This window comes from Trichoplusia ni, chromosome 16, assembly GCF_003590095.1.
Source record: "Trichoplusia ni isolate ovarian cell line Hi5 chromosome 16, tn1, whole genome shotgun sequence".
NCBI classification, from domain to species: Eukaryota; Metazoa; Arthropoda; class Insecta; order Lepidoptera; family Noctuidae; genus Trichoplusia; species Trichoplusia ni.
In genome coordinates, this window is record NC_039493.1 from 7,263,563 (window position 1) to 7,385,458 (window position 121,896).

At 35.5% G+C, this 121,896-nt stretch overlaps 6 protein-coding genes across 8 annotated transcripts in view; 2 read left to right on the top strand and 4 right to left on the bottom strand.

Moving 5' to 3' along the window:
• The window catches only part of LOC113501793 (protein disulfide-isomerase A3), a 10,243-nt gene extending 7,528 nt beyond the window's left edge, over window positions 1-2,715 (bottom strand). Inside the window, exons 1-3 of the mRNA XM_026883051.1 lie at window positions 2,462-2,715; window positions 2,163-2,371; window positions 1,084-1,312 (exon numbers count right to left, since the gene is read on the bottom strand). Of these exons, the coding sequence (XP_026738852.1) occupies window positions 1,084-1,312; window positions 2,163-2,371; window positions 2,462-2,610 (587 nt within the window). The 5' untranslated portion in view covers window positions 2,611-2,715. The remainder of the gene's footprint in view (window positions 1-1,083; window positions 1,313-2,162; window positions 2,372-2,461) is intronic.
• A 478-nt stretch (window positions 2,716-3,193) lies between these two features.
• LOC113501797 (glucose-6-phosphate 1-epimerase) lies at window positions 3,194-28,945 on the top strand. Its single transcript, XM_026883055.1, has 8 exons — window positions 3,194-3,295; window positions 3,944-3,995; window positions 21,079-21,137; window positions 22,470-22,626; window positions 23,853-24,033; window positions 24,788-24,944; window positions 25,335-25,486; window positions 26,328-28,945. Exons 1-8 carry the CDS (start codon window positions 3,229-3,231, stop codon window positions 26,334-26,336), a joined length of 834 nt encoding a protein of 277 aa, XP_026738856.1. The 5' UTR covers window positions 3,194-3,228; the 3' UTR covers window positions 26,337-28,945.
• Window positions 28,946-29,173: 228 nt separating this feature from the next.
• On the bottom strand, window positions 29,174-32,343 carry LOC113501796 (28S ribosomal protein S31, mitochondrial). Its single transcript, XM_026883054.1, has 6 exons — window positions 32,237-32,343; window positions 31,839-32,113; window positions 31,338-31,461; window positions 30,538-30,726; window positions 29,844-30,076; window positions 29,174-29,482 (listed from the first exon to the last, which is right to left on the bottom strand). The coding sequence occupies exons 1-6, from the start codon at window positions 32,245-32,247 to the stop codon at window positions 29,214-29,216; spliced, it is 1,101 nt and encodes a 366-aa protein (XP_026738855.1). The 5' UTR covers window positions 32,248-32,343; the 3' UTR covers window positions 29,174-29,213.
• A 627-nt stretch (window positions 32,344-32,970) lies between these two features.
• On the bottom strand, window positions 32,971-42,639 carry LOC113501898. Of its 2 annotated transcripts, none has more exons than XM_026883201.1 (6): window positions 42,083-42,639; window positions 41,862-41,994; window positions 41,253-41,690; window positions 41,106-41,162; window positions 36,511-36,632; window positions 32,971-35,215 (listed from the first exon to the last, which is right to left on the bottom strand). In XM_026883201.1, the coding sequence occupies exons 2-6, from the start codon at window positions 41,914-41,916 to the stop codon at window positions 34,952-34,954; spliced, it is 936 nt and encodes a 311-aa protein (XP_026739002.1). In that variant the 5' UTR covers window positions 41,917-41,994; window positions 42,083-42,639; the 3' UTR covers window positions 32,971-34,951. The 2 variants fall into 2 exon arrangements, with proteins under 2 accessions (XP_026739002.1, XP_026739001.1); XM_026883200.1 differs by having other exon boundaries at window positions 41,781-41,994; window positions 42,083-42,635.
• Window positions 42,640-60,129: 17,490 nt separating this feature from the next.
• Window positions 60,130-118,509, top strand: LOC113501647 (protein eiger-like). 2 transcript variants are annotated; one of them, XM_026882824.1, is made up of 8 exons: window positions 60,130-60,716; window positions 94,740-94,934; window positions 99,458-99,608; window positions 102,314-102,467; window positions 108,095-108,170; window positions 109,489-109,573; window positions 117,065-117,216; window positions 117,472-118,509. In XM_026882824.1, the coding sequence occupies exons 1-8, from the start codon at window positions 60,348-60,350 to the stop codon at window positions 117,757-117,759; spliced, it is 1,470 nt and encodes a 489-aa protein (XP_026738625.1). In that variant the 5' UTR covers window positions 60,130-60,347; the 3' UTR covers window positions 117,760-118,509. The 2 variants fall into 2 exon arrangements, with proteins under 2 accessions (XP_026738625.1, XP_026738624.1); XM_026882823.1 differs by having other exon boundaries at window positions 60,131-60,716; window positions 108,095-108,191.
• On the bottom strand, window positions 70,063-76,056 carry LOC113501648. Its single transcript, XM_026882825.1, has 2 exons — window positions 75,135-76,056; window positions 70,063-71,239 (listed from the first exon to the last, which is right to left on the bottom strand). Exons 1-2 carry the CDS (start codon window positions 76,009-76,011, stop codon window positions 71,229-71,231), a joined length of 888 nt encoding a protein of 295 aa, XP_026738626.1. The 5' UTR covers window positions 76,012-76,056; the 3' UTR covers window positions 70,063-71,228.
• Window positions 118,510-121,896: the final 3,387 nt, after the last annotated feature.

The following is a 121,896-nucleotide window of genomic DNA, read 5'->3' on the forward strand; positions in this document are numbered from 1 at the left end:
ATGTATAATATTGCGTAAGAATGCAACAATTAAGATTAATGTACATATATATATTTTATCAAATGTATTTTGGAATATAAAATTCACTTGTTGATGGTCTATTTTGTGGGCGTACATGCGATAGGATATAAATCTTCTCGTGGGCGAAAGCCGATGTTAAGATTAGAATAATGTAAAGTGTAGACAGTGATATTTCCTGAGACATTACATCTAAAGCACTTATTATGATAATAGTTTCACTGAACAAATGGTCAGTACAATGCAGAAATGGTGCTTACAAACCGTACCAATGCATGGTAAACACGATTTATCCAATAAGCAACCTTATTCCATAAAAATAAAACGTATTACTGCTAATGCGATCAAATTTACCAACAATGCTCGCGATAAAATTCGTCCTTCGTTTGTTTTCAGCGTGACAGCAAACCTGTTAAGCTGAACTATAAAAAACACTTTCAATAAATATTACCTAAAGACATTACTGATAACAAATATCGTTATCGACTTGGAAATGTCATGACTGTGGGTTCTTTGATACATGTTGAAAGGTAAAAAACTTTTATGAATGTGTTTAATATTTGGAGTATTTTCACAGCTGTGTAAATACCAAAAGCACATAACTTTCGTTAATATAATGCAATAATTGTATGGAAAACATTTGTTCAAGCTATGTTAATAAGTAGTAATTTCTTTATAGTTATGACAATTTTTATTAGTTGCTAAGTGGCTATATTTTTTGGTATTTAGTGTTTAAACAAAAAATTTTATTTTTACTATTGTATAAGTATCATATCGCGTATTTATATAGAAATAACGGCTTGTCACGGAATTGCGTTATAAATTGGCCATTTCATGCTAGATACTAGCTGATATAGAAATAAATATAATAACATACATTTATATGCATGACAAACATGCTATAGTGATATGAACATTTTTAGTATATATTTTTTTCTATATCTTGTTACTAAGATAGTTTTGGTAGAAATACATGTAGTAGTCAACCTACAACGTTAGTGTGGAATTTTCGAAAAACTATCAAAAATAAAAAATATTATCAAAAAGTTTTGATATTATACTCACTTGAATCCAGCCTTCTCAAGAACTTCTTCAGATGTAGCATGACCAAATACAACCTCTTCACGCATCTTGTCAGCAGCCTTGAGGAAGTCACCTTTGAGGTCTGTCTCCTTCTCAAAGAATCCAACAACAACCACCTCATCTTTGTTCAGGAAGGCTTCATAGTCAGCAACAGTCTTGAGCTCCTTGGAGCTTGGGCCAACTTGGGCACGCATGTACTTAACAATGCCATCTATTGAAAAAAGAGGTAGGTTAGCAAAAGCTCTGGTGCCCAGATGAAACTGGGGAAAAAAAGTTGACTGTTTGAATTTGGAATGTCATTGAAAGTATATAATGATAATCTCAACTGTAAATTATAATTAATGATTAATTGATCAATGCAGTATTAAATTAAAATAATCAACATCTGTTTTTTTTTTTATTTAAGTGTTTGTATGGTTTCAGAATAAACAAAGGAAACTATATTTAATTATCTCATAAAATAAAATTAAACGGGCTTTTTGTCAGTAACTAGTAACTAAATACAGTATTAATATTTTAGTAGTAGGTATGAGGTAAAATAACAAGCAATATAATAATAAGAATATTGAAAACTGACATAATTTAGTTTATAGCCTTGTTAACTATTAAACCTACTTAATATCTTTAATGTATTTTTATTGATATCTCAATATCATGGCATTATCTAAAGAATTGAATAGATTTATTGTTCCATAGAAGTCACCCTCAGTAGCCTTATCTGTGCTACAGGATATTATAATAAAAGCTATTATCAGTGTCAGTGCCCACATAAAATATATTTTAATATTTTGAGTTGCTTTACTATCCTATTTGGTAATCCTGTAATGTTATAAAGATAGACCAGGAAAAAAGTGTTACCCAAAATGGAAGTAGGTGATACATAGAAAAAAAAACTTTCAAGTTCTCAATGCTCAAGAGCTTTTAAAATGAAAATGATTTTTACTCATATTTTACATACACTCTTCCTTACTACCTTCTATTTTAAAATAAGTTATGCTAGAATTTTAAGTAAACAAGGATGTTTACAAGTTCGTAGTGATAAAGCTTGTTCTAGAACTTACTTGATTCCCTGGGGCCATTGTACTCTTGCGAGACCTCTCCATTCCTAAAGATCTTGAGTGTGGGGTATCCCGACACTGAGAACTGCTCGCACGTGCTCTTGCCACCCTCGGTACAGTCCACCTTCGCCAGCGCGACAGGAGGGTCATCGTTCTTCAACACGCCGGCCGCAACCGCGTACTCAGGCTTCAGTCTCTTACAATGACCGCACCTAACCAACAATTACACACTCATATTAAACAACTAGCTCATTAAACGCCATTCATAAGTTTATACTTACGATAAATCATTAATTACTCACCATGGTGCGTAAAACATGACTAGAGCTGTATCATGTTGGCCTAACACAGTCGAGAAGTCAGAATCTGTAAGGTCCAATACATCTTCTTCGGCTGCTTTACATAAATAAATTACACCTAATAATAATACAATTTTGAGTGATCCCAACATTTTTAATTTTATATCGCCACTTTCGTAAAACCGTGCGCGATTCTTCGCCGTCCAAGTCAAGCTGAGAAAAGTATGCAAGGGACAAGGACCGGAAAAATACACGTATGATGCCGATGATGACACTTGCCGGCACAGCGTTGGCTGATTCTGATTGGTGGATTTCTGATGCGTTCCGAAATCAACGTAATGTTTGCATGAAACATTTATATTGCTGTACAAGCTAGACAAACTTTCCAAATGAATGAAATGAAGTAAAGTTCCATTGTGATCATAGCCATCTTGTTTATTTATTTTATAATTTCATCTTTCCAGGAGAATTTTCTCCAAATTTCTGTAATCGTAAAGTATTTTAAGAAAGTCTACAAGTAGATAAAAGCAGATGTTCTGAAATAACTAATAGACTCATACTATATATAGTACACGAGAGAAGGGCAGTAAATAAACAATTTGCTAGGTTATCACTCAAGGAGAACTTATTTTAATGTGTGATATGATTCCTACTATTACCTACTAAAATGGCATGGTAGATTTTTCAATGAGATGGTATCACTTATTCTCGAGGGTGGTAACACATGTAACATCGCTTTTTTGTCAGTTGGCTTCGCTGTCAAACGGAAAATGGCAGCGACGAGTGTTGTCGTTCTCGACAGAGGCAACAATACAACTTGTACCGTAAATCTTTTCGGTAAGTAATGTTTTAAAATATTTTCTAAGTTAACTATCATGTCTAATAATCTCAATTTTATAATAAAGCGAATTTGCAGAGTATTACAACGAAGCGGCCGCCTAACCTTAACTTCTTTATTTATTTTTGAAATTGGACGCGCGCAACTTGAAAAAAATAATGTTTTAATAGATTAGTAAAATAGTTCTCAAACTAAATGTTGTAACATAATCATGAGTTGATCTTAACTTTAAATCTTTCTGTGTAGTAGTTGTGTTTAGTTGATAGGTAACTAGTTTTTTCACATTGAATAGAATAAGTTGTCTGCTTCGGTTCTGACCTTGGCTATTGGATTGTAGGAAGTAAACTGTAGATACTTGCTTTTAAATTGTAGGTTGGTATTTGATGTACTCACAAAAAATAATCATAAGTCATACTCTAGCAATAATTTCGTTAATACATTAGGAAATGAGGATAATCAACTGAGTTAGATTATTTCATTATAACATTGTATTTTATATTAAATATGAACTACAAAATATTAAAAAGATGTATGTTCAATTTATTTTGAACTTAATTATTGCTATCTTGAAAAATTATAAATAAAAAAAGTGTACAAAAAGGTGAAATATGAAAGCAGTTTATTTATTTTTTTGTATTTTGTTCTAGGTGCTACAGTAGTGTCATGGAGAGTAAATAATCAAGAACAGTTATTTGTAAGGTAAGATAAATTAACATATTCATAAATTTAATGTATTCACAGTTGCCAAACAATTTTCTTAAACACATCTTGTTATTCAATTTATTTATAGTAAGTCGTACACAAGTAATTAATTGTGTACATATTTTTTTTACTTGAATATTTTAAGTTTTTGCTGTCAAAAGTAGACAGTCATAATGTCTTCTTAAATGACATATTCAAATAGGTGTCTTTGTGTCTGAACAATAGTTTAAACAGTAAATTCAAAATATTCATAATTTCTTCATCCATTTTGGACTTATGTTTTAATTTCCATTGCCTGATTAATTCATCTTTGACACCCTGTAATTACGGTCTGTGGCTGTAATTTAATTTGCATTAATTACATATGCCATTTGTATTTGCATCCATTAATATGCCTGTGATGCTGACATAGTAGTCATAATTCACAACTCAAATGCTGACTAATTGGACCGGGCTCAACTTTGATTGAGGTTTAAAAACATCAAGAAGTTTTTAGGGAATGTACAATGTTAATTCACATTAACATTAGAGCCAAAAGTCGATTAAAGTAATACCAATATATACTTAAACAATAATAAATGAGATAATACTCTATGATTAGATCATAACGATATTTTCGTATGTTATTACCTGTTTACTTTTAAAATATTTTTTTAAGTTTGTAAGTTGATTAAGTGTCAATAGAGTACTAAGTCACTAGTCAGTATTAAATACGTGCCCTCAAAATTTCACCAAAACGAAAACATTAAAAGGTATTTATCTAATTGTCAAACAAAGGATAAAGGGAGCCTAGTAAAAGCCCAAAACAATTAAATAGTCGCGGCATCACCATGTCAATGTGACCAGCGTTAATTACTTACGATAATTATACCTTTCATTCGCAGCGTTTTTACCGCCTAGTCTTAAAAAACTTATTGGTATTAAGCACTAAGCAGGTTTAGCAATCACTTAAAAATATATATTTTATTTTCTTCCTATTAAACTAATGATCACGGTCTTAACGAGCGACACAGCTGACATGCGAAGCTAGCGACAGGATAGAAAAACCAATTTACGCGGTTCAGACTTCAGACAGAGCTGATTTACGAGTGACGTTCAATGTATTCTCATTTCTCGGTATCAGGATTCCGCTTATGATATGTTTTTAGCAAACAATTAAATACCAAAGTCTCTTAAATTTAGTAATAACTCAAATTTTCAATAATACGCAATTGCGCTTACCTAATATAAGAATTGAACGGTGTGAGCTCATAGAGAGTTTTTTAAAATTTCATGCTTTCGGTCAAATAAGCTATATCTTGTTTTGGTTATCGTCTAGTAAAGAAATTTTTTAATTACGTACATTTACACAAAACAGTGTAGATATAAGTTAAAAACTTATAGAGTACGGATTGTCATAGGAGCTTTTTCGGTTTCAAAGCAATAAAGAATAACTTAGTACGCAGTATATCCACGCCGGTACTTAAAGGTTGCTAGTCAAACCCAAGTACCTAACAAACCAATAGAAGTTTGATGTGAGATTTATGGCACTAAGCACACCCACTTTATGGTGTATCGAATTATTGAAATGATATATTTGACAAACCGCTGTTGTATCGGCAAAATAGTGTCCATAATGCCGACTGTTAATAAATTATAAATGGTGTAAGTCTTGTGATGACTTTAAACTTGCATCATCGTCACTGGAAGCTAAATAAGACATAACTTATGGTTTTGGCTGCAAATGTAACTAGAAAAGTTATCTAAACTACAGCCAGTGGTTTAATAAAAACCATGACATTTTACGGAACACGACTTTTCTCGGGCATTTTCGTCAAAGGTAGCTGTACCAGTAGCCTGTGTAACCAGTTAGTATTTTGTAAAAAACCAGTTACAAACAAGTATATCAAAATTAAATATCTAAATGAGCATCTGTATCAAAGGAGCGGAGAACAAAGCGCCTTTCTGTACGTGTAAGGTTAGATCGCAGACAATAGTCCGCCCGTGAAGATGTCTGTTCAATGTCGACTAGAGAATGGACGGGATGAGGCCCGATTGTTACATTACAGCTGATGACTGCACGGGCTTACATTAAACCTATTAATTTTGCAAAGAGATACGATTTTATCACATTTTCATGAGAAGTTGAACATTTTGGGCGTTTGTCTCGGTAACTGATTTACCTAAAATGATAAAACATTTTCACACGTTTAGAAAATTTAAGCATTTATAGGCAATAAATTGTACAATTATGTGATACTTTTCAAAAAGATAAATTATTGCCAATAACAACATAAATTTACAACCGCAACTATCAACTTGAGGAAAGAACTTCATTTAATGAAACCGAAACTAATGAGGTTAAGGTTCTATTGAGAAAGCCTCTGTCTTCAAACTTCAGATAATATTGTTTACTTTATATCTACATGTTCATTAGGTGTAACATCAGTGAAACATTCACCACTCAAACCCAATGCAAAGAAACTTTTGTCAAGTTTGTTGCCAATCAAATCTTCAAGAATACTTTGTGAGCGTAAAGTTCTTATTGATCATGAGATCATACTCATTATACAGTTAATTGACTTGTCGTTACGAAGACTGCTTGGGTTTATACGCGATAACCGAATTAAAATAAACTCCAAAAATGCACATTGATTAAAAATGAAGCTTCAAGTGTAATTGCAGAAGGCTTTCGAAATATAGATTAAGAACACTGTTTACGAGTATATCCTTGTCGAAACGAGCGCCTTCCGCTAATGAGGCATTCTCGATTAGAGGGGATTTCGGCCCCGGTTAGTTTATTGCACGAAAATGTTACCTGCATTAATAGTCATTAGGTGCGACACTTTGTTGCAGTAGCCTTTGGAATTTTATCCTGAAAAGGAAGGAGTAATGTAGAGTATGTAGTTAATTAGTAAAAGGCTTGCTCACAAAGAGCTTTAGTGTGAGCAGCGCCTGTGTTAAGAATATCGTTTGTCAAGGCTTAAAAAATAGCGTCTTGCCTAGCTTAAATGTCGTTTGGCATCGTGTATTTTCTTTCGAAATTCATTCGATTACATAGAAAATCGACAAGATCATCCCTAGAGGCGGTGACAAGTGGGTACTGAAATATTTTTGGAGTCTAGGTGATCTTTGTGAAAGGATTAAACATCTGAACTTCGAAATTGATCAATTTTCCAACCAAATAACACGAGAGAAGTGGAGATGTGCGCCAGTTACTTACATGCAAGATAATGACTATGTAGTATCTCATTGAAGTCAAAAAGGTCTCGGAAGAGCGATGATTATAGCAATTGGAAACTCATTAAATCGTATTAATATCGATGTATCGATAAAGACAATGTGATTCAGTGTTCTTCCATATCCGTTAGTTAATTGAATACAATGGTTGTGCTCGGTTATCTACCGCGTATTAGAAATGTACATACTTAGATTGATTCTTATGGATATTGTTAGCTGGTATCGGCAGATCCGCTCAAGTGGAGTCAGTTGTTATTTTTCCTCGCATTATTCCTATGAAGACCCGTTTCATTCTTAAAATATATATTTTAACTTTATCCGTTTTGTGAGATATTTTCTTGCCCTACATACCCGTTAAACTGCATATTCATAAATTCAAACGTTATCTGCAATAATTATTAAGCGGATAATGAAAACTACTTAAGATAGTTATTAACGGGCTCTGATGCTGTTTTTATGTTCTCTAGGACTCTTAAGTTGCAAAGGTCCAGTTATTTAGTGGTCAAGTGCTCTTGAAAGAGCCATATGATATCATATTTTTACATATGTGTAAGCTCTTCATTGAGCGACAACAAAGTATAAAAGTGCAGTATATCCTGCTGTTGATGGCACTACTGCATCTGGTGCAGGCTCTCTGAATAAATACGATAATGTGTTAAGATATACATACATTATTATGTAATTTATTACATGCTGTCGTAAAGGTATTTTGCATCTTTCCTTATAAAAGCTTGTTAAGCCACCAGGAATGCTATAAATACTTTTAATAACTTAATAAGCTTTTTACAGTGTTCTCATTTGTAACTATGGTCCCTGGATAAGGTACTCGGTATTATTTTAATGTGTGCCGACCATTCATAAAAACCTCATTCATTACCGTCGGTGTCGGTACATTATTATCGTAGTACGACTCGCACCATGTCTTATGTTACCGCAATTAATTCCAAATCAATTTACTGACAACGTATTGTGCGGATGCAATTTGGCGTTGAGACAAAAACCCGTCTCCGGGCCGCGAATGGTTCTAACAAACGACCGACTGCCACTAATGATTCTATGTACAATACATGTATACTACGTATAGCTAGACAGTAGCCGCACATTTGCTGCTATATCATTACCAACAAATTGATTCGTTATATTAATTTTCACAAGTTCATGGTTAATGGGATCGTTATACGTTCTAATTTTAGAATTGTACTTTGATGAACGAATTAACAAATCTAATGATACATTTAAAATTGAGACGTTAAATAAATTCTATAATACTTATTATAGAGGAACTACAACTTGTCAAGTATGACCGCAAAAAATTACAACGTTGATCTTATTACGGCATAGTTACAAGTGATACAACAAATGTACGAACGTAGCCGCAAACGAATTTAATATAACATCACATTTGAATAAAGCATTATTAATTAGCCATCTGCTTATCTTAGATATTAATTGCTTTTTGATTACAGATCGTAAGATAATAGCAGATAATGTACATGCGAATTTAAACCATTACGACGGTACTTCATGTTGTATGTGTTTCGGGTTTCCCATTTAAAAGCGATTACACTTGGGAATTAACGATTGTCATATCTGGAGATTCTTAGTTTGACAAATTACAGAATTGACGATTCATCCTAAACACGAACCATTGTTTGAAAATCCTTTAGAATGAGAAATTGTGTGGTGGATTATTTTTCGAACTGTCCTTTCCAGAGCTGCTTAATATTCAGTTTCCAAAAAAATAGTTTAATTTGTCATTGGCGCGGAATTTAGTAAATTAAATAAACGATGTCCAAGGGATCCCTGGTCGACAACAAAAACTTGTCGGCACGCGCCTTCTGTTCTAATATCCAATATAGTTTGTACTCTTGGTGTTTTTGCGCCTTCGTCGCTGAGCCGACGTGACGCAACCGCTTGACCCTTTTATGACTGCGGGATTTTTCGAGGGCTCCACATTTTGGAAATGACGACCATACCGCTAGGACTCGACAGCTTTGTTCCAAGAATATTCCTCATCTAACACACGCATTAAATTCATAGTTTCAACGCCAGTAACCAATTCGAGAGGTAATTGAGTAATAATATATTTTATGCGTATTAATAAAATGTTTATTACGCCGCAGTTTTAATTGAACTCACAATTAAGCTGAATCATTTGAAATATTTTAGTTAATTTGCGAAAACTCATTAGCACCTTGTTTTATGCTACAATTAAGGGAATAAATAATGTACGGCGAGATTTATATTTGTTTATTTTCGGTCTTATATTAATAACTGTCGAGGATTTATATAGCCATCTACGTGCTGTACGCATCTGAAGCATAAATAAAAGCATGACCATTGATCATGAGGGTAATAAGATATTGTGTAACACTACTGTTAACACCAAACAAAATAGTAAGTTATTAGTGTACAAGCAGTACGGTGTAAGTACACAGTGTGTCGTGACACGGCGCGGCACATCCCTGCGGGTGGCAGTGGCAGTGCGGTGGCTGCGAGCCCGCCCCTGCTCTCCGCGTCTTGTTTTTGTGGTCGCGTCTGCAGCCGCCCCGAGTCGCCGCCACTTTCTTCCCGCCCCCTCCTGCGCCCCGCTCCCCGGCACACCGCCGATGACAAATGGTCCCCGGACACCCCGCTCGCTCCCCGGCCCGCTAATGCCCAGATAATTTTATGCCGCTCCCGATGCACAGACAAAGCCGGGATGGGATGACCGCGAGATTACCCCATCGATCGTCGTCGACGCGCGTCAATGAGTGCAAGCTTTATTTTATGCTCAGCTTCACGGATCAACGATGGCTGAGACGGGTTTATCGCTCCATTAGGTGGAAATTGATGATGCTCGCAATTATTTTCTTCGGTTTCACGTTACCAACGTAAAATACAATGGCAATTCTAAGTTCCTACCAAGATTAACTTGGAAATCTTTGGTTAAGTTTTCTGTTTAGTAATACCGGCTAGCGACGCGACGTGCTCAACAACTGAATGATCTGATATTTATATAAAAAAGAACAAAATGAAACTAGACGTGGGGTAAAGAATGTCAGCGTCACCCAACGGCTAGCGCCCGGCAACCTCTCTGCCGCCGTCGGTCACACGCCATTGACTCCGCTGAATAGTCAAGCCCGCTCCGCAACCGTCACATTATCTCCCGCCTTCGGCTCACTTGATAAATCTTGATTTGAACGGTTGGGGTGTCGACTAACGCTAATTATGCCTAGTTCGGTTGGAAGCCCAAAAAACACGGCGAAACAGATTAAAACGAAAACTAGCCTTTCCTCCAGATGACTTCGGAATATAGGATGATAGTTTTAGTAGTTTCGTTTTGTGGACTGTCATTTGTAAAGTAGACAATATGTCTGTCCACTGCACGTGCTTGCTCCATTACTGTCGTCAGCGTACACATGTTGCGCTTTTTTTATGCGTCTCGAATGACACCCAAGACATTGATTGTTCCACGCGTTCAACATCTGTGGTGAAATATTAGAGGATCGAACCGCTCTAGTCATTCCCACCGCAGTAGATTTAGCCGACCGATATGTAATTTAGTAATCCAAGTAACACCCACCTACAATATTCATTGTCTGATTGCTTAGACGGTGATTTAGTACAATTATCCTGCAGGTTTGCTAACTCGGACATGATTTATATCGCACTGTGACTGTATCTAGTCGGAGTGGTAACTAGTAATTAACGTTTACGAAGATGATTTATCACAATTAAGACATCTTTACAATTTGACGTGAATTCTTAAAGAAACGGACTTGACCTTTGTATAGTTTTGTGTAGCTAACTCATGAGTAGGAATTTCCAAACATTTATAGTAATAATATTGTCGGTATTAACCAAAAGTTTTGAAGCAAATCGCGTTTAGATTGAAGAAATTATTTTGTGTTGCTAGCTGTGTTGTATATCATTACTTATCTTATTATCGTCCTACGCTTACGTTGCGTGGTGATCACAATTTTCGTCTGCTCATGATGGCTCCGTCTGATTCTGTTTAGGTGTGTAATTATGTTGTGTAACAATGTGCACTTGACTTATTTGAACCGAGTTTAGAGAGCATCTGTTGCTATACTGAGAAATAAAAACTGATTCCATCACGTTGCTTTATTCTATGCAAATACTGGAAAAATTTAACTCTCTAGATGTTTAAATAGCTGATTTGAATAAAGAACTTGTAGTTCAGCAACTTGGTTGAATGTCGACAAGTTGCTGTGTGAATTGAAAGTTCAACACAACTTTACAAAGTCGACGCCAGAAGTTGCCGCAAAATAAACTGGACTTAGTTTTATGTAGCAGGCACTTTGTACTTTCCTGTGGGAAACGATTTAATATCGTTTGGACATACGTATTATAACCTCTTGCCATTGTGAATCATGTACGCATACTTCACTCTTTGAGATGCAAATGGCTTTACATTTGTTTTCAATTATTGACAATACTCCTCAGTACGGCTCTATACAAGTGCTTGATTCTGTCAAGGGTAGGGTTAAGTCATGTTATTATCCTTGAGAGTTTGTTTGTCTACTTTTTACAAGTGCCCAAAAGTTCTCACATTTATTTTCCGAATAGTGGTCGAAACGTATAACGTATAGCGCTTCATTTTTTAGAGCAGCGCGAGTACGTAGTTGTCCGCCGTGGGTACCGGGCCCGTCTAAGCGAAGCATGACATCATCAAAATATGTCTTGTACGGCCTTACATGGTCGCATCGCGTATGATCTATTGACTACACACTTGTAACAGCTGATAATGATCGTGACGCGATATTTAGTTCGGGATCCGGCTAAATATGGTCACATTGATTCGACGCGTGCTGTCAAATACAGTTTTTTGTTAGGCTGTGTGTCAGCGAGTCGGCGCTGCACCTTGTATGTTTTTACATGAATTAAGATTAGGCGACGATTACATCGCTAATTTGTACTTTACTATGCATTGTGGCGTTTATCATCCGTTTGCAAGATACTGCTAAATGAGCCTATAACTTATATCAAGATTCTGAACCATGTTTTTTATGGGTTTTATTTATTTCAGCCCCCTACATCTTATTGTGTTCATTATCTCTTTAAATGTTACTATTATAATTCACCTTTATCTGGCTATTATAAATGAAATAATGAATGTTTGTAGAAGGTGTCCCTCGTATATGCTTCTTGTTTCCATTTAAGGGCAATTGATGTCTGTGGACTAAATTAATCAAGATTCATATGGAAGTCAGTTGATAGAGATAGATAACTCTTCACTGCAAACATTAAATGGCAATTTAGACTTATGTCAGATCTTACAAATAACATAATAAAATTCAGCAATACGGACATCAATGTTTTCTAGTTCGTTACGAAGCTAATTTAATCATGCATTAGGGGCTTTCTATATTACCTTAAAAGTAAATAATACTTAGTCTCATGAGTGTACCTTAAATAAGGCGTTGTAGTTTGCAAATATATTCGGTCACATCTTATACATGCAGGCGTTTATCAGTGGCGCTGTCCACAATTAGCATGGGCACATTATCTCGAGGCTGGCTGTTTGCCTCCCAGATTCGGGTAAGCGGCTTATCTGGCAGGGTGGTGTTTGTTAAATTGGCGCTGTTAAGTCGCCACCGCAGGCCCGGGGCGGAGTCCCCGTCTTATTAATCGGCTGTCCGGGCCATCTGCTGGCGCTATTTACAGCGCTGACCCCTGTCGGCAAAAGGAGTTTTGTTGCAAGACCACTTAGTTCTTGTATACTAACGTTTGTCTCTGTCCCGGTTTTCAAATAAAGCGTTACATTAATTAACTGCGACCCGTAAATCCTTACGGCAGGGAAGTCTGTACAGAAGGACCAATAAATAATTCTCTCTTCATCTTACAATAAATGTGTTAAATTTAAGTCATGATATTGCAATATTACAAACTACGTCTTACGTCTCCTATATTTGTCAGAATTGCATCATATTTTCCACTATCTACAATTCAGCAATTATTCAATCAAGATAATTATTTTTGTGACAAAAAGAACTACGTTGCGACATAAGGAACTGCGTGTAATATCTAAATACTTTATGACTTATTTACTTACCCCACTCGCTACAATGGGACTTCTGCCATGTAGTCCATATGTGTAAAGCAAAGACAAGCCTATTAATTTAATGTGGTAACAAATGTACCATGAAAATCGTACCTTCAATGATTACGTAAGGTAACAGGTATTAATGCCAGTTTTATGGTACATTTGACTTGTAATTTAATTGATTGTGTTCCGGTAGTAATGTGGATTGTAATAAAATTATATTGATTTACTATCATTGCCATTTAAGTTAACTTATCTTTTATAATGTAATGGCAATGTGTGATTACTTCTTAATCATATTAAAAGCATTTAAATACATATTACTTTGCTTAACTTATAAATCCTTTTAAGGTCGTCTTCTAAATCGAGACGTCAAAACATTAGCGAATCAATACTCAACGAAAAGTAATTTATTAATTTCAACATAAGGTCACACATTCTCACGTAATTATAACTTTAATCTTGTATTAACAAATTACTAGTTGCTTCGTTTTACAGCAAAAAGTCTCGTGTAATTAGATTTTATTCATGTAACTAACTGTAGTAATAGACACAAGGAAGTGACTCATGCTATCAATCAGTGTTCGCTTCGTCAATGAAAAATTAACTAAACATAATGAGCTTATAAACGTAATTCGTGTTTAATTTGTTGCTTAAATATTTATTTGCAATCATTATATTATTAATCCTACTGCTTTACAATAGAATAAGTAGTATACAATCAATGTATACAATAAAAGTATACAATGGAATTAACGGATTAGATAGATTTGACTCTTTTTTTTGACGAAAATTCTGCGCCCTAGAGTCAAATTGCTTTTGATCAAGTTCAAGTGATGTCACAGCCTAAGGACCAATATTCTGATTCCACATAGTATCTTTATAAAAGCGAAAAGTAAAGTATGCACTTGATATAAGACTTAAATTATAAAACGAAACTGATCAGTCAATGCATACATGTCTATAAATGTTGACGAATGTATAATAATAGAAATGAAATGATATTTACTCGTCGTTCGTGTTACGGATTCTTTTACAAAGTCTAATCGTTTCCCTCTGCTTCAGCGAATCTGTTTGATGCCTTAACAGGGCTTACGTCAAGATTTCATGATAAAGGAGTAATCGCTTATGTACTTACATTGCTAAGTTCTATTTAGAAACCACAACGGGAAAATTTAGTTTTAAAAAGTATCATGCAATGTAAAATTGTCGGTAAATGTTTGGCCTGGCGCATTACTAAGTATAAGAAATATGGTGTTGCATCTATTATGAGTGGTTAGGATATAAATATTAAATCAAAACCAGATGGAATTATATAGATATAAATAATTTAAAGAATCTAATCAAATACCAAAAGGACAAGGATTCCGCATGCTCTGTCTCTAGAACTCTTCTGCCGTCTCAATCCCAGTTAACAAGAACGCAGTTCCTTTAAACCATCTTACTAGGTTTTGGGAATCCACGAAAATTCCAGATACTTTTTTTCGGATGGGAAATCATCAAATGACTCTCTCTCTTTGGGTTGAGAGAAAGGCAGTGACAGACTCCTACTGGCTCAATAAAACCAAGGGACAATCCCGCTACCCAGGCAGGATGATAACTCCCAACACCATATAGTAATTATTTTATATTAAATCTTATAACAACATTCTTCTAATAGCACGTTAATCGTGGCACGTGCTGTGTCCGCAGCTGCCTCGTCACCCACGCGTGTTCCGGCACGACCGGCACCGAACACTTTCATTCAGCGGCCCTGGTCTCGGCAAGGTTACACCACACCACTGTACTGCCATGCTGTACATGATTTGGGTATAATATAATTACGTGTATTCTATTCATTAGTTTAATGTTAGATTTTTCGTGGCTGAAGCTATACAAGATGATCGCTCACAGGTTAAGCTACGCTTAACACGGTCGATCCATGGATGAGTGACAATCTTTGTCATAAAAGTTTTTACGGGTTGCCCAGGTAATTAGGTTGATGAGGTCAGATAAGCAGTCGCTCCTTGTAAAACACTGGTACTTAGCTGTATCCGATATTAGATTGGAAGCCGACCCCAAGATAGCTGGAAAAAGGCTATGACGATAAAGTGTTTTGTTTTTTCGAAAGCTGTCTGCAGGGTCCTAGGTGGCGAAAGCAGTAATGCTGTTAGTACCGGACATAAATGTGGATTCTATCGGCTTAAAATTTTGTAAAGATATTTCGCGTTATTCTCAGGAGCTGTTTCTATGGATGATGTTCAACCTGGTGTCACAGATTTTTAACCGCCTGTAGGCACTGTGGGCCTCCGATATAGTTTTAACACACCTCAGAAAAAATCCAATGACCAATGAATATGGTCCATTAATCGAGGACTGCTTGAAGCATCAGGCTTTGTCTAAAAGCTTGGTGTCAGACTATTGTACATTGATAGATTTTAAAGTTAAGTTTATACTACAAGTTCTGTCGGGGCCTCCATGCTCCCATTAAGTACCTTTCGATCTTCGTCACGACTTCTAATGATCTATAGTTCAAGATCCTTTCTATCATGACTAAGTTACATACATCCATTATTTGTTCAATTAAATTCATTAAAGAACTCCCCATTAATTTAGTGAAGATACGACTCTTAATCAAAAAGATTTTTTGTAATATCCTTAACCTGCACTTCTTTAGGTTTCTATTTATTCTAGTCTTCATAAAGTTAGTGCTGAATTTAATTAAAACTCTCAGCGCTTGGATGTCTGTTCTTTTCAAAAGTTTTTAATATACCGGCACTAAAAGTATGTTTAGTCAGACTGTATTCAGCTGTTCTGTTTCCTACAAATATTTGAGTAAATCCGGTCAACCGAGAAGCGTTTAAGCAATCAATCTAACAAGGTAAATATACTGTTTTCGAAACTTTTGACCTGACTTAGTTGATTTAGTTTTATTTATCGGCAACCAAGTAGAATCGAGCCCCCAATGTTCGCTTATCGGAAGCAGACAAGACTTACATAAGTGTTGATTTATTTATACCTTATTATCTTATATCTTGACAACTATTAACACCGGTGACGTAATTTGACCCGAGTTTATCTGCTATTAATCCAGATGTCTAAGTTACAAGCGAGAATAGATAGCCTCGATGTTTTACATTTTATCACTAAATAATGAACACAGAAAATATGTGCAGCGGACGACAAGTTTGTTTTTCTGCCTCTGTCTTTTAATTAAATATGTAATTTGTATTGGCTGTGCCCACGGCTCCGCCTGCGTGAAAATCGTTCCGTTTGAAATGCGAAGCGCCCAAAGAGAATTTGTGAGAGATCGCTTTTAGCGATATGAGCGCCCATAGGTACATTTACGTTTTTATAAGTTCCTCTGATTGATATTCAAATAGTGTAGAATTATATATTTCATGTTATTATAAGTGCTAGCTGTCGAAGTTTGACGCGAGCGCTGTACGAAAATTATTTTAAGTCGATCGACGATTTTGCTTTTAATAAATAAGTTAAAAATAGGCGCAATAAAATTAGTATGCATGTAAAAGGTCTGTAGATACTAGGTGTAGATACAAATATGAACAAACTCTAGAGATAAGATAGCGTGTCGTGAGCACGCCGGCTGTTCCTCACAGCTACTTAGTACAGGGTTTCTTATTCTGTTGTTTGGGGTGGTCCTTCGGTACTTTGGTATATTGCGGCACTCAGTTAGGCCGACGCGTTGGCGATGTATAAAAGAGACGAAATTACATCTCGAAACTATTGTGACGGACACATAAACAATTGAATCTGAATATCTTAGCCCTGCTTATCCTCGTATGTGATATTCAAATTCAGCAAATTTTTGAACTGACTCTGTAAAGAGTTTATAACTCTTGTAATTTTCTTAAATTACTAATATTGGCTTAATTTTGTTCCCTAATATGGCGGTCAGTGATTCTTGATTTTAAAGAGTCCAAAGGTGATTTGATCTAAAAATAAAACTAAATACGTCAATGGTAGAATTTAATTAAAGTCGGTCTCACAAGCGCATGAAACTAAAATATATAAATGAAATTCAAGTATTTAGTTTAACCACACAAGAATAACTTCATCAGTTTCCTACCCATTAATTTTTAAGTGGACACTAAAATTGTCAATTTACCGATCACACATACATATATTAGCGAGTTCCGCAGATTACGATAATGCTACAATATAACATATTATTTAAATCGGACTTAATTCTAGGAGTTTCATCGCGGCGGATAAGTAAGTACTGGTCATTACACAATAGCGACCTGATCCACTCGCAAACGAAGTGCGCATTAATGTCATATTGCTTTTAAGAGCTTTTTTATTTTAGCTACCGGTTATTTGCAGTAGATAATGATATACCGAGCCGGCTGCGGGATCGCTGCTCCTAAAAAGATCTAATTGCGTCCTATAGTGTTGCATCGTTTATGCGACCTTTAATTTGTTGATGCACAGGAGGCCCTGCCTTTATCCACAGTGTTTTTTCTGCAAACCTGTTTACTGTCTTCTCTTAATATGTCAAAGTAACACGCTTCGAATCATTAACTTGGCAGCGCTTCAAATAGATTTTACTACGCTTTTTGTGATAGCAACGCCACTTTTTTCACAACTCGCTAGTTAAAATAATTAGGATTAATTAACTATGAGGAAGGGTGTCCATTGGAACATGTCTACTTAATTTGCAAACCACTTTGTTTCTTTTCTGAACGATATTTTTCTATCTAGTATTCTTTATGTTTTTATGTTTGTCTTGCGCGAGTGATGAAAAGGGAACCTGTTTATTTTTCATTTTTTCTACCCCCATTGTTTTACAAATTATCTTAATAATTTCTATCCGTCATCGACGTCGCGGCTGCAAATGTGATGTGAATAGATGTAAGCGTCGGCGTCGTGGCAATATTAATGTAATGCCATTCATGAACAAAACTGGTTGATGCGGCACATAAAATGCTCGTCTAGTTAATTATAATGTTATCGTAGTGGGAGCGGGGTGCGTGTGTCGCCCCCGGGCCCGGAGCCTCGGGCGGCGCGGCGGTGGCGTCAGGGTGCGCTGGCCCATCTCACGAGAACGCCGCACCTCAACAATGTTGGGAAACGTGACGAGCTTATGTGATCAATAGTTATATGAAAGTCGAGAACAATGACTATGAGAGCTAGCCGCGAGAAACTGTTGCGGGTCATAGAGTTTTTGCACAATATTGCGATCTCCGCGGCCGCGTGAGCGCCCTAATAACATGCTGATTAACATTTTTCTCGAGTGCAAAAACTTAATCAATTATAAATGTCACGATAGTTCATACATAGGCAAGTTTTACTGATGAACAAACAGGAATACCAACTAATATAGGAATGGCCCGTCACAAATAGTAAGTGCGATATAATATACATAATTATATACCTTAATTTATTTAACAAATCGAAAGCTTCCAATAAATTATATGCCAATAAAACAAACAAAACTGTGCTTTTTGAAAATAAAAGAGATTTGGCTCATTGGCTATTTTCAGTCCAAAAGGCCCAAAATATTTACTCAATGGCAATGAGGGTGGATTTATGGGGGTCGTTACAAATACCAAGCATTTAATTGGTTCAAAAATCACGCGAATTTGGGAAATTTTATTGTAACGGTTATATAGAGGAAAGCAATTGGCTGCGATGGTATATTTATTGTCGCTACTTATCTGGACAGAGTGACGGAACGAGTTTGCGTGGTGGTAAAAACTCGGCTGGTGCCGATGCGGGAATGTATCGGCTCCCGGCGACTCATGGAGGAATTTCATCCGGAATCTCTAATTAAAACTTTATCTAGTCGCTCTCCCGTTTCGTGGAAAATATACTACTGATTTGCCATTTTGGACTCTTTTTACTACGTATTAAAATATTTTTAAATTAACAGCAATGATCGGTATTCCGTTCGCTAACCCACCCTGTTACATTTTAATACGTGTGATTGGATCCAGTTTAATCAACAGCGTTGTTTACCGCTGGGTATTATCAATGTCAAAATGCAATTATCGTTAAGACATTGTACGGTAATAAACGGTTCGCATCTAGTCGGATGAGTGTTAACGGTGCACCGGTCCCTGCATCATTTGCGAGGGTAAAAACTCTATATATGGTGGACAATAAAAGGTGGCTAGTACCACGTTCAAGATGCTTATTAATATTTCTGTCAATTAACATTTATCACATTACTTTTAAGTTTAGTTTTATATTTAATTCTTATAATTAATTATTTGCCAAATAGAAACTAATTGATCGATAGCGTGTGATTATAATTCATTTAAAGTAGGATTCGATTGATTGCAGATAGTGCGTGTGAAATGTATTGATATGCTACCTAGAAGTTGTGATTTATGAATTCAATTTCTGGAATCGATATATGGCTTGTTAGTTACCGTTTAGTTTCTCTATTTTAATTACCTATGGGAAAAAGTATTGTGCGCTAAGCTTGATGCATAAACACTCCGTTTAATAAATAATTACGATCAAACAGATCGTTTTATATTGCTCGATAAAGCCTCATTAAAGTTTTTGTATTTCTGTCGTATCGGCTTATTATCATTATTTAGTAAATCAAAGGTTTATAATATGTAGGACATTAGGCGACGCTCGGCGACTCAAAGTGCAAATTCCCGTCGCGTCGCGTTTCGATGACGAGCCGCGGCGTGGTCATCATTCGCGACCACTCGTTTCACAAACTCCGAAATGCTAAAAATGGCATAAATAATTTATACGTGGCTTGCTCGAGCTCCGTTTTTGTCGCGGCCGACCTGTCCACTGATGCATTTATAATATAAGGGTGCTTTTTGCATCGTCCCCCGGCGGCGCTGGAATGCAACCGCTAAAATTGATCATGTTTCAAACGTGAGCTGCAGGAGTAATGCTGGTGGTGGCAGCATGCGGTCAGGCTAAACTGTTGCGGTTCTGCCTAATGCATGCGAGAGATATGGACGTACTGTAACAGACGATCCGATTCGTGAAACGTGCATGCGGCATTAGTTATGCATCACACTGCTACATACCTATTTCGATTTAAATCATGACTTTATATTTAATATATTAATATGGAACGAAGACGAATTTACATCTACAGAAACCTACTTGGCGTGAAATACATTTGATAATGCTCTCTCAATTTTCTGTTTTCGAATACGATAAAGCGTGAAATGAAAAAGCAATCAAAGGAACGCTTTTGTAGACCTTGGAATACTTGCTCCGTATAAATATTTTGAATATCAATTACGATTTTGAAAGTTTTCTAACGTTCTTCGACTGTTGATCCAACATCCGTTGTTGCTTTGTGTTGTTCTAATTCATTAAACTTTTCATTATTTTAGTATAAAATTCTTCAGAGGTTAAAATGTTCCACAAAGAAACTTATAGCGCATATTTATCTAAAATTACTTGATCAGTGAAGATGACCTTCGATATTACATTTGAACTAGAATGATATTTGCGATATCGTTAATTGATACTAGAGAGCTGTCTCCTGATAAAATCTCCAGTAACATATTTTTCTACTCTGAACCACATCTGCGTAAGAAACATTCAATACCTACTTTGAACTTTTATAACTGTCGAAGAAATGTATCATTCTTAGTAATTTGTCATGTGTTGTGTTAATTAAATTAAACGCGTATATCGCTAATTATAGTCCTCGTAATTAAAGGTGCTGTACAATTTGTTTAATTATTTAACGTTTTTTATCGCTTGCTCCCTTTGGATATGACGAATTGCTTCCACTTAATATTCTTGATACGTATCATTTTGATGACAATGTCGATGCAATTTGTTTGACATTTATAAGCAGTTTTATTTATTTCTTTGCAGTAAACAAGCAGTATTCGATGGCAAGAGAGCGATACGAGGAGGGATACCGTTTGTGTTCCGTAAGTATTTTTTTTTATGTGTAATATGAACAGTCTCCGTAATATTTGTAGGTAGCTGTATGGGTGAAGTAATTGCGTAATAATTGGTTGGGAATTAAGCCATTACCAAGAGTCTTTACCTACAATAAATTAGTATTCTTTAAGATCATATATTTTTCGTCGCCAAAGGCCACACGGCTGTCGTCAATACCCACCGTTTAATTCGCGTATGATGGACAGATGTTATTTATTAAACATGAATTTTATTATCGCGAATAAATATGTATAGAGTCCACTGGGGCTTGCTCGCCATGTGTACATACGGGTGCTAATATACGTATCTACTTATAAAACAGAATGTATTCTTTATTGGCTTTAGAATACTTATGCTATTTTTATAAATTGGTCTTAGAACTTTTCGAACATTAAAAAAAGAATTAAAATGATCTTCGTAGGTAATATAAGCTAGACAATCGTCCCAAATAGTCAACAATTCAAAGCTAAGCTTGTTTGTACAGTCGTAACTTTTCATCGGACGTTGTCTAAAATTTTGTAAATCTAGTTGTCTCGTACTGGACATTTTGGAAGTTTTAATAATAAAACCTCAGTTTCTTCAATTATAGCTTTTAATCTTCACAAAATTTGAAATTACAAAACGAAAAGCAATCTTGCTGGCGACGCAACCGTGTACAAATTTTAACTAACTAAAAATGTCGAAGATGTGCGGGTGGACGTAGAAAAAATAAAATATAAAGATTAATTGATAGCATTTCAGGAAACGTGCAACTTGTTGCTATTAAAAATCACTAGGCGTTGGTGCGGCGTAGACACTAGTGTTGTGTGTGTGCAGTTTGTAATTTGTAGTCCAGCCGAGATAGCTCAACCTCCACTGTACCAATTTTATAGGTTTAAACTTTGCAAATATATTATTAACTAATGTTTTTTAGATCTAGTGTTTGTAACTTTGGAATTTGAATATGATTGCAAAACAATTTATGCGAGTTCTAATCTCAGGAACTTATGCCTGAGCACCGAGTATTGATTTAGGACAATTTGTAGTTCAGACAAAATCCAGATCGGAAGTTCGATTCACATGAATTGAATTTTGGTGCACATGAATGCGTTTTTATTGGTCCTTGTGCCCGCATGATTGAGTGAGGGAATTTAATCTTTTTAAAAACGTTTATCACGATTCAATTACGTCTACACAGATTAAGTGTTTTATTTCTCACCGAAAGTTATTCTTTTAATTTATAAACACGAATTCTTTGAAATGCTGTCACTTGATCACGAATATTTCAACACATTAATGAGTAATATCGTCAATTTAATAACTTACATCTTTACTTCCAGCTCAATTCGGACAATGGGCCTTCGGTCCCCAACACGGGTTCGCGCGGATAGCGCGCTGGCACGTCGAGAAGATGCCGGAGCGACTGCCCAGCGGCGACGTGGAGGCGGTCTTCAGTCTCATGGACGATGACTTCACCAGATCCATGTGGCACTTCCAGTTAGTAAAAAAAAATAGAATTATAATTATTACTTACAATTATTACTTTAAAGTGCTTTGCAAAGACCTCTTCGTATAGAAAAAAACATTTAAGTAACACTTATTTTAATATTCTTTTTCTACAAAACAACTGCTGTAGAGAAAGAAAATTTAAAGAATTTTATTTAAAGAATCTTGTTAGGGTTAACATTTTCAGCAAAATTTAAGTGGGCATTTGTCAGTGTAGCAATTGCCGTCTTTCTCTAGGCAAGCTCCTTCACTTCCTTATATGTTGTCACTTCTGTTGGTCAGTATTCATCCTTCTAGGCTTTCCTCTGCCTGAAGCCTTTGTCTATAAGTCATAGCGAATAAGGTTACCTATTATGTTCCCACGCTTTTTCTTCAAGTATTTCTCTAGCATTGATAACCCCTCGCGGTACCTCCTCATTAGAATCTTTTTCTTAACACTTTCTGCGATAAAAACATCTTTAGTCTACACTATGTATTTTTTTTGTAGCCTTAACTGCCCTTTTGAAGGGCAAAGGCCTTTTACTTTTTGATGTTCATGAAAAAAGCTTATTATTAAAATAGATCGGCTTTTGTACTTGCCAGTGCAATGAACAAAAAACTTACAGACCCAGACAGTGCCCACGTAGCAACAGCGCCTACTCAATACTTGTAAAGAGGTTTATTTTAGCCCAAAGTTCAAGAGAAGAGGTAAATAGATTTCACCTGAATATTCTTTTTTTGAGAATGGAATATTTCAGAAGCCCACGGACTTTCTATAAACAGACCAAAGGTTACTGAAGTATTCTGTACATACGATTTTATAAGATCGGTAGCCGACCCCATCATAGTTGGGAAAAGGCTAGGCCAATTATACGATTTTATAAGAATACTTTAGTAACACATTTTAATATCTCGATTCTTAAACGTTTGATTTCCCAACTCATTAAATACGTCTTTGATATCACTTGCCATTTTTAACTTATTGCCTTTGCTTAGCTACTTAGCAAGCAAAAGGAAGCAATTCAGAAAACATCCATAATTCAAATTAACATTTTATGTTGTTAGTCATTGTTCGAGTCAGCTTCGATCGAACCAACAAAACACATCAGCTTACTGTGTCCCAGGAAAACAATTAATTCGTCGTCTTGGTATCCGCATCGTTATTGGTCAGAAAAATAGAAAGAAGAAAAATACATATCTCACTCCATTATTCATTAATTTTAATCTTCTCCGTCCAGGTTCAGACTGACATACAGGCTGATTCTCCGCGAGAAGGAGCTGCACTTCAACATCGGCGTGTACAACCCCAGCAAGGAGCTGACCTTCAGCTGTCAGATGTTACTCCACACATACTTCAAGGTGCCCGACGTGCGCCGCTGCCAAATCACCGGCATGCATGGGTGCATGTTTATTGACAAGGTAATTTATTATTATTACTTTTGCTGACAGACTCGATGGAAACTAAATCGCACTCTACCCAGACATTTGCTACGCGGCTGCGTTTGATTTTAGCTTTTATGACGATCGTTTATAAAAGAGCGTCGTAGAGAGGAGCAGGGGGCAAGATAGTTAATGTGTCAAAGTCCGCAGCGGAGGCTACAATCTTAGGTCAGAATTATATAAGAATCTCCACCTGGTCTCAGTTATCTAGCTGGGTATATACTACAAATCTTTTGCCGCGGGTATTTAACTAAAATTCAAATCTATTCCTTCTATACCCGGTTCATAAGAAAAATAATCTGTTAAATAAACTTTTGGATACAAACAATATTTCAAACTTTTGAAGACCAAAAGTTCTGTAAAGGTCGTAGAAGTTGTATTGAAATTAAAGTTTGCAATAATAATACAAATGTTCTCTGCCATCTGTTATTTCGTTTCTAAGGATGATTGACGGGATCATAATTTTCGGTAGTACCAGCTTGAAAGTCCCTTGTTCCCAGAAACCAAAAGGACTAGAATAAAAGCCTTGAAAACGTTTCCAAGTTTCTACTTTACAGGCTAAGCTGAGTCTTTGTCTGTAAAATAGCAAAGCTAGAAATGTTGGTAAATTTATCATCATCGCTTTCTGACGATAATACCTTCCGTCCTTCACTTCTTTAAACTTGATGTACCCAGTAGATTACTACAAGAATTGCAATACTGGTTGGTAAGTTTAAAATAATACTTGTTCCAGACGCGGGAAGGCGCTCTATACCAGGAGACCAGAGAGGTGGTGACGATCAACGAGTGGACGGACAGGATCTACCAGAACACGATGCAGGAGCACATCATCACCAACGTGGTCAGCGGCCGCAAGATGAGGATACAGAAGTATAACTTCCCCGATACCGGTATGTTGGCTTACCGTTGTTTAGAATATTCACATTAAGGAAGCAGAGTGAAAACCAGTTTTTAATGCTGCTCAACTGCGGAAACAGCTGCTATAGTCTAGAATTTAGATTCTAGATGTATAATTTTTATTTAAATGCTAAAAGGAAAATATCTTCCGGTCTTCCAACGGTATTTTAATTATTTTATAAAATAGTGACCATTTCGTCCCGCCTATTTTTGTCGTGTTTCCTGGCAGCGGTCCCTTGTAGTTGCCTCCTTTGCTCATTGGGAATACATCAGATATATCTATAGGAAAACATATTAAAGAAGTCATGCTGTCTCTTCATACAGATCCTCAGTCTTTAGACGTTATTATATAATGTGTATTAATGATATTCGCCTGTGTACAGTGATCTGGAACCCGTGGTCGGAGTACGCGAAGGAGATCCCTGACTTCGGCGACGACGAGTTCCCCAACATGGTGTGCGTGGAGGCAGGCCGCGTGGCCGCGCCCATCGTACTGCTGCCCGGGACCGCCTTCGAGGCCAGCCAGATACTGCAGGTATGAGACCAAGCGGATCCAAATCACAAATATAAATTTCCATATTTTTTCCAGATTAATAGGCCTTTAATTTATGCAACGGTTTAAATGAAATGCCGTCATTTCATCTGAATGTTTTATAGAAATTTTCAAACTTATCGTGAGACAATGATATTAAATTAGCCACGTTCATTTGCTTTCATGTTTTAATGTAGTATTATAATAAACGAAAAGAGTAAGTCACATCAATCAACAATATTATAAAAACTATTATGTTGATAAAAAAGACCATAATAATAGTCAAAGTTTGTCGCATAAAAGTTTATTTACCTGCCTCTTTCATTGCCGGCACGTGCGGGCTCACTACCTGTCTCAACAAGTAAACAGTTTGAGTATAATCCTTTCTATAAACTCCATCTGTTTGACACAAGTTTTACAAATAATGCTCAAAGAAAATACCACGCTTAGATCAGAACATAATTTAAATATTGCATGTCTTTGACGTATTCTGGTTTAGTCTTTCTTTTTTAAAAGAAATAATCAATCTTCTTCAATATTAGTAAATATTTTAAAATTATAAGGATACAAAAAAAAACTTGTCCCGAATTCTTTAAATACTATAAATAACAATAAAATGTAACGAGGATTAAGTATAAATAGTTATGTCAAACGTAAAGTCTAGACCAGATTCATAATCAGCCAATCAACCCATATTATATCTTCCTATATATTCCATCTACATATATCCTATATCCAAAAGCTGTCTGAAAAGTGTGAAAAGTATCACGGTTGACGACCGTCATTAACCTTTCCATTGATAACGAGGAATATACGATCTACCTAATATAAACATTTGTTGTAGGTGATGTAAGTGATGGGCCGCCCCTCAACCTCAGCCGTCCACTGGAGCGAAGTCAATAGCGAGCGCGCGGCCGGGGCTCCGCGCTGCCGCTGCCCGCACACTAGCCCTGCACACAGTGGTCCAAACTGGTATACAATATAACTATTCGTTTCTTTTTACTTAGGACTTGATAACTCCTCTTTACTTGAGCAAGGGAGATACCGACTTTAACTTACTAGTTAATTTTAAGCTTTTTAAAACTACACGAAATACGTAGAGTTTTTTAATAGCCGTCTGCATCAGATTTGAAGAGTAATGTTGAAACCAGTTTATCGAATAAGCTCCACATTTCATTTCATACTGTGTTCAAACAAAGTATTCATACTTTGTTTTCATTGAATACTATATCTAAAAGTTTTCTTTGAAAGAATTCAGTCGAGTAGAGTCGAGTATCTCCCTAAATGAGTCTGCCTGTGTATGAACGAATATTATAATTTAATAAAACTATATCAAGTTGGACCATTGTGTACGGGATCATTAAGATAACCAGTAACATTTTATACTGTCTTCAATACCAGTTTTATATTTTAATAGTAATGATTCAATACTCAATAATCAAATAAATGTAACCCTAATAATGTTTTAGATCAAAAATAGGACTACATATAAATGATGTAGATTGTTTTAACAGTAATACATGGTACTTACTTCGGTTCAATTAACTAAAAATGTTATGATTCGATAGTGTCCATAAAGAAATCGAAGATTATTTTTTTCAAAAATTGAAGCTGTTGAGCCCCCTATATGTTAACTATGTCATTCCGTTGGTACAATAATTACTGTCAAGTTTATTTACTAGTTTGCACTTAACAATCCTATAGTTTTACGTTTACAGCACAACTGTGAAGTTATAGGTTGTTCTTGAATCGCACAGTCAGTTAGATGCAAATAAAAGACATTAAAATAATATTTTAAGTGGAGGTTAAGTTCTACTTCATCGAATATTTCATTCAAGTTTCTAATGTCCTATAATCTTGCCAAATCGTATCACAGCTTATTCTTTTGTTTCCTAATTAATGGTTACGGTGTAACGAATGTTAATTGTATGTTTTAAATAAAATCTGCGTTCAATATTTGTAAAATTTGATGATTTTTGAATGACAATAGTTATGAACAAACGTGCTAAATGCATATATGCACATATTATTCATCAATTTTACGCTATTTCAATGTTGCCAGTGCGTTGTTGCGTGGTTGTTGCCATTCGAAAAAGGTTTTTAAAGTTCAAAACATGTTATCTGTCTATGTTGTCTAGACTAGCTTCCTTTCCTGTCTTCCGCTGTTTTCTATACTTGTTGTCATTGTTCTGTTTGTTTTCTATTTAGACATAAGATACCTCATTTTTGTATAACCTCCTGAAAGTGTATGTTTGCTACATGCTCGAGTTTGCGAAATTTAAATTAAACATCATTTTAAACTAGAGGAAACTTATCATGGAGGTGCTAAAATTCTAATTATATAACTACTGACATTCCTTTAGTTCGTTTTTAAGAGTAACTTTTTTACTAGTTGATGGATTTTTTCCGAAATGAGTGAATTATAATACGATACACCCCATATTAAACGAAAAATTGATACGAAAGTAGTGGTCCGAATGCTTATTTTTACCGTAATTTTCAATTTCGAATAGGGATGATGACTAGACATTTATTGATTTTCATATAGATTTATTTTCATTTATCATGATTGATAAATGAAAATCATAGTCCACAGATTTTTACTTCATACAATATCGAAACTTACTACGATATTTTTTACTTTTTCTTGTCATGTAATGAAGATCATCTCTATTTAAATATTTGATGTAATTTTTTGGTTTTTGTAATTTTATTCCATGTAGCAATACTCAAGCTGGTCTAACTTATTGTTGTAACAGTTAAGTAAACTTTAACTATCGTAGTTATACTTACACATTCATATCAAATAGGAGCAATTACGTAATCTTATGCGTCGGTATAATTATTATTCCATTAACTTCCTTACCTTATTATTATAACCTTCCGCGATACAATTTAGCCTCTGATTTTTGTACCTTCAGATATTTGTACGTTAAACAGAACATACTCCAAAATGCGCAAGCGCACATGTTGTACAAAATTATGTGATTTTTAAGTACATTTATTTTGTACATTTTGTTTATTTTTCTTTAATTTGAAACGTTTTTGGAGGCTTTTAAAGTATACGAAGATTAACGTAAGAATATGTACTTAGATATAACGAGTTCCTTGTTTTTAAATACGAACAATTGGGTAGGTTTTTGTACTAAAATAACATTGTATTATGTCGTATGGACATGATGTTGTAAAGGTAATTGTTATTATGTATGATATACATTCTGTAGTGTCTTGATGCTCTCTCGACGTAGAGGTAGAATAAGAATTTGTTCTCTAAACTAATTGATCCATAGTTTTAAGTCGATTTTGACTTTTTGATGTCCAATATTATACCAATCGAGTCGTAGCACTCAATAATAATACGTATTTGTAAACTAATTGGGTGGGATACCTTTGTAGGGCCCAGACAACGAAATATGCAACGAATTGTACTTCCATAGGTGCAATAAAGTGAAGTAAAATGATTGAAAGTGTTTTTTTTAATCATCACAATGCAAAAACTTTAACCCTGGCTCCAAATAATCAATGAAGACTAGGTGTTATTTTCCCCTAATATTTTTCCAAGCTGCGTTAAAATGGCTTCCAGTTTCACCAGATTCTTCTGAAAGACTGTACATATTTTAGATCCAATGACTTTCACACATTATTTTAGAAGATCAATTTAAGACAAGACATTTAAATTAAAAACCAATATTAACTGTAACACTAATTATATTTCTATATACACAGTAAGCTAATTACTTTTGGTAGCATCGGTACCGGTCGATTTTTGGTCCCAAACGCCAACTTCTGAAAGTAAATCCTGTTTGGATTCAAAATACTCCTTGTACCACATAATATGGTCTTTTTTCTCCTTGACGGTGTAGAAAGCGTTCTTAGAGAGACCGACGCAGACGAGCTCCATGAAATGCCTGATGGGACCTTTCTTAGGGCACCAGCCTTCGAGGTGCGCGTCAAGGAATATGTGCTCGGAGAAGTGAACGGATTGCTCCTCTTCTAGGCCTAGAAAACAAAATGATAGACTTGTATATTCTTGTAATAAGAGCAAGAATTTGTGTTCCAATAACACTAAAATTATTGATTGTTCTGTATCAGCGCATCTACACATGCCGCCGGGTATGCCCCGGTTGTCAAGCTGCCTTGCGAATTTTGATGTTCCTTTCCGCATTCTCTCCAAAAACACTTCTAAGTTCGCGTTATTAAAGGTCATACGGACTACGGCCGCAGTTTTACGATGCTTTTTTTACAGAGAGTCTCATGTTGGAAGTGGCTTACAGAATAAAATTAAGATAACTGGTTCTAAATAAAAATATGAATAAACTTGTCACATAACCTATTACATGATTACAACAATGTAGCTCACCTTGCTCGTTATCAATAGGGAATTTCCAGATCTTTCCCTGTTCAGTCCAAAGCACCATCTTCTGGAAGTAGTTGGCGGGCGGCTGCAGCGTGGCCAGCGTCAGCTCGCGCTCTTTCAGGGTCTCCCACACGTCCAGTTTTGTACCATAGTTTTGTTCAGTGGAAGCCTTGAATATGCCAAGAGGCTCGCCGCTGAATACGTCTACTGTGGTTATCTGTTGTGGTGTTATGGACCTAAAAAGATAATAAATAAGCTCTTTAAATATTAAAAACTATATTTGGTGTGTTGAGTTTATTTTTAGTCTTCAAGTTCTAACATCCCACTTTCATATAATGATGACTGGTTTTATATGGAAGTTACATTGCTCACCAAAAGCGGAAGCAAAATTTTGGCTTGGGTCCAAATTTTGGACAGCTTGCTTAAACACGTAGAATTATAAATCTGTCTCAAAAAAAAAATCAGCTTTTATGCAAATTCCTTTTTAATAAACCAGTAGTTGCCTAATGAGCATATTTGCGTAAACCACATTTTCGCGAAAACTGGTTTTGCTGTGAAACCCCCCCCCCCTCTCATACAGGGATTAAATTTTGTATAGTTGGAGCCTTTGAGGATGAATGCCATCAATCAATTGGGAACAATAAAGCAATAAAAATATCGTTAGTTTCGGAAGACGTAACTTAATATTATAACTTACGTCTTCCTCTTTGTATCGGCCGCCTTGCTTCGTGTGTCTTCACTCCTGGCCTTCCTCTGTGAGTAGCGAGTCTGCTGTGTTTCTGCCTTCGCCTTGTTGACCATGCGTTTAACCTGCTGGCCTCTGGTCTCCTTCTGACTATCATCTGGTTCTTTAGTGCGATCTATCTTCATACCTACTAGGAGATCACTGGAAAAGGGAAAAATAAGTAATTTTAGATCTTAAAATAGCCTTTTTTTTGGTAATGTGGGGGAATTCTCATGGACACCCACTCCCTCGGGAGAGGAAATGGGTAGTGCTGACCTTGCTCTTACTGACTAAGCCTGAACCGCCGTGCTACGTCATCCGCGTTTTTGTGTTGGTGTATGGCATTGCATTGCAATCCTTCATACACCTTAAAATAGCCTTGCTTATGTTAATATAATTGTTAAAATGTTATAATGTCATGACAGGATTAAAGCACAATATACAGAAATTAACACAAGATTTTTGGTTCAACTAGACAAAATTGAAATCTTATTGTTGAATTGATTTGACTATTACAAGATTCCTAAATATTAAAATGTAGTTCAAAATACTAGGTAGTTTTTGAAGTCTATGACAAATGATATATTTCCACTTAAAAAGTTTCCAGGGCAACCCTCATGTACACCTACCTCCCGGGAGACGGAAGTGGGTAGTCTCAAACCTGACTAAACCCAAATTGTCCTCTTTACCCCCACATATTCCGCATAGAATATGGGTTGTTACAAAAACTTAATATCATTGTTAAGTGTTATCTGACTTTCTTCAGTATTTACCTCAGGTTGGTAGAAGACTGGTTGATCTTGCCCAGCACTCGGGACAGAAGCTCAGCCTCTGTCTGCTTCACATCACCTCCAAGAGCCTGAGCTACATCGCTTGCTGCTTTAGTAATGCTCTCCTCTGCAACATAAAGATTTATTGGATTAGGATCTAAAAAAATAATAACCACATCAATTTTGATATTAGCAGAACTGGGAGCCTAGAAAATGCTTATGGGACACCATGAAAGACATTGGTTATTCATGACAGTAGGATGGTCTTCAAGTCGCATTCCACTAACAAGTGTGGAACAATTTACCTGCCAATGTAAAACAGTAACAATACAGTTTTCATTAAGGACAATAGTGAGATCTTTTTGGTTTCTGATAATAGTTATTTGTCCATCATAAAGTGATTACAGGACGATAGAATGGTCTTTCACTTATTAAGATAATCATCAACAAAAATAAAGTTTTTACCCTTGTCTCTACAGTAACAAGGATTACATAAAAGCAGACCTATTTTCTCAGTGGTGACTTCAACCTCATCTCTTTTACGTCTTCTAGGTATCACGGGAGCTGTTGCGAACTGATCCTTGTATTCACTTTCTTTTATTTTAGGTTCAGCCATCATTAGCTTGAGTAGTTCTTGAATCTTTTCAGTAGACGCTTTCTCTGATGCCTTTTGAGGCGTTTCAGACGCTGGTTTTGATTCTGGTACTTTTCCATCATTATCTGACGGTTTGTCAGCTAAATATCTGACTATAGGACGTAAATCTCTTCTAAATCTTAGCCTGGAATCAAATATTCGGGAATGAATGTAGTATTAAGGTAGAATTTAAAAGAATAGTCGGTAAAATTATGTAAGCCTTAAAAAATAATACATTTGATTATTATTCATAATATTTTATTATTACCTGGTAAGCATAATTATTATTCACACAATTATTTTAAAATTGAAAATATTATACACTTTCAATAAACACAATGTTTGAGGTTATAAACGTTTCGTTTCACAGAAAATGACATTAGGTCATTTTCGTTCGTAAAACTCACTAACGTTATTTTCACGTAAAATGGAACGTAAGATTTTTTCTTCAAATCCTTTTTCTGTACTTATTTGAGTTATTACCTACCCTAGTAGGTAATTTACGCGAAATGCATACGTTAGTTTGTATAGTAACACCCTTAAGCTGTAATTTACTACTCAAAGTACCTATAGTTTTTCTTCCTGCGAAACATACCTGTCTCTTACTTATAAACTAAGATGATAAGACTAATAAGACTAAGATATAAGTATGATGTTAGTTTAATTTTCTGCACCACTCTCATAATAAAATTATTCAGAATGATTTAATTTGTTTCTACGGGTCTTTAACTCAAGGCTCTATTATTATTCACCAACTATGTGAAATAATGTAAAAATATATTAATATCAAGAATATGTTGTGACGGTCCAATCGCTGGGGAGTTCCTTACGCTGTCTAACTTCTGCCACTTCATAACTTTTAAAACTAGAACGCGGTAAAGCGTTAGTTAGGGACGTACGGCATTGTGTACGTTTAATAATATAGTTTGTATAGACGACCTTCAGTATAGACTTTACTCTGCTTTGATGGTAGGTTGGGAAAGACTATAAAATAAACCACTGTTTCATTTGTAAGGCACATTTATTGTGGACGGGAGTTAACTCCAAAAAATATTATTATAAACATACAGAAATACACATAGTATTTCAAATAACTTTAAGTAGACATTAATAACTGTACAATCAAATTTCCAAGAATCGTACAAAATAAATTTTATTACTAAAGATATCACATTTTTCAATAAAAAGGACTTATGACTAAATAACTACGCAATGTAACTAATCGTGTTTTGTTTTAATAATGATATTTAGTTGGTGTCATTGTTGTGGCACGTATTGCAAATGTGTGAGTACTACTTAACTAGTCTACTATTGTTGCACCCTTATTAACTATTTGACAAAATCAAAATCTCAATTTTCTATATTTAGTCAGTAATTGACACACACTTGTAAATTCTTATTATCTATTTTAATCGGCAGTTTAGAGCTTAGAGCAATGGAAGACAATTTTTACTCTAATCAGACTAGTTTTCATGTAATTTTCTACACTGAAAATTTAGTTGACTGACTGACAACTATGGTAATCGGACAATGTTATGATTACTTTTATTTATAGTTTTTGTCCTACCTTTCTCTTAATTTTTTTTTTTGAAGAAATGGTTGTAAGTGTATGAATACAGGTATTGAAACTAGTTCAATATTGTAATAAATAGCAGCAATATTAATTATGTACTAACATGGTATAAATAATATAATTATATAGCAGTGTGCTTTACTAAACAGTTTGCAAGTGGTGCCAATTGACATTAACAAACAAAGAGGTTTCATTAAAATATGGTGACTGCATATTCTTTGTTGTCTATGCTAATAACAACACCGCCCTGCATTATATCCCGGCTAACTTTTTAATATATTATGAATGTGAACACACTCGAAAATAATTTGCACCATTTGAATTTTTACAGGGACTCGATTTTTACTGTTTATGAGAAAATACAAAAAACTGAACTGACAGAATATTGCTATAAACACTATGGCAGTAACACATCTTGCATTAAATGGCCAAATTATCTGTTAATTTGGTCACTATGATAACAAGTGATATTGGCAGAACAAAACGAAATAACTAAAAAAACATTCAAGTCCAAAACTTCTTAAAAATACTAAATAATGGTAAGAAGAATACACTAACTTAGTACTCATATCGTGTAGTATTAATATTGCATAGAAACCTTATCTAAATTGTATAATTACATGTACACATAAAAATATGAGTCAATGCAAAAAGTGCTCTTGAGCAATCGTTTTAAGTAGTTTACATCACTACAATATTTATCCAACTTATCATTAATATGTACAACATCTTATAGATACACTGTCATTATAACCGAGAAATAAACATTTGTCATTTTTAACACAATAATTTGGTACAAAATGTGGGATAATTCTTACCAATTAGGAGATCAAAAACACTGGTAATTGGTATATATACGTAATCGAACCCGTACTGAATTGAATGAAGAAATTCGACTCGGGATTATACATCAATATTATGAATGTACAGAATACACATTTATGTGATGTGTCCGTAATCAATTCATTATGTACATATGGCACGCGCGATCACCTAAATATTGAAACTTTTGTTTCGTAAGCCTACCATCCCCTTGTTACTTGTGTAATAAGGACCCTATCACATTGTAGCACCAATCCTCTCACTGGCAGTGTTGTCGCCGGCCCCGCACCGTACGTGATAGCCATGCTAACAGTTACTAAACAGACAGTTATTGGTCCGCACTCGATCTAGAGACCTTTGTTTCGCTTTTAAACCTATAACTACAAATTCTTGAATTACAGGAAATGTACGATTATCGTAAAATTGTTTTTGCTTGCTATATTCCAGGAAACAAATAACAAAATACGGTCTTATAACGACTGACCTTATTTTCGTATATCATTGACCACACTGTCTCGGTTTTCACCGCGCTTGACTCACAGTGCGGGGCGTCACACCGTTTTATAAACTTAACTAATTCACAGCCTATTAGGAACTAAGTTTCACGAAGCCGAAGTAACTGTACCCTGGTCTGAGCCACACCGTTCTGTTGGGTTCTCTCTGCGCGATGTTCACGATGTCTCCTTTGTAAAGTCTTGCTACTGTCTGCACTGAGCAGGACATTTGGGATTTGTTCAGTGGTCGCTTGCTGGCGTCGTCGCCGGTCGCGCACGTGGTGAGCAGACGAGGCTCCTTGCCAGCTTGTCGCGCCCATATGAAGTAGCAGTTTGGAGACTGGGTTAGGTAGACAACCTGTAAAGGATTAGGTGTTATTAGTAGTTGTAGTGGGGCAGTTGTAAATCGGATGAAACTTCTTAAACTAGTTTTAATCAAGTGTTGATGGGTTTTGATACTATTTGCGGCTTGTTCACTGCGTAGGTATTATGGTCGGCTATTAACACGGTCGAATTCGTAGGCTCAACCCGTGCGTAATTTATGTCTGAGTAGTCCAAGGGTATAAACCGTTCGTATACCAAGCAATAATTTAGCTGCCTACATACATTTTATTGTTTTCTACATAAATTACTTTACATGTGCATAGTCATGACACAGACGTAGTCGCAAGTTGTGCGACAGATACTTCTCATTATAGAGCCTTTATTAAATTAATATAAAGTACTTCTGTCAAAAACGACGTTGTAATTTAAAGATAAAACAAATACTCAATGGAAACGTTTTAATGACATATTTACTATGCAATTAAAACAAAAAACCCGATTTCTATTGACTTGCAGTTGTGAAATTATTTTTATTTTGTTTTAAAAACAACTACTTACTAAAGGTATACTATTTTATTAATAGGTTACTATATTATTTTACCTTTTTTATAAGGAACATGTTTAACTACATTATTACTTGTTTGATACGTCTTTGTATCGGCTTTGCAACAGTGAATCACCATCTTGTAATGTAAGACCGCAGTTCGCAAACGACAGCTGCATAATTGGGACCTTCTAACGCAGTTGTTACATAATATCTTATATTTATTTGTTATACGGTGAGTTTGAGATACGTCATTCTTCAAGCAAGAAGAAATGACGGTGATAATTGTTACCGATGGGAATGGTACTAAACGAAATACAATAAAAACAAATTCGCCTTGTTTACATTTCGAAACCTGTTTGAAGGATTCATTGAACCTAAGTTAGTATTTTCCTTGTCTGACGTACTATGTAACGTTTTCTGACATAATAAGCGTGAGTGTGATTAATGTTTAAAATGTTTTTAAAGCATACAGGGATATAATCTAAAAAGAAATATTTAAACAGGCCGCGATCATATTTCGTATACTTACCCTTAAGTACATTGAAAGCTGTGATTTATAGTTAACAATATGTTTAAACACAATTACAATTCTCACAAAAAAAGATACTTCGAAACATGAAACTTCATTTTGAGCTATTCAAAATTCGAATAGAACCTTTTTTCTGAATAGATCTTTAGATCACGATAAAGATTAAAATTATTTCCCGTTTTTTTAACATGGCCGTGGTCTGTTTCAATACTTCGTGCTCATGTTATAATAACAAATGTTTATAAGGACGTACCTGTGCATATACCAGGTAGAGACCACCTTCCTTGATGGTGACGTAGTTGCTGGTCAGCTCAATCTTGTCCTCACTGTTCTTCGAGGACACCTCCTCATCGCGCACCCAAGGACCCATTATCGCTGAGGACAAAGATAAATACTCATAAATATAAGCAACAATTAGTATTTGGAGCAGCATGGCGGACTAAGAATCTAGTGGAGAGATATGGGCTGGCAACAATTTTATTTATAAAAAGAAAAGCGTCCTTAACACATACGTACGAAAATATGATATTTAAATTCACTTCAGAAAGAAGTTTAGATAGAATAATAAATAATAGGGGTATTTAGCTGCCTTTGATGCCTACATAAGCTTAAGAAAAACTATTTTAGCAGTTTTGCCCAGAATATATTTTGGTAAGATACCTTAAGCTTTGATAAATTAATTCTGTTTCAAAAATGGTTTAGGACTTATTATGGACCTGATGAATAATCCCTAACATAGCCTACATGTGAGAATTATAACATACATGAACATTGTAAAGAGCAAAAAGCATATAAACCCTTACACGCCCTACATGTTGGTTATATAATGCATGGACATTTTAAGGTGCTAATGGATTTAAAACATTCCTTTATAACTTGAACACTTTTTACACTTAGTCATAACCATTTTACCGCGAATGCCCAAACATTCGTCCCCAGTCATCGACTGGCCAAATTCTTCCGAGAGGCCATTCAGATACTTTAAGAAAACAATCCGAAAAAGAAAACAAAGAAAACGATTTTTTTATTCGTTTTTAAAGGAAGAAGGTCATTGAATTTTTAGCTTTAGTTATATGAGAACGTTTCGTTTGTTTATTTTAAAAATTCAAACTTAAACATGAAGCTTTTCTGGATTTTTAACATTTGGACTTTTTAATATTTGAATGTACTTCAATGACCAACGATGAACCATCTCATTTAGGTAAAATGTTTGTTAGACATATTGATCTTAACGATAGATGTTTTAGTAGCCATTAATAATGTTATTTTACCGACTTCTGAAAAGCTTTTAAAGCTTTGCAATATACATGTTACATACTTATTAAAACTGAGATAAATTAATATTTTCTACATTCTAATCCACCTTGCCTTTAGGCAGTTGACGAAATAAAATTAAAACGTCCTTGCCAAAAGGTAATTAGTGAGAACGAAATTTAGTTTAAATCAAACAAAATATTAATTACCACCCACTGTGTAAACGAACGAACCAAGTAATTTGAAGTTTAAATTAACTTAAAGTTATTTACATGATTACGTCTACCTAAAGCTATCTATTTGAGGCTTTTAACTTGTCTCTGCATACTCCCACACGAAGCTTTTAAAGGCTTTTTACGATTTCCCCTTTTAGTTTAAATCACTTAAGGGCAGTATACTGTGCGGCCATAGAGTACGGCTGATATAAATTGACCCGCCTGGAAAGAGCTGCAAAATATCGCCTTCTCTGTCGGTCATAATGAGGAGGTATATTTTGATCTCGCTCCAACAATATTTTATCTTTTTTTTTCGATTGGTCAGGATACATGGCCGGCGAGGTTCCCCGATTTATACAATTTGAACGCCTATAAAAGTTTTCCTGTTTTTAAATGTAATTGGGAATGTCGTTTTGATTGCAAATAAAAAGTAAAAATAGCCTGGATCTAACCTCATTATCTTGTTATTTGGTCTTACAATACCTACATTGCTTTAAGCTTACGCTTTGAGTGGGTCTCTCCTTATGATGATTAATTAAATTCTATGATTAATTAAATTAAATGTACTGAAGGTTTAAAAAAGTATTAAGAAATGAGGGCTTTGTTTATCACTTTCTCAAAAACGTAAATGTTGAGGTTCCTTTATTATATGATTCAATTTATATTGATGACATAAGATTATTAGTAATGGCATTCTATTATTACTATATAAGTAAATTAATATCATCATCTAAGCAATAATTTATTGAAAGATCACGCATCAATATCGTGTATAAATTAATTTTCTATTACCGTCACGAAAGGCATGTCTACACGAGTGTTAGTTTCCACAAGAAGTCGAGTGGTTTTGTTATTTTCTCAAAAATATTCCTTTTAATCTTATAAGAAAGATTTGATAAAAAAAGGAAGAAGGTAGGCTGAAAAATTACTATTAAAAATAAAAGGAAAGGGTCATCATTTTATCTAAACACTAGCTGTTGCCCGCGACTTCGTCCGCGTGGTTAGAAGATATAAGTTATGATTTATACCTGCCCTGTTTTTCCACATTTTTCATTGTATAGTCGCTGCACTCGCTGCGTGATGGTATATAGCCTAAAGCCTTCCTCGATGAATGGTTTATTCAAAACAAAAAGAATTTTTAAATTTGGACCATTAGTTCCTGAGATTAGCGCGTTCAAACAAACAAACAAACAAACTCTTCAGCTTTATATATTAGTATAGATATAGATTAGTATAGAAGTATAGATTAGTTATAGAAGTATAGATATAGAAGTATAGATTAATTATAGAAGTATAGATAACAAGTAACTTTTTTTTCTCTTTTATGGCGTATATTATTTGCACATTTTCTTGCTGGCCTGTATGTACCCACGTTTCCCTAAATCTCTAGGTCAAAAAAGTATGCTTTAAAAAGTGCAAATTACTAAGTGCTACTTTCATCCTCTGTAGAATAAGTGAAATAACAAATAAGTATGTCAATCTGTAATAATAGTGCTTCAGATAACAATTTCCAATTATTGTGCTATCATAAGTCATGTACACATCATTGATAAGCTATCACATTTTAAATAAAACCCAGTAACATTTAATAAATGTTGTTACATTAAAAATGATGCCGTAATATATTTTAGGCTGGTAATACAGCCGTGAGATAGAAAAAGTTTACCTAAATTACTTTAAGCTATGATATTATATGTCTTTGTTATAAGATATTAATTATTAATGATAAGATTACCAATTAATTAAATAAATACATTAAGGGAAGTCCCTCTTTTACCGCAAAATGTTCATGTTCTGATTTTAACATACAATGAACATCTAAATTTAACTCGACTTTATATTATATTAGACTCATGTTTTGGCGCGGGAAAACAAGAATTCGCCTTTAAATTGAATATTAGATTTTTTCGAAAGCGCAAAATAAATACGTCTGGTACTTATATCTTCGTTTAGAATCGAAAAAAATAACACTCAATATTCATTATTGTGTTTGCGTTGTTATTACTTAAATGTTTTTAAAGATACCATGATCCACAATCACTAAAACTGAAAGTGTGGTGTAGGTATAAAAAAAACACTATTTTAAAAAAGTTTTTCGAAGCAATCACATTATTCATATTTATTATATTCAGCTTAGTTATTCCTTAACAAAGTTGAATAGACACTTGTATATTATGATAGCTTAGAATAAATATATTCTATAGAATCGTTATCTTGAGAAGATATGAGACAGTTGAGATTTAAACATCACACAATACAAATACTGGCCTATTTGTAGCCAACACCCATGATGCAAGCTATTAAACATAAATAACGAAAACCTTTCTAACAACAACCATGGAGGTTAGCAACCTCTCAAATTGGATATTGTGTTATTAACAGCCTGCCATCAATTGGTTAGCCACAATTAATACATGCAGATGAAACAAAAAGGAATTATCTAACATTGTCTGGATGCTTAATTATTATGAGCAGATTAATTATGACAAGACATCCCATATAAGTTGTAAGCCAACTCTTTACACATTGTAACTATGTCGGTCTGGCAGCATTTCAAACTTTTCACTGTTAACCTTATCTCCTCTACATAAAGATCAAAATAGTTTGTAGTCGATATGTACACAATGCAAATATCTAGGCATATCCTGTCTGTGACACATTCACATAAATTATCATTTTAATCACATATTTGCAATTGTATAACACAGAGCTTCTTTAATAAAACTAGCCAGTTTGCATTGTTTTTTAAATAGGCCGGACAGAAAAAAGAGATATTTAAATAAAGAAGACTGAAGGTTTTTAAAGCAAATTAAAAACAAACAATCTTTGCCTGCCAGCTCTACATAGTAACTATGATTAAGTTTGTTTCAATAAAGGATTGATTGTTGGACTGTTTGTCTATGTTCAGTATGAACAATTTTCTACTTATCTTACATTCATGCTCTTTTAGTGTATACTAATTTAAATCTTAACTCAGAACTACAAGAGCTATTTTCAGTCATCATAGATAAATAACCCAGAATTATCTGTTTATAATTATTAGCTATAGATGTTATGTAATGAAGTAGCGGCCTTTATGTATTGTTAGTCATATGGTAGTAGTGGTTATTTAAATATTACTACATTTTTAAATTGTTGTTGTAACAGTTATCTGCCTATATCACCAGTAACATACTATTTGATAAGTGTGTTAGTGGGTATCATTTGTTTATGTTTTAAAATTTAGTTCAATTTTATTATGAACAACTTGAAAATTGAATTAATTATATCAGCATTTGCAAGTGTGTCTTGGTCTATTTATGGACATAAAACTTAAGTATGGCATGAAAATGTTAAAACATATTTAAACAAAAAAATACAATGCTATATTAATACTCACATTGTGTCCCCAAATTAAATTCTCTGACTGCACCATTAAACTGAGCCACCACTAATTCTGTAATTAAATTAAAAACAAGATTTTTAATGATGTTTCTTGAAAGTAATAAACTAAAGATATAGATAAGCATTGGATATTTTTATGTACCTCTTTGCAGCACTGTTAAATCATAAACAGGAGAATTGTCTTTGCTAGCATTTTTTTTCTTCGAGTCTACCAGCAACATGTCTTCCCCAAGGTCTTCGACGTAGAATTTTCTAGCTTTCTGAGGGACTTCTTCATCCTCGAAGGACCGTGTTCTTGGTTCCCGAGTCTCGACGAGACCCGGCGGCCTTGGGCGCGCTACGAGGGCACTCTGCATAACTCTATCTTGGTTCAAGTTTTGCATAATAAAGTGGTCTTTAATCATGTCCAACTGTCTCCTCATTGATATCATTTCGTTCCAGTAATAGAACGCTATAGAACAACTTATTACCATACATATAACACTCAACAAAAAATTCAACACGAACAAAAGCTTAATTTTCTTGGAAGACGCTATTGAGAACGTTGTATTTATATGCACGCCGAGGTCCGACGGTTTCTCTGTAATTTGCAAATAAAAACACCACGTTATTCATACATCTTCCTTTCCAAAAATAATAAAAATATTTAGTTGTTAATAAAAAAAGTCACCTGTATTGAGATGAATGACAGTCCCATCGGGTGAATTTAATTTGGTATTTTTACCAGTATTCAGAAATATATTAGCCGCACCTGTCGAGTTCAAGGGAACACCCTCACTCATGTTGATTTTCTTTTCGCCATCCATAATAAATACTACGGTTAAACTTGTTTATAGTACGATGTACTACAATTCTGCCGTAAGCGTACGCGCCGCCGTAGTTACCTAAACAAAGGATGTAAAGCTCAAATAAGTTCGCACTGACCGCATATGATAACCGCGAGTTGATAAAAAACACAAACACATTACATACCATGTATGTATCCGCTGGCACTTAATTGCTATGTTTTTCATATAAATCTCACTAAAACTTGCACATAAAGTCTTTCATTATAACTAAAACCAGTTCGTTGACTTCCATAAATACAACAAATAAACACAACAAACAAAAACTTTTTGCTCCCTCACTTCGTTCGTTTCGATATAAGTCCTTTTGGCTAAGCGCGCACGACTCTGACCGGTACCGGCTGCGCGCCAAATTCGAACTGAGCGTGCAAAGTTTTGAACTGCGATGCGATGCTAGCGACTAGCGAGTGAATGCGGAATGACCGCGATTAGCGCGCTGGGATATATTGGTCGGTGGATGGTGGACGCTGGGTAACTTTTACAAATGGTACACAGGCGTGCATGGTTATATTGGCTTTATACGTTGAATACGCTGAATTTGAGCTTATTCAGCGAATGTTGGAATACTGATATTGTGAAGTTGGTCTCATATCATATTGGTGGCTTAATGGTTGATATCGGTAGTGTGGTAAGTGCTTATTGGTAGTTTAGTTGGTTAAATGTTGAAGTCCCAAGTCGTTTAGTATTAATATTTTACGTGAAAAAATGATCACTACCCTCAACAATTTTCTAACAGTACTATACTTACATGACAAATTATTATTTTTTTGTTGTTGTACCATCTCCTAAGTCCTACGGCTATTAATATAAATACACAAGAGCCAAAGAAAGTAATATTTTTCCTAGCTTATGCATTTTTTTTTCGAAGAATCCCCCTAATTATATTTTAGTAAATTTATCAATTGTAAAACACTTCATTTTTCTTTATAAGAAGCGAGACAGGTATATTCAAAAATTTCAACATTAACTAATTGTAGAAACCGTTATTCTAGTTAGGTTTGACAGTAGGTACTTACTGGAATAATGGGAATCGTGCCTCTTTAGCAAAACAATTAGCATTGAACTCATCTGTAGGGAAACATTAACTACTGAATCAAAGGATTGTTTTATTTTGACTTTAAGAAAAAATAGTGATGAGTACTTTGGCTTTGATAACTTATGTAGATAAGTATGGTGTCTTTTAGTTTAGGGGACTATGAGTGAAAACATCACTACGACGCACGCAGGAGAACTGAATGGATATCTTACTTTCTGGGCATCCAAATATTTGTCAGTAGATACTAGGTACTATTTATAAGATAGAGGAACATTGTCGCAGTGGTATGCGCTACCAGCTGCTCTCGTCTGAGACTCGGTTATCTTACTGTGACGGATATAGTCCGCATTAGGGATGTAGCTTGACTTGTCGCCTATCTTAATTGTCGATATTTTTTGGCGGGAGGAATATCAATGAATGATCTTTCATTCCGATATGATAAATTCGGGAGTGTCGGGCACTACAACTTTCTGAAACTATCGGTTAGTTATTTATATCTTACGTTAAATGAAAGGAAATAGATATAAAAAAAAACATAAATTAAAGCAGCAAAGTATTCCCCGGCACGACTTATAGCTTTATGATTTTGGGGGAATCCCTTAAAAAAGTTAAACTGAGAGTTTACTGAAATAAGATAATAAAGTAAGACCCCGAGATCTCACTTATCCATACAAGAAATAAAATAAATGATTATGTCACCATAAGTGTTTCCGCAATTGCCTTGGAATCATGAAGAAAAACAATAATATGTAGATACTTATAAGAATAGATAATAGACATCAGCTGTTATACGCTAGCTGTATGTAAAAACAATGATCGTGAATCGGTATTTTAATTTGCGACATTGGTTTTCTTCCATATTGAACTTAATCAACGGGAAAAATAGGGTAGTAGTAATTACCCAATAAATTATTATCAACAAAAGAAGGGCAAGTCAAAAGTTTTCAAATGTGTGTTACCTTGGAAACTATCTTGTATCCTTTCATGAGAGTGCACAGTTACTTTAATTTACTACGACAAAACTATATACTTTCCGTTAATCGATTCTGCAAATCATCATGGCTGCAACAAGAGGCAGAAAACCGATTGGTTTGAGGTTTAGGGGAACACATTTACAAGCACAAAGGTCTGAATGCAAAGGCAGTAAATCCTACAAAGCGTTTGCTATCCTATTTGAACGATTGTTTGTACGTACAGTACATGTAGGTTGTTATACTGTTAGATGGAAAGGGATTTGTATTAATCCTAGGCAGTGTGTAAATTGTGTGTCTATTTCTATTGAATAAGAAGACAAGTAAAATACTAGTTAAATATTATAAAAACTTTCTAATTTCGTGAGACTCAGTTGCTAAACTTCCTTTTTTCCGTTTCTACACCTAAAGCCAAAAATAGCCATAATTTATTTAATTATTCTTGAGATAATAAAATTTTGGGAGAGCGGATGATACGCGCATTCCTGAGCAGATATCATAAAAAAGCTTTAATTAAGTATGGACTCGAAAGGATATTTCGAGCTAGATCCAGCCCTGCTAGCCGGTTTTATTTTGGGCCGAGCCAAACTCTACACCATAAGATTTCGCGAAGTTATGTACATACCTTAGCGGGCATGTTTTAACAGCTATGGCGAAAATAGATGAGATCTCACAGGATTTGCTGGAACGAGTTCACACGGAGGTCAACTATAAGCAGAAAAGAAGACTAGAAATATAATATTAATTGTAACCATAATTATGGAGAAATTATCATGGTCAACCTGCACCTCTTTAAACTTTTTAATAAACAGACTATTAAGGTACAGTGAATATTTTTTTTCTTTTTCGCCATTAATTTTAACTTCGGAGAGTCGGCGATCCCATCCAGTAGACATTTGTCTAGTCCCTCAGGACAAATATAGGACACGACCTTTTCCAGTCGTGGCATTTTACGACAATTCTAGGATTTCCAGGACACAAACAGTAATCCTTTAATTTTATTTAACTCTATAAAGGATTCTTGGATAATCGGATTTGAACGTGATATTTTCCCAAAACAGATTTGGCATCCTTCTCCAGTTCTACTGGAAAAGCTTAAGCTAAATACCATAATCTGACGAAAAGTAATCGAAAATTATCATCGACTTGACTCTTTGACGTAAGTTGGACTCACAACATAAGGCCCAATGACTAAAACTGAATCTGAATCTGATATTATCATTAGTAAATTAAGTAGCAATGTCATAAACGCGTCGTCAGCTAAATTACACGCGGTAATTGTCTTGATCACATTCGCTTAATTACCTAGAATAATTAATGAGTGTATGTTTGGTGAAGAAATTGGAGCTATGTGAGTCATGGGGAGGACGGCCGGACTTGACTCACGTAACGTACACTGCATTATATGCAAACAGTCATTATTCCATAGATATTACTTCTTTGTTACACTGACCTCTTTTGTTGGTTGTGTCAGCAAAAAGTAATATCTTGGAAACGCAACGAAAAACAGAACGCAACCGAAACGCGCGATGTCTCACGTTATCAAGAAACAGTGACGTAGGAGGGTAAGAGAACTTGTCTTCTTTAGCATGTGTGTATAAAATAATGTTCATGAGACGGGCAGTCCCATAATTCATGAACAGATTTTAAATATTCCAAAATACTTTGCTTTACAGTAAGTGAAATTCTATTTACAAACGGTTGTTCCTTACCTAACCTTTTTGGATTTATAAGTGGTCACTTCAAAAAGATGCCGTTAAATAAGATTTAAAAATAGAAGAATGGCTCACAATATGCACGACAGTGTGTCACCATAACGGCATTAACATGAGCGAATATTATTGGCCAGTGATTGGAACTTTCTTTTGCAAATAAAATATCGTAATGATAAAGAATCATGTCGTAAGAATTAGTCAGCAGTTAGCACGTTTCCTACCACTTTCGACGTGGAAGCAGCATTGTCCTACATTCCTGTTACGGCGTTGTTTACTCGACATTCCCACAGAGATACGCTCACCTACTTAATTTATCAATCACTGATACGGCATGGATACGACTGCACGTTTGCTTTCCTTTGATCTCAATGTTTAGCTTTATCGGTCAAGATTGATGGATTTCTGTTTAATTTCTTATTTAATGCGGTCGTACGATTACCTAGTTACAATTTGTGCATTTTGGCATTGATTAAGTCTGTGGAATTTTTTAGGCGCATTTGCTTTCCTTCTGGTGGACTTACAAGATACTTTAAAATCCTGCTTTCGTGACTTAAAAGTTGTCTTTAGGCTTTCTACTTACAATTTAAATTACCCTTTGCCGTATTGGAATGTTTATTTAGAATGGAATGTTTATGTGCATCTTGAATGCAAAGTAGGTTCATTTAGTAGTTTATAATATAATAATAATAGGCCTCTTCCCGGACTGAAATGAAACTCATAATTAATTTTATGAAACAAGTGATAAATCAAAATATTAGATACATATACAATATTGGATTTTCCATTAATTCATCGGCAAATGTAAATACGGGATTGAGGCCCAGACCTTATTACAAGAGCTGTGATAATTAACTGTGATGAGAAAGTTTAAACGAAATCAATCACTCTTAAACCGGTTTAAAAAAAATAAAAAACTTCTCACACTTCAATGAATTATTTCCGGTCATAATGCTCGGGGACTATGTGACATCCGCTGCGTAACGCCAAAGGGTCGCTTCAGCACATTCCTTCAGCTGGATTCATATCAGCCGACAAAGAATGTTACTCATTACGAAATACCTTTGCCAGTGACTCAGATAAAAAAAGTTGAATGAACCAAAATGATGAGTTAGGATTAAGTTTGAAGACAACGCTAGCTTGGTCATGTAGGCTATAAGATGTTTTTGTTATTATAAATGGTTGGCTGTGTACGGCCAATGTTCAGTACTCAATAATTAATGTTTTTTTGATTTCATAACGTTCATTTTGACAGTTGTAAGCAATTATGGACCCATGAGTATAGGGCCCCAATTCTGCTATTTACAATGGCCGATGAATGAATGAAAGTTGGCTTAAAATGTCATTTTTTGTATTTTTTCCTGCAAAATAAGGTCAATATAACTAACTTCCAATTATTGTATTGGCAAAATGCTTTAATCCAATTGCCATTCATTTATAGGCCATTGTAAAATAGCAGAATCGGTTCCCAGCACATTTACACGTGAGAGCAAACGCTTTCTTATATACTCATACTTAATTTGTGTTGTTGTCGGCGTGTTTGTAAAGTACATTTACAGGAGAACATCGACCTGGCTGCTGTGAAGAAAGAAAAGAGCAAACTCAAATATAATAAAAACGACAACGGTTAGGCTCGACGCTGATTCACGCTGCAGGACTTTGTGATCCAGTAAGATATCGAGTTAGTTATACATTAGCATGACTAGCAACTAGCAACTCCAATGTGCAGTTTTATTATATACCTACCTACTCATATCCTCTAAAACCTGAATATTTAAACGATGATTAGCTGATAACAATATGGTTCTGTGTCTAGCCACGAAGTAGTTTACCAAAGAGTTTTTATCATCATTCAGGTTAAATAAACCATCAGGGCGCCGATTCTGTTATTTACAACGTCCGATTAATGAATGGCAGTTGGATTGAAATTGTGTAGAAAAATGCTTAAGAGAATAGGAATAGTTTCATATTTAATCCAAGTGCCTAACACTCACTAACATTTGAAGCCGAATTTCATTCATTCATCGGCCATTGTAAATAGCAGAATTGGGGCTGCGAACTCTACAAAGTTACATTATTGTCGGTGTGCAAGAGCAACGCCGCGATATGTCGTGGAGTGCCCGTAACCACTTCATAATGTTCAGAAATGTTATCTTGTATAACGTTACCTGTATCAACAGCAAGCAGAGTTACCTAATCGTAGCAAATGACAGATACAATCCTCGTACTTGACCCATATATTCGTATTACCTGCAAATTCGGCCTTCGCGCCAACTTAAAAAGAAGCTTACGCGAGTCTTGGCAAATCGACAAAAAATGGTCGAAGCCCTGCCATTTGGTGCCCTTGGATGCTGTTGCTTAGGTTTATTTTGTTATAAGCTTGGCTGGAATTTTAGATTTAGGTAATAGCCCGTATAAGGCTGGAATGTCGAAACGCCGGCGTTCAGAGAAAGCTGTGTTCAAACGATTTAAGTATTTTAACTGCGATGTTGATTAAATGATTACCAAAAACATATTCGACACTGTTTTACTTCATAATTATGTCGCGTTGATTAATCAATCAGTATCTTCATGTATTTTATCTTTAAGATAGAACAAAAGGAAAAAAGAATATGTGCCTTTCGTCCGTCCTTCAAATTTAACACCTCTCTGAAAACAGACGAGTTAGTGGTTGATTGATTGCCTCTTCAAACGCTTGTAAAACTTTCACAAGATAAATCTTTTCAACATTTTTTACTTAGTTTAAGTGCTAGTTAAAGCTGTGGTTTATCTCTCAAAGTGTGAATACTTATCGTTATGACAAAGATTTTTTATGGCTATTTTTCAGGTTCGAAGCTTGCCATGTGTATACATTTCGCAATCGAATTACATTCGCAGCCGTACCTTAAAATCAAAAGTTTTTATTTTAGGTAAGTAGTTTTGAAGTTCAAAACGTTACAATGATGATTCTAGTTGCACGGTTCTAAAGTTTAATATGTAGGAGATGGAAAAAATCTGGCAAGAAACTCCATATTAACTAATACATTATATACGATGCAAAGTCAAAGATAAGGAGTAACCCATGTAGCACTAGATGTTATGACTTGACAAAAAAGGTATTTTCCACACAAGTATTTTACTTCAGAACATTGTACGAGACTTTGACTAAGAGCTGTCGTGTTGCGGTGGAAAAGCGAGGGTCGCTGACAACAACAGGCTCACTATGTGTATGCTTTTACGTCAAAATATACGCTAGATTATGTCAGAGATAATGTAAAAATAATACATAAATAATGTAATAAATAAGTCGTCGTTATATTATGATTCATCAACGTCGAATATAACCTAACACATAATTTTCTCACACAATTTCTAGAAATATGACGAAAATATACGAGTGCGTAGAGAAAATAACGGAGGATTTTTCTGAGTTCATTTACACTGCGCGAATTCTTTTAACTGAATCCTTATGAAAGTAGGCCGGACCGTTAGGCTCACTGTCTCATCTCCTTTGCCTCGGTGAAAGCTGAGCGAGGAAAAAAATGTTCGAAATATGGCGGCCATTCTAGTATGTTAAATAATGGCTTAAAATTGAGGGCAGTAGACTTGCAAATGAGGTTTGTTTTGGCGCCTGTTTAAAAGTAACGGTCTTGACATCTTTGATGAATACACATTGCTTGAGAAAAGCTAGTAACCACACTATAAGTCATGTTGTGGCAGAACGTAAATTGACTATGGAGTTCGGTACAATATCTTCTAATATATAAAATTCCCGTGTCACGATGTTAGTTACCGTACTCCTCCGAAACGGCTTAAGCGATTTTTACCAAATTTTATATGCGTATTCAGTAGGTCTGAGAATCGACTAACATCTATTTTTCATACCCCAAAGTGTTAAGGGTTGCTCACACAAAAAAAAAAATTGTATCTTTTGGACGAAATTTTGGTTTTAATTTTTTTATAATGTGGCATTAAAAATACATACAACTAGAAATAATTCAGTAGGCAAATCAACGTTTGCTGGCTCAGCTAGTATGTGTATAGTATTGTAGGATATCGCTTATACACATTGATAAATATTTTGCTTGGATTATTATGTTAATTCTTATGTATTATTAATAGTTAAAACAAAAAAAAACTATTTTTTAAAGAAGTACAAACGCTTGACGTAGGTGGTTCGTAATTCATTAACACAAAAGTTTTGATGGTAAATCATAGAATATTCTCATTGAACTTGTGTGAATTTGCCTTCACAAATGTTCCGTATTTGTGTGGTCAGCAAATTGTAAATAAGTTTTTATTTTTCAGGAACAGCAAAAAATATCTATGTTAAAAACGATCCTAACACAGTATAGCCGCGTTTTTGACATACATTCAACCACTTGCTATAATCTGGTTCAGTGTACCAATGATACGAGTGTTTACAAACAAAACGTTGCATTTTCTCATGACCTTCCCTCCATGTTCATCTAAAGGCGCAGTTTCAAATAGTTCTATGAAGATGTTTATTTATTTTCGCCGCTTTAGCATCTAGACAAGGATGCTGACTAGTGTTTTCAAAGATATCTAGATTTCATAATATTATTGATACATTACGTAGTTCGTATAGTAAGAAAACTAGGGCATTTCCGCGGCCGAATTGTACACAAGTTGATTCGCATTACTTATGTAACAGCTGAATCGTCTATTTCCATGTTTATCATTATAATTGGAATTATGATTGATTTATGAAATTCGAGTCGACGATATCGAGACAATATTTACTATAATAGAAATTGCATAGGTTCACCTCGTGGCGTAATTGGAGCGATTTTTTAAGATAATAGAGGGCACTGAGGTTTATGCGCTGTGTTTATTTGTTTCGCGTTGTTTGCAAATTACAGTTAAGCTCAAAATAAACCTAGATATTGTTACGTTGTAAATATTATTGGTGTAGGTCGTCACGCTAGCCTAGTACATTATTAAGTGGCATGTCTTGAAATGTGACCCAATACTGAAATACCTGGATGAACCTGGGTGACTCTTAGATGCTACGAGTACTATACAAGTTTATACATATTAACTTATTCTAATAAGATTCTCAATTTAACAATCATGGCCATTTACGTAAACGCTCAATTGACCCAGGAATTATAGAAGGGTTCAAAGGTTTACGACCTTCCCTAAAAGTAGGCGGTAAACAACCAACCAAAACATACTTAACTGACACCACAACTTGTTTTCCGATCAAGTTTTACGTTGTTCGATAAATGACTGTTATTCGAAACGATTGTGTACAATGCAATATTACGCACTTATTGACTTTTTTCAGGATCGGTAACGCCATGTTTTCCACCACGTGTGGGCCATAACCGATGCCTAGAACTCCGTAACACGATGCTGCACCATGACGTGACTCACAGAGGGAATGTTTACTTCAATAGGCCTTCAAGCGGACGACCCATTAAAAAAGAATCACGTAAAAAATGGCGCTATTTTTCACTCTATGGTAGCGGAATAAGATGCGTGTATCGTCTGTGCACGGCAAAGACAACTTTGTAGAGTTTGAATGCGTATTTTTTTTCAGAAGCGAGTATTCACAAAACAATCGATCAGTTGAACGATTAACATTGTCTTAGAATCGATTGAGGTTTCTTGTCAATGTAAACTATTTGGAGACGTGCAGTCTGGAGTTCGATGTCTTGAGTAAGGAGTAACGACTTTTCTCGTAGCTGTGGTGTGTTTATGAAGCGCATGTTTTATGTAATGTTGACATTTCATTTTTGGTGTTTTATACCAATAACGTGATTTACGGTACACGAAAAAAAAACTTAGTCTTAATTGGTATAGAGGCCTTTTGCGAATCAATAATGAGAGAGATCAGAGATGTGTGTATCAAACACGGAAAAATGTAAAATTAAATACCTGTCTCATAGCGTAACAGTTCTAAAAATAAAACATTTTAATTACGTATTAAAGCAAAATCAAAGAGCAAAAGCAATGTAGGCAATGGCTTTAATCCTAGTAACGAATCGTTTGAGCATGCCAGATGTTTCTGATTACAGTCATCACTTTAATCACATCTTCAATCTTGTCGTTTTATGACGATATTAATTTAAATTTGAGATATTTTAAGGTGGTATAACTTGTCTTTTAAATGTAGAATATGACAAAGGAGTTTGTGGTACAGTCAACCTCCATGCTACACCATTTAGTAATCTGTGGCTACACCTCCATGAGTAGGTACCATCAACGTCGCAAGGCTCCAGAGTCCAATCGAATAAAAGAACTTGGTAGTAGGGCTAGGGAACAAAGAAGTATTAAAAATAACGCCTAACACCAAGTCCCAAAGCAAGAGTCTTGCTGTTGTGGAAGAGAGACGCAACTCTATCATGTGTACCTAGTACTCTATCTCATTCAAAAGAGTCAGATAAAACTTGCTGAACCTGACACATGTTTCAAGAAGATGCCCGTAGTTTAAATTGGTGATGTGTAATAGCAAAACAACATTGACACGACATCGCGCCACGTGTTATCCGAGCCTTTGCGCTATCATTTGTTTTAAAACTCATGTAACAATGTTTAGTATATGGTTCAAGGCTATTGCAATTGGGATCAAGGCTGACATGTAATCTAAAATATTTGCCCCTATTTAGAACACGTCTATATTTGGATCTGACTATTTAGGAACTCTGTTTTGTAGTGCTATGGTTACAATTTCAATTGTATAGGCCGTTAGTTTTATACGTGAGCAAAGGCATGTTTTTATAACATGGTGTAGGTATGTCATCATTAAACTTAGCTCAAATAAAATTTTAAGAAATATCGATTAAAATTTCGGTGATCTGTTTATTCACAACAGAAGTTTTACTTATATTTTTGAAGATTATATTACAATGTTACTAGTCCCTGTTCTGGCTTAGCATATTTGTTATCAGACCACGTAGATACGTACACTTTTGGTAAATTTATAGAACCCAAAAGTAAAATGAGAACAAAAGTACCGTAAATGTGTTCTCATTTATTTGTCTAATAGCAACAATTACTAACACAAACAGTCTAATATTTAGAACTCTTTTGTGGGAAGAATTAGTACCAACATTCATTTCATATTTGCTGTAATCAAATTTGAGAATGGACCTGATATTTTTCTCAAGTTTAAAGTTCATGTTATAAACTGATTTTAGTTCTTCAAGATGCTTTGGTTTATCGAATTTTATATGAATTGACAAAAGTATTTTTACAAGTGAGGGTCTACCTCCACACTTTAAAGTAATGTTAATGCGGGCGTGTGAGAGAGATGTTTCTATACGGCTGTATTAGGCTGTCACGCTTGCACAGCTGTAATAATATGACTAAGAGGAGGTTGTAGAGTCTTTGGAGTAATAAAAATACGGTATCTTGCTAAGTATCTACTTAAGAGTATTTTATAGGTTTTTCGTGTGATTAAATTTATAGTTCTACCTAAATTTGTAAATTCATATATAAACTAAATCTAATAAGGAAATTTGCGACTTAAGGACACGTAAATACACATTTCTCAGATTTCTATTAATCACCACAATAATATTATGTTATTGCATTTACGTAATAAAGTAAAAGTTATTTATATTTGTCAGCAGTTTGCAATTTTGTTTATGAAAACTTTCTTCATAGGCGACGTAGGCACTATTACTTTGATTTTCTATAAATAACCGAAGAAACAATATATTTTCAAGAATATTTTCAATTGAACAAAATCTTAAAACTCTCTATATTTTAGAATGGTTGATGTAGGTACAACCATTATTAAAACTCTGAAACCAGTTTTAATAGGTAATAATAAGTTTTAATCTACCCGTGAGGCACAGACGCTAGACGTAGCTACACATACTCATCGCACATGAATTCGAAAAGACATCGCTGGGAATCGAACCTAACACTTTGGCAGTAGAACAGATGTACAACCGAGAACTCCAAAAACAAACTTCATAACTTTGAATGACTATTACTTAGAATTTAGTTGATAAAATATCTAGATACAAAATTGCAAAGACTATTCCACTTACAAAAGATTTTAATCTTTCAAGTCTGTTACAGATAGATTTAAGGGTAAGTTTCCACCAAGGACGCGTTGCTGTTAATATCGTTAGAAACTATCACTACCAAAGTAAATTTTCATGTTTTCAAACTTTTACAATAGGTATTGTTGGAATCAAGTATGGCTTCTAAATTTTAGTTTTGAATTTATAATTTTTTGTCTCGCATTTTTGGAACAGTTGACAATTTTATCTTCCGCTTGTGGTGGACGGCAGTGGAATATTTTTTCTTAGAACTATTTCTCATTAATTAATTAGATTTTTAATTAGTTTTTATTTGTAAAAAATTCAACAGTCGTGCATGTGCCACACCCTGGTGGCAGACACACGTTCAGGCGGAAAGACAGAAGTGCCTCAGTAACAGGGGACTTACATTGATGAAGCTATTCTTAAAAACACGTTTGTCGATTTTTATCTCTTGGTAAACTGGAACCGCTACCTAAAAGATTAAGTTTATTCTAAAACTACTTTGCTATTACAATATCTTGCGAGATAATTAATTATAACCAAGGGACTCATTAGAAACGGATAATCTCCTTGAATTTAATCCCTTTAAGGCTCGTCTTACGATACATATTTGATAAGAAGATTTAATATATTATTAAATTACAAATTCACAAAGAAATAATTATTGTGTTAAGTATTTGAAGATTAGCGTAGTAAATTCAAAATTTAAAAGTAATTAAGTTATGACAATCTGTTGATGTGAGAGTGTAGAGAATAAAATTTCCAGGCGTTCTTGAAGCAACCTTTTTATTATTTCGACAGTTAGTACCTACCGTTTTCAACGAAAAGTTTTAATTTGCTCAGCTAACATTGTCAAATCTTTTTTTTATCTCTCTTCATAATTTTTGACGTCGAATGTCATAACATACTTTCTTAGCATATTTTGACATTTAATTTTCATGGTTAAAAAGCAACGATTAATCACTTAAATATCATTCAGGCACTTTAATTAACGCCCTCACTCGATTTGCTATTAACTTACGGCAGGCGCCTAGATTTTTCATAAAATTAACTGTTACGCAGCCAAAGATATTTTTTTAATTTTTCGTATCCTTCAAGCTTTTTTAAGACTGACGGTATCTCAGAATGTTCTTTTTAGAATCTATTACGGCTTTTAAAAAGAAACAAGTTATTTCCTGTTAAATATGACTGATGTCGTTTTAATATCTGTCGATACCTGGAATCCTTTTCGATCCGGGCGATCGAATTATTACTTACCACATTGTACAGTGAGACTGTTCCACTGTTCCAGGACACAGAATCGGATTTTTATACTTTCAGTACTATATTTTTCTTTGGTAATCCTATCTACTCAGTTTATAGGGAAATCTGCCAACGGGTGTAAAAGCGAGACGTCGCTCTATGATATAGTGCGCGCTCTCGTTTCCACAATGTCAATAATCTCACTAGAAGAGCTGGTAGTGGGCCCTTAGAATGCAAAACGGCTTGTCTAGAATACCTAGTCTACAAATAGAGATCAAATGCGTTCTTTTAGTCTGTTTAACATGGATCTATTTGTAGGCTGGAATCTAGACTGTATGCGGCTAATTTAAAACCTAAGAGGTTATGTACATGTATGTACATGTTTGTTGCCACTAATGTCTATGATACCTAGGAAGTAATACCTATACCTAATTAGTACCAAATAGTAAATTTCGTAGAGTACTAAATGTTCTTTTCACTTACTTGTAAAGTGTTTCGAAATTGACAGAAACTAGATTTAAGAGATCAAAAAAAATTGACTCCTTTCTTCTTGAAAAATGTTTATTGATTTTTGATTTCATAAACAAAGTTAATACGTTATCCAATACCTTTTCTGTATTCAGCACAAAATATTAGAAAAAGCACTTTGTATTATTTTATCTCTAAATTCTAATTCTGTGTTACAAATGAATACCTGTGCCCAAATGTTGAGAAAGGAAAAAAAAACAGCAATGAAAGTTGGCACCGTGACACCTTCTGTCATGCATCACGTTATGTTTTTAGCACATTTGAAAATAGAACGTTAAAAATATAGGTAGGCGTTCTGACAGACATTGTTTTTTTTTTATAAACACGTGATAGGACTTCGCACTAAGATTAGGCCTGTGATACACTTTAGCATTGTGTTCTCGTTGCTCCCGATTAGAAGGAACGCTGAAGCTTTCCATTGGTTTTACCCGTTAAGACTCCGATACACCTATTCGCCTTCCCCGGAACCGAAAAGACCGTGAGGATTTCCACATAGTATAAAAACGATACAAAATTATAGTTAAGCATTTATTTGCGGAAACGATTCAGGTGAAACCACTAGGACTAGAAGTGAGTTGGGTACTTTAGTTAGCTAGTAATGCGATCATTGATTCAAAATGGAGTCCTCTCTGGAATAAATCTTTAACCTTCTTATACTTTAAATCTCTTTTAATCCATCTGTTGCGCAGGTAAACACAATTTAATTTCCTTAAGAAAAAGCTTGCCAGCATTTAGTAATAGTCCCCTTTTGACAGGACTTTTATAAATCGCGAACTGGAAAACCCTACGCGCTTAACTTGCAATTGCGATGCGTTATTTTTGTTTTTGGTTTTGAAACGTGCTTTTGTTACATTGTTAATAATACATAAGAAAATTGTTTACTTTACACAATTTGTCTCACAAAAGAAAATAGTAATTTTCTACATGTAATTTTTGGAGTTTTGTTTCGCACGAAAGATTTGTAACAATATGTAATATATATTTAACTGACACCAATTGAAGTACGCGAGTCAGCATTTCAGAAAGCTAAGACAGATTCCGTGATAAACTGCTTAGGGTTAACAAAAAACAGAACAGTAAATATTCAAAGACGTAATCAGTGAAAGATTTCATTCAGAAATGCTATACTCTTAAACTTTCTAAGCACTCGAATGTGCGACAATTGGCAACCCCATACATTAGTGTTGCCAAGTTATTCCCATAGTCATGTCATGACAGATAACATAATTCGAAGACGAGTGTTTGATGCGGGCGCGCCTGATAAAGATGATTTAGATGGGGCGAGAAATACGCAAAACCTGTATTACATTGCCGGCGATGCTCAATTATTTAAGATACTTTTGTCTCAAGACCCCGCAATGGACTGCGACCTGCTCCTAGTATGATGCTTCTCACATACGCTTACACAATTGATGTAATGCGTGAAGCCCGTTGCGCACGCGCATCCGTGCTAGAAATCAAATGGACCGATCTCAAGTCGGAATGTTTGCGTCATCTTTAATAATATCCTAGTCATTGATATGGTTAATGTCTGTATTTATTGAAATGCGACTTTTGTGAGGAATGACAATGGGTATTCTGAATGATACTTTGTAGTAATAAGAGGCGCAAAATACACAAAGCTTGAAGTTTTTTTTATATTATCATATCTAATATTTAGGATTTGTTATTCAATCCGCATGTAAAATACTACGTACACCTATTCATAGGAGCTTTCTCTACAGCCCATAAATTAAAAAAAATGAAATCTTATCAAGTACTTAATAAAAATGCTAGAAACTGGGCATCACTCAATAAACGATTTAGATCATCTTTTCTGTCAGAGCACTACCCAATTATGGATATTTGTATCCATACGTACTATTATAAAAAATGGTTTTCGCTGAAATAATATTGTTAGTGGATTGCTGGTAAAAGGAGTTGACTAAAATGAGTCAGAAGTTGCAATAATCCAAAAGTGCAAAGCAAGGTTAATTTCTTCATCGTTGTAAGTAGTTTGGCTGACTGAATGCCTGGATAGCTGAGTGATAAAGGCACCAACGTCGAACCCACTGTGGACGACGGGTCGCGGTTTCGCGGTACCCGCGTAGGACAAGCTTTTGTGTGATCCACGAATGCTTGCTTTGAGCCTGAGTGTCTTTGCGCATTTGGCTTGAATGTTTGTGAAACTTCCTGCGTCTCAAGGATTAAATTATTTTCTGTAAGAACATTTTTTTACAAATAAAAAAAACAGATGTATACAATAATCACGTTCTGTCTTCCATCAGGTCAGGTCCGATATTGTTTTAGAGTCCTTTTGAAAATATTCACAAATCCAGCATCATTAGTCAGACATTACAGATTATAGGCAAGTACATGTGTGGTTATTTAGACGGTAAATATAGCTATAAAACGTTGCTTTACGTGCGTAGGTTACGACTTACCTACGTCAATACCCTACTTTTAAACGCTGAAGTTGTATGTTTGGATGATCGGTAATAAATCATGGCGAAACTGAATGCTTTGGAAATATTTCGATTTAAATTGAATATATTTACGAAACTATCAAAAAAATAATGTTTGAAGAGGCCCTGAATCGAAGTTTAAAAACAGCATGCAGGGGAATATAGAACTTTCAACAATGCAATAGTCGACCCGAAGAAAATTATGAGCTTTTCCCATTAATTTTGATCAGACAATTTTGTTTAGCAGCCAAATAATATTTATGGATTTGGAGAGCATCATATTCAAGAAGTTCCCAGGCTCCTTGACATTGTCAAACAATGGTAATGTTCATTCAATACGATTAACAGGACATCGAAATTGTAAAGAAATTCTCTGAGTGACTTTTTTGTTTTAACCATTTTTTTGTCAGCTAAGCTTCTACTGCTGCACTGTTAACAATGTTTTTTTTAAAGTCAAGTTCACCTTGTCCAATGTTCACAATACCTAGACTTCGATTGGTTTATAAGGCTTTTGGGCAACCAATAATAATAGTGTTCAGTTCACTAACTCTGAAAACAGACCGATCACACTTCCATAAAAAATAAAGATGAATCAGAGTTACTCTGCTTACCTCTAAACAGAACAGTCGTGATTTTACATTCACAAAAATATTAATAAATAAACTCATTGAGTACAACTTGAAATACATTCATTAATGATGTTTACCACTGTTATCAGTAGCTGTGCACAAACCAACCGCATTGTGACGTCATCCATTAATTTAGTCAACACTTGACACGTTATTAGGCTTCTCGTTACATCTGGAGTAATTCACTAGAACTCGTGTTATTCGAGGTAGGTAAAGTTTGTTATTTGAATATTGCTGATTGAGATTGAGATTCTATTGCTTTGTGTTAAAGGTGATTTTAGTGTAATGCAAAGTAGTGCTTCTGTGTGATGGACTGTACCGACTCATTCATTGGATACGTGAGGTATAACTATTCCTATCTAAAATGTTGCATTCGTAGCATCAGTCAGAAAAATTAAATGCTGATTCGGTAATAACTTAAATTATATCCCCAAAGATTTACTTATACTTATTAATTAACCAGACCAAATGATACAAAAATGTAGGAATTATTCTGAAACTCGCCTACGTCTTACCAACCACTTCTGAAATCCCTTAGACGAGCAAAGGAAGAAAGAATGGCTTGATTAATTATGGCTATACATGCATCATATATGTACAAGAGTGTTTCCTTGTAAATATGCCTTCAATCTCAATCCTATAGACCAGAGCCTCTACCACCATGTCTAGTAATGTTATAATATTATTGTGGGAGTAGAAGAGACATGAAGCTCTACGCCTCAAGACATGGTGGTAAAGCCTCTGATCTGTAGAATTGAGTTTGGCAAGACGTATTTACTAGGAAATACTCTTCCGCATACGTATATGATGCATGCATATATCAGGAATAATTACTGAAGCCATTATTCCTAGATGCAAGTAACACTCGGTTCACACATGTCTCCATTTTATATGTCCGTTATCAGATACTATTTTCATACCGACCGATTTTTACTGTTTACAAAATACTGGGCTACGATAAAGTCGGTCATACTGTCACACACTCCCACATCACAGGCCGCCAGGAAAAACTAAAACGGACCAGTACTTAATTATATCAATTTCAGAAATCCTTAAGAAAACAGTTTTCGCAGGTTGTTTTGTCTACCTGTTTGCCTATTTCACATGAAGCTTAAAAGTTATAACAATTATGAAATCTTCAACTGGCGTTTTAAGATATAAATTCTAAGATGCAAAACATCGCGATGTAGTCCAACCTCGAGAGATATTTTGTGTTTTTATCTTCGTAAAAAACGGGTTACCTCATTTCCATAATGGTGTTAAAATTTTATCTTTCTCGAGCGGTCAATGAAGGTTATAATCACAATAATGGATGCGTATTCAACGATATGCGGGATCATCCCGGTCGCGGGGAGCCGCGGACCATGTGTAAAAAGGCAGAAGACCATTGAGCACGTACACGAACACTACGTACAGGTAGACGAAGCAACCCTCAGCTACCTGCAGTAGCTTAGAGCACTTATTATAAATGACATAAGTAAAATAAACGTTTACGTTTTGGATTTTAATTCGTTTGTTAGTCAGTGCGCGAGAGATCCGATTGGAACTTCTGCGCCTTGCGCCCCTGTGTAGTGTTAGTGCGCGCGCGCCGGTACCGCGTTTCCGAGTCCGCGACAGTCCGCGTCCAGCCGCCGCGCACACACACCGCCGCGCTCTTTACCCGCACTCGAGGCTCCGGCACGTGCATCACTATCTCTTTCACGGCAGCCTCTGCCCGGCCTTCCACGAACTTCGATAATGGCCCGATAAAGGCTAATTGCCCGCGTAGTTTGTCACTTAGGAATCGAGTGACGGGTGACAGTTCGCGAGTGCAGTGTCAGAGCGGTGATGGCCGAGAATCACGCGCTCATTCCCGAAGCGACCGCGATGTATACTCAGACAAACATGAAGGAGTCACAGGACATATCAAAGAACTTGATGAGCGGTGATTTTGAGAGACAGTTTAGGGGTGCGATGGTGGAGAAGACGGACCGGCGGTGGCAAACGTGGCTGATCACGCTGGCCGTGGTGGTGGGCGCGCTGCTGGCGTGGCTGCTGGTGTTTACGGTGGTGCGCGAGCTACAGGTGCGCCAGCTGCGCCGCGAGGTGGACGAGCTCACCGCCAACATGATCGCCATGTCCGCCAACTTCAAGTCGCTCAGCCAGAAGATCGACAAAAACAAACTGTTTAACGAGTTCAAGGACTTGCAGGACACGGTGAGTTCATATCTTTACGTTTGTTTACTCGCTGATTAAGTTTTGATTACAACACAATGTCACCGTTATCTGCGCCGGTACGAGACAAAACACACATGACAATAAATGTAAAACTAAAACATGCAGCATGCATGTACTCGTAGGTATAAACTAATAGCCGTGTTAATACGCGTAGACTCCACGGGTGTTATTTTGATTCCCAACAATAACAAGGCTGTCAGGTAAAACGAAAACAAAGGATCAAATCCATTCCATTTGGGAGTAACCCAAACCGAACTAGTCTCGTCTGTGGAGTGTATTTACATTAGTGGCTGGTAAACAACAACATTTTACCGAATAGATAATCAGGTTCCAGGTAAGCGGCTCGGGACGTGTCGAGAATGCCTGACGTAATTAGCGTAGTATTAAACGTGGTAGATAAGTCGCGGCGAGGTGCCTCTGAAGCTCGCTAGTTAGTTACCAAGGTCTACAATATAAACACTTGCGCTATTATAGTCAATTGACTGAGCAATGAGGCGATCGTTTGGAATCGTAGCAATTTAATAGACCACAATCAACAGCTCCATTTCAATGACACGACTGTTATATGAGCATTGCTGAATGATTCGCAAATTAAAGGAAATACAATTTTCAAGTATAAAAACGGCGGTTTTTGTACAAAAATAAATATAAAAATGTGTCGTGAATATTTGGAGGAGCTTTGCGTGGGTCTAGAGAGCAGAAAACTGGTTTTGTTAACACTACAACCAGTTACGAATGTAAACAAAAACGTGCCGGCGGCGGCGACGCGGGCGCCGGCTTGCGCAATATTTATCATAATGTTACAGAATCGCATTTAATTGGACATTAAATCTTTTCATTAAGTTCTTCCTTGATGTGCAGATTCCTCGCACTAACGATCTATTTCTAACTATTCCTGACGCAATCAAGGTATGTCTCAGCTAAACATATGCATCATTTACAGTTAAGATCTGAAAAAAAGTCTAAAAAATAGGAAATAATGCTTTTTATTTCTAAAAAGTTGAAACTATTTTATAACATGAGAAAATTCAATAAGGTAATAGACGTTATGCCATTCATTGATTTAATACATCCAAGTTTAGTTTGGCAAAAATTCAAAATGCAAACTAGCTTTATAACGTCCAAATGTCTAATCGACTATGGCTAACTTCTTGGAGAAACTGAAAGTTTAGGTTGGACCACATATAATAAACAAAGACAAATAAGTGTATTAGTTTATTCAGCATGTTTCCCGCCACAGCATAAACACAGGTGCTGTGTAGACCTCTCTGATAGAATACAATAACAAACGATGGAGGTTGACCTAACTCTTACCACCTTTTCCGTTCACAAACTACTTTAAACAATGTCCTAACTATTTCCCATAGCTAACGTACAGTTCGATTTCATTGACATTACAAACATTAAAACAAACGCAGGTGTTCGCAATTCAAATGGCAAAAATCAACACAACTTCGTCGATAGATTAAATTACTTCTTTTTTTTTAATGAATGTGTGGTATTTAACGCAAATACTTCAAAAGCGCAAAATTTCGTTTAATTTGAAAGTAAATTTAATTACCGTTGAGGATACCAATCTAAATAAAAACGGACCACTTCGTTAAAAAGGTAAACAGAACGTAAAATGTATAACCGTTTATCACTCCAATGCCATCACTGGAATATTTAAAAAGCTATAAAAACGTTGTTTGATTTTAGAAGTGCGCACGCTCGTTATGTTGGTAGCACTTTTATATCCAACCTGTGGCTGTCTGGTAAAATATCATTAAATTGTTTTACTGAGTTAAAAACCCTGTTCGTTTTGATATCTCTCTAGTTATAGTTAAGTCCATTTTGTAAAACTTAGTATTGTTCAAACTTGATCAACATAACAGAAAGGGTAGCTTTTTAAATTATTAATATCTGTGTTTTAAAAAGCTTATTTAAAGATGCCGCGTGTTTAAATAAGACCACCCTTTGTGTAATAAATCCTCCTTTGTGATCCCTAACTGGTTAGCAATAAACAAACAAATTAGAATATTATTACTGTGAGCATTAAAAGGAGTATTTAGAAGTTAAAAAGATTATACATATAACTTAGTTTATAGAAAAATACGTCTTTCAAAGTTTAGAAGCTTTGTCCGCAGTTGTTATAGGAACAACAATAGCCGAAGTTACCAACAACAATAACTTAAGTCTATTCGAAGCAAACAATTGTTTTGCTGTTGTCTCGTATATTGCTTAGTTCTGATCTTTGTACTTTGACTTTAGCTTTACATTGTGTAAATAGGTACTTTAGATACAGAAAAATATATCATTGCATTAAAAAAAAAACATTCACGAATTGAACCTGGGAAAACCCTCATTTATAAACATATCGTACTTTTGTAAGTTTTTCTTTTAATATATAGATTGACCATAGCTTTTGTATGTTGAATTGATCCTATTGGTTCTTTACTAGGTGAGACAGATAAAAATGACACTGGTTGACTTCAAAACAGTCCATATTAGTTTAAATATGCACGGATAGCCGAGTGGTTGAGGTGACCACGCCAAACCCACTGTGCGCGACGTGTCGCGGGTTCGATCCCCGCGTAAGACAAGCATTTGTGTGATCCACAAATGCTTGTTCTGAGTCTGGGTGTTGTTGTGCACGTGATTTGTATGTTTGTGAAATCCCCCGCGACACAAGGATTAAATCCTTTAGTGCGGGAGTCGTTTAAAAAAAAAAATCATCGGTTTCATCTAGAATGAAACCGTATGCAGACTGCAGAAAGACAATTATGGAGTGAATTAAATGTAAAAACATGTAATAATTCCTAACCGTGCACGACATTAACCTCCCATTTTACTCTAACGCTATTTATTCCATACTTTTTTATTCTTGTCAACGATAAATGAATTTTAATAGAAACTGATCGGATCCAATAATAATAATCAGTTAAACTATTGTAGTCCAATAACTGTAACCCAAAGCCTGCATATCTGTGTACTAAAGTTCACTTATCTATAAGTACCTACATATTATACGATCAAAACATGGTACTAATTAGAAACACAATGGTAACTGCGGTAAGCTGCTGCACTGGGGATACAAGTGGCTATAAGGGACCATAATTGCAGTAGTAATAGTACTTAAGTTACGTATCTCCATTCTAATGTACACCAGGGACTAAGGGAACCGAGCAATCCAGTAACGAGGATGGAATTACTTTGTTGTCCAGATCGGTAAAGAAGTTTTATTTGAGCTTTAATTAAATTTAGGACATCAAAATAATTGTAAAACACTGGTACTTAGCTCAATCCGGTTAGACTGGAAGCCGACCCCAACATAACTGGGAAAAGGCTAGGCTAGATCATTATCATTGTAATGATCTCAAAATAATGAATTAACGTTAATCTAACTTTAGATTTATCTAAATCCTTTTGTTTGTGTTTTGTGTTTTTAAATCAAGAGTGTTTAAGTTCCATTAACAATCTTTCGGTGCTGTAAACTCGTTTAGACTTTTATCATTCTTAAAATGACGAAAAAACATCGCGAAGGTCATTTGATGAACGACATTATCAAAAACATTAATTATATTCTTACATTCACATCTGCGACACAACACGAACGTAGATATGTAAATTAACGGCTATGAGCAATAAAACATAATTCATAGACCGATATACACGAACTTACACGCTTCGGCTGTGAGAACTCCCATAAAACGTTTAAAGGGAGGCCCATTACGCCGGATACGGGGACCACACTCTAGAGACGTACTTTGTCGCTAACACACTGCATAAATTGTTTCACGTAATAAACTGTTTTAACATAAATTCATAGCGCGCTCTCCTCATTCTTCAAATTCTCGAACTTGGGATATTTTGTGACTGAAAACGTTTCGCGAGGACGTTCGAACTTCGAAAACACAATTCATCGAATAAATATAGAAACTTATAAGATGAAAGTTTACAAACACAGGTTGGATTCCCGCCAATTTTTGACAGAGCGTATCGTGGAGTCAGGTCGATCGTTGACGACATTCCCTAACATTATATTGAGCCACAAAGTAATAGTTTATACTGGCGTTCGGAGTTGAGATTTATCGCTAGGTACTAGAATTAGATTTTATTGGGTCGTATTTTGGACGATATACAAATAATATTTACAACAACAGCTTGTGAATTAAAAATAGAAAAGAAACGAATGCTTCCTTCCCGATCGCCGGCCGGTGAGTGGTTTGGCAAGCAGGAGTACTTGATGACGTAACCGATCTTATATGTATACTAAAGAACTTGTTTTCGGTAAAATTTTGATCACCTTTACACCGACTTGGTGGTCTTGATGGTCAGTTTTAAATTAATTTTATTTGCATTATAAAATCTCTCTTTACATGGTTATAAGCTTTGATTTTTTGGATCTTCTTATGGCGATATGTCAGTGTGGGATGTGTATTTGTCATCATTATATTTACCTTTTGGAATGTCTCTATATGCATTTGGTTTATAGGATGCCGTACCCAAAGGGAACCCCATTACGAAGGATCCTCTCTCTGTCTGTTTGTCTGACCGTCTGATATGCAGTATGTCATAAACAGTGATAGCCAGACAAATGAACATTTTAGGAATTATGTATCTGTGTTGCCGCAATAACAACAAATAATTAAAACCAAAATCGAGGTTAAGACATATTTTAACTGTGATAACATTCATATATAGATTCAGATAACAGTCATCAATTTGATAGGTCACTATTTTCTTTTAGTTATTGTTTAAGTTTTCTCTACCTTGTTTGAACGGAACCCGAGCATGTAATTAACTTGAGATCCACTTGCACATTTTCTGAACAATTCCACACAACATTATCTATCTATCATATATCAGAAGAAACACTGAATTTAATTTTCCAACCGTCTACTCGAACACCTCTCTAGAGATAATAATTATAATTTAAAATTACGTTTCTGGGAAATCCGTATTAAGCCTTCGGTACTTATGTCTATAATTGTGAGGTTCGGTCATCATGACACACGTTCCAACTCCCAATTAGCCTTTGTTACTGTGTTCATAATGATCACGTGTGCGTTCTAAATTATTTGAAGCAGCTTAGTACCGCTGTCATTGTGAACATAAGCAGGGGGTCTTAATATCGCACCAGCTCCAGTATTTTAAGGTGAAAGCTTATGTCTCTGGGCATGTTGGCACAACAAATTCTGTTCCTCGTCGTAAAAACGACATGTAAATAATCAAAACGAACTTTTGCATTCCCGTTGTGTGGAGTTCAGTCGTAAAACTGACCAGATTCGGATTACCCTGGATTTTATATGCAGCGGTGATGGCTCGCGGTGCCCACGCTGCCGAAAACAAAATCAACAATACTCTGACTCAAACATACTTCCACAATATTATGTTCATGTCATGATTATGACAGCGGAATTATCAAGACGAATAAAGTTAGCAAGCATCGGTAAATACATACAGATATCGTCGTAAAATATGCTTTAAGCATCAATAAACAATATTGTTCAGCACATTTCAGTAATAATATTGGGTGTATAATGTTTATTGGCGACGTTGGGGAAATAAATCTCTGTTTATACGACGTAACCTTGACGGATTTGAGATTAGGGTTGACAAACAAATATTTAATACATTCCTAGTATTATACGTTGGAATAAATCGAGCGTGAAGTATTATACTTAGAATCAATTAGTCATGTTTTTATAAAGCTTGGAGCTAAATTGAGTTAAACATATGTCATCCGACCTATTTTCAAACGCTTGCTAGAATGATTATTATGTATAGGTATGAGTAGATGTTTGCAGTAACGGAAAGTCAAATGTTCCGTAAAGTAATTAAAACAAGTTGATCTCTAATATTATAAAGCTGTTTGTTTGCTTGAACGCGCTAAACTACTGTCTCAATTTGGAATATATTTCAGTGTTAGCCCATTTATTGAGAACGGCTACACAGCATAACGCTTAAATGAATAGGAGCAAAGCAGTAATGAAATAACAGGGAGAAGGTGCGTGCCCCTTAAATTTTTAAACTGAATAAAAGAAATCGTCGCGCGCTCAACATAAGCTATTAAATTATAAATTTCTTTATTCAAATGCAGTCTTGATGTGTAACCTCCGTTCACGCACTAGATTTCAGAAAAGTCGTGTCAAGATGAACTGGCAAGAACACTTGAAATTAATCTCTTAAACAAATGATGACAATTATTATCAAATAACAGAAATCCAAGGATCTTGATCTGGTTCCAATAAAAAATTAACTGCCTTGGCATGGCTTTGGCCTGTTAATAACGTTTAATAGCATTTCAATCGACTCGCCTCAAGGGAATAGTGGCTTCTAAATATATTTATGTATAAATGTTCTGTTTCAAAACATTTCATAGTATTGGGAAACGGTTTCCTAATGGTGTACCTTTAAGATACGTCTAAAGCTAACAGCTTCCAGCTGTTAGTTGTAATAACAATATCGCATTAGTGTTTTTGGCATCTTGTGGGTTCTCAAACCTCTTAGTAGAAGAATCAATGTACGAATGGAAGTTTCCGCAGATTTCGGTTTAAATATTACTATGATGATTATGAAGAAATATGATGACCGCACGGATAGCCGAGTGGTTGAGGTCATCACGCCGAACTCACTTTCCGCGACGTGTCGCGTTTTCGATCCCCGCGTAGGACAAGCATTTGTGCGATCCACGAATGCTTGTTCTGAGTCCTGGGTGTCTTTGTGAATGTGAATTTTATGTTTGTGAAACCCCCCGCGACACAAGGATTAAATTCCTTAGTGCGGGAGTCGGTTTTTTTTAAATATTCTTCTCGGAGAAAATATATCGATAAAGGAGATGGGAATAGATGCTGGATTGTAAATTGCTTATTTAGGAGAAAAGCCATGTAGAAATGTTCATATACCGTGCTCTATATTCTTTTTTATAATATTACAATCAGGATACCTTTCTTCGCCTACACAGGTTTCTCTTTCTCAAGTATTCTAATTTTCGTTCCAATAATTTTTCGCTTCTGCCAGTTATGAACAAAACAATCTTGCTCTATACGTGTTTGTTTTCTGAAATCAATGGAAAACAAATGTAATGACGTACTTTAATGTCCATTGCCTTATAAGTAGCGAGAGTTGTGAGATGTTTACTAAACCTTCAACGTATATTTATCGGTTAGTCCTTGCTCCATTTATCGTTCTATTGTAACCTAATCCTTGGTGATTTCTACCACTTCTTGAAAAAAGTCTGTGGGATATGTGGAAAAGAGAGACAGCTATATATAGTGTAGTGTTCCGTCTCTTTTCAACAAATGCAAAAGTCTTACTGTCAGAGGTTTTGGTAGTCGCCTGGAAATATATGAACGTAAATCCTGTTGACCTGACTTTCGATCCAGTAGCACCATAAAAACGTCGCCTCAATTATTGTATTGTTTTCAAACCAGATTTGTGGACCGGTCCGAATGACCGGGGCGGTCGGACTCGGAGAAAGTATTCGGTAAGATAGGGTTAACAGCTGTGTGGGCTTAGTGAAAAGTGAATTGATGAGTGTGATCGACAGATGTAGAATTATAGAAAAGGAATTTAAAATCTTCAAAATGTTATGTTGTTGCATTATATTTGAACAGTAAACAACACTCTGTTTTCTGGTCGAAATAGGTCATATAAATATGGTCCTTTTCGGTCAAAACAATTGAACCAAAAACAAAACGGAACTAAATTTATTTCCTTATGTTATTCTAAACGGAACAAAACTATGGTACCTAAATAAATAATATTTACTAGTCTGTACTACATTTGGGCCGAATAATGGTTATACAGAATTGCTGACGGAATTTGGCTGTTATTTTAAATTGATTCGTATTGGACACGACAGACGAGTAATTGCTGGACGTCCGTCGTATTTCTAATTTGCGACAACCGGGTCATCGGTACGGACGGCGAAGTTTGCAAAACGGATTACGATCGAAGTTTGTTTCTATTTCCTTTTGGAACTAGGGTTGTTATTCATTTGTATGACATAGATACGATTACGTAGATTACGTAATAGAATATTTAGACTTTTAAGAATTCAGTCATCAGATGGAGTATCTACTAGGAGTATTCCTGTTACGGTACTTACTCTATTTTCCTTTAATAATAGTATCTACTTATTTGTACTATGGAGAAGCGCACTTAGACCCGACTTTTTTTATGAACTTAACGTAAAATAGTTCAAGTAAAAGTTTAAAAAAAATATATATTTATTTCCTCTTTTAATTTTATCACAAAAAGGCAACAAAAACTATGCATTTTTACCCACGATATCTTATAATTGCACTATGTTTACTTGATATATGCGTAGTATTAACATACGAACAACTGTAATTATACAAGAATCACGTAAATCAGACTAAAAGGGCATAAAATAGTACAACACATACGAGCACGACATTCAACTGTTATTAGCTGAATAATTCGCGTGATAAGTTACATTTACGATTCCCGGAACAAACAAAAACTATATTAAATATGCCTAAAAGTTTTGCTTATTTCCCTGAGGAATGGTTTAATGTCAAGGATTTGATATACCATTCAACATCACTACATGATTTTCCCATTCATTTAAGCAAGATTTGTTTCTAGCATACCAGATATGTCTGTCGTTTAAGTAGTATACTTTTCGAAAGAATGAAATAATAGAAAACTTGAACCAATAATTGAGGAAATTATCTTAATGATATATAAGCACTGATCTTGAAAAGAAAAAATAAATACGCTCAATTGTTTATGACGATAATCTTAATATTAAGTCTATTTATGTCTGAAACCCCACGTTGGGTGCCAAGAGCAAAATTTCAAAAACATCCTCATCCAGTTCTAGATTATTCTATAGTTCAATTAAGTACTGGAAAATTATCCGTAGTCACCGTACACCACTTGAGAGGAGGATAATGGAATAATGACGACACCTCCCCCCTACCATCGCGAACAAGCTTGATTGCTATTCCAGTGAGCTTCGTTCTGAATCATGACCGATGGAGGCAACAGGGATTAACAATTAAAGTGGCCGCTGACCCGCGCCCACGGTGTTATTAGTTCTAATGCGTAACATGTTTTATTTAGATATATAAATGGGCACAATTCGTTTAATGTGGTTATTTGTCTTGTGATCGGTCTGATCTATGTATTTAAGTGGGGCTTAGCTAAATATTTAATTATTTTATTCGAATTTAAAACTGATGATTTTGGAACCTACACAATTATGTTTTTGTTTTGATCCTCGGCGCCATCTTTTCCAATATTACTAATTCAATAACTGTTTACCCACGCTAGTGTATTGGGATAGCACAAGGATCCAAATGGTGACCTCAAATATAAGCACGTGTAAATATAAGTACATGATGCAGCAATTGTCCGGATAGCAACCATATAACTATCCTACTTCGCAACATCACATAACACACAGAGTTATCAAGCCAACAATTAAAGCTAATGACAATAGTAATTGAATAATCCTGTGTAATCCGACTTGCAAATTGTCGGAACATTTGTAAGACCGCTCATTTTACAAACACTCGTGTCAGAGCCTTTTTCACTAGTCACGCTGAATTCCGTATTTGTAGCGATTAGATTCGGATCAAAGATGGACGACGCTTTGTGAGCCTTTGACGTTCAAATTTCGAATTTAGTGACGGGCCATCTATGACAGTTCTTATTTCAAGGTTGGTACTGTAAACAATTTTTTTTTAATGTCAATAGCAAGCACAGCACATTCGTCCCGCATGCGTATTTGATAAAATAAACATTTTTGCTTTGTAATGTAATACGACATGAATCCAACAAAATTAACTATAAAAGACTAGAATAAGTAATAAACATCAGGGCGCACTCATTGACAAAAACGATAAAGATATTAAATGACATAAAATGAATGAATTTGACCTTTGTCAATTGACCGCCGGCTATCGATGTAGGTACAAGTGATAAATTAGATATATTTCAAGAATGACTGCTTTTATTTATAAGTTAACGCGTAGATCAGACACAATTTATGTAATTGTATACTTCACCCGTCACCGCCTAAAGTGTTTGACCAAATTACTTTTCTTTTATTATTCGAACAATGTATATTATATCTGAAAGCTCAGGACGGCCTTCATCATCTGAATCATTCATCGTGCAGCGTGGGTGTGTGGGTAGATTGGTTCAAGTAGGGATATTTGAATTAAAACCGTTTTAGAATTGTTGTCGTTGTATTTTACTTCGAAAATAAAACTGTAACTAGATAACAATAATCACTGAGGCTCTAATTAATACCTAATCACTTCAAAAAGAACTTTGATTTAAATGATGTATAGCGATTCGTCGAAAACGTGGTGCGCCTGCGACCGCTCTGTACGTTCTGTCGAACCAAGATGGCCGCCCCGCTACCATCGACTCGACGCTCCGCTAGAGTGACAGTGACAAGCTGTCACTCTTGACATTGCCATCCCAACGTGCGCCGACACGGCCAGACTGACATACGACCGTCCTCGGGCGTTATTGTGTTCCTGGAACAAACAATGCTTGATCATCAAAGCTTCCGCTCGTCCATCCTGTTGCAGGACTTCACATAGGTTTTCGATTGTACCATCAAACACAGAGCCAATCACCGAGACGACATGTCACACCACGATTCACGCGAGACAATCACGATTCACAACTAGAAGACATGATACAAGATTGAAATGAACAAGTGCATCCCTTCAACCAACCCGTAATGGATCTGGCCCGGACGACACTGTTCCCATCGTCTTGTCAACCAACAGTAACACATCTGGACCGGACGAGTGCATCCCTTCAACCAACCCTCTATTGGGTGTGGCCCGGACGACACTGTCCCTTCGACCAGGATAGACTATAAGGATATCACATCTGGACCGGACAAGTGCATCCCTTCAACCAACCCCACTGGGTATGGCCCGGACGACACTGTCTCTCCGACCAGGATAGACTATAAAGGTATTGCTTCTAGATCGGACGAGTGCATCCCTTCAACCAACCCCACTGGGTATGGCCCGGACGACACTCTCCTTTCGGCCGGACAATTCCGGAATGAATAATGCTTACAATAACCAAAGGAATAAATGGGACAAATACAAGACATGAAACCTACCTATGATTGCGGAATATCCTGTTTATCCCAGACTTCGACTTCGCCATCTACATCCCATGTCTCAGGATCTGAGTGTGCACTGAGAGTGTCTGAATTACCGGTGATAGTAGAAGAGCCGGCAGTTATAGTGTCAGAGCATGCAGTCAGGGTGTCACTGTCATTCGTGGACAAGAAGTCATTCCCATTCCCTGCATCTACATCTTCTGGCGCCGACTCGGCCTCATCATAATTCAAAAGGCTAGAAGCGACCTCGAGCAAACCTTCGTGTCCGCGAGGTACTGAGCGTAAATTCTCATGGGCATATTTATAAATTCGGTGAGAACCACCTAATCTTTTTAATTCGTACCTATCGTTATTTAGTACCGCAGTTATAACAAATGGACCCTTAAACTTTCTGTCCAATTTCGTCTGGTTCCGTTCACTGCTTTTGAGGAAAACGTAATCACCTTTTGAAAAAGCTTTAATTTTTGCACGGCCTTGATTAAATCGTTTAGTTTCATTTTCTGCGGCCTTTTGGATATTAGCAGATGCATCATTTCGCACAGCATTGAGGTTAAGACGTTCTGGTTGATTATGGGCTTCTGAGTTTAACTTCGAAATACCTAACGACTGAGCACGAATACCTAACATAAGTTCTGTAGGGGAATACTTGGTTACGGATGATCGGGTGCTATTAAGCGCGAGTTGAATATTCCCTATTTCATCTCGCCACGTCTTATTCGGGTCGTTTTCCACCATGGTTAACAGGCTTTTGAGGGTCCGCATGACCCTCTCGACCTGGCCATTAGCCCGGCTAGAACCAGTAGCAATTAAATGAAGATCTATCTTATGTTCATCGCAAAAGTTCTTAAAATCGGAACTTACGTAGCAACGGCCCTGATCCGCTATGATCCTTTTAGGCGTACCAAAAAGATAGACTGATTTTTGCAACGCTTTTACCGCGCTTTTAGCGTCAAGAGAAGTAGTATGTTCTAGTAAAGTGTACTTAGTAAAACCGTCGATAATCACCGAACAGTATTCTTTTCTATCGCTTTTCCCGCTCAGCTTTCCCGTAAAATCAATATGTATTGTGTGCCATGGTACTGAAGCTTTTGGGATCGGGTGAAGCTGGACGGGTTGAGCTCCAGATGGACCCTTTGATGCCTTGCAAATAATGCACGAATCGATAAATTTACGCACGCATTTTGACATTTCGGGGAACCAATACTGCTCATAGAGTTTATCCAAAGTTTTATCCTTGCCTAAATGTTGTAACTCATTATGAACATGGTTTATTAGTGTCCAAATTAAGGAACGGGGAACTACTGGCAACCACGAGACTGTTTTATTACGAACGATTTTCCTATATAGGATACTATCTCTCACATCGTACGTTTGAGCTACAGTATCGGGGAAACTATTGCTGTCGTGCTTTGAGATAAGGTCTTGTATTTCGCTGTCACGCTTTTGTTCGACCGAAAGCCAATCATGATGCAATTCGGCATACTGAACTTGCTGTGTCAGCGGGCTCCCACAGGCTACACCACCATCATTAGCATCAGGAAGAGGATTACGCGAGAAATAATCCGCGTGCTCCATTCCGCGACCTTCACGATAGATGATTTCGAAGTCATAAGCCTGCAGGATAGCCCACCATCTATGGACGCGAGGGGTGAGATCTTTTTTTGATTTGGACGCCTTGAGCGAATTACAGTCTGTATACACCTCGAAATGACGACCGTAAAGGTAATGGCGAAAGTGCTCGACCGCTCGTACAACTGCCAACGTCTCCAGTTCGTACGAGTGGTATCGGGACTCAACGTCTGAAGTTCGACGACTGTAATACTCCACGACGTGCGGTGTGTTATCTATCCGTTGTATGAGAATCGCTCCGTACCCCTCAGAACTAGCATCAGTGTGCAACTCTACTGGCAATTCCGGGTCAAAAATAGTTAAAACTGGCTCAGATGTGAGTATACGTATTATGTCGTTCCGTATGTCCTCATGCTTTTGAGTCCATGTAATGGGTCCTCTTAGCTTTGTTAGGGGGTATAATGGTCCCACAATACGTGTAAAATTTGGTATGAATTTTCTAAAATATGAGGCTAAACCCAGGAACTGTCGAACCTGGGTAGCAGTTTTTGGTTGAGGAGCATCTGCTAATGCTTGTATTTTCCTTGAATTCGGTCTGACCTCACCAGATTGAAGGGAATACCCTAGATATTCTATTCTTTGGGTCATAAATTTACATTTTTGGAGATTGAACGTAAATCCAGCCTCCGTTAAAGCACCTAAACTATCATCTAGACGCTGCAAACCTTCTGTGATGCCAGTCGAGTAACATAAAACGTCATCCATATAAATGAGTGGTTTGTCTTTTAAGTGACTCAAAGCCCTAGTTATGCATCTCTGATATACTGAGGGAGCATTCCGTAACCCGAAGGGCATAGCAAGATACTCGAATTGTCCCTCAGGTGTTACGAACGCGGTCTTTTCTATGGAATCAGGGTGCATCAAAATCTGGTGAAAGCCTGACGCCATATCAAGAGAGGAAAAATAGTTAGCTCCTGCCAGCTGATCTATTTGCTCCTCAATACGTGGCAGAGGGTAGTGTTCGGGTCGCGTATTGGAATTTAATTCTCGATAGTCCACACACATCCTATACGAGTTGTCCTTTTTCTCAACTAATAGTATTGGACTGGCAAACGGGGAAGAGCTTTCGCGAATGACCCCAGCGTCAAGTAATTCCTGAACCTTTTCCCTAACTATAAGTTTTTCCGCCGGCGCTAGGCGATAAGGGCATCGTTGTACGGTTTTGTGAGGGTCTATTAAATTAATTTGACATTCGCCTGTTGTTACTCTACGGGAAGGAACGCCTTCGGTAAAATAATCAGAATATTTGTTTAAGATCGATATTAGCACTTCTCTATTCTGTCCTAGCAAATCCGTGTTAATCTTAGTAAAATCCGGCTTATTTGATTTTAAATCACAAAAGTGGCTCGTTTTCTTATAAAAAAACATAAGATTGTTATTATCGATTTTGACACACAACCCTTGATCAAAAATATCCCGCCCGACTATAATTGGATCAGAAATAAGCCTCTCAGGAACTACGTGAAACGTTAAATTAACTGAAAGTTTATCAATGACTACATCGCTTTGAATTTGTGTTGTACATTCTATGTCTTCACCACCTATGCCCCTCAGGTAAACGAGATTTTTACGCACAGTACCCGCAAATTTATCGCAAAAGCTTTCTTTTAACAGAGAACATGAGGACCCGCTATCAAATAAGAAAGGAACTCGCTCACCAGAGGATGTCTCCAAAATGCTCCTGGAGGGGCGGTGTTGACACTGATGGACCTCCTTGACGGCAGTTTCACCGCCGTTCTTCCTATCTGGACAGACAGTTGCCACGTGCCCAGGCTGACCACACTTGTAGCAGGTCGGGGTCGTCCTTTTCTCTACGACTCGCGAGGAACTCGAAGTATCTTGAGTCTTCATTCTGATTTCGTCTCGACGCTTTCTGCAATCGGCGATACGGTGTCCGAGTAACCCACAATAGTGACATTTTCCGTTGAATTTGTCCATTAAACGAGCACGTTTTGCTTCAGGTTCTTCGACTTCGGTGTCCATGCGTCGCTTAAATGATACTCCACCAAGTACTCGAAATAACTGAGCTCGCGTCGTTATTGTTTGAGAGTTTAGCTCACGACGTATCAAACTGTCCTTCTGACACAACACAGATATCACAAATCCAGTAATTACCTTCTCAGACATCGTACTTTCAGGTATTCTTTCGATCAGATTCCATAGCCTAAGGGCAGATTCAGACGCAGTCTCTTTAGCGCCTATTTGAAACCGTAGCACCTCATCGAAATAATCTTGCAGAAGTTTGGGTTTTGAAAATCTTGCAATTAGAATTTCTTTAACTGATTCCCATGTAATATCATCTAAATTAAGCTTCGTTAAACACGCTGCTGCACTACCTTTCAGCGCCTCCGTCAACGCTATCAGTAAATTGACACCTTCCAGATTTTTATTTTGCACAATAAAATCAGTCACTTTACACCATCCATCAATATCCGAGTCGGGCTCCTCCGGGTCAAACTTCAAAAGAGTTGTACGATTTGTACTCAGCAGGGGTGTTTGTTGGGTGGCCAAAACTCGAGAGAGCAACACTTCCATGCTGCTTAATAGCTTCTCAGCAGTTCTAGAATCCGATTGCTTCGCTGCATTATGCTTCCCGTCGGATCCCACTTCTGATGAAAGCTCAGGACGGCCTTCATCATCTGAATCATTCATCGTGCAGCGTGGGTGTGTGGGTAGATTGGTTCAAGTAGGGATATTTGAATTAAAACCGTTTTAGAATTATTGTCGTTGTATTTTACTTCGAAAATAAAACTGTAACTAGATAACAATAATCCCTGAGGCTCTAATTAATACCTAATCACTCATTATTGCTATAGATAAGACTATTTCCCACACCATAAACCCATATTTAACTCCGCTAACGATATACCAACATTACAATGTAAATAAATATTATTTACATCTGTCATGACAAGAAAATATCTCAGTAATTCAACAAGTCAACTTTGCCCTATTAAGTGTTTTGATAGCAATCATTAAAGTAATAGATACGGCCTAATTAAACTGCACTTTGTACTAAAATATCTTGAATGATGACACGTCTGTCGGTCTGTCATAATTGCTGAATGCAGTTCTAGTGATTGGTGGGAATTAAACTATGAAGAAGTGTTCCTAGGAAGTGGTGATCAGTTGATGGTATGGGCGGTGACGCTGTTTGTCACTTTAATTAGTACTTCTATGAAGTCTATGAAGCAATTGTTTTTGACTGTGTGGATGGCATAACAGTTTTGTATACGGACTTCGATAAGACTTATTAACATGTTATAAGTTTCGATTGTTTTTAAGTATCGCATTACAAATGAGTACCTTTGCATTAAGTGTTATTAGTGTAATGATTTATGATGATGTTTTTAAACTTTTTTTTATTTTACATTTTTACTGCAACAGTATCGTGTGATGTCGGTTTAATCTGTTTCATTGTTTTGCTTACAAGTGTAGTATTCAAAACGTTGTTTTACTAATCAAGTTTGGGTAAATAAATAAAAAGAGACTAAAATTGTATATTATTTTTTATACTGATTTTTTACCTATCCATTAAGCTCTTCGCAAAGTCGGCATAAAAAAGGAATGAGAAATAAAAACAATGAAGATACAATTTCAAGAAAACACCTTTGATCTTTTTAAATGTTTATAAAAGCAACGTTTTGCGAAGAAACATTTTGTAGTCTTTTAATTATTAAAATGCGCACAAAGATACTTTCAGGTGAATTATACTTTAGCAAAATGTTGGAGCTTATTCTTTCATTTTGAAAGTCGAAATTTAATGTCAGCGATCGCCTTGAAAATCTCAGCTGTTAATACCAAGGTATTGTCATGTTATTGCAATGACTTTAGAAACTAGTATATTTACGTTTAGATGAGATGGAAATTCTATTCTATCGGGATGGACTCGATACTGCTTTGCATTGAAATAGAAAAGAATGATGGATGCTGCCATCGTATCTCTTTGAATGTTTCCTCACGGTTCTCACCCACACGCCATAAGTGTTACAATAATACAGTTATTTACACAACCATATACCGGTGAATGTAAAAATATCTGTAATCGATATACCTACATATTTGTAGAACTGTAATAAGTCTTGGATTATGAACTAAGTGACGTCATACAAACTAACCTTTACCTTTTCTATTTTCAAAAATAATGTGAAAAGAAAATAAAAACAAAAGAGGATGACGCATTAGGTTCAAAGTGGCCAGTGTTCGTAATGACACGTGTAAAAATGACAGGCATAGACAATACATTTTTGTTATAAACACGTATTGTTCGCTAATGATACCGGGATCATCTTACAGAGTCTATTATGAGGCGTCCCGATAACCTTTGCACCCTTTGTTGGGAAAATACGTGAGTAACCAAACATTTTCTTGTTATTTTACGACCGACGTCCACGCTCCATTAGTGAATGGATCCTTGATGCTATTGTCTCTTGTAATGTCATGTCAACGTGACTGATGAAGACAGGGTAGAAAATATCTTAAGAGAAATTAATTAAGTAATAATTTAGATTACTTTTTCGCCGATGGGCTTGGTAGAAATGAGTTGAATGATATTTTCAAGAAAAAATATTGATGATGTAGTGACTAATAAGTATAAAATTTATTTGTTGAATAATGAAATAAGATACCTACAAATATCTACGATCTATTTAACATACATTATATTTATTTAGCCGTCGTTAGAGTACTGAGCAGCTTTTGCTTATTTATTTGACTTTAAACGCTTGGAAAGATACATTCGTGAGAAAAAATTCACGACAAATCTTCATTTCATTAATTCAATAATAATAATAATCAAAAATATTAACCTCATCTTACCATTATTAGAACATCATCATTAACATCAACAACTTTATTAGACTTCATCTCCAATGAATTAAAAACTTTTTCAATCAATGCTAAAACAATCTCCCTTGGGGGCCTATTTGTAATTAAACTTGCAGAACAAACGTATTCAAATCAACATGGCGACTCCGTGTGTCGAATACCAAAACTGTTTGGTGGGATCGCGAATGCACTGAGCTATTTCTGGCTATTTCAGTCGCATATCTGGGTTAACGTAATTTCGCATGTTTCATGCGAGTGATTGCGTCACTCCGAGCTTAGCACCTGCAGTATTACGCGTTATCGAGTCTTCTTGTGTATGTAGGCTTTCGTTAAATGTATGAAAATTTAAGTATAAACTTAGTTTTGATCATGGGTTTGCTTATAATACAAAAAAGAGCAGTCCAAGCAGCCAAGAGACCATTCTAGGCTGGTTAATGTCAATGAAAAATGCTCAATGAAAATGACATTTCGTTTGGGGAGCGTTTTCTCTTGACGATTATTATTGTAGAAATGGCAGTTAGATAGAGGGTCAGGTAAAGCCTACTATTTATACAATAGGGCTTAGCTATTTTGTACATGTTTTGACATTTTGAAACCGCGCAGAGCCATCACAGTTTTAAAGTGCCTGAAAAAAAACTTCGATTTTGGTTATAACTAAAAACCATAATAAAATATTCGCAATACTGTTCTAATAGCTACCGTATAAGCGTACCTATTATTTTTTAATTTACTTTATACCTACTATTAATTTAATAATGTTTTCTCAAACAACCATATTGTTTTGGATGTATTAGTTTTAAAACTTCGATCACAAAAACACAAGTACCAAATATTATACGAAGCCGATGTTAATATTTGCTCATTTTGTTAGTATTACAAGTAAACATGTTTCCAAATAATGTTTTTCTTTAACAACCGAAAATTCATGTTGTTCATAACGTAATAACAACATTTTGGTTTTTAATTTGACGAAAGGCATTTTTGCTTTATAGACGGTTATTTACGGTACTAGAAAATATTCGATCAAGAAATTCGCGTATATTAAAACATGCTATTATCCCTACTAATATTGTAAATGCGAAAGTAACTCTGTCTGTCTGTCTGTTACGCTTTCACGTCTAAACCACCGAACTGATTTTAATGAAGTTTGGTACAGAGATAGAGTTGACCTTGAGAAAGAACATAGGAGTTCTCTTGGAAACGCGATATAACCGACCTCGACGCGGGCGAAGCCGCGGGCGAAAAGCTAGTTGCTATTATATTTTTGTAGTTTTTTTTGGGCTTTTATGCTTTTATTTAAATTTATAGTAATGCTGTGCTGTAGGTAAGACACTAAATATTTTGAACAAAGACAATGTCGTAAATACTTCGTCTTTCGTCTAGTTTGACCTGAATACAAAAGTATTATTAATTTAAGTTACTCAGAAATAAGTACCTGTGTTTTCCTTGTTATTCTAAGCTCGTAAAAATAAACCTGAATTAATAAGGAAGCAAATTCTATTATTCGGAATTTCGGACATCTTGTGGTTGGATCGAATTTGCCGACCAATTTAATTAGTTTATCACCAAGAAGTACTAAGAAAATTGTAAAATTGCAAATGTAAATAACCATATAAAAAAATGAATTTTTCGGTACTTATGTTTAACTTACTTTTTTTCAATACGGATCCCTGAAAACTGCAATCTCGTGGACGGAAAATGAAATCCTAAGCGACGACTTGACGAGTCTAGAGAAATTTAATTAGGACGAACAATTTTCAAGTGTGGCCATTACAGCGGAATTATGGCGACTGTGTGTCCTTTGAGAAAATTAAACCTAGAAGACACGGTTATGCTGACAGACTTTTAAGACTCCATTCGAGAGGAGGGACGAAAATGTTGTTTTTGTTTAAGCCTTTTTATTTATCCTTTAAAAAGGTTCGTAACAGCTTTTAAACGTAACACGACGTGATATCGAACGTAATTTGATTTTTCTTTTGAGCGTGTTTGATTTCCCTCACAGTACCTCCTACCTATAAATCTGTGGTTACACAACGCCATCTAGTTTCAAACTAAGAAAACTTGTATTAGGAGTACTAGACAACTGATAAACATACTAGTATATTTCTAAATACATAAATATTACAGATAAATTACACCCAGGCACAAAACAAATGATCGTGCTCGACCACATACACTTAATTTTGTCCTGGGCGGGAATCGAACCCAGCCACAAGAATTGCAACAAAACATTGCTTGCTGCAAAACTTGTTACTTAAAAGTACTCCCTACGCAATATTACATTTAAGATTAATTAAATTCTTACAATCATATTCAAGCACTTATAGTCCTGATTGCATAGTTCAAAAGCCTCAAGGAAATAACGGTGTCCAACCATTATGTCATGTATGACGCGTGATGATTCACATTTATCACATTATTGCTCATTTTGTGGTCAAAACAATTTTAATTCGTACAAAACAACCAATAATTATTGCTATTCTATTGTACATTATTATCATGACGCATTTCCGTTCAGTCATTAAGAGGATATACTTATAAGTATTTATTCCACTTTACAACATAAAACTTTTCCGACGCCTGAAACTATGAATTATTATGATGATGTCACGGTAGTACCTAATATTAATTATTATTTAAATAAAGGCTTCTATATTGAACCAAGTGTTTGCTATTGTGAAAGTTTTAATAAAGAACGCCATATTTAAAGTACCTATTAAGATATTGGTGAAAAACTGGTGAACGGTTAGTGATTTTGATGGTGGTTCTATATTATTGGGAAACTAAAAAGTGTTTGTTTCCCCCTTCCGCACAATCCAAAACGGAAAGAGTCATTTGATGGTTTCCCATCAGATAAAAAAGTAAATTAAGCGATGCTATTGGTTCTTTACCAAATAACCTCATTAATATTTCTAGAAAAGTTTTAATACTTTAATTCAAACAGTGCGTTTTTAAGCTTGAAACCTACAAATAATTATATTGAATAGTCCCAAACCAACTTCAATAATTACACGCTGAACAATTCACATCAAAGCCTTACGTTCGACAGACTATGAAACGCGTTGAAGTCAGCCCGTCAACACACATACGAATATGCTTCGCTGAACTGAGATGCGAGAATATGAGAATACTGAAAATGTACGTATTTTTGTACAGTCCCTATCATAACAAGGTATACAAGAAACAGAGAAGATAAAGAGAAAAAAAGAAATTTTCTTAATTGAACAATGCAAAAGGCTTTTGTTTTGGGTGGAAAATCATCATGTGAATCCTTCCGCTTTGGGTTGAGCAGAAGGATCCTTTGCCCTACGTGGACCGGCGAAACCCTTTCGGACAATTACGCTCAACCAGCCTTACGTCGAAGGTTTAAACTAAGATCTATGTTAAAGCGTACTTGGTAACTTCTTACTATATTAACCGAAGATAGATCTCGATGGCGTACAATCCCGAAGGCCAATAGGACGAATAAGGGCTGGTGACGATGATGATTATTATTATTAATGTATTTTAGAAATCTTATGGTGGCAATAAACTTTTCATGCTGACTGTACAGTAGATTTACCATATTATTTCCACCATACATTTTACTGGCACACAGTATAAGCTCTATTTAATTAGCTGTACAATATTTATGAAATGAGTGTTTCTTATCAATATTTCGTTGTATATGTTAAAAGGTGGAAAACTGTTGCTGGTTTTCAATAATGAACTAATGACCTTTATTAAAGAAAAAAGGCTTTGAAAAAGTTTTAAATGAACTTTTTTTTTGAATGGCTCATAAAATACTTCTGAAACACTCAAATTAAAATTAACACAAGCTAGCCATAGTAGCTACTAGACATAAAAAAATATAAATAAATTAAATTTTCGTTCAGCACGCAGACTCCCTCGGGCCTTTGGGAACCTCACGAGAGCTTTAAATTTTAAATATTCTGCACTATAATAATTTATTCTAGAGAATGACGACTTTCATTCTAGATGTAATTATCTGTAGATTAAAATATTTCAGTCGTAACTTTAATTTTGTTTCAAAAATTAAGTTAAATAAATTCCTAATCTAAATACGAAACTCTTTACCTTTTTAATATAGTTCTCGTTATATTTGCGGACACAGACTTCAATTTCCATATTTGTACTAAGTCGTTTTTAATAAAAATAACCGAGACATTTCAGCGTTGTATTTTAACCTTTTCGCTGTACTGGACTTTAATATAATCAAGCAAAATAAAGATTGGCATATCCAAATTACAAAATGCAGATGTTTTAAAACGAAAACGAATTTGTTTATATTTTTTAAAGCATAAATATGGCCTAACAAGTAAACACTTGCGAATGTTAAAAATAAAGCCAAAGAAGCATTAATCCATACATATATAAAACAGATATCGTATGTATTGACGTTTGAATCAACCATGATCTGTTTACAAATAACGGTTGGAGTAATTCACGTCTAAATTAAAGACGTATAATTTACGATGCGTGTTTTTGACGCGCACTTCAGATATCGCGCGTCAATACATCGTATGTTACATCTCGCTCATTTGTTACTTTTGTGTGAGTAGATTGTACTTGCAGATTCTGGTCCTTATGTACAGACAATATTTTATAATATTAGTATTTATGATTTTGAGAACTGATGTTTTTAAGAAATTTAGTTTTTTATTTTATTTAATTGTTTGTTCTAAATTTTGTTGTTCTTTTAATGGTCTGAGTTTGTGTTTTAAGATATTACATACATGTATCAACTAATAGCAATCTTATATAATCCAAATAATGACATCATATCAATCAAATTTACTTACAAACGAATTATCATTGTATTATAAATGTTCTAACCCATACAATAAGCTAGACACACATGAATGCTAACACAAATAACGCTGTTGTCGCCTAGAGCTATGCGATCAAAACAAAATCAAAACGATGGGAAGCTGCGAAATAATCGTTGGCACCGCTCCATATCCTAGGAATCTGTATTAGGAAACAGTGCACCACACCACTACTCCAGTGACGTTTATTAAATACTAGCTGCATACTTCTGCTCGCCTAGTACCCGTTCATAAACACTTCTCGGAGTTAATAGATATTATCCCATTTTTTATCTAAGTAATAGACACCATGTGCATATTGTCCAAAGTCGTTGACTAGTTTTCAGTTTACGAGTGTCTTCTGTTATTGTACACCGACTAAATACTTCTGCTCGCCTAGTATCCGATCAAAAACACTTATCGGTTTTAACAAATTAATATCCATACATTTATCTAAGTAATAGATTAACCATGTTTATCATCCAGTTTACTCTGTGTCTCTTGTAATTTGTTGTTCACTGGTTGTTTACTTCTGCCCGCCTAGTACCCGTTTCAAGTAGCTTGGCGTAATTAAAAGTATCCTTACCAAGTGGTAAGGTGCTGCAAAATCCGTTTAGAAATTTCTTCATAATCTTGGTTTTATGCACGTCTAGTAGGTACCAATTCCAATGGAATTAGCTGGTTTAATAAAATATCGAACACAATTACTCCATTGAACATCATACATGTACGCAAAGGGACGAATGTTAAACTGCTCTACGTCATCATATTAATAAAGTTATTCTGTAGTAAAATGTGTCATGTAAAATCATTTGCAGGCCTTTTCACCTGGTTCCTGAAAATGACATACAATTACGTGTGGCGCGTGGTATTATGGTGACTTGCGTAATTATTGAGCTCCGCGTATTTTCAATAACTGTTGAAATTATAATTTTATAATTTATTTCTCTCCTCAACCTGCTGTGCCTCAATATGCTAATATATCTGTGTCTAATGTCTGCTTTGTTGTTTATTACTTTCTCAAAGTTGAACGTTTATATATGTAAATAGAAATGTCAATTGCTTTAATGAGAATCTTTATAGTGTTATAGAAGAGCCGCACTGCAAAACTAAAACTATATTAAGTGTCCTCCCATCCAATTTAGGTCTTCCATTTATTTTGATCAACAATGGCAGTCACATTTGGCTTAAGCAATGTTTCCAGTTTAGTGTTCACATTACATAAATAGTAACAGGCGTGCTAAGGTTTCTGGAGCATGCGTCACATCACATACTTAGAATATAGAGCGCAGGAATAGAATCCGGATCGGAGGACCAATAAATGCAACGCGACTCAAAGGTGTTGAATGAGGACTTGCTGTGATGGAAATGGGACAACGTTAGTTATGGATAGTTATTGATTATTTTGTTAGTATTCTTTTTTGTAAGTTCATTCCAGTACTGGTAATCTTTGGAGATCCATGAACTTTTCTGTGGACGTAACATTTGATCTTTTTGATACAGGAATTTGATACGGATACCGAATAGGGATGAAATATAAACATATCAGAGCATTGCCATCGTGAATTTGAATATAATGTTCAAGTAATTTAAAACACACGCACGTTGCCAGTAAAAATAAGTGTCTAAATGAAATGCGTCGAAAACTTTGAAGCGGTCGCTTGCCACGTGAAAATGTTGCCAGGGAAGTACGGTACTGTGTTTTCTTGGAATCTTTTTGATTAAAGAGAAGCGTGTCAGTCGTTTCGTGAATTGGGTCCACGACGTAACATATCAATCGAATGAAACAAGGAAATAGTCGTAAAACGTGTTTGGATCTCAGACTTCTTTATTCTTTCACTAGAACTGTAAACTACGTTTGCAATAAATCTGATTCACTTTGTTTCGTGTTTGCGAATGTAAACAAATTTTCGTCCTACATGTTTTTGTCGGATTATTCTCAAAACTAGGATGTAAACAGCTTCAGACCAGAATTATTAAGATCAAAATTTTTGGCCTGATTTAGTTTACATATTTAATATTTAAAAAGTAGAGCAACTTTCCGACTGACAACGAAACTCTCCTATATCTTAAAACTAAAAACAAAAAGTCTTGTTGAAACTAAAACAGATCCAAGCTTACCCATTATAAATGCGAGTGGATTTCCGTCGTTGCAAAATATCTTGGCTAACAATTTCCAAGTTACACTCTCGTCATCCGCTTTGCATTACGGGTCACCTGGGATGTCGCCATGCCGGGGAAATAGAAAGCAATCCACTTATCCACTCAATTTGCCCGCCAATTTAGACGCAGCAAAAAAGATGGCCGCTTTAAACACTTTTAAAAAAATCCGCGAGCAAATAAGTGAAAATATACTCGTAGTTTGGATAACGTATGTTGTGTCAATGAACTCGTTGTTAAACAATGAATTTTGTCCCGAATTCGTGTTTTTATCACGTTGATCTGATGCCAGTGTTCGAGATTGACATCGATCTTCCATTCGAGATATTATTGAATTGTAAACAGCGTGCTTGAGATGCCAACTCCGTAAAAGAATGCCTTCCATTGAAAAGTGCGGAGGGAACTTGAATGGAATACATACTTTTTCTTTTTTAGTTAAGCGTTATTTTTTGTCCTTGTAATGAAGTCAGGTCTCATATCTCGGTTCGTGATCTTCATTCATCTTTATTTCAAGGTTTTCTTTGAAATATGGACGGGCTCTTTTCTTTCTGGCCCCGATAATGTTGAAATTATTTTCATAAGACCTTATTAAGCGTTAAAATCTTTACGAACGAGAATAAAAGAATAATGATGAAATACAGTACTTGGCTTCTTATTACATGCATTTCCTGCGGCCAAGGTAATAGAGTGTCCCCCGACAAACTACATTAAAAAGTAATTTTCTAGGAATTGAAATATGGAGTTGTAAAACTTGTAAACTCCCGTCTTCAGGAGTCTCGTCTAATATTTTCACATTTACTTAATCAACGCTGAAACTTTATTGCGGGGCGTGTTTTCTTCCGTACTTGTGTTTGAATGTACTGGTTTGTAACTGTCTCATTGTAGAAGATAACCATTAAAAATGACTAAGAATGATTGAAATACCTACTATTTGAAATAAGGACTCCTTAATTATTATGAAAATGTCCATAATTATATTTATAACTTCAATATTTTGGCGCTTTTGTTCATGTTAGCAAATGGTTCATTACTATAATATTTTAAATAAACAGCATTTAATTTTAACCAATGTTAAGCAATCAATGATCAGCAAATAGCAATTCAATTAAAATAAATATTCATGACTGTCAATTGTTTGTAAATGAATTCACTTCAGTGTTTGTTGCAGGTGACCTACATACGATTCAATAAAGTCCGCATATTTTCATTTATCACGAAGAAATTAATTAAATAACGAACAATTTTGTAATTAAGTTCATCGGCAAATGGTTTTAATCAACACCTTTCTTATTATATGCGTTATTTTATTTAACATACATAATTTAATTAACTTCTTCGTGATAAATGTATGGGAGATTTTGCTTGTTTACTTTCGAATTTACGGGGATGGTATTCTGAAAATACAGACTTATGCTTATCTTAGAAAAAAAAAACAAAATGAAAAAGAAAAACAAAAATTTAAAGAATGACATTTGAACATACAAGCCAAATTATAATAATCCTAAATTCCTTTTAGTTTTAAAAGCGTTCGTGCATCAGACGTGAATACCACTTATTCTGTCAGAATATTTAAGTTTTCATGAAAATGTTTTATAAAATAAATGAACATCAGAGCTGAACATGAACGGGATAATTTCATGAATACGTCTCCATGTAAATTGGAGTGAAGTACCTTTTAGGCGAATGGAGTAAAAATAATGAGCGATCATTATTTCAGTTTTACGTTTTTAACATCATATTGAGCGGGTTATTATAGTTAATTATATTTTTTTTTTATTAAGCAGAACTTAATTAGCAATCGGATCATATTTGACTGCTAATAGTGTAAGCCACATACTAAAACATTTTTTTCAAGATTTTAATGTGTTAGAAGATATCACTAAAATTTAGTAGAGAGCGTCGCGGTAGGCACAAAAGCGAATAAAACCTCTATGGATGAAAAACCCATTTCCAAAAAGGGCAAAGTAATTTAGTTAGGCGCCCAAAATTTTTCCCTTGTCATTCAATATGTGCAGTGACGCCAGTGACGCTGCAAAAAAGCGGTCGAGCCCAATTATTTCTCTTAAAAACCTTTTAACAATGCCTAGTTCCTGCCTATGCAAAAACTTGTAATATTTGTACAAACAGTACGACTCACCTGTGCGCGCGGCGCTATGTGTGCGTGCGTCTGGTTTATGTGGCATTAACGTAAAATTAAAGCTTAACTAGTATACATCAGTGTATAATTACAAGGATTACACACACATGGCGCCATGCGCAAAAATGAGTTGAACTATCTAAACCAACCTGTTGATTCTATTGATATAACGACCAAACTTTGGCAGCAGTGGCAGCCGATTGTTGACATTAGCTGAAGTTAATGACCATTATTCTGAGTTTAAAATACACACAACGAAACCTCTATTTTGGAGGAAGGTGAGATTATAGATTATTTGATTTAACAGTCGTTAAGCTAATATTTGTTTGAGATCTCATGTGTTTTTCAAGGAAGAATAAAATTTGAATACTGTTTACGTGATCTCAGGACGGAAAAGAACAATTGGATTTAAATGTATCCTTACGATCAGATTCCTCGAAGATCTTTTTGAAACTCTCGTAGTCTTTCAGTGGATCATCACTGGATGAGAATTTTCCATGTTCAAAAGCAGAATTCATTCGCACCATACCGAGCAAACATACGCCTTACTCAACACATACCAAGAAAATAAAACCTTAAAAAACGTAGATTCCTTAAAAAATTACTGGCGATTAAAAGATCTCACTTAAAGTTGCATTTCATGTCATTATACATCATCAATTCAGCAAGACTATTATCTGAGGCGCATACTTGCATAATATAGTCCACATAACATAATAAACTCAGCCGCCACATGTGTCAGTGCGTTTGTCAGACCAATTTAGACGCGAATTGATTGCACACATAAATCCACGCGTCTTTTATTCACTTTGCCTTGCTTTGTGATAAAAATAAGCGCCTAATTATATGCATCAGATCATGAAAGTAAAAAATGATCCTTAATTTGTACATGCGTTTAGGCATCTTAAATTAATTGTGTTTTCATTTTGCGTGCTTTGCGATCGTTTATTTTAAATTTTTGTTGTTTTAATTTTGTTTTAAAATTAATTGAAATTCTTTTTGGAATTGTGCCGGCAATCGGCATGGAATTTTACTAATTTAGCGCTTCTTCCATATTTATACTTATAATTCTGTGGTACTTTTGTTTCGAGACAGATTTAATTCAAAAGAAAACATCATTCTTTCTTGTAAACTGTAGTCGCTAAAAATATCTGTCACATTATATTTTAAGAATACACTCCATTCATCACAGCGAAGTTAGATTTATATGTGTCTAATATATTGTATGAAATAAACATGAGCATGAATAAGATTGTCCAAAAATACCAGGATCCAATACAAGATTGGTATGTTTCGCCCACTTCGCCTACACCGGCGGAAAATAGCCTGCATTCGATATTTTGAGGCTAAAAAATCTAGCCTTTTCCGTCAAAATTCACTCACATTTATTTATCGGAATTATTTCGGGGGTCCATTTTCAAAGTCAGTATCAATATCCATTAATCCTCTTTGATATTCCTTTCAGAAAACTGATTCGTTTACGAATGGCCCGATCACAGCTGACTTTGACCTTTTTAAGGACCTGACCTTTTTTCCTTTCTCGTCAATTTCACTCACGTTAACCATAAAACCGGGATAAAATACTAATAAGGGGGTTAACTTACTGAAAGGGACATATTGACCGGTGGACCTTGTGTCTGTAGCTGAACTCAGAAGTCACGTATTTAATAATCTCTCTCAGTCGTGCTCGCGCGCTTGTGACCGATTATTAAAAAATGCTTTTGAAATATTTGTGTCGGTTTCGCATCGTCAAATATTGCGAATGTTATATTTTGTAGGTCTTCTTATTTGCTCTGGTTTGATGCAGATACTTTCTTATATCATTTTGCCGAAGTCTATGTATAATAGATAGAGTATTATAGGACATGTTCCTGCAGTCGGTTCCGTGGTGGCGCCTCTATTGGCGGTCGTTCACCTTTGTCTTCCACACCTATCCGCGCTCATTAACATCACAGGTCGCAGCACAATATTAATTGTCTCTTCAACTCCGCTCCACTGATTCTCCTTTATACTTGACAAGTCACGGCTAAATTGCAAAACTTTCGTCCTTCGGTCCTCCGGTCCTTTTGCCTAAGGAAATAATATTATCAAATATTGTATTCTAATTGGCTTCGTGGAACGGCTGTTATTCCTTTGGTCTGGACGAGCTAATATTTATCTTGTATAACTAAGTATTAAATTATTCTGAGTGAAATAATTTTCGTGTCTGAATTTTCTTTTTGACAGAATTCAGTTGTTTTTTATTAATTCTTCTTGTTCCTGTCTTGTTTTTCATTTGTTTTTTATAGAATAGTAACAGCTGCGATTAAATAAGACGTGTGTTAACATTTAGCTCGGAGTGTTCCGCATAGAGTTCTTAGAAAGGTGTTATGCGATCTAAACGCTCGATGCATTATAACATCTATATCGAGAGTGGATTTATCACATGTTAACCTTTAGATACGGATGGACGGGCTCGATCAATATGTATGACTTGTCTGCTCGCTGTCGTATGACATTAACGAATTTATTCCGCGTACCTAAGGACCGTGCTCCTGATCCATTATGCATGTTGATAGACTGAACTCTTCAGTAATCGCCTGTAATCGATAACGAACTGGATTTATGGTAGTTTAAAGGGATTATTTTGAACTGTCCAGATATTGATTTTCTTGACGATTTTTGTATAGATTTGTGTAAAATCAGATAGGTGTAGGTGATGATTAGACTTTTGTGTTTATAAAAAAAATACTGATCGATATTATCTTGCCAAGAAAAATGATTACATTAGTATACCTGTATATAGTATTGCCAATAAGTTAGGATCGTTTAACTTCGATAAATATTTATGTATTACATTAAGCGTGTCACTAATGTTCCCTAGCTAAATGGGACGTGTTAAATTCACCATGAAATGACTAGCATTTAAGCCCGCCAAGGCTGAGAAAACTTCTTAGCGGCCCTTACTATTTGCTAATTTTAATTACTTGATAGATATAAGTGACAGATTATGAACAGATAGCCGAATGGGATAGTAGACCACGCTACCTACGCTCGACGTATCGCGGTTTCGATACCCCCGTAGGACATATCAAAAATAACTTATTCTGAGCCTGGGTGTCTTTGCGCATGTGAGTTGAATATTTGCGATAAAAGAAATGATTGCCGTAGTGTCGGTTTTCTTAAAGAACTGAGAATAAAATAGTACGATGGTTAAAAATTACTTGTTGAAAAGAGTATTCTAGTATTGTCTTTTTAGTTACTTACCTTGTCTATAATGTCGGATGAAAATTATATAAAATTCAATTAAAAAACTGTGAATAGATAGATAGAAAGCTAAGTAAAATTCAGTTGTGTCTGTTGCAGCATTTTTATAATGAGATATTTTCGCATTTATAAGTTCACGTCAAATGGTAGGGGCACCAAATGAGACGTCGTTCCAGTACATTATTCAGGTATTAGGGCTTACAACATGGTAACAGAATTATTTTGTAAAAGTTAGTAGAAGTAACGAAGCAACATAACGAAGTAGCCAATTAATGGCAGATAAAAGCAAAAAATACGAAGAGATTTTCTTGAATATTATTTGAAGGATCATTACCCTGTACTTACATTACTTAAATATTGTTTCTACAGTTGAATTATGAAGTTTTCCCTAGGTTGATCTATCAAGCTGAACTTTCCAATCAAATTAATTTTGTATATGACTTGTTGCGCGAGCTTCTGAGTAAACAATTATCGTCGCTTCGAATGAAATACAGGATGATAGTCCTTGGGAGTTTAGGAAAACCCAAATGGAAAATTTAACTCTATAGGAGCTGATGACAAGGCTTAAAGCATTTGGTGTAAAACATTCGAGATAAGCCAAAGACAAGAAATTGTTCTAAAAAAAACGAAGGATAAGATTATTCGGTGCGTTTGTTTTAAAGTACGCATGTAGACTAAAAAAAAAATAAACTCCTAGATCTATTTAGTTTTTAACTAAGTTTCACTGTAACCAGCCAGTATATCACACTTTAAACCTACACTGCATTTAGCTAATGGTCTTTGCACATGGTCCTCACTTTGTTGCTCTCAGTCTCTACATTTTCCACTTAATGTATCTGATAAAGTAATGCGTTTAAAATCTCCGAGCTCGTCTTAATCAAACACATTTAAAACCTTTTTATTTCTGTAACGAAGCATTTAATCTTATTGAGCTTTCGTCCACCTGTCTCCCTCGCTCCTGAAAACTTTAAACAAAGAGTGAGGGAGAGAATTGTATTATATGAAGATTTATAATGAAGACATGCGATACCCTTCAGCTCACGTTTCCAGATTCAAAGGGTTAGTTAATTAAGTCTGAGATTCAATCAATGTTACACATGGCGAATGTTTTGTTGTGTGACGTCGGTACCACCTACGGCACTTGTATGTCATGAAATTGCGGCTATTTTGAAAGTTCGTCTGTGGGTGTAGTTTCAGCTGTAGGTATATCAATTGGTTGTGTAACTGTGAATCAGACTAGGAAAAGTTGAAGACTAATGTAGGTAGATTTAATAACTTCCTGGACTAGAAAAGGGTAGACGTATTTTTGTCTAGGTAGAGGATGGAGAATGAAAACAAAAATTTGTGACGGAAAATGTATAGGAAACTACTTCAACAACCTGTACATCGACGGGCGATCTTTTCCGATGAATATACTGAATATGATTCTTAATGTAGCTTTCTTTTGATAAGAACTTTCAAAATATTTTCAGTAAATTTATAGATTAACAATGTCACACCTTCACCAACTAAATATAATTTATATAGATTACCAACATCTGCGCTACCATCGTTTGCGCGTACCATCGAGTACTTAGGTAATTCATTTTAATGGAGTGTATTATTGTAAAAATACTATAACCTTTTTAATTTCGCAAACATAATCTTTCAAAAACACGTTTTAATTCAGTCCTTAATACAGTTAGAAGAAGGATCAATATTATTACTTCGTTTGATTAAATAAATCTTTACCTTCTACGAAAACGTATTCCATAATTCTATTTGGGATGCCCTGAAGATGTATTTTAAGGGCCTCCTTAAGATAGTACATTTATTATGATTGATAGCTCATAATTCCACGTAATATAAACATACAGAAGGCTCGTATAAGAGCGACTGTGAGCTGTGCTATGGGGTTTTAACGACCGGATAACAGTTTTGTAAGTGTCCCCCACTTTATACGCCGTTTATAGGTACGTTACCAGTTATTTATCCTTGCACTTAAAAATGAAAGATTCTATATTTGCGAAACAAAAAATAAACGTGTTGGAGATTTCTCTTTTTTTTTTAAAGACGACAAGATATGTACTTCAATTGTGATAATTTCAAATTTCCAGTTATTACGGTTCTTGGGATACAGCCTGGTGACAGAGGAACGGATAGACTGTGGGATGCAGTAATAGGGTTACGTTTTTATCAATTGGATGCGACACCCAAAAATATTTTGTGAAGTTCAAGTTTCTGTAGAATCACGTCTCAATCTCACAAACATTGGTTGCTAAAAATAATGTATTTATTAAAATATAAAGGGACACAAAAAAAATAAGTTTCAGAGTCATCAACATATTTTCATGTTCATAATTGAAAACGTAACATAATATACTTACGTAATATCAATGAAATGGTATATGCTAATTGTTAAATTAATTTTTGGTACTTCTGTTCTAGTTGCACAGTGGTCCTATACATAAGATACTGCTCGCATCAATTACACCGAGCATTGTAGAACATGTGGCTTATTTGAGATGACAAATTGCCTTTATCGCTGTAAGAGAATACGGCATAATAATACCGTCTCGGATTTTACTTTACAATGTATTGTGTCAGGTACATGACAGGATATAAATGTGTTTTAAAAGGATCTAGTGTAGTATTCTTAATCTTATGCTTAGCGTCACCTGTTCTAGTACTAAGATTTCTTTAAATAAGACAGTTGAGTGAGGAGTGGTTTAATACTACCACTGGTACTACTGCCGACTCTACCGCTTACTCTACCGGTGAAGCAAGGAAAAGGTAGAGCACCGTCTCCCTTTCATTTCTTTACGAATGTACTTACAAACAAAATGCTAGGAGAAATACTGACAACGAAGAAAACATTGAATTAACAAGTTGAAATGAGAGTTTTCATTCGTATTTCAATAATAATAATACGGCGCCAACGATCAGTAACAAATAACACTTACTTTAATGAGCGTAAGTTGAACAAGGGTCAACCCGTCGACTTGACTTTGCTAGCTACACCCAAACTTGACCTTGTCTAAGGTCAGGGGGCCTACCACCTTACACAACCTTTATCACATCGTAAAGAAATATGATTGCAGTTGTGCAAGCGAGACAGTACTACATGGTGTAGAGTGGCATCTCTTTTCGATAACTGTAATAATGTCACTGTTAAACATGGCGGTAAGCCCTCATGAAAAGTTATTGTGTACGCTTCAAGGCTGAATTTTATGTCAGACCGATATTCTGTCGTTAGACAAAGTGTTTTATGTCATAAATTTACGAGTTACTAGGTTATCATCCCCAATTAACAAGAATTTATTCATCAAAGTCAATTTTGCGGCTATTATCCCAAAAGTTTAGATCTTTTTAGTTTGTTTGGTGGAAAGGAAAATTTCACTTTGTTACTTGATACTTCAACAATCTGTGCCTAATAGCAAAGAGGAAGATAACGTTGTCTTTGTATTTTAGTAATGAAGTTAAATACTTCGGTCAGACTGTCAAGAATGAGATACAAATAGATTAGTGTCTCCCTTGCTGTTCTGCGACCAAATACTACTTTTGTCAAAGGTCAATCACTGACTGATATGATTAACGTTTAAAACATTACGAACTCCTTTTCTTCGTGAAGTATCTGTCAAAGTGGAAAAAACTTTAGCTACCCCGCTAATTCTTATATCGCTAATGACGCTATGAAGAAAAGTCGGTCGTTTTGTTGTATTGCTACAGCTGTGTTCGGCCAGTCTCCTCTAAACTTTGATTACAAACAATATAAATGTCTATACCCTAAAATGTATTAGAAAACTTTTTGATGCTTTGTTTGTCTTTCCATATTAAGTTTTAGTCTTGTCAGTTATGATCAATGGTCTTACTCTAGTTGTTGAAGTTGGTGTTTCATACTTACCTGATAGAGTGGACAGAACGAACCACCTCGTTTTTCCTGTTGATATAAATACTGGTGATCAGATTTTTTGGCTTGCATCAAAAAGTTTAACAAGTCTCCAGAATCCATTAGTATTGATGAAATATCACGGTGCGACTGAAGAAAACAAATAGAAAAAAACTGTAGGACTGCAATGACTAACCAAAAAAATCTTTGTCTCCAGATCTATGCTGATGAGGACATCAGCAGTCTAGATGGGAAGGAGGTGGTGAAGGATCGCGTGTACGACTCCCTGGAGAAGCTGCATGGGCTCACGGTGATGGAGGATGATAACATTGGTGATGATGAAGACATGCTGGACACGGGAGACGACGCGGAGAGCGGGGACTGGTACCCTGATTATGATAAGAGGGAACATGTGAGTATACTACTGGTTTATATGTGTGTTTAGTAAATAACATGGCGATGTCCACTGCACTGTAAACTAAAGAACAAATTGTAAATTTTGGCCTCATCGCGTAGCTTGGGCTTGTTTAGCTCATTTCATTATTTTTGATGGTAAAATATTCTGGTTTCAGTTTTATTTTGGTTCCCAGTTTAATATGCACAAAAGTGAAATTCTTTAGTCTAAAACACACATGTCTTACATTTCTCTGAATATAAAGTTTAAAATATATATATATACCTACCTACATCAGTTTTAGATTGTGTTTAATAAAACACAATCGAAAACTTGCGTTTAAAAAAATACCTAGGACCTTCTCGTTCTTAATTTCAAATAAAAATTAAACGTCACACTAAGTGTTACAGTGCAAGCAATACATCTAGTTACTATTAATACCTAGCTCGTATATCCCAGGTCGGGTCAAGGTCACGTGACACGCGCCACCTCACAATGCCTCGTTAGAATGGATTACGTAATAACTGACTGACTCTGCAAAAGTAGAGAGTGAACCGCGATGTATTAAAGAGAGAAATTGAACTGCGATTTATCAAAACAGGGGATAAATTACAGGAACGTGAATTTTAAGTGGTGATGATTCTGCCTGTAGTTTTATGTGTTGAGTAGGTGAATATGTAAAAACGTCATAATTTTGTTGTTGGATGATTCTACTGAAAAAATCTTGCTGTTTTCTGTGCATTGAAATGAACAACCTGTTTTTACTTTGTCTGTAATATCTATTTAGGAGGAAATACCGTCCAAAAATTCATCCACGGCGCCGATTTCATGCGTCAGGTCAATTTTCTCAATGACCGCCTTTCTGAAATGTATTCCTTGCAATATTTGAGATATGGACAGCATTCATAATACCACGACAAACAATATTGGGGAAAGTAAAGTAGTCCAAATAAATATTAACATTTTTTAAATGAATACGGACAATTCAATTTTATATTACTAAAAGTGTATCGAAATTTTATTTCGTGATTTTCTACTGATAGAAAGTGCTCGGTCCCAACGTTGAGGATTATGTGAAAATAGCAATCCTTTTTGTAACGGATCAGAGTGCTTTTAAATCGGCCAAGTTAAATTGGTTTATCTGAATGTTTAAGTAGGGTGCGGCGATACAGACGCAAAATATTTACATGTGTCTACGTTGATTTGAAAGCCTTTACTTAGTTACAAGTACTAAAATAAGAGATATTTAAATTCTTTTAAAATTACTCTTTTACCTAAGTTGCCAACTATCCCATCCCACTAATATTATAAAGGCGAAAGTTTGTGAGTGTGTATATTTGTTGTCCAAGTCAAAACGTCTGAACCGATTTTAATGGAATTTGTTATGGAGTTAGCTGACACCCTGGATTAACACATAAGCTACGATTTATTACAAGAAAATATTTTATTTCCTTACCACGCGGACGAAGTCGCGGGTACCAGCTAATTTTTCATATTCGCCAATAAAACTCTCCACAAAAAATGTCTAAGGAATATTCTCAACTAAACTCCGTCCCTAGAATGTCTTACGATGATCCCTTAGACAAAGATAAAATACTCTTTAAGCAACCCTTCACATCAAATATTTGACATAATCTATAAGCGTACGTTAGCTTCATCGCTTGCTCGTGCCTGGGAATTAATATGAAAATCGATACATGTTATAAGTCACTAAGAGTCTGAGGAAAGGCAGAGATCACCGCAAAATCAACCACAATTATGTACCACCTTTGTGAGAAACTTGTATTACGACCTTAAAATGCAATAATCTCGCTGTTGTGGGAGTGAAATGGCGTTATCCACGTAACAGCGGCTTGCGTTCACAATGTTCATAATCCTAGTTTAAACTCTCATAGTAAGAGCATAGATTATTGAATACATAATATTAAGGTATATAGAGGAAACATTGTACACAACATGTAAATAAGCGGTAGTTTCATGAATATTCGATGAGCCTCACGTCGGTTTAGCTTTATTTGTTTATTTTCGCCTTATTGGAAGCCAGTGGAAAAGCTATGTTATTATGAAAATGTTTCAGCTACTACAGACTGATTCACTTTTTACAGAAATTGTTTTATGTAGAGCCCTGATTAAACTTTTCTTTTACGTCGCCTTTTCAGAATATGTTTTTTTTATAGAAAATCTATTATTTCTTATTTTTATTACTATTTTGTGTGCATATTGGGTAGATCTGAGAACATGACAACATTTATTTTTCATACCACCTTTTTTTACGTTTACTGGGACTAGCTTTAAGGGATTTAAAATAATTTGTGGCATTCACGTAAAAATCTGTCATAAAATGTGTGGAGAAGCAAAATCACGAGAAAACCTGGATTCCTGAATATTAAAATCTGCAATCACATACCTGCAGTGAGCTAGCATGGTGATTAATGCTCAAACCTTCGTTATACGAGGGAGACCTGTGCTTGGCTATGTCGCGTCTATATACTAGTATATTGTAGAAAAATTACCTGAATTTCAGTAACAAACTAAATTGCACAGTAACGCTATATTCATAGTGATATACATTGTATAAAACGTACAAAAAACAAATCCACTCAATATAGCACATCTGACGGCATTAAAAAGTGCCACGAGTGTTTCAAGTGGTACTTTTGTGTCCATCGCTCCCGTCTCGTGTCCTCGCTTGAAGCCCCTTTCGGCAACCCAAACATTACAAGTAGCTACTTGTTGAACAATACTTATGTGACTTTTGTCTGAGTGTATGTTAATAGTTATTATGGAATTATTTATTGCGGTACAATGAGAAATTGTCTCAGATATGTGGGAGTTTGGCTCTGTGCGCGCATCTTATTATGAAAAGTGCGTTTTAGTCGATCGCAAAGGAAGTGTTATTTGTCGTTCAGTCTTACATCCTTTATGTGTATTGCAACATGCAAATGTTGCAATACACATATACTGACATAAAAAAAAAGGTTTTCCAAAGTTCAGCTATTAAACAGAATCAATTAAAAATGGGATGTTCTCACTCTTTTTAACTCTGCACAGAGCCAAACTTCAACATATCTGAAACAATTTCTTATTGTGTCATTATAAATATGCGGCCGGAACGTCTTTTATTCATAAAAATAGAAGCTTGTGTATTTTCAATTATTGTTTTTTCTGTATCTTAGATAGGTTATCTCATTTACATGTCTCTTTTTTCTTGCTAGAGTCAACTTCGCACTATAAAAAAAATATTATAAACATATACCTACCCTAAAATAGTACGTTACATTTTATTTCCACGTACTGAAGCAAGGTTAATAAAACACAACATATTTTCAGCAGCAAAAAACACAATCTCCATTTAAAACATTCAACAAAAGTTCACAAAAAATCAGTTCAATATAAACAGAGATACATTTGATATAAAATTCTTGGTATTTATTGTTTGAATCGCGAATCAAACAGCATCGGTCCTTGTTTTACCGGACTGCTATCAACGCTCGCACTTACCCCAAGGGCTTTCGTTCTTCGAGTCACTTGTGAAGAAACACAGAAGTTAAACTTCAAACAAATCATTTTATGTCTGATAAATACTAACACTCGTGTCTGAATTAGAGAATACCAATTTGGAAATTGAATGTTAGTCAATTTTATGTCGCTAATTCATCTTTGTATACTTCCCATTTCAATAAATATGTGTTTCAGTGTTCCCGAATACTTTAAGTTGTAAAATGCCATTTTAGACAAGTGTTATTTTTAAAAATGACGCTAGAATGTATGGAAATGTCATTTCGATAACACACACGACTTTCACCACTTATCTCTGTACATTCGAACATTTTATATTGACGTTTGTAGGAACGTCCCTTGGCTACAGAAGCTGAATACAAGTAGATTCCAAACAAAAGTTATATATAAAACAATAACAGTAACTAAAGACGAAGCACATGGAATCAATTGAAAAGAAAACGAGCATTTATTATTATCGTTAATTAAACTGGTTCTTCTGTTATATTTATGAAACCATTTCTTTTACGGTTTCGTACCTATTATTGTTTCCTTTGTTTTACTCTTATTTCATGAGAAAATACTGTCTGAAAATTGCAAAGATAAATCTTTAGAAAAGTCTTTAGAACTGGTTCTTACGTTTGTATTTACTTTTATTATCTAATGTCAAACTTGAGTAATGAAAGTGCTACGAGTACATTAAAAATCGTAAAAAATGTTTCTAATATATGTAGGTGTAGTTAACAAGCAGAAACGCTATTTAGACTGTCAATCCATGGAAATATTACTATTGAATTCTTTCATCCAGCTATCTTTAATTAATTGTACGTATTTTGAAAATTTCACTTTGCTTATAGAATCGAAATCAAAATCATTTTAATTGATTGGCTACAGCAGCTCGCGTCGGCCATCTTTCACAGATGCAGTCTAATTTTTCACAAGGAAGCTCGCAACAAAATATTCTTTTCACCACATTTACTTTATCAGTTTCAAAAATTTTCTCCTCTCACCATTTCTACAATTTAATCATCTTTTTTCTCCAGATTGGCACGACGAACATGGTGCACCTTCGACCTGAGGACTTCGTGGACAGCGACCTCTCGTTCAGGTCCGACAGCGAGAGGTCCGTGCTGTCCAACATCCGGGAGATCAGGAGACGGCTCAACGAGAACCCTGAGGATCCTGACTTGCCTGGTGAGAGACTATTCTTGAAGACTATTATCTATTTCTTGAATAAAAGGTAGGGAGAATAGTGGTTTCTTAGGTTTACGCGAATATTAAACATTAAACAAAACTACGTTTATGGATTTTATCACGGTTTAATTTTAGATTTTTGTTCCCGACGTTTCGACACCTTTAAGCCGATAAAATCCGTAAAAGTAGTTTTATTTCAATGTAGAAAGTATAATTAATTTGGTATAATGTTCTACAAAACTATTAGCAGAATGTCTGTTGGATCCTAATAATTTTAGGTACAATTTTAAGAAAGATGTTTTTATTCATAGACTCACAATACTTACGATATTTTCTTTAATAAGTATTTCTTGGGTGTCGTCAATATTCATTTTTTTTAAAAGGATGGTTATTGAAATGTGACATATTACGTCATTAGTTTTTCTAACGTACTGCTTACGGAGAACAAGAACTTTACTGTTTGTTACTTAGAAAGAAGTTCCTACGCATGACAAGTTTATTTTGAGAAATTATTTACTTGGGTAACCTATTTAGTATATGGATTATGCTCATTCTGAAACAAAAAGGGATTTATGAATTAAATGCTAAGTACACAAAGGCCAAATATCTAGCTAAAATATTAACCAAAAACAGAAGACAAAAATGATTTAAAATACCAAGAAGTAAGTATATTTAATACTTACGATAAAAATAACACTAAAGACCTACATCACAGGAAAACTCAGTATTTCAAAGCTTACGAAGTTCGTGGAAAATTCACAACTTTCCTTCAAACAGAATTACGGAGTTGCCATGGTGATAAAGCGGTTTACCTCTTGTTGATGGGGTACCGTATGGGAGAGCAAACATAACCTTATTACGGAGGCTCTGCTGTCTGTCCGTCGTCCGTCACCAGACTCTATCTCATGAACCATGTTAGTTAGATCGTTGAAATTTTCTCAGATTATGTATTGCTGATGCCACTAGAAGAACCAGTATTAAAAATTAAGATAAGTGATAAGCAACAGCTGTTATGGTCTTAAATTTGTAAGTGGGTGAACCAAAAACTGCTTTAAGACCGTAACAACTGCTTTTTAGCCTTGATTTTTAGGATCAAACGATTTGTTTTTCTTAAGCCTAATTATTCGGAACCCCAGTGTCGCTAGTCCGACTCGCACTTGACCGGTTTTTTACCTATACGAAGTCTGCGTCGTTCGCAGAAAGATTTACACGGTCTGAGAGGTTCAAATAAAAACAGAATTTATAAGAATTCTTTTTTTATTTTAAATTTAATTTTTATATTTAATACCTTCATACATTGTGGAGTGTAGACAAACTCATTCGTATTATTAATAAAAAAAATTAAGTTATAATCTTGGTGTCTCAATTTGTAAAAAAAAACTCAAATAAAAAAAATAATGCGAATTAAATTATATTAAAAACAAAAATAAGATTACCAAATATCAAAGAATACCATTGACATCTCTCAGTCATTTATTTACTAAAAGACACACCAAGATTGTATGCCTATTTAACTACCTAACCAATGACGTATAAGTACGTACTTTGATCGTCTTAACTATTCATCTGTATGTCATTATTTTCTTTTGATTAAAGATAGAAAGCTTTCACAAATTACAGGGAAAAAGTAGCCAGAGGCTTTGGCTCAATGTAGACGGGATTAAATAATATTCAAATATCTCGTAATGAAATGAAACGTACTTTATTGTAATGAAATTACTTTGAGTTTTAGATATGATGATGGTTATGATGTTGGTTATAGCAAAAACATTGCCCTACTTTAATAAAGTCAGATAAAAGCATTAGCACACAAGGTGTCAGTTGCCTCCATGCTAAGCTTCATCGAAATCGGTTCAGGTGTTTGGGAGTGAAGAAGTCTTAGTAAAGAAGAACATTCTCATACTTTCACAATCACAACATTCGGAGATAGAAAACATATAATATAATACGATTATAGTTCTTAAATCACTGTTAAATTATTTGGTCCTATAAACTGTATTTCATAATGGGTTAAATTTACTGAATAAATAAAGGTTAGTTAAGGTTTGGCATCTGAACTATTTACTGGACTTAAACGATATCTTTAGGGGTAGTAAAAGTTGTAATAAATTCTCAAGTTTTGCTCACTGCTTCTAAGAATTTTAAAGAGACTTGAAGTTTCCGAGAAGTGCTGTATTTAAAGGCGAAGCCCTAGGCTTTGAGGATTTTATTCCCCTTCAAAGACTCTTTTGTTCTTTAGGTATTATCGAAAAGTTAAAAGAGAAATTACGGTATGGCAAAATAAATGTTTCTGGGAGTTATCGATAATAGATTTCCTTTTTTCTTGACTCTCGTATACATGGTCAAATTTCCAATAGAGCTTTAGTGCTCGCTTATCAGAAAACTTTAGTGATAGTTAAGTTTGTTCAGGGCCTTCTCATTCTATTCTCAAGAGATAGTTACGACTAAAAGTTTGAAGGAAGATATGGTACCTGTTAAAACTTACTTTTAATAATGACTAAAATGTGAACGTCAAGAGAAACCTGAAAAATGCAAAAAGTTTGGTCCTTTTGCGCTTTAAAGGAGCACTTACTCTGTGATTTTTTTTTATAAACAATTATAATTTTAGCAGTTCCCCTTATTTGGGTCTTTCTAAATAGTCTTACTATCAAAAAATGTATGACATCTTATTAGCCCACTTCATATTATCCATTCAATCTCTTCAGAGCTACAGCCGCTGCCGACATCGACACCTCGCGCGGATCCCCCAACTCCTCCAGCCGAGGAGATGACGCGTGACAAGCGCAGCGTGTTCCCGCCCTCCACAGACATTGTGGACGAGTTCGCAGCGCCCAGGGTCGTCGGGAAAACTGATGACAGGTAATTAAAAAGCTCAACAAAACTTTTATGCAGAGAAAATTCAAGGACCTGGATAATAGTAAGATTGTTGTCGTGGGAAAGAGATGGCACGCAACGAATAGCGATGTCTCTCTTCATCTTGTCGTATTACGTCCCCTGTACATCGTAGGACCAATGTCGTATCTGCGTGGCTGAGCGCTGGTCCGGAAAAATATAATTGCTATTGATCGATACGCTGAAAAGAATGCCCGGTTGTTCAATCTGTAGGTATGGCAAATGAAATTCATCAAAATGTTTAACTGTTATGACTTTATACCATGTATATTCGAATAAAGAACTAGGAGGACTCGGGGAAAATGATACTGTAAAGTTTAAAATTCGAAGCACATCAGTTAATGAAGCTATTTAACGATAAAAAATATAAATATGATTACACGAAAACAGCCAGTAACCATCCCAATAAAAAAAACAGTCTGAACTCTGACTATCAAAATATCCCTACGTTCATCTTTATTTATATCGGTTAAGCTAAAAACCCTCACTAACCATGCGCTCTGCATCTGTTCTCTAATGATCTAATCGTTAAAACTAATTAAACAACTTAAGGAGTTAGTAGAAACGTTACGCTGACCGCAAATACCAACATACATAGGTTAGCATGTTTATATATGGATATGGAGCGATCAAACCCTAAACACACCACTAACAGTAACACTATTGCAATGGAGGAAAAGAGACGACGCTCTACGTATAGTCATGCTATCTCTCTTATACAAAAAAAAAACTTTAAGATGTGGTAGGCTTCTGCCCTTCTGGGAATGCGACCGCGACACTCGGGTTTCATCAAGAATTATTCATGGATTAATAATGTTTATTGCTATTTTTATTACACGTTTTCGCAGCTGTGGAAAAAGTTGAATAAGATATCTAAGTATCTATTGCCGCATCGTTTACGACTGGATTTCTTGAAGGGATCTTGGATTTCTCTCCGGGAATCATAAAATTGCTATTAAATGTTTAATGTTGGAGGGTATTATTTGTTTTATCTGCTTCTTCGAATCTCAGCTGGTTTTAGATCAAGTTTTGACAACTTACCTCTATCATACTTGTTAATCACAAAAAAAGTAATTTCATTTAACTTTCCTCTCTCTAAGTTCATTTGAAGCTTACCTTCGGCTATTGGAAAGAGTTACTGCTTTCATAAATACTCTTTAATGCCGACCCTAAGTGAGGACTAACGGTCAAAGGCTGTAGTTTTATTGTCAGTAAAATTACAGTTCCGAAGTTTTCCCTGATAAGCTTTTCATTGTCAAAAGTTTTAAGCGATTTTCAAATTTTTGATTGAACTAATTTAATAAAGATTATACTCATTTATGACATCACTGTGATAATGAGCTAATAGGATTTTTTTATTTATTTCCTCTGGTACAATAATCGAAGCATAAGGACCAATAAAATTATGAGGGTCCTTTGTCCCGAAACTCAAGAGTCTTTAGCTGCTAATTCATGTTGCTATTAGTACAAGTATATAATAAGTAAATATGGCATCGTATTATCTCGTATAGAGTTACTGAAACCGAGTATATTATGTTAGTAACCTAATTACCGCGTGAAGCACCCTGTTGCTGATACATCGCAAATATTTGCCACTCCGAGGTCACCCTCTAGTGTGCTTCGTGTAAACGTTCGGATATATAGGAGATAAGTTTGGAAATCCACACTAGTAGTGGATATCGAAGTAAAACAGTATTTGTTTTTATTATGTCTTGTATATTAAACCATGTGTTGTACCTATGCCCCTGTTTTTATAGCCCCTGTAAGCTATAATATTGCAATTCATATTTCGATGGTAAAAACAAATGCTTAGTTCTAATTATAAATGTTCTTGACGTAATACATGACTCTTCACAAAAATAACAAAATTAAATTGAAGATTGGTATTTGAAATTTAAAAAACCTTTACTTGATACCTCTACCTAATCGAATAAAAAAGAAAAAAATAACAAAGAGCGTTAACCAAATCCTTAATATTGATGCTAAGGCACGGAGAATTCTCAAGAAGCTAACAATGTCTCGCAGCGATCTAACAGCAAACAATGTAAGCAAACTTATTATGGAGCAATATCGTTCGGCACGTGTGGCACCAGCTTGATGGCTGTTACAATGCTTCATGAAGACAGAACGAACCGGTACGTACTTTTAGGCTAGACTGTACATCCATCAAAAGACGTCCTGTATGGATGAACAGCCAATTGCTTCTTAGATATATCGAAATTAATGTTTAAAGTTGTAGTCTTAATATGTATGTCGATAAAGTTTATTTATACACGTAGATCTTGATGAGTTGGTTTTAAAAGATCTTTTCTTTCACCCAGCAAAATTGCTTAGACATTTTAACGTTTTCTTTGTTTTGCAATCATCATCATCATCTTCAGTCCATATTCGTCCACTGCTGGACATTCGTTTTGAGTTTACGCGAAATTCCTTTACTCGATATTTTCGACTTTATCTTCCAAAGTGTCTGCCCAGCAGCTTTATAAGTTTGTCCATGTACCCTCATGAGTTCGTGTGTAGTAGTGCTTACGAGACACATCATTGTATATCGAAGACAGGCGCTGTTCGCCCTGGGCACTTCGACAACGTTACTGTAATGACTCTAGATACAGGATTCCAAAATTTCATTCTTATGAAGAACTACCGGCAAAAACTGCAACGCAATATGCATATTTTACGTCAAAATATGGTACATTTTCTATAAATTCTGTACTCACCATATGTTTAACATACGAGAAAACTTTCCATTAGACTGGCCAAGCATGACAACCATAATTAATTCATCGCCGTCCATTTCGTCCTATTAATACTGGATATATTCAAATGGCGGCTAATTAAGCTTTAGTGTCAGTCACTGGAATACCGTATAAGCTTCAAGTTTTCACGAAGTTTGATTGTAGTCTGGAAAGTTCGTTAATTAGCAATTGTGGTACAATGTTGCTGATTTAATTAGGAATGGAAAACGGTTTAAATGTTGAAGCCGTTGTAGATTGCCTGAATCTAATATCTCGATTTTGGGATGTTTCTGTCTATTTTGTTGTCAGAAATTAAATTAAATCTTTTGGTCCATCTTGCTTGCTGTCTTTGTGTATGTGGCCTGAATGTTTGTGAGATTCATCATGGCACATGGATAAAATTCATTAATGCAGGAGTCCTTTCAGAAATAAATAATTTTAAAGGGTGCCCAGTGCTCAGAATGTAAAAAAAATACGTTACATAAATATTGCGATTATTTTTTATACTATGACCTTCTTTAATCGTTTTGTCAGTTAAAGTCGTTAGGCACCAGCCCAATCTAGATAAATGCTGAGTTAGATATAAATCTTGATGCCAAGACTAAGTAGGACAAATTAATGAGGTCTTAATGAGAACTTTTTAATGAGGTTACGTAACTGTGCCATTTATTGAGGGTACTAGATTACGTCTGACATATTTTAATTTCGCACGCCCGGAATTTAATATGTAATGCGTCTTATATTAAAATATGTTACTACATATAAAAATTTTAAAATGGATTTTAGAGCTGGATCTTTTTGAAACTTTTCCTCGTCCACAGAACGGAAAGACATAACATTTTTGTGATACAGGCCAAGCAGAAACCTTATCGTAAAAATAACAAAGTATCCAAGTTGATAACAGTGTTGAGACCGTTTTCATATTCTCATAAGGACGTATACAGCCTGCATGACCCGCTGCACACATCAAATACTCCCAATCCCCTAGAGAGCTACCGGCCAACCACTGAAAATGGGTCAAAGCAAGTCAAATACTCTCCGTTTTCAGACAAAACACAAGTGTGAAATTGATGACATCTGGAAACAAAATTGAAAGGTTCATTCTGTCCAAAGAGTTCTTAATGTTTTTAAACTCTTTCTAGTCTTAACAATAAACTTAGGTAATTAAATCTTGAAGCTTAGTCCTGACTACGTTTTCAGTAAGTTCTAATTAAAAGCTTACTTTAATCACAGAGCTGGCGAGACTCATTATAATATATTATTAAAGACTGCCATCGTATATGCCCTTTTACATTAGATCCAAAGCCAGTAAGCGCCCGCGACGTTAAAGTAATTAAAACTTAAGTCCTTGGGTTTTTTACCCTAAGAGGGATTTTAATTAAAGTGTTGATGTAAAGTTTAGCGTTGAAGTAAGCTGGGTACGGTTCGAGTTTAAGGAGGGCGTAACGTTGCAATGTTACCAAGTCAAAGATAAACTTGAGCTACGAAAATATTAACAAGAAACTGTTGATTGAAAGGCCATTGAATATCTCATACTAGAACTAAGCTAGACATAGAGTAGATGATTCATCCTAGTAATATTATAAACGAAAATTTTTGTATGTATGGATGCATTGATGGTATGGATGTATGTTCCTCATTCTCGCAAAAACCATCGGGCGTATTGAGACAAAACTTGGGACACAGATAGTTTAAAACTAGAATTAACAAATAAGATTCCGAGGGATCATTTTCTACTTGTAACACGCGGGTGACCGGGTAACAGCTAGTATGTCATAAATTAAGCAACAAGCAAGCTCAGTTCCAAATTATTTCGAAGGCGTCAAATTTGGTTTACCAACGTCCTTCACGATCCTTGCCCTTGCTTTCTTCAGTGACGTCATTGTCAAAAATAATATATTCTCTGAAAACTTATTTTGACGTATCGTACGATCGTAATAACATATTGTAACTACGTATTTTATAGCGTTGTCAAATCATTATTTTATCCTACAGTTGATTCGGTTTCACATGAAACGATAGATTTATTTATCTATTTGTACCTAGTTTTACCTTTTCCGTTCCGATTTATGTCTATCATTTCTGGTTCAATATATATTCAAATTATTCAATAATATCACTGACGTGCAATACTGGGAAATGAAATTCCCTAGTAATTGAAAATGAGAGGAATTCTTCGAAGCGAGCTCCACCCGATACTCCACTTTAAATATTAACATCAGAATTCAGATATCGAGAGTTCGAGATGTCTTCAACGGTATTTCTAGTAGTTCACATAGTTTATAAATTCCATTTTCATAATTTGCTCTTCATTTTAGCTCACTTAATTACAACTTTGAAGTTTAATTGATGCTTGATACTTACACACGTTGTTGATTTTTGTGAAATACTTACTGCTCAAATAATTCTTGGAATTCTATTTTGATACGATTGCATCAGCATAAATTTCTCATTTATAATTCTGGCAGCCGGTTCCATTGGACGGACTTGCTAGTTCGATGTTTCTCAAGATAGTAAATAGTGGAAGGTTTTGAGGGGCTTAGACCCTTTAGGATAAAGTGGACTGGTGAAAAAAAATAACAAAACCAGAAAAGTCCGACGAGGCAATCAAAGCCTACGCTCAGGTTAACAGTATAGATCAACACACACAACACTTAAAAATACCAAAGGAATCGAAAACCAACAGTACAGTTAACATTTCGTTACGTTCGTTTAGAACTTCCATTCCAAAAGCAAATTGTCAAAGCAAACAGTCGAAGCAGATCGTCAAAGCAAATTGACCCTTATGCGCCCGTGCAATTCCCATAAGATTGCCAGGAACATTGTAATTGCCAATAAAGCTGTTCAAACTTGTTTCAGACGCAAGACGAAGAAGTTTTCTCCCAGTTCGGAATACAGTACGGCGAAGATGGCGCTGCAATCGGTCACTCGGACGGTGAGGAACAGTGATTATGAGGTTTGTCGCTTTTGTGACGTCTTCTTTATCTATCGTAAAAACGTCACAAACTTTGAGAGCGCATGGGAATAGTATAGTATGGTAACAAGGATAAAAGGGGCACTTTATGATTTTTTTTAATGTAACTCTAGAGGGAATGGCGACTATCGAATTTGTTTAGCATCGGCATTCCTATTGTGTTTACCTGTCTTTAGTGCAACATGCAATACCAAGATTGTGCCTTTCAATTGTATCAATAAGGAAATTAGAAATACATACATTACTACCCGTATGACCACAAACAAAACAGATTCAAAGGTGGTTAGCTAAACGCAAATTAACTCGATCGCCGTGACCTTATGACTGACGCGTTGAGTTCACAACTCTTTCTATTTGGAAAACTATGTAAGTGCTGGCCGCATTTTCATATTACTTTGATATTTCGAAATTATTCCTAACAGTTCATCTCTCTCGACTACTTGACCTTTTATCACTATAGTCCGATTTTTAATTCGAGGCATTAAAATGACAATTGCAACTGTCATTTATACAAAAAAGGGTGACCCGCTACAATAGTGATGTTTGGAAATCTTACTACGACGATGACATTTAGTCATGCTTTATTTTACTATGTATCAAAAATTTACTATTTCTATTAATTGAGCTTTTATAATTGTAAGTTGATATTAAATTTGTTTTTCATCCAACCACTGCATAATGTCAGAATTCATCCAGTTTGGAGTTGGATGCGCTCGACTTTTCTTGCATGGTAAGGTGCTTTATCTTATACCAGCACCGCATTTGGCTTTAATTTTATAAATTTAAATTAATATTATTATTATTTTTAACATTTAAAAACAGTCACCGCGCATGTCTTTTGATAAATTGTCGTAAATATATTTTTTTTATACAGAGCTAATTTGATATCTGAATAAAAAAATGTAAGCTCGACTAACTTTTGATTGTAATAAGTCGATTCTAACACATCACTATTTATTTGGAATTAAAAACCTGCCACACTGGAAATGTCATTTTACTGCCTCGAATTAAAAATCGGACTATATGTATTTTTATATTCATCATTCATCTTTATGCTTATCCGATTCCTGCTATCTTTATTATATCTTCTGCCCCTTATCATGCTAGCTTAGCATTTAATATTCGAATTGTGTTATATCAAGCTGGTTTTCACTGTCTTTTCCCGACCAAACCAGGTTTTAGTAGGTACTGTGATAGGCTAAGGTTAGAATACCAACTCTTTAAAGAAAGTTAATACTTTTTCAATTTAATACAAGAACTATAATCTTTGTGCTTCCAGGAAGGAGCAAGGAGGCCATTCATCGCGGCCCATTTCCATGGCAACACATCTCATCTGAGTCCCGATGTCCACGAACACTACAAAGGTAATCTATATCTATACTTATAATAAATCTGTAGAGAGGTCAATTCTGTACATAAAATATATTTAAAAAATAACTATCAAGGGGTGGTTAGGGATCGCTACTGATGCCAAAAATGCAATCAGTAAAATTTTTGTCTGTCTGTCTGTCTGTCTGTCTGTCTGTCTGTCTGTCTGTCTGTATATTCGTTATAGAAACAAAAACTACTCGACGGATTTTAACGAAATTTGGCACAATTATTCTTCATACTCTTGGGCAGGTTATAGTATACTTTTCATTACGCTACGACCAATAGGAGCAGAGCAGTGAAGGGAAATATTGGGAAAACGGGGTAAGTTACTCCATTTTTTAAGCTTCCGTCACGTGTGCAGGCTTATAGGTTAAAGCTACATAGAAATCATGTATGACGGAAATATTCTCCCTAAAATTATATAAAAAATATTCCTCGACAGCATATGTCTAACTTTTATGGTTGACTCACAATAACACGTGAAACTCCCGATAGCTTAGCAATTCGGAGATTTCTGATTGTATTTGTCTACTCTAACGTTTACAACACTATCACTCATCCCCAATTAAAAAAGTTAACATTATTACCTATTCAATAAAAAAAGAATCATGTAAATCGGTGTAGAAACACCAAAGTTATACATGAAATAATAAGAAATCGCGCGTGAATACAGAGTCATGCTATAAGGATTATTTTTGTGTATCGGTTGCCGCGCTCGACGCGCGTCGTGGCGGGAGGTATAAAAAGGCGGGGCGTCCGCGCTCGAGCGTCATACAATATTTGGCTGTTGATGCGAATAGACGTTCAGACTGTTCGACCTTATTGACAATCAATAATTGTTATTTGCAAACCGTGCTTATCAGCACGACTTTTAGTCTTTGAATAGTTTATTTTTAGAATTGTTTTGTTGTTAGTTTATATAATAGGTATTAGATTAATAGTATTAGTAGTAGGTACACCTATTAGTTATTTTGGTAGTGTTTAATTGTATTAATAGTTTATTTTCGTAATTGGTAGTGTTTAATTATATTAATAGTTTATTTTCGTAATTTTTATATTATTTATTTTGGTAGTGTTTAATTGTATTAATAGTTTATTTTCGTAATTTGGTAGTGTTTAATTAAATTAATAGTTTATTTTCGTAATTGGTAGTGTTTAATTAAATTAATAGTTTATTTTCGTAATTGTTAGTGTTTAATTATATTAATAGTTTATTTTCGTTATTATTATATTAGTTATTTTGGTAGTGTTTAATTGTATTAATAGTTTATTTTCGTAATTGGTAGTGTTTTATTATATTAATAGTTTATTTTCGTAATTATTACATAATAACTATATATAATTGTAAGTGTAAGGTAGCTTCAGTTACCGTCGATTAAAAATACACAATGCCACTTAAAAAACGACCATCTTTATCTCGAAATTCGAGAGATGCTAAAAGGATGAGAAATGCGCGTTCTTAAGAATCGGCAGAGGAAAGAGCACATCGGTTAAACTCTATGAGAGTTAGTGCCTCAACCTCTCGAGCCAATGAAAGCTCTCCAGAGAGAGAGATGCGATTAGCAGCTGACAGAGCGAGACGAGCTACATCACGGGCGTCTCAAAGCTCTTCTCAACGAGAGCTGAGGCTTACCATTGACCGAGAACAACATGTGTTATCCCGAGATGCTGAAACTGCGTCACAACGAGAATTGCGTCTCACTGCTGACCGCGAACGGCATACATTGTCTCGCGAGTCAGAAACCTACACTGAGAGGGAATTGCGTCTCACAGCTGACCGCGAACGTCATATATTGTCTCGCGAGTCAGAAACCTTCACTGACAGAGAATTGCGTCTCACAGCTGACCGCGAACGTCATATATTGTCTCGCGAGTCAGAAACCTACACTGAGAGGGAATTGCGTCTCACAGCTGACCGCGAACGTCATATATTGTCTCGCGAGTCAGAAACCTACACTGAGAGGGAATTGCGTCTCACAGCTGACCGCGAACGTCATATATTGTCTCGCGAGTCAGAAACCTACACTGAGAGGGAATTGCGTCTCACAGCTGACCGCGAACGTCATATATTGTCTCGCGAGTCAGAAACCTACACTGAGAGGGAATTGCGTCTCACAGCTGACCGCGAACGTCATATTTTATCTCGAGAATCTGAAACTTTAACTCAATATGAAGACCGTTTGACAAATGATAGGGTGCACCATAATGTTATTCGATCTCTCGAAGACGCACATGAGCATGAACAACGACTAGAGTCGGTACGCGAATATTATAATTCTTTGAGACAAGAACGATCAGTAAGTTTGTCTAATGAAAGATTAAGAATCGAAAATATTCGGTCTCTTGAAACGGACGAACAGCGAGAGGCCCGTCTTACTGCAGACAGATTTCGACATAGCCTTAATAACTTAGATGTACACATAGAAGATCAATCTAGAAATTCGGTGGCTTGGTCCGACAAATATAAAAGTGGGTTTGCTTATAACCTCACAATTGATTATGGATCATCTTCTGTAATAGGCGATATGAACGTGGTATGTCGTTTTTGTAATGCTTCAAAGTGGAGTAAGGAGTCAGCTGGTTTCTGTTGTTCTACAGGTAAAATAAATTTGCCTTCATTCGAAGACCCACCGGAACCTTTGAAATCACTACTTTTAGGGGAACATATACAATCTAAACAGTTTTTAGATAATATTCGCACTTATAATAGTGCATTTCAAATGACATCCTTTGGCGCTCAACAAATCTCAGAAGGTCATTTCATGCCTACTTTTAAGATACAAGGTCAGGTTTACCATTTGATAGGATCCCTTTTGCCTGAAAACCAACCTAAGTTTCTTCAAATATATTTTGTATCCGACTACAACGAACAGTCGAATATAAGAAATCAATATTTCCCGAATTTAAATACTGAACTCATATCACAACTTCAGAACATGTTGCATCAGGTTAATTCGTATGTATGCAGTTTTAAATCGGCATTAGAAGCTCTTCCTCGAGATGATGATAACAATTATAAAATTGTTATAAATGCCGATAGGCGTCCAACTCAGGAACACCCTGGGCGTTATAATGCTCCATCCACGAATGAAGTTGCTGTGGTATTGGTCGACCAGGAATGTGATAGGCGTGATATCGTTATCCGTTCCAGAGATAATCGTTTGCAACGTATTTATGAAACCCACAGGGCTTACGACAGTTTGCAATATCCTTTGATATACTGTCGAGGGGAAGATGGTTATAATTTTGCTTTATACCAAACTGATCCGCGTACAGGCGCACCTAATTATAATAAAAAGATTTCATGCCTTCAATTTTACTGTTACCACTTGCAAGTAAGACGGAATAGGTTTGTATACTTTCAACGTTTTCGTGGCTTATTCAATCAGTTTATTGTAGACATGTACGCAAAAATTGAAACCGAAAGATTAGTTTATATACGATCTAATCAAAGGCAGCTGCGCGTTGAAGAACACGTATTCTTCACCTTCGCGACGCCATGCAGCAAGATAACGATACGGTGAATATGGGTCGTTTAGTTATTTTGCCCTCTTCTTTTACTGGTGGTCCACGATACATGCACGAACGTACTCAAGATGCTTTTTGTTACGTAAGAAAATATGGACGTCCCGATTTATTTATTACTGTAACTACCAATCCTAAGTGGGATGAAATTACTCGGGAGCTTCTTGAGGGTCAAGCACCGCATGACCGCCATGATATCATAGCAAGAGTTTTTCATTTAAAATTAAAATCAATGATAGATCTACTTACCAAAGATAAAATTTTTGGAGAAGTATTGTGTTATATGTATAGTATTGAATGGCAAAAACGCGGCTTACCTCACGCACATATCCTGCTTTGGTTAAAAGATAAGGTTCGACCTAATGATGTAGACAGTTTAATCAGTGCTGAAATTCCAAGTCCGATTGCAGATCCCGTGTTATACGACATTGTTAAAACTCATATGATACATGGTCCATGTGGTTCGTTTAACGGGAATTCTCCTTGCATGCAAGACGGTCGTTGCACTAAAAGATATCCAAAAGCCTTAGTGGATGGCACTGTAACAGGACATGATGAATACCCATTATATCGTCGCCGTTCAAGAGATAATGATGGTTTTACTGTTGAAAAGCGAGTGTCTGGACAACAAGTTACTTTAGATAATAGGTGGGTCGTTCCGTATTCTCCTGTGTTGTCCAGAGCATTTCAAGCTCACATAAATGTTGAAATGTGTAATAGTGTAGAGTCAATAAAATATATTTGTAAGTATATTAATAAGGGCAGTGACCAAGCTACATTTGCTTTGAGAAATGAACATGATGAAGTTACAAGATTTCAGTCAGGCAGATATATAAGTTCTTCAGAAGCTGTGTGGCGGATCTTAAGTTTCAACATTCACGAAAGATATCCACCTGTGACTCATCTGGATGTTCATCTTGAAGGCGGCCAACGTATATATTTCAACGCCGAAAATGTCACAGAACGGTTAGAGAACCCTAGACAAACAAGTTTATTAGCATTCTTTCGACTTTGCCAAACTGATGATTTTGCAAAATCTCTTTTGTATGAGGAAGTTCCATCGTATTATACCTACGATAAGCAACGGGGTGTCTTTAATCGAAGACGCCGTGGCAGGCCTGTAGATGGCGAGTCAGGTATTTTTAAAGAACATGTTCTTGGTAGAGTGTACACCGTTCATCCTAACAACGCTGAGTGTTTCTATTTGCGATTATTATTACATACCGTGCGAGGACCAACCTCATTTATAGATTTGAGAAAAGTAGACGATGTTGTTTATCCCACTTATCAAGCAGCTTGCCAAGCGCGTCATTTGCTTGAAAATGATCAGCATTGGGATGACGCTTTAGCAGAATCCTGTGTTAGTGATAATCCACGACGGTTACGCCATTTATTCAGATGCTGTAACATTATGGGAAAAATATAAAGAAAAATTTTCAGAAGACTTTCTTAGAAATATACCTAACAATGATGAAGGCACAACTAATGATAATTTCCGTGATCTTGCCATAAATCAGTGCTTATTAGCTCTTCAGGATGACTTAACAGCAGTAGGCGGTAAATCACTCTGTGAATATGGTTTGCCAACACCAACCTCAGTCGGAGAGGTAACTAATAGGGAATATTCCGCAGAGATTGGTCACAATTTAACGGAACTGCTGACAACATTAGAAAACGGTGTCCCAATGATGACTGCAGAACAACGTTCAGTTTATGACCGCGTGTGCAATAGTGTTCAAAATAATTTGGGAACAATATGGTTTTTAGATGCACCTGGAGGAACTGGAAAAACCTTTTTGACTAAATTAATATTGGCTTATGTTCGAAATCAGCGTAAAATTGCTCTTGCCGTAGCTTCATCAGGGATAGCTGCAACATTGCTACCAGGAGGTAAAACTGCTCACAGTATGTTTAAAATACCAATTGATTTAGATCGCACGGAAAATCCAACCTGTGGTATTTCAAGAAATAGCGACAAAGCTAAGGTATTACGCGAGTGTAGTTTAATCATATGGGATGAATGTACGATGGCCCATCGAAAAGGAGTAGAAGCGGTAGACAGAACTTTAAGGGATATAAGACAAAATGATCGACCAATGGGCGGTATCACGGTTTTATTTTGTGGTGATTTCCGACAAACCTTACCGGTAATACCACGGGGAACCCGAGCTGATGAGGTTAGGGCTTGCCTGAAAAGCTCTTATTTATGGCGAGATATACAATCGGTGCATTTGACTATAAATATGCGAGTGAGAACTGGAGATAACCCGGATGATAGTCAATTTTCTGACACATTATTAAAGATTGGTGAAGGTACCTATCCACAACTACACCAAGGAAAACTTATACTGACGCCTGAATTATGTTGTATGGTGCAATCTCAACCACATCTTATATCGTCGGTTTACGGTGACGTAACAAATATATTAAATAGGGACAATTCTTGGCTATGCGAAAGATCTATTTTAACTCCTCGCAATGACCAGGCATCTGAGATCAATAACAAAATACTGTCGAATATACAGGGGGAAAGCAAAGTTTATAGATCAATAAATAGAATGGTCGATGAACAAGAAGCCACTAATTACCCGATAGAATTTTTAAATCCTTTAAATATGCCCGGACTTCCCTCTCATGAAATTTGTTTAAAAATTGGGATACCGATTATTATGCTCCGAAATTTAAAACCACCACAACTTTGCAATGGAACTCGACTAAAAGTAACCCAGTTGCAACAAAATATAATCGAGGCTCAAATTTTAACAGGTTGCGGTGCAGGAGAAACCGTCTTTATTCCCAGAATACCCTTAATACCAAATAATTTTCCATTCCAATTTAAAAGGACGCAATTCCCAGTATGGGTGTGTTATGCAATGACAATTAACAAGGCTCAAGGGCAGACTTTTCGTGTTGCTGGAGTAGATCTCAGTGTCAGTTGTTTCTCACATGGTCAGTTGTATGTTGCTCTTTCCCGTGTTAGCAGTTCTAAAAGTCTTTATGTTCACGTGCCGGACGGGTCAACTTTCAATATAGTTTACCCGGAAGCTTTGCACTAAAGTATTTTCGTTTTATAGGTACCTTTACCTTACCTTTATAAGGCAGTGGTACTTATATTGCCACCAGAATTTGAACCTTAACACATTATTATAAGTTTAAAAGCTATAAATATTTTTAAGTTCTGTGTCTTATAAAGGGTTAAGCCTTATGTGAACGTGATCTAAACAATATTACCAATATAAATAATAATAATAAATATTACCAATACATTAACTTAATACACAAGGAGTTACACGCTGACGGAGTCGCGGACACAGCTATCTATACTTTTCTGCCGGAAGTCACTATTCCACGCGGACGAAGTCGCGGGCACAAGCTAGTCTAATATATAAAATTCCCGTGTCACGATGTTAGTTACCGTACTCTTCCGAAACGGCTCGAGCGATTTTTATGAATTTTTGTATACATATTGGGTAGGCCTGAGAATAGAACAACATCTATTTTTCATACGCTTAAATGATAAGGGTTGCTCACACTAAAAAAAAATATTTTATTTTTTCTACGAAATTGTTTGTTTTTATTTTTTTAAAATGTGGCATTAAAAATACATAAAACTAGAAAAAAAAAATCGGCAGAACAACGTTTGCTGGGTCAGCTAGTATATGTATATAATCTGATTTGTAGCGATTCCACGAGTTAATGTTTTCCCCATCTTTTAATTTATTTTAAGTTATTGTGCCTGCAAATTAAAATATATTTTGATTCACATTGAGAATCCCAAAAAGAAAGTATTTAAAGTTTTCATATGACACTAACTTTTTTCTCCTTCCTTCCTCCATTTTAATTGGAGTCAGCGCAAATTTATTTTTCTGTCATCTTCACAGTCACTTTTCTAAACCTTGTCATTCCTCACAAACTCCATACATTGGTCTACGTCACTAACTTCACTACTGTACTTCCAGGTAACGGGCTAGTCCGCGTCTCCCACGGCGCAGCGCACGACGTGTGGTACCCAGCGCCGTGGACCGTGGCGTCCCCACACCCACGCCCCACTCTCACCAGGAACGGACACGTGCACGTCCACCACACTGGCGTTTACTTGGTCTATGTGCAGGTAAGAAAGGAACCCCTTTGGGAATTTCGTAACTTGCTGAACTCCTAGAGAAAAATGTCGAAATTCAGCAAACGAAACATTTGCGTAAAAGGGATCGTAATAGTAAAATTATAAATTCAAGTTTAACTGTGTCTAATGAATTGTCAAAATATTGAAAAGTTTCGCCTAAAAATAAGTGTTATCTCAAAATCTGCGTAGAGAACACGCGCCTTGTTTGGATCTTGTTTGAATGATAACACATTTTTTCTCCTACAGATCTACTACCTGGATAGCCACGACATCATCTCGTGGGTCCTGCACCGCACTAACGCCGACATCGAGGGTCGGGAGACGCTCCTGCAGTGCGCACAGTCCTCGCACTCCACTGAGCACATCGACAAGCCCAACTCCTGCTTCTCCGCCGCCGCCATCTTCCTGCGAGCTGGCGACCGGCTGGCAGTCAGGAACACAGGGGGAGACCGGCACTCCTTGATGCAGCCAGAGAAAAGCTTCATCGGTCTCGTCAAACTAGCTGACGCTGAAGACCCCACCCAGGAATTGTAATTCGCCCAACCCTCCCCTTTTCAGTAATTTTCCCCCAAAACTTGAATAAGGGTTAGTGTGCCAACAGATTGTCTGGTCTAACGTGTAGTACGAATTTAGGTTCATTGCCTATTTTTATGTTACAGGAAAATTAGGATGTATCCTATTAGTGATTAGTCACACTCATTGCTAAATGTTGTCTAAAACATTAGATAAAGAATTCATTTTTATGAAATTTTGTGACTTAAAGTTAGGGGACATGATTAATTTTTTTCCTAATTTTGAGTTTCGTTAAGCTTTCATCTTACAATATTTGTGATATAACTTCACAAATATATTGGAAAGTGATAATATTGTTACTATAGTCAAACGAGTGCCATTGTTATGTTAACGAAGTGGTAATTATAAGAACAAATAAATTAGTAGATCTATTTGGTATTGGCATTACTGTGTAATCGATAATATACAAGCCACCTCGCCTAGACGCTTTAACTGGCAACATTTTGCTTCTGTGTTGCCACCATGCTATAAAGTATGAATAAGGTGTTTTATTGTTATACTATATAACAATAATATATTTTGATAAATCAAGGAATAAATCGAAAGATCTGTTATACCATTGATATTATAAGTACCTACTAACGTTAAATCTTAATATAATTTATTTGTACGTACATAGGTATTCTTATTTAATATAAAAGTTGAAATGCAAGGATGCATTTTTGATATTCATGTTTTGTAAGTGCAAACAATAAATTAATATTAAAAATATTTGACCTGTCATTTTACTCTCCACATCTCATCTGCTTATGGCGAAAAGATCCACTGTAACCGCAAACAAATTTAAATATGATGCACATTAAGGCAACTACGTTTTAAAAGTAAACTGGTGTAAATGCGAAAGAGACGGTACGATGCACGCTTCGGTGTCTCTTTTTAACCCAGGACTCAGAAAGAGCGGTGCTGTAAGTTGTCCCGGTGTCCTAGACACGTTTCATTAAAATCAGTCAAGCTTTTTAAAGTGGTGAAGAATAAACGAATCACTGCAAATATCCTCAAATGGGAACACGAATGAAAACGCACTGAAAAAGAATATTTATAACTTAATTAACAGAGTTCTTAGCTTCGGTTGATAATAAAATTGGTGGTGGGAAAATGGAATATGGAAATCCGATTTTTAAGCGAGAGCCTCAATCATTAAATCTACATCTTCACAATTTACAGATGATATGTCATGTGGGTTATTGGAAAACATTTTTGTTTTAATGTCATCTTGTACAAAAGCACAAAAGTTTTATACTTGAATGCGGTGATAAATGCCTAAATTAGTTCCATAATAATAGCTAAAGTTACTTAAGGTAGTCAAAGACAAAACATTAACGATCTCTCGGTTCTTGGATCTAGTTTGTTACCGTCGTCAATTATTCCCATGAAACTGGATATCTTTTGTCGATAAAGTTTCCAAAGCTGTCTTAATCTAAGGAAATATTTACTCAATACTCAGTTTGTATTTAATAAACCTACATTATAATTTAGCGGTATCTCTAAATCTGCAAAAGTTTGTTAATTCTTCGATGTATACTAACTATAAAATAAATGTATATTCGTTAATCTCGATAACGTATCGAGAAAAGTTCGATAGAATTTGTTAATTTATATTTTAAAATCACAGCTTGGGACTGGCGACACTGGGAGATCCGCAAAATTAAAAAATGTGTTGCCTCTAATTTCACTCACCAACAAGTTTATTTTTAATCTTGATCCTTTTTCTATATACCAGTAGCAAAAAACACCACTCTCACCCACCACAATTACCCGCTTAGCTACCAAGGTTCACGAGATACAGCCTCGTGGCGGACGGACAGACAGCGAATAAGTAATAGGGTTCTGTTTTTATCCTTTGGGTACGGAAGCTTCAAAACCATTACAAAATTTTCTTTCTACAGAATTCCTACAGTAGTAATAGTAGATAAAAAGTAGGTAGGTATACATATAACAATTCGATGCCGTAGAAAGGTTAAATTCCAAGGATCTGATACTTATAATAACTTCGCCACAGAATTAATTGCCTTTAAGGACTTCGTGAAACCTAACGTGAGAGCGAACAGCTGAAACGACTGTCAAACCACTATATAAAAGACAAATATTATCACAATTACCACCGCAGATATTATTTTAGGACTCGGAAGTTTATTTAAGTTACCTGTTTTATTTTCTTACTCATATCTAACGGTATTGAAGCTTTCCGGGTCCCGTTAAATCGTTGTTAGTTTTTCAGTATTCAAACAATTATTATTTTTAGTGTTTACTTAGGTATCAAAGAATAACTATCTGCCTGACATGAAACCATTGTATAGCAACTTTTTTATTGTTATCCCATTTTCAAAACAATAATCTCATGTTAAATTATCCTGACAAAGGACGTGGTCCAGAACGTCCTCAAGCACGGTGGAGTGATGATCAGCGTAAGATGGCTGGCAGGAGCTGGATGCGAGCAGCCGAAGATAGATCTCGATGGCGTGCAATTAGGGAGGCCATGTTTAGTAGTGGACGAATAAGGGCTGGAATAAGGGCTATTTAATTTTACATAGGTCGTAACTAAAAATATACATAATCTATACTTAAGCACTAAGATCTTAAGAGGCAGAGGTATCGGTATGTCAATCAGTAAGGTGCCAACACCGTCAATTTCATTAAGCGCGACGCCAACATTCCCCGGCAACGGAATCTCCCGTACAGCCGCATACAATGCTATTACGATCGATGCCTCAAATAAAATGTTCATTAAAAGAATTAATTTGTTACGTATCTATACAGCTGGCACCGACTGTACCAGGATAAAGTTAATATAATTGGACGACTTTGTTAAACTTGCGGGATTTATCCAATTAGGAACAGAGTTTAATAGCTTTGTAGGATCTGCCCTAGCTTTGTAGGGAAAAATGCTTAAACATAAACCTTTGATAGAAAATCTAGGCTCTAGAAATAATTGAAAAATTGTTTTAGCCGTTATTTTAGTTTTTCGTGGATTTACTGTTGTTAAAGGTATTATTTTGGACATTGAAGCCCGTATCGGGCTGCTCTCCACTATACAGGTAGGCCCGAAGATGACATGAAATTGTACATCCTCATTAAGTTCAGATATTATAGTTAGTTGTTCGAAATATACATGCTTTAATTGATTTCCATCTACATACAAGAAAAGATAATTTCTCAGAAAAGACGAATTATTCCACTAAAGATCAGCAGAACTGTGTCACAGCTTCGGTATTTCTTGGGCAGACTCGTGTATATTTTAATATGTCTCGACCTTGTTGCTTCGGTCACTTTATTATTCAACGCATCGCCTCAAGCGTTACTCCGATTCATACTATATCTTAGGTTTGCTCAAAGCTAAGCATTCAAATAAAGAAATGATATCGGTAAACTAATATTGACTCAAGGATTATCTTTTATTGATAATTCACTCAGAGGTTTCATTTCAAAATAGACACATCGGTGCATAGAAGAGAAGTTTTATCAACAAAACCATATTATCGTTGAAGTAAACAATTGATATATTGAGGGTTGCAAGATTTTACTGAACATACACCTTCTCTTCGCTAAAGTTGACATTTAAATATATCTCCGGAGTCTGTTTTAACGATTATAAACAGCTGGTATGGTTTACAGGATAAAACACAGGATTAATTAATCTCAACAAGGACCAATAGTCCTAAAATAAGACACGAAAAATTCAACTCAAATTGGAGATTTGCCTAAAACAACAATTTCATAATGACTTAGGTATTCATCGCTTCGCTGAATCTTTCAAGAAACAGTATAAATTTTCAATTAGTAAAAGATCAGTTGTTTTCAACTTTGTTTGTACATGTGTATAATTAAGTAGCATTTTTTTTCACTTTTGTAATGAAGAACCGACTCTCGCATTCACTATTAACGATTGATATTTAAACATTCAATTCACATACACAAAGACAATCAGACTCACAATTTTTTAGCGCTTCGTAGACAACGGGCAAAATCTACCCCTGTAAGCAGCAACGCTTCGCTATCCGTCCAACTGTCACCAAGCTGTATTTCAAGAATTCAAATAACAATTTTAACAACCTATTAAAGGTTGTTAAAATTGTTATTTTTTGTTAATCATGTGTTTTT

Excerpts from the sequence above, each read along its gene's own strand:
- LOC113501797 (XM_026883055.1), top strand. The coding sequence starts at position 3,229 with ATGGCAGCGACGAGTGTTGTCGTTCTCGACAGAGGCAACAATACAACT. Across the intron at positions 3,996-21,078 it reads CAAGAACAGTTATTTGTAAG|TAAACAAGCAGTATTCGATG; the intron begins GTAAGATAAATT and ends ATTTCTTTGCAG. Across the intron at positions 22,627-23,852 it reads AGATCCATGTGGCACTTCCA|GTTCAGACTGACATACAGGC; the intron begins GTTAGTAAAAAA and ends TTCTCCGTCCAG.
- LOC113501796 (XM_026883054.1), bottom strand. Across the intron at positions 30,077-30,537 it reads GCCGATACAAAGAGGAAGAC|GTCCATAACACCACAACAGA; the intron begins GTAAGTTATAAT and ends TTATCTTTTTAG. Across the intron at positions 29,483-29,843 it reads CCCTATTGATAACGAGCAAG|GCCTAGAAGAGGAGCAATCC; the intron begins GTGAGCTACATT and ends TTTGTTTTCTAG.
- LOC113501898 (XM_026883200.1), bottom strand. The coding sequence starts at position 41,916 with ATGGATGGCGAAAAGAAAATCAACATGAGTGAGGGTGTTCCCTTGAAC. Across the intron at positions 41,163-41,252 it reads TTTAACAGTGCTGCAAAGAG|AATTAGTGGTGGCTCAGTTT; the intron begins GTACATAAAAAT and ends ATTTAATTACAG. Across the intron at positions 35,216-36,510 it reads TCTACCTGGTATATGCACAG|GTTGTCTACCTAACCCAGTC; the intron begins GTACGTCCTTAT and ends AATCCTTTACAG.
- LOC113501647 (XM_026882823.1), top strand. The coding sequence starts at position 60,348 with ATGGCCGAGAATCACGCGCTCATTCCCGAAGCGACCGCGATGTATACT. Across the intron at positions 60,717-94,739 it reads TCAAGGACTTGCAGGACACG|ATCTATGCTGATGAGGACAT; the intron begins GTGAGTTCATAT and ends CTTTGTCTCCAG. Across the intron at positions 109,574-117,064 it reads TGTCCACGAACACTACAAAG|GTAACGGGCTAGTCCGCGTC; the intron begins GTAATCTATATC and ends CTGTACTTCCAG.
- LOC113501648 (XM_026882825.1), bottom strand. The coding sequence starts at position 76,011 with ATGGAAGTGTTGCTCTCTCGAGTTTTGGCCACCCAACAAACACCCCTG.